At 30.9% G+C, this 141354-nt stretch overlaps 17 protein-coding genes, 1 long non-coding RNA gene and 1 pseudogene across 20 annotated transcripts in view; 9 read left to right on the top strand and 10 right to left on the bottom strand.

Annotated features, from left to right (window-relative positions):
• The window catches only part of LOC114179823 (glucan endo-1,3-beta-glucosidase 13), a 3252-nt gene extending 815 nt beyond the window's left edge, over positions 1–2437 (bottom strand). The window contains exons 1-2 of the mRNA XM_028066288.1: positions 2141–2437; positions 191–1465 (exon numbers count right to left, since the gene is read on the bottom strand). Of these exons, the coding sequence (XP_027922089.1) occupies positions 191–1465; positions 2141–2426 (1561 nt within the window). The 5' untranslated portion in view covers positions 2427–2437. The remainder of the gene's footprint in view (positions 1–190; positions 1466–2140) is intronic.
• A 9179-nt stretch (positions 2438–11616) lies between these two features.
• On the top strand, positions 11617–12769 carry LOC114175939. Its single transcript, XM_028060793.1, has 2 exons — positions 11617–12040; positions 12156–12769. The coding sequence occupies exons 1-2, from the start codon at positions 11787–11789 to the stop codon at positions 12442–12444; spliced, it is 543 nt and encodes a 180-aa protein (XP_027916594.1). The 5' UTR covers positions 11617–11786; the 3' UTR covers positions 12445–12769.
• Positions 12770–20307: 7538 nt separating this feature from the next.
• Positions 20308–23438, top strand: LOC114176760 (probable pectinesterase 53). Of its 2 annotated transcripts, none has more exons than XM_028061903.1 (5): positions 20308–20885; positions 21354–21528; positions 21618–21824; positions 22001–22239; positions 23126–23438. In XM_028061903.1, the coding sequence occupies exons 1-5, from the start codon at positions 20527–20529 to the stop codon at positions 23277–23279; spliced, it is 1134 nt and encodes a 377-aa protein (XP_027917704.1). In that variant the 5' UTR covers positions 20308–20526; the 3' UTR covers positions 23280–23438. The 2 variants fall into 2 exon arrangements, with proteins under 2 accessions (XP_027917704.1, XP_027917705.1); XM_028061904.1 differs by having other exon boundaries at positions 20315–20885; positions 22004–22239.
• A 3319-nt stretch (positions 23439–26757) lies between these two features.
• LOC114177074 lies at positions 26758–29553 on the bottom strand (annotated as a pseudogene).
• Positions 29554–41679: 12126 nt separating this feature from the next.
• On the bottom strand, positions 41680–43508 carry LOC114178945 (protein DETOXIFICATION 51-like). The gene has a single exon (XM_028065100.1). The coding sequence runs from the start codon at positions 43330–43332 to the stop codon at positions 41860–41862; it is 1473 nt and encodes a 490-aa protein (XP_027920901.1). The 5' UTR covers positions 43333–43508; the 3' UTR covers positions 41680–41859.
• A 14539-nt stretch (positions 43509–58047) lies between these two features.
• LOC114178033 (hexokinase-1-like) lies at positions 58048–64319 on the top strand. Its single transcript, XM_028063707.1, has 9 exons — positions 58048–58504; positions 59228–59378; positions 59456–59638; positions 60136–60210; positions 60404–60559; positions 60666–60764; positions 60839–60969; positions 63031–63112; positions 63574–64319. The coding sequence occupies exons 1-9, from the start codon at positions 58233–58235 to the stop codon at positions 63919–63921; spliced, it is 1497 nt and encodes a 498-aa protein (XP_027919508.1). The 5' UTR covers positions 58048–58232; the 3' UTR covers positions 63922–64319.
• A 1037-nt stretch (positions 64320–65356) lies between these two features.
• On the bottom strand, positions 65357–66875 carry LOC114179824 (probable 3-hydroxyisobutyrate dehydrogenase-like 1, mitochondrial). Its single transcript, XM_028066290.1, has one exon. It carries the CDS (start codon positions 66847–66849, stop codon positions 65839–65841), a length of 1011 nt encoding a protein of 336 aa, XP_027922091.1. The 5' UTR covers positions 66850–66875; the 3' UTR covers positions 65357–65838.
• Positions 66876–67358: 483 nt separating this feature from the next.
• Positions 67359–69486, top strand: LOC114175674 (uncharacterized tRNA/rRNA methyltransferase slr0955). The gene has a single exon (XM_028060454.1). The coding sequence runs from the start codon at positions 67554–67556 to the stop codon at positions 69228–69230; it is 1677 nt and encodes a 558-aa protein (XP_027916255.1). The 5' UTR covers positions 67359–67553; the 3' UTR covers positions 69231–69486.
• Positions 69487–76255: 6769 nt separating this feature from the next.
• On the top strand, positions 76256–82564 carry LOC114178328. The gene is made up of 14 exons (XM_028064167.1): positions 76256–76481; positions 77529–77584; positions 77667–77841; positions 78206–78307; positions 78515–78586; positions 78905–79021; positions 79135–79212; positions 79473–79535; positions 79625–79721; positions 80383–80461; positions 80537–80748; positions 81259–81404; positions 81871–81993; positions 82087–82564. The coding sequence occupies exons 1-14, from the start codon at positions 76404–76406 to the stop codon at positions 82246–82248; spliced, it is 1560 nt and encodes a 519-aa protein (XP_027919968.1). The 5' UTR covers positions 76256–76403; the 3' UTR covers positions 82249–82564.
• A 670-nt stretch (positions 82565–83234) lies between these two features.
• LOC114178329 (senescence/dehydration-associated protein At4g35985, chloroplastic-like) lies at positions 83235–85344 on the top strand. Its single transcript, XM_028064169.1, has 5 exons — positions 83235–83863; positions 84302–84435; positions 84528–84694; positions 84807–84891; positions 85056–85344. Exons 1-5 carry the CDS (start codon positions 83285–83287, stop codon positions 85219–85221), a joined length of 1131 nt encoding a protein of 376 aa, XP_027919970.1. The 5' UTR covers positions 83235–83284; the 3' UTR covers positions 85222–85344.
• Positions 85345–87784: 2440 nt separating this feature from the next.
• LOC114179900 (uncharacterized protein C3F10.06c) lies at positions 87785–91172 on the top strand. 2 transcript variants are annotated; one of them, XM_028066395.1, is made up of 7 exons: positions 87785–88170; positions 88252–88373; positions 88523–89186; positions 89420–89538; positions 89632–89740; positions 89981–90040; positions 90621–91172. In XM_028066395.1, exons 1-7 carry the CDS (start codon positions 87879–87881, stop codon positions 90806–90808), a joined length of 1554 nt encoding a protein of 517 aa, XP_027922196.1. In that variant the 5' UTR covers positions 87785–87878; the 3' UTR covers positions 90809–91172. The 2 variants fall into 2 exon arrangements, with proteins under 2 accessions (XP_027922196.1, XP_027922197.1); XM_028066396.1 differs by having other exon boundaries at positions 87787–88170; positions 89438–89538.
• Positions 91173–91707: 535 nt separating this feature from the next.
• On the bottom strand, positions 91708–100149 carry LOC114178339 (probable protein phosphatase 2C 6). The gene is made up of 4 exons (XM_028064179.1): positions 99213–100149; positions 96156–96443; positions 95598–95703; positions 91708–92420 (listed from the first exon to the last, which is right to left on the bottom strand). Exons 1-4 carry the CDS (start codon positions 99669–99671, stop codon positions 92098–92100), a joined length of 1176 nt encoding a protein of 391 aa, XP_027919980.1. The 5' UTR covers positions 99672–100149; the 3' UTR covers positions 91708–92097.
• On the bottom strand, positions 96811–98507 carry LOC114178340. Its single transcript, XR_003603316.1, has 2 exons — positions 97264–98507; positions 96811–97037 (listed from the first exon to the last, which is right to left on the bottom strand). It is a non-coding gene; the product is annotated as an uncharacterized LOC114178340 (long non-coding RNA).
• Positions 100150–100911: 762 nt separating the features above from the next.
• On the top strand, positions 100912–104424 carry LOC114174961 (agamous-like MADS-box protein AGL29). Its single transcript, XM_028059697.1, has 2 exons — positions 100912–101310; positions 103804–104424. The coding sequence occupies exon 2, from the start codon at positions 103826–103828 to the stop codon at positions 104354–104356; it is 531 nt and encodes a 176-aa protein (XP_027915498.1). The 5' UTR covers positions 100912–101310; positions 103804–103825; the 3' UTR covers positions 104357–104424.
• A 5829-nt stretch (positions 104425–110253) lies between these two features.
• On the top strand, positions 110254–110631 carry LOC114178243 (E3 ubiquitin-protein ligase RING1-like). Its single transcript, XM_028064043.1, has one exon. The coding sequence runs from the start codon at positions 110254–110256 to the stop codon at positions 110629–110631; it is 378 nt and encodes a 125-aa protein (XP_027919844.1).
• A 3860-nt stretch (positions 110632–114491) lies between these two features.
• On the bottom strand, positions 114492–115046 carry LOC114178238 (agamous-like MADS-box protein AGL29). Its single transcript, XM_028064034.1, has one exon. The coding sequence runs from the start codon at positions 115044–115046 to the stop codon at positions 114492–114494; it is 555 nt and encodes a 184-aa protein (XP_027919835.1).
• Positions 115047–119947: 4901 nt separating this feature from the next.
• LOC114174982 (agamous-like MADS-box protein AGL29) lies at positions 119948–120761 on the bottom strand. Its single transcript, XM_028059724.1, has one exon. It carries the CDS (start codon positions 120621–120623, stop codon positions 120084–120086), a length of 540 nt encoding a protein of 179 aa, XP_027915525.1. The 5' UTR covers positions 120624–120761; the 3' UTR covers positions 119948–120083.
• Positions 120762–123192: 2431 nt separating this feature from the next.
• On the bottom strand, positions 123193–128293 carry LOC114175075 (NADP-dependent malic enzyme-like). The gene is made up of 20 exons (XM_028059834.1): positions 128185–128293; positions 127589–127914; positions 127022–127142; positions 126867–126941; positions 126372–126523; positions 126183–126288; positions 126019–126084; positions 125821–125916; positions 125666–125737; positions 125485–125568; positions 125322–125420; positions 125056–125103; positions 124896–124949; positions 124698–124796; positions 124531–124620; positions 124368–124445; positions 124171–124245; positions 123987–124077; positions 123569–123697; positions 123193–123489 (listed from the first exon to the last, which is right to left on the bottom strand). The coding sequence occupies exons 1-20, from the start codon at positions 128212–128214 to the stop codon at positions 123401–123403; spliced, it is 1980 nt and encodes a 659-aa protein (XP_027915635.1). The 5' UTR covers positions 128215–128293; the 3' UTR covers positions 123193–123400.
• Positions 128294–140133: 11840 nt separating this feature from the next.
• LOC114176015 overlaps positions 140134–141354 on the bottom strand; it is a 1347-nt gene continuing 126 nt past the window's right edge. The window contains exon 1 of the mRNA XM_028060906.1: positions 140134–141354. This exon is cut by the window's right edge and continues 126 nt beyond it. Within this exon, the coding sequence (XP_027916707.1) occupies positions 140782–141354 (573 nt within the window). The 3' untranslated portion in view covers positions 140134–140781.

The raw sequence follows: 141354 nt of genomic DNA, 5'->3' as shown, positions 1-141354 counted from the left end.
GATACTCAACTTTTTCATTTTTACTCAATGTAAAACTTGGACTCACACTTAAATTTCCAACACAATTTTACTAGCTTTCTCCAAATCATATGTAGCATATGAATGCAGCAGTTTATGGGAAAAACAGCAGATGACAAAAAAATACAATGAAGATAAATAAGGTATGAGAAGGAGGTTGTGATGAGCGTACTTGGATCCTTGTCAACTTTTATACCGGTGCCCCCAAAACTGCATGCAACATCAGAAGCTCCGTTTTGCTGATAATAGCTATTAAATGCAAAAGATGCATGAGAAGCGAGGTTATCTGGCTCAAAACAAGGCTGACTAGGCTGTATGGCTGTGCAGTCGACGTTGCCAGGACCACATGCCCAATCTATTGCATTCTGCAAGTCTATTTGTGAGGCCTTACTTGAGGCAATGCACCATGTGGTTCCATTGGACTTGGTTATATTTGCCGCGGTGGTCATATCAACCGCACCCCGCCCAGTGAAATCAAGGCTATACACACTTGTCTGGTCGGGATAAAACAATCCCCAGTTTCTCTCAGATTCTAAACCAGGCTTCCTATTTTCATTGAACAATGAGAAAAGATAAACATCTAGCTCCTCTCCGGGCTTTGCAGGAGTACCAGTGTTGTTGATAACATGCCTTATCAGATTAGTATTGTACGTTTGTGCATTATCAGGAGTTGCAGCTGTCTCCCTAGGTGACCCTTTGGAAGGCCAACCTGTCTCAGTGACCATAACCTTAATTGTTCTGAAATTTAAGGCCATCAGTGCAAAGTATATAGCATCAATCTGAGCATCAAACATGTTTGTATACAACAAACCAGTGTTTGGATCAATCACTTCAGAGGATGCCTCAAAAAGGGCATAGTCTAAAGACACTTTACTAGGGGAGTCACGGTAAGCATAATAAGGATATATATCAATCATAAAAGGTGACTGATTCTCTGCCAGAAATTCTAGCATTGGCTTTAGGAAATGTGCATGACTGCTATTGAAAGCCCCGGCAGAAGGTGGGAACGATCGGGACAAAACCCCAAGGGAATGGGTACTGGAAACCTTTATCTTTTTTTGCAGCCCAAGTTTCTTGAGTGCTGTAAGCACATTGGTCATGGCAGGCACAACAAGTGAAGAGGCATTATTAGGACTCTCGGTGACTTCGGCACCAACGGTTATGTACGTGATCTTAGTGGCAGGATAGTATGGAAGGACACTGTTTTTCAGCCACCTATCTGCATTAGATTGGAACTGAGACAAAGACAACAAATCTGAATTCGGAACCCCAATCATAAGCTCAACCCCAGTGTTTGCAAAGGCCTTCAGAACCTGTATATTAGAATCGTAAATTCTGACATATTTGATTTTGTGAAGTTGAACCAATTGTGCCACCTTATCAGGTGTTGGGAGGTCATCGGCGCTTCTTCCATAGCAGACCCCAATAAAACTCCCAGAGCAACAATCTGACACACAATATTTCATATCATTAAAACAAATCAAATTATGCAGTACAAAAGAAGACATGACTTGTTCATTGAGAGTGAAAAATGCTAGCTCTAGCTCTACTAGCTGTATCTGCAAGTCTAAACAATCAATCATCAAGTTCTTTTATTCCACAGACACAATGCAAAGTGCAGTAAGGTAAATGTGGCAAAAAAAGCCTAATAAAAGCAAGACTTTTAGCGGGGCTTTCAAAGGTTAAACCCATAAAAAATAAGACAGTACTTGGATGAGGCTAAAAAACCCGCATTTAATTTGGATAAAAATTTAAAACTCGGTTGTATCGACCATTTTACCAGCTCTATCTCTGGTAAGGTGTCACACAAACCAAAGTATGATGCAGAAAATGGTCTCTACACACGAACTGTAACACAAATTGAGAAGAACCACATACCCAGTTGAAAGGGCAGGGCAAGGAAGAGGTAAATTAGAACACATATCTTTAATTAAAACCCTCCATCAGGTAAAATGGTTAAAAAGAGGTAACTGCATCATAAATCTAGTTTCAATTAGCACCGTTCGTCATTAATTGTTTTTTTTATACACATGTGTAAAAAAGGAAAAATAAAAAATAGAAGCACCGACATTGTGAGAAGCAGAGTAGGAAAAGAAAGGACGAAGAGAAGGAAGGTACGAACCGAGAAGCAAGAGCAAAAGTGAAGCCGCAAAGATGAGGGTGAAGCGAGTGGCCATTGGTGTGAGGAACAGAGAGAGTGAAGTGAGAGAGTTGTTGATGTCGTTTGAGGATTTTGTGTTGTGAAGAGCGAAGTGTGAAGTGTGAAGAGTGAAGTGCGAAGTGAATGTTGGGAAAGGGGTTTTGTTACCTAACGTTCTAATGCTGAGAAAGTAACGGCTATTGTCTCTCTTTCTCTGTTTCTCTGTGTCTGTCTGGAGATTGGAGCTCGAGAGTGGCGAGGAGGACATTATGTTTTGTCCACTAATGCATTTTTTTTTTAATTCTAAAAAAAATAAATGCACATAGAAACAGAGAGGGAGGGAGTATTACTGTTTTTTTTCTGTTTTCTCCAAATAATGTTTTTAGAATAGTGATGTGTCAAGTATGGTTTCCAGCAAAGAAGAATATTCTATGAAAAGAACATAAAGATTACTGATTGTAAGATAATTTCTTTATTTAATTTAAAATTGGAAGTATGCCTTGGTATACATATAAGTTTTTTCATGTTTCATTAATATAAAATATTTCCAATGTTTCCGGGTAAATAAATAAAGTTGAGGAAATTAAGTAATATAAAAAGAAAATTTTTGTAAATATTAAGTTTTAGAGTTTTATATTAAAAATGGTACTAGTTGTTTTATATGGATAGTGTATTGTAATGAAAAAAAAAATCAATGATATTAGAGCTTATTATTTTATATTGGTATCCGGTTCAAATAAAGATAAATATGTTTCAATATATTTAAGATAAATGTGTTAAGATAAATAAGGGTAGGAACAAGTATGTCCTTTTTAAGGTAGAAATTTGTGATAAAATCTAACAACAATTAGGTTAAAAAAGAAAGTGTTTTGAAATAAATAGATAGGTACAAATAGTAAAACAAAATTCATAAGTGTAGATAATGTTAGGAATCAGATTGTAAGTCTGATTTAATACCGAGTAAAAATCAAAAAATTAAAATTAAATATTTATAAATTTATTGTCTTAAAAATTTTAGATCATTAAATACTTGTAATTTAAAATGGTTTTGCTCAACCTTTTAAATAAAGAAAGATAAACATTCAATTATGAATTGAAAATCTCATTATAAATAAAATATAATCGAAAAACTTAAGTGATATATAAAAAAATAAAGTCAAACAAATTTAAAATTTAAAATTTTTTTTTCCTGAAAGATGATCTCAAACCTCTTATATGAATAAATTATATTACACAAGTGTTGCATCTCCTAATCTATCTCAAGTTAAATCCAATAATTATTTTATCTCCTCTCCTATTTATTACCCTTCTATAATAAGTGTAATAAGTGTAAAAATATTGAAACACACGTGATTAGATGAAGAGTGCGTTTATAAGATATTACGTTATTACTATTTAACGCTTGTGAATTTGAAATATGATGAATAAAAGTGTAGTGATGTGAGCATTTGTAAAACATGAATTGAAATATGATGAGTAAAAATAATTTGGAATCCAGAAGTAATGTGGTGAATTTACAATTTGCAGGGACAGAGGATTTATTATGTGACTGCAACACATGACAACACACAATACAAAGGTGTCAGAGAAAAAGCAGCGGTCCTCAGTTTTATTATTCAATTCAGTTTATACATCCTTCTCTATTCCGCCATTTCGCATGTTTCTTCCTTTTCCTCCCATCAATTATTAAATAGGTTTTGTAACACTGTAATCAAGATGACCCAATTTTAATCACCAAATAATCAAATTTGTGCTTATGCACTGTTTGGGTGAAGGTGGCCTTTTTTTATGAGAAAAGAAAAATAAATGCACTTATGTTTGTATCAACTATTTTTTTTTTACAATAATACTGTGACTTATTTTTTAATTTCAATTTCAATTTTTTATTTTTTAATTTCTATTAATTATTATTTTTTAAATAATAATACATTAATTAATTACCTACGCTAAATTACGTAAAAGAGCGTTACGCAAATGAGGACGAAAATCAAAATATATATTTTTTTATATAAGAAAAGATGGGCGAATAGAAATACCTTTATATGATTTTATCTAATTTATCCATGTTTCAGGTGTTAGTTGACTAGTTCTGTGGGCAAGAAAAACACTTTTTTAATAGATTTTTAATTAAAATTTGACTGTAAAAAAATTATCAAATAATAAATGTTAATAAAATATTTACAAATAAGTTGATGAAAATTGTATATGTACATCTTTGATAAATCATTTTGAATATTAAATATGTATGTAATACACACTATCAGTCTCGATGTATTAAATATATTTGATTCAAAACTAATAATTAATTTATTGATAATAACATTAACAAAAACTAATTTCATTTTATCTCTTGTTTTTGTTATAGCAAATCTTAATACAATATTTTTTTTTCAATTTCTTATCATTCATCTAATAATATATTATGTTATCAGATATATCTCACCATATATTTTTAAGAAGATTTTAATACCGTACTATGTACATATGATACATAATTATGTTTACATATTAATTAGTTCAAACATTATTAATAAATTTAATACAACATTTAACATTGCCAAATGCTTCAAAAACTCATATACCATCAATCTAGTTCAAAATCAAAATGACTGCTTTAAATTCAAGAAAAACATAAAATCATTATAATCCAAAACTTACAAAATCTAAAACTAAATTAAGAACATGTTTGTATAAGCGTTGCCAAATCAATTTTATTTGACGTGAATGAATTGATCGTGGTCGACAAAGAAATTACAATTAGTGAATTGTCTTTCAACGTTAATTTTTTAACTATAAATTGATTTTGAAAAACGAACGAAGCAACCTATAAACATGATTTTTTAATTATTTCATATACACTAAAATCAATTTTGGATTCATTTGATGTGAAACCAAACATACACTGTACCATATAAATCCATCATTCTCCACCATAAATTAGATAAAACATCAACTTATCTCAATTTTTACATATAACATTCTTAGAGTAACAAAATGTAATTAATTCAAATGATCACTTAATCAAGAATTAATCCTACACATAATAATTACTGCAAATCCAAAATTTAATTAACTTTGTAATGTGTTAATTCATCAAATTTTTTAACTTAGTAACTAAACTTCATGTCAAATCTAGAGTCACCCAAAGATAAAATGAAATTATAAACTTGATTTACCTTCATTTTTGTGATCATCTAAGAAATGATTCAGAAGTTAGGCAAAATTAGAAAAGTCTTTTGCTCGTATAACACTTTACTAAAAATAAAAAATAACCTAAATCAACAAAGATTAATCTATTCAACTCAATTTGTTGACTTTTAAAAAAATGTATCGAAAAAAAAATAACAACAATAAAATCTGAATAAAACTTACTTGTATAAATAATTGACACCAACTTTAAAAAACAAAATTAAGATAATTAATTTATAATTTTTTGATATGTTGTTCAACCACTCTATGTCTATTTAATGTTAAACATTTAAATTTACTTAAATTTCTAATAATTATTGCATGCAACCCAAACATGGGAATTTTTTTTTTAATATGAGAGAGAGAAAACCTTTTTAAAAAATAGTTTTAAACTTTGTTATCTTCTGAAGTGTTTCTTTTGATTGAAATAAAATATGAGAAATGATATTAGAATTTAAAAAAGAAACATAGAAAAATTTCTTACATATTAGACGCACCCTTTCACTCCATATACATAAGAAAATTAAAAAAAAAAAAGAAAGGGAAAGAAAGATAAAAGCGTTTATTATTATGATTATATTATTTTATTTATTATCGTTTATTATTATTATTATTATTTATTTATTTATTTATCAAGATATCATCGTTGAGGTATGTATAATTAATGAGAACGAACTCTCATATTTAGGATCCATGGTCAAACTGGAGGAGTTATACACCATTATTGAAGTGCTACGAGTCTAACATAATTCTAACTTTTCTGTCCATAAGCTACGCCTTAGAAAGGAGAAACCTCTAATTCAATTCACATTCAAAATTCTTTCTTTATTAAAACATAATAACAGAATAATTATATTTGCTACCATCATTGAAAAAAGATCATACTCAAAATTTACTACCATTATTCATTACTATTTTTAAACATAATAATATGCAGAATGGGAGAAGTGAGAAAATAAATATATTTACCAGATAAATAATTTTAACTGAGTACTTCAAGTTAAATTGACGGCAAGTATATATTTATTTTATGGATGAGATAAGTTAATTCGCAATCTGAATAATCTAAATTCGACTAACCTAATAAATTAAATAATTAGATATAAATTTTGAAATATTAAATTTAAATTATACCATATCCAAATCCAATCTTACCCGATCAATGATAACCATCGTTTCCTCTCACTTGTGTTCAATAACAGTTGGCAGAAACTTTATCAACAGTGTCCTACAATTATTAGAGATTTTAATAACCATGGCATGGAGTCTAATAGGATGATGTGATCATTAATTACAATTTTAAGCTATGATTAGTGATGGCTCAGTCAAAAATAAAAACCTTTCTCCTAGGCCTATGTCACTGTTGTTAGACCAAGCACAACTCGATTATCCATCACTCCATTTTAAACTACAATTTTCTAACATACACGTTGTGGTCTCCACTCAACAGGGAAAATAAACAATTCCCGATTAACGTGATTTCATTTTCTTTTGGATACATTTTTTTCTAATGATTTTTGTTTCCTTGGTCCATGTTTATGGTGGTGGAAAAAGAATATTTGATTTATTCGGATCAGTTGATTTTGCATTATTTACTTTGATAGATTATGTTCATCACTGTAAAAAAACTCAATTATGCCATAATCCTTTTCAAACAAAGGACAAAAGTCATATCTATTTATGGACAATGACCTACATATCTAGGACTGGACCTATTTTCATCATCATTTTTGTTCATTTCGTTCGCCATTGTTCATATCTTGCGTATCTACACCACTTTTCCTTCTCTCCTTTAATTTGCTTCGTTCGCTCTTTCCCTTCAACATTTTGTAACGGTGACAGCAATCTTAATTTTACTTCCTTATTCATTTTACACTCATTAAATAATTCATTTTATATTAGAATTGTGAAAGTGGGTTAAAATCCGAGACCAACCCGGTCTATTACGGATTTAAGTCAGGTTGGGTTAAAATTTTTTTTATAAAAGTCAGTACGGATCAATTTTTGACTTGATCCACCAAGAACCCAACTCACCACGGGTCACCAACTGGTATGGTCACACAAACATTATGTTCGACTTTTTAATGTTGGACTGTTTTTTTAACCAAACACATTTGTGGATTGACAAATGGAAACCTAGTTTCAACTTCAAATAAATGGAATAAAGAAGATGCTTCAAGAGATGAAAATGTTGTGAATTTATCCATTCAAGACTCTAATATTATAGATAAATGACAATAATGTTTTGATCTTAGATAGTAATTTGTTGTTTTTATTTATTTATTTTGGTTTGTATTGGAGGTTAACATCATTTTGTATTGTATTTAGATTATATTTAAGTTTATTTAAATTTTAATCCGAATTACAATTTATGACTCAAGAAAAAAATCTATATTTTATTTTAATTAAGTGGGCTAGTGAGGCAACCCGTTTAACCCACCAATCGTGGTGGACTGGGACGGATTCAAAGTTTTTTGACTCGCTTATAAGTGAACCGGGTTGGGTTGACCCACTAAATAACCAACCCATGATGGGTTGGGTTGGGGCGGGCCAGACAGTCCATTTTGACAACTCTATTTTATATTACAATAAAATTAAAAGACAAAAAATTAATTTTATTTAAATAATTTATATATATATATATATATATATATATTAGTGTAGATAAATTTTATATTTTTATGATAATTAATAGTATCAAAAGAATATTCGTTAAATTTCATCCATATCACAAATAAGAAAGAATAGTCTGTAGACGTATGAGAAATAAATAAGGAACTATTCACGTGATAACAGGACAATATATGCATGTTTGAAAATTGAGTATGACTTTCAATGGAATTATTTTATGACTCTTTGAATATATTTTGTAATTAATATGGAAATTACAGTTTTAGATTATCTTAAAATATTTGTTAGGAATCCAAGTATGAGTTTAAGTCTCACATTAATCAGAAATGAGAAAGTAGAGCACTATATAAAGATAAAGACCCATAAACATATTGCCCTAAGGTTTTGGGTTGAGAGTGATGTCAATGCCTTATATGGTTGAGCTCAGGTCTCATTGGTGTTATATCTCCGAGAAGTGAAACTCCCTCTATAGACCTAACAAGTGATATCAGAACCACTGGTTAAAATCGGTTAAGACAAGTGCAGTATGGTCCTAGTATTGAAAGTTAAAAATATAAGATTATTAAAGTTGAGCTCTATATAATATCAACACAAGTTATAAAAATGACTTAAAAAAGAAATAACATAATAAGGCACATAAACTAAAATAAGATTTTGTAATATGAAATTTTCATTAGAGATAATCTTAGAATCTAATTAAGATGAAATTGCTTTTGTTAAATAAACATTACAGAAAATGGCAGAAATAGCTTAAAATAAGTTACATAACACACGACATTTAAAGTTATATACTATAAAATTCCAGTTAAGAAAAACGATTTTTAAAAAATTTAAAAATATAAATATAAAGAAGATTATTAAAGTTGAGCTCTATATAATATCAACACACATTATAAAAATGACTTAAAAAAGAAATAAGATAATAAGGCACATAAACTAAAATAAGATTTTATAATATGAAATTTTCATTAGAGATAATCTTAGAATCTAATTAAGATGAAATTACTTTTGTTAAATAAAACAACATTGTATGGATGTATGGTCTATTGAAAATAATGTATATATACATTAATTATTTTGAAAGTGATATAAATAATCGGTACTTGTTTATAAGTTATATATTTGTTTGTTTGAGAGGAGTCTAAATCCATTCCGCTAATTAGGTTTTATCATAACCCACATGTATCTCATGCTAAGTATTAATTGGTAATAGGTTTTGAATAAAAACAGTAAATCTTATCCATTAGCCCATTGTTTCTCTCAGATGGGGGAATACTATGGTTTCCGATCTGCAAACATTGAATCAAGAAAACAACGCATAAACGTTGATCGACTTGTTGGATGAAGGTGAAAGTTGAATTTAGAGTCTATGCTGTGGTTTCTTTTTATGTATTTTTAAATATATCGATAGACTTTGATTTTGATGTTTTATAATATATTATTTTTTATAGTATTAATATATCATTATTTAAGGTTAAATATGTTTTTAAATTTTTAATTTTCAATGAAAATTATAATTAGTATTTTTTTTTAAAAAAATTTTAGATTAATTTAGTCTTCCATCTATATAAATAGATGAATTTAATTATTTTAACCAAATTTTGTTAAATTTATTCACATATGTTTTTCATCTAATAATAAAAGACTAAATTGAGTCAAAATTATAAATATAGACTAATTTTAATTTTCACTATAAAATAAAAGACAAAATTATAAAGTTTTTTTCAAATAGATTTTATTTAAATATTTGTTAGAAGTGAATTTTTAAACTTAACTCAATTTTATAGAATTGATTTGTAACTTAAAATTTATAAAATTGTCTCGTCAATACAGATTTATAACGATATTTGAATAAAAATATTAAAATAAAATGAAAAATGGTGATATACAATGCGATGAATGAGTGGTGGAGACAGATAAGATTGTGAAGAAACATGATATTATTTTCTCCCAAAATAAAGAAGATATGGTGAGGCCTACCTGCCCTTGTCACCGTCAATACATTACAATAAAATCGTGTGGTGCTCCTTCCATTGCCATTCACGTATCACCACATCATTCCTCACAAGTCAACCTTCTTATCCTCACATATCCTCATATATTCTAACTGCTATAAATATTCCACCTCATCCTATATACGACTTAATGTGCTTTTCATCAAATGTTTAGCTCTATGCAAAATCAAAATCAACTTTCTTTAAATCACTAACTAACACAATTTTTAATTGCTCCACTGCCACTGGCTGGGCCACCCCTTCTCCTAACTAACACAATAATACTTTATCTTCTCACAACTATAACCATGGATGGATCAATGTTCAAGGATTCAATCCATGTTTCAACAAATACTGTTAATTTTTCTTTTTAATATAATCATATAATATATTAATAAAAAAAGGCAATACAATTAAATTCGTAAAACTAAAATTTAAACTCCACTTAAAAGTTCGACAAATGAATACATATAACAAAAATAAACATATATAAGAGAAAACGAATCTAATGTATTATATTTAAATTCAAAAAGAGCAAACGAGATTTATTGGTAATGACAAATCTCTAAAAAAACTAACAGAAAAAAAAAACCATTTTTTCAGTCCGTTAATTTTCTCAATTTTGTAGTTTATAACTAATTCAACCGTCATTTTAATTCTTCGATGTTTTTTATGTTTTTCAAGCGTATAACCATTTCGACCAACTGATTCTATTTAATAAAATGAAATATAGCTTTTATGAAGATTTGGACCGGTCCGGTTCGAGTGATTTTGAAAAAAAAAATGAATAATTAATGTTGTGTTAGTTCTGAAAGATTTGGTAGAGAAAATGGCATGATTCATGGTTGAGAAGAGGGGAAACGTTGAACCAATTGCAATGTGCCATTACAACGTAAAACACGTGGATACAATACTTTGTTGGTTGCTTGGTTAATTTAAGAAGATTGAGTAAAATTAATTTTGGAGGTCAAGTAAGTAGCACCACGTGACTTTAGCTACCAAGAAGAAGAATAAGAAGAAGGTTAAGCAAAAAAAAAGTTAGGTAAGTGCATGACCAATTTATATCATCTTTGAGAAAATAAATTTAAAAAATGGGTGATAAATGAAAAGAAAAATGTTTATGTTTTTGATAATTAAAGAAGAGAATATATCGGAATAGGGGTGCCCCATAAATTGTTCCCGATCGTACCACAACTTGGAAGAAAAATGAGGAAAAGGGGCAACGTGAGCATTAGAACCACACTTGACCTTAACCTGGTCGTCCTTGGCCATAGCACCAGCATTTACTAAAAATGTCACAAAATGAAAATTGATACATATGGTGTGATAAACGATGCATTAAAAGGTGGGAATATACCCATCTGTCATGTCTTTAAGAAGCAAAGTTGGGGAGAAGGGGGACCACAGTTTCACACGCCAAAACTAAAACAATGGGTGACTCGACTCGGGATATGGATGTCTTCATTTTTAGTCCTTATCCTCTATACAACTAACACAAACAAGAAGAAGAAGAAGAAGAAACAAACTAAAGGGTATTAAGTTTGCACGATATAACGTGATTTGACAGTGACAAAATTTAGGATAAAGGCTTAATACTCATCAACTTGAATAATAAACAATGATGCTAATCCTATAAATAACACCACCCATTACCCAATATATTTTTATCTGTTAAATACATACAACTACCCCAATCGGATCATAATATCTGTCTCATTATCAACAGATAACCTTCCTCAATGAAGGCCTATTCCACTTCATAAACCATACACAAATCTATAATTTCTTCATCGGCAGAGCAAATCTTCGCAGAAATGAACGTCAAGGGAATCATCGATGGGAATAATCTTGGCCATGGAAATACCAATTGGATCGTCAAGGAAGATGTGAATGATGATACCAGCGATTCGACATCCATTGGATCAATCTCGGAAGATTCAGAAAACTCTGTGTCTTCATTTTCATCGTCAGAATTGGCTGAGGAGGTATCATCATCATCCTCTTCATCATCTAATTCAAACGGACCCTTGTTTGAACTATCAGAGCTAATGAACCAACTTCCCATAAAGTAAGAGATTAATATCCAGCGTCATGATGCATATATATATATATATGCCTCCTTTTTTATTCAATTGGTGTAAGTTGGTGAGTTAACAAGAGTTTATTACATGTGAAATGTGCAGGAGGGGCTTGTCTATGTTTTATGAAGGAAAGGCCCAATCTTTCAGTTCTCTAGCCAGCGTAGAGAGCGTAGAAGATCTTGTGAAGAAAGAGAGACCTTGTTACAGGAAGAAAATGAAATCATGCAAAAGCTTCGGGGGAGGCTTGGATAACCCCAGAATATCCTTCACTCCGAAGGCTACAATTTCAAAGAAAGCTTCCAGAGGAACTCTTGTATCTGTTCTAACTAAAAGACGGAGTTTCCTCGGAGCCTCCAGAACTTCTTCCTTTGCTGTACAGAAGAACTTTTGAAATCCAACCTTCATAGTTAGACCTTGCTTATTATTTTATGCACAAAATGGGGAAAATTTTCAAGCCCTCACCTTCTGCTTCTTTTCTGACCTCAATATATAGTCTTATTGTTAATTCATTAATATACATATGATTCATTAGTATCATCAATTCCTGCTACTTTGTTTTTCATACCATAGGATCATGGCCAGTGTTTCATTATTACTAGAATAAAGTCACATTACATGACTGCCAATTAGCACATGTATGCGAGAACTTTTAGGTAATCGTTGTTGGTGAGAGACAGGCTGTGGAATATATATGAAATGAACCACTTATGTGGAAATTATTCAGACTGTGACCAGGTTAAAATCAGTTAATAATATATAAAGAGGATTTGATGAGTTTACACATAATAATCAGGTTTAGCATTAGTATACCACTGTCATCACTCTATTAATCTTTTTGTAATCACACAGGTCATGGTTACAGACATAGAAAGAGACGATTTGATTTGTGGAAATAATAGTTGTTGTGGTTGCTCACAGGTTTTACCTTACAGCTTTGTGTAGCCATAGTTTATGGTCATGGACCATAGATCAATTGAAGGTGATAATCATGACGGTTTTGTCGGCCATAGCGGACGGTGTCTCTGACGAAGAAGATGAGAAAATAACGGGGTATGGAAAAACAAAACAACGTAACTATAGTTGTATATTTACTTTCTCTTTATTTCCATTTTCACTTCTTTTTCTATTTCTCTCAACTTTTTCCTAATCACTCATTTCTTTCTTTGTTTACCCTCCTCGTCTCTCTATTTTCAACCGTAGTATCTTTATTATCACTATTTTTTTAAATCTTCCCATAGATGAAGATGGTCCTGAGACATAGTAGAAGTGTTAAAGTGAGGGAATCTTTCATGTTACGGATCGTTAAAAAAGTGAATCAATCTCTAATTCATCTTACTCTTTTGATAAAAAAAAAAAAAACACACAATCATCATGGTTAAATGAACTAACTTATGCATTGACTCAATTAATATAAAAAATAGAAAACATATAGATGAAAAAGTCAACATCGAATTACTTGTTATTGTACCTTGTTTAACTTAATTACTTTGTTAGTTGGATAGGTGGGTGACAACTAAAATTCAGTACAAATCTGAGTTGTGGTTGTGACAGATATTAGCAAAGGATTATGCAGAGTATCATGGAGACTTGTCACTTCATCTTCACGTAGTTAAAGGTTAGAGAGTTGTTATATGAATGCTTGGGTGGCGTTGGTATGGATATCGATGGGATGAAGATGAATTTAGAAGTCGGAACATGGCAGTTTTTAGCACGAACACATAAAAAAAATGTATAATTAATGATTAATTTTAGAAATAAAAAATAATTACTTATTATAGTGATAATTTGTTTTATTAGTAACTAATTTAGATATAAATTTAGAGACCAATTATTTTGATAGATAGAATTTTGGTGTAATATTAGTAACTAATTAAGAGATCAATTAAATAGTGACCGATTTAGTAATAAATTTAAAATTATTTTAATTATTATTAGTTTATAAATTGATATCTAAATAATTTATTAGGTTAATTATTTTTTGTTATTAAAATTAGTCCTAAATTAAACATTTTCTCTCAGTGTGGAACATTAATGTTTATTACCTAATTATTTATTTTAATACACAATATAAATAGCAATTCTTTTAATAAAAGTGAATGTTACATCTACCATACTAATATATTCATTGGATTCATTAACTTAAAAGTTAAAACAAGATATACGTTGACTAAAAAATTAAGACATCGAATATAGTTAGGTTTAATTTGATTCAAGCACTCAAAAAAGAAAAAAATATGATGGAAACTGATTGAGCATCAAGTTGAATTTTAAACCCACATATAATGAAAACAAAACCAAAATTTCTTTTTTTTTTCTATTTAATTTATAAAAAGATTTTTTTATTTCTTGATTAATTGGTATTCTTAATTTGAATAAAAAGTTATAGTTTCATTATATTAAAAATTTAGTTGTGTTGTAGTATTTTTTTTATGAAATAATAAATGTGAATATATAAATATATTTAATTTTTAAGTATTATATACATGTATTTAAATAAAAATCATATATACACACACAAATATATACCAATACATAGTATAAACTTAATCGATTAAATAATTGGAAAAAAGTTTAAAAAAAATTAACAAAATAAAACAAAAAGGTTAAAAAACTTAAAATAAAATAAATTTAATACATTTTTATATTTATAAAAGATATATTTTTTTTTGCCATTAAAAATGTAAAGTTTAAGTTACCATATTTTTTCTTAAAAAAAAATAATACATATAATTATTTAATGATGACTTCTTCCGACGCGTCTAAACAATTTGAGTAAAAATATGACGTAAATGTATGGTATATAATGAACAAATAGAAATAATACTTATAAGAACTGACATCAACTAAAAAAATTTAAATGGTGTCAGAGAGAAATAAACATTAAGTATGAGTGTTGACAAGTATATAGTATTCACTACATTTATTTTTATATGTAATGTGAAACTACTTATTATATTGAATACAAAATTAGAAATTTTCTTTATTATGTATAATTAAATCCTATGACATAATTGTAGAAAAAGTATAGTTTATTAAAAAGAAAAATAAATATTGATCTTAGAAGCCAGCGTCTAAGGTACGTATTTATAAAGTGGGATTGGCTTTTTATAATCTCTTATGTTGTTTTGTTTGATTCTATGGTCAAACACCAATGCTTATCTCATGTGTTGGCTTCAATTATCCAAATGAACGTGTGGACATTTTTTTTTGCGATTAGATTTGGGTAATGGATCTGGATTCCACTCACAAAACAAAAGTTGTTTTTCTCTCATCATATTCATTTGTCAATCGAATTGTAAGGTTGCTTCACGTCTACAACATATTCTTGTTATACAGACAAAAGGATAACCTTAAAGAAGAAACAAACACACACAAACAACCACACACTGTTCACAAGTTGCATAACAATTTAGAATAACCTAGTCGGAAATTATTTTATTTTTTTAATACAAAGACATTAGTTTGAATTTATGATACACCGATATTTCAATTTGGATTACGTATTTATATTCGATAAATATCATGTTTGATACTTTACTTATCAATAAAGTATTTAATTTATAAAATTATAGTACACTATGATAAAATATTTAAATAATAACTAATTTTAGTGATAAAAAATAATTAATCACTATATATTGACCAAATTAAAAATTAAAATAGTTCCAAAAAATTATAATTAGTCTCTAAATTAATAATTAAAATAGTTTCAATTATAAATTGGTTTTTAAATTGGTCACTAACATTAATTATAAAATTTTGAGTACCAAAATAATTTATCTCTAACTAAAAAATTTAGATTCACAAATTAAGAATCATATTTAACTTTAAATAAACTTTAATTAATGACAAATAAGTCCTTTAAGATGCTTGTTATTATATATTCAAAAGAGAATGCTGAGCCAAAAAAAAAGAGAAAACTTTTGTTATAATGCGTAATTATACATGTTTTTTTCTAATTTTTCATTTATCGGTTATTTAAATCTTTTTTTTTTTATTTTGTTTATCGGTTCGTTTTTAATACTATTCTGCTGATGCCTTAAAAACTTAAGTTTAAATTAAAAACAATTTATTAAAAAATCACGAAACCGCTTTCAAAATTCTAATTAAGATATAAGGTGAAATAAGCCATAGAAATTCTCTCATTCTCAAACTATGTATGAATTTAAATTGAAACATATTTTATAATTCAATTATTCGTAGAATTAAAACTCATAAATATTGACTAATAGTTGATTTTGTACCATTTCTGGTTTTTACAATGTAAAAACCAATGAAAAAAATTAGTAAAAATAAACGAATTGTATTTCCTCTTTAAGAGATTAGTACATATTACAATATTTTAATATGAACATTGATCGTGTATAATTAACTGTAACCGAGCATCCAAAGAACATATTTTTCGATAAATTTTAGGACTTCAGTAAATGTAATAGTGTTTTAAGTACTTAAACAAGATACTACGATTTCTTGGTTGCATTTGCGATTATTGAGCATGCCTATATAAGTAAGAAAAGTATCCATCAGATGATGACAGATATCCCACATATTTATAATTTTATTATATATTAAAAATACTTTTGATATGTTCTATTTTTTTGTTTTTAAATATTTTTAGTAATAAAAAAGTATGTTTTGTTGGAAGTCACACGTTAATTAAAAATAAATAAATTCATAACTTATAAATAAATATAAACTTTATCTACAAATTAATTTTATAAAATTGAGTTAGACTTATAATTATTTTTGAACGTATTATCAGAATCATAGTTCAAACAAAATTTATTATTTGTTTAAATATATTATTTCATTCTTTATTGGACCACTTGTATTGATTGTGTTTATAATTACTTTGATAATGGATAAATGATTTGATGAATATAACTTCTCTACCGGAATCAACTAAATCTCGAAGTTTACTTTATGAAAACAAAAAGCATGTAATCGAATTGATGTTCGCAAAATGCTTCGAATCTTTTTCTTCTGTGTAAATTTGGATTTGTATTTTATAATATTAATTTAAGTTTCTGTTTTTATAAATTAAATTAGGAATTATTGAATTTTAATTTGATAATTATGTACAAATTAAATTTAATGATATATTTTAATTTGATTTGTATCATCTAAGTTTAGTATGTTTATTTCATTAAATTATTTAATTTAACGGATTGTTCAAATTTGAATATAAATTTGTATACAGCATATGAGGTATTTTAAGAATTTGAAAAGTTTGAATTGATATTTGGTTTTTCTTGAATTTCATTTTTAATTTGTATCAATTCTATTTTACTCTAAAAGTTTCCAAATAAATTTTATGTAAATAATATTAAAAATTGAGTACAATACATACATAATTTGATAATAACCGCAAAATTAAAAATAAATAAATATTTTTTAATTCTTAAACTTGAATTTAAATTGGAATTTTTTTTTCAAACTTTAAAATAAATAAATATAATTTTTTTAAATCAATTAAATTAAAAATTTTCTATATGTCAGATAGTATAGAAGATTAACTACATCTATTTATATTTAAAATTTGAAAATCAAATTATAACAAAATATGAGATACGAATTAATTCTAATTTAGTTTCATGGTTTAGGAATTAAAAATATATTAAACTTTTCTTAAAAAAAATCAGCTACTTTGATTTGAAAGCAAACAAATTTTTAATTATTTTTTGTTAAATTATGTAAAAAATGTCTTACATTAATTAAGATAGGTAAGTAATAACTTACAAACAAATAAAATTTAATAACTTAAATAAATATGTAATAATCTTGATTTTATTAATAGCAAAACACTTTAGATACAATTTTCTCTAAAAAAAATAATTTAAATGTGCGATTTAAAGCCATTAAAGCATGAGTGACAGACAGGGTGAGGGATCTTGACTTTCTCTGCACACCATGTCTCTTCTAATGGCTAATCAGTTTGTGCTGTTATCCCGTCGATTCAATTAATGCTGCCTTCTAAACTATCTATCATTATCTTCTCTTCATAAGTGTCCAACGTTTAAGTTTAGAATCGGGTTAATTTTTTCTTTTATATCTTCCATCTGGATTAGTTTTTAAAAAATAATTATAAATAGAATTAACTCGTGTAAAAGTTGTACAATCTTGTAACACATGAAACTAAAATATAGGCCCTGTTCGTTACTTACAATAAGCTGACACGAGTGCATGTCTCGCGGCTCGTGCCACTCTCACCATTCTATTATTTCTGTGTCTTCTGCTAGAGTTCTCGATAATGAACATTGTGGTGGAAGTTGATTTCGTCAAATTTGTAGCTGTTACATTATATATCTACATCTAAACCTGACATTAATTGCTTATACTTTGTAAATGGATATTTGTTATGTCGTAAAATGTTGTTCATTTTAGTATAATTTGTGATATCTTATTTAAATAAAATAAATTTATAATAAAAGAAGTATATTATATTAGAAATAAGTTTTAAGCCTAACTAAATCATATAAACTCAGTTTGTAAGGTGAAATTTGTACCTTACTTATATATTATGAAACTATGTTATCTTTAGTTGACGTGAAACTTCTAATAAGATGGAACACCACAGTTCCACGAACACCAGAAGACTGAGAAGTAATAAACACTAGTACGAAGGTGAGATTCTAGAAAGAACCCATTACAAATTCAGAACAAAAAAACAAACAAAAAAAGAAAGGTGAAAGTTGGAGCTCAACTTACATGAAAAAAACGTCGTTTGATCAGTTTAAGAAATATATCGCAACTTCACAGACAGAACTTCTAAAAAGAGAGAAAAGGTTGAAGTATTTCAACTTTGAAAGACAAAATGAAAGTTAGAACTAAAAAAAGATTCTAAAGATCTATGACGAAAAGATGAGGCCCAAACTTTTTCAGAATAGGAAAAAGACTTTAAAAAAAATATTTTTTTTATATTAATTATAATCATGACTGGTTTAATAAATACTTAATTTCTGTCAACTGATATTGCATCTTCTCTTAAAAAAGTTCTATATATACAAATTAGAAGTTTTTTACACCGGTCAAAGTTGATTAATCTGAAGGGCAGTTACTTTTTTTAAAAAAAAAAAAGTATTTTCAACATTTGGATTAGTTAATATTACGGTCAAAAGTTTTCTTACAGCTTAATCTTTTTTATTAAGATGACGATTCCCAAACAGACCAACTAGTTAAATTCTAATGAGAAATTTCTATAGAAGACAAAATTATGATTGATGGTCTGGTATGGTTCTGGAACAGATAAAGAGCAATTCACCCTCTGATTGAAATTATTGAACTCATACATCATTTTAGTTGTCTCTTATTAGAGTTGGCGGGGCCTTCAATTGACAATAACCCTTTCATTTCTTTTTCTGTCATAAAGGTTTGGATCAAATTCAAGCGTTTGTAGGCTTAACTTTTTTCACAATAACAGTATCATTTTTTGATACATTTGTTTTCTTTCTTGGCATCTATTGCAGAACAAAATTACTGTTGTAAATCGATACGGTTTTTCCCCTTATATTCTCTAAATCTCTATACTATTTTATAACAACACTTTATTTGAAGTATACGCGCTTTCTCGTACACATTGTAAGTAGTGTTTGGGTAAGATTTGCTAATAGCGAACCATTTTTTTTAAAGAACAAAAGATGATCCAGCAAGAGAAGCCACTGAAGACAGTGGGATTATAAAAATGGCGTAAACTGAGAATCTTCCGAAAAGAAAACCAACAAAAATTTATAGTCCTCCAAAGCACAAAGTAGTGACTATTTATGGCTCATAGTGAGTTCTTTCACCTCATTGAAGCTATAACTTAAGGCCACAGCACTGCTTTGTGGCTTTATTTTTTACCAATTATTCCTTGGGAGAGAGCATGGTGCTTCTCTGATTCACCAACCTCAACCATTACAAGTTTCGAAATAAAAATTCTGAAGTAAAGAAGAAGCATTTTAATTATATATATATAGGAGGGTCCAACCACTGAACGGCGATGATTCAAGGTAGGTAGGTAGTATAAGCATGCAGCTCCACAAGAGTTAGCAGAGTAAAATATATTTTCCAAAATATGGTATTGTTTGGAGCACAATCTGAAACGACCCGTCATCTCTCAACAAGAATAATTTCACGATCACACACAAACAGAAAGAGAGGGGCTCACGGGCAGCACCAAACAAACAACAACAATTACAACAAAGTGAAAGTGGCCAAACATTAAAAAAAAAAAAAATGAAACAACATTTTTATAGGCAAAAAGTGCAACCTGTCCTGTGGTTTGGATTGCCCATCTCACCCTCTCTCTCATTAGATGTCAGTAGAAGCACCCGTGACCTATCTCTCTGTCATTGATTCTCTGATTCAGCTTCACTTTCCAGTGCCACCTATAAACAAGTACTATTAACTTGTATATAAACCGTGAAACACTTCTACTTCCCAACCACATTCCCCTCCTTACTATTCTTTTTCTCACATCACATTCTCTCTGAGAATGTCAATTTTTCATTCCCTTTTCTATGGTTTGGTAGTAGTTATCATTCTTCTACACAGTCCCAGTTCAACACAATGCCACACCAAGGGAATTAGACCCAGGCCTGGGAATGGTTTATCTACCAATATGACCAGAGTTCAATTTTCAGAAGAACAGTTCATGGAATGGGTGCGATTTGTGGGTGGCCTCAAACATTCTGTCTTTAAGACAGCAAAGAATAAGCTTTTTCCTTCTCACACTTTGCACGTTTCTAAGAAGCCGGGCAAAGGAGGTTTTTCGTCGATTCAAGCAGCCATTGATTCCCTTCCATTCATCAATGTAGTGAGAGTGGTAATTAAGGTCCATGCAGGGGTTTACACGTAAGTACTTGTATTATATTTCTACTTACTCCACTTCAATTCTGCCACATTCAACTCTTTTTGCCATGTGCTGTCTCTTTTTATCTTTGTTCATGTGAGACATGGGGTTCGCTGTTTGTCCTGTTCACGTTCAATAAAAATAATATTAATATTATTATTATTATTATTATTATTTGTTGTTTTTGTTTTTGTGCTATTTGGTACATAGGGAAGTGATAATAACTTGGGTGTCCTTTTCCTTTTCATTCAAATGCCCTGAGGATTGGTCTTTGACTACAGGAGACATTGCACCTAATGAACTGTCCTTTCTTTCAGACCTGAGACTTGTCCTGTTTTTATTTTATTCTTTCTTTCACAAATTGCAAGCTTTTTCTTCTATGTTCATTGCTGGACAAATTTTGATTCGCATTTGACCGAAAATCTCTTATTTGCCACTTTCTTTTTTTGTTAAATTTTGTAATCACACAGGGAGAAAGTTAACATTCCTCCTTTGAAATCCTTCATAACAATACAAGGAGCTGGAGCGGATAACACCATTGTTCAGTGGGGTGACACTGCTCAAAGCCAGCCATTGGGAACCTATGGTTCTGCAACTTTTGCAGTGAATTCACCATTTTTCGTAGCCAAGAATATCACATTCAAAGTAAGTAACAACCTCCATTCCTCTGCTTGAATACAAATCATGCTCTGTCTGTGTTTCTACAAGAAAAACGTTGTTGAATGGGATTTCAGAACACTACCCCGATTCCAGCACCAGGAGCAGTAGGAAAGCAAGCAGTGGCATTAAGAATTTCAGCAGACAATGCAATATTCCTAGGCTGCAAATTCCTGGGAGCACAGGACACACTCTATGATCATCTGGGTAGGCATTACTATAAGGATTGTTATATCGAAGGCTCTGTTGATTTCATCTTTGGAAACGCTCTCTCTCTCTTTGAGGTTAGATTTTCTCTCCAAAATTTCACAACCAAGGTTTTTCGATAAATTAATGAGAAATGGAATCTAAGTTGTTGCGTACGTACCTGTATGTCTTATTCATTCCATTTACGTTGTTTTGAAACGAAGCATGGTTTGGTTTGGTAAGATTTTTGAAAGCATGATTATTGACTTATTAGCAGGGGTGTCACGTGCATGCCATAGCACAAGTTACAGGGGCCCTAACAGCGCAAGGAAGGAGCAGCTTATTACAGGACACGGGATTCTCGTTCGTTCACTGTAAGGTCACGGGCTCAGGAGCACTTTACCTTGGAAGGGCTTGGGGTCCATTTTCTCGCGTTGTCTTTGCTTACACTTACATGGACAACATCATCATTCCCAAAGGATGGTATAACTGGGGTGACCCTAACCGTGAAATGTAAGTACTTTAAACATTTCCTTCATCACTCAACTTTTTCTGCTTCAACTCACTTTTCTTTAATGTTTTATAAAAACACATGCAAATTACCTCGAGAGAGTAAAAATAAAGTGTTTTTCTCAATGGGTATATAGGTTCAGCTGATTAGATTACAAGTTAAGAGTATTTTCACCAAAGGTATCTCTCTCGGTAACGGAAAGTGTAGTGTGTTGCCTAGAAAGATTATGTTCTGTGGTTCTGTTCTGAATACCTTTCGCAACAGTAGGGCCACAGAGTGTTTGTCGTTTTGCCTCAGAGAAGTTCGCACTAGACAAAGTCAGAAATAGCCCCAGAAATTCTCAATGTTTTTGTGCTAAGTGACAAGCAAACGCACTAAGTAAGCCTCTATGATCATGGTAACAACATACCAGAATAATGAATGAGTCCATTCTCTCATGCCAGAACAAGAGCATTGTTGGGTATGCCTAGTTAGAGTATTGTGCCACCAGGAACACAAGTGTGGTGGAAGTCTACGTGTTGGTTCATCAATCATGCCCCTTCCAATGCACAAAATGTTAGAAACATGACCTTTATGAAGAATAAGAAAATAGTAGCACTTTTATGAGAAAAATGGTAGGTAAACATAGGTAGAGTCCTAACCCGAAACCACATACAACGCAACTATATTTGCTTACATAGATAAGGCACTTCAGTGTGCATAAAGTCTGAAATGAGCGTGACACCTTAGCCACCTAATAAACTTTTTTGGCTATAGTTGAGTTGAGTGATATTTATGAATTGATCTATGTTTTGTTGTTATTTTGTATATATATTGGCATGGGCATGTGAGTGTGTTGTTAATTTGATTTTTGTCTGGTTTTGGTTTGGTTTGGTTTGGGTCCACTAGGACTGTGTTCTATGGACAGTACAAATGCACAGGAGCAGGAGCAAGCTACGCGGGGAGAGTATCATGGTCAAGGGAGCTCACTGATGAGGAAGCTAAGCCGTTTATTTCCCTTAGCTACATCGATGGCTCTGAATGGATCAATCTTTCTTTTTGATTCAATTTTATTTATCTCATTACAAAATTTTTATGTATAAATATATAAATTATTACACTATCACAGTATCTTTCACATTTCCCACTTTTTCCTGCTTCACATTTCTTCTATAACTTTCTTTTTAGTCAAAGTGGGTAGGGCCCCGGGGAATTCTCGTTACTTCCATCCCTCTTATTTTTCTCGTGTATACATGTTTCAGAATAATATCATTTTTTTTTTAAGAAAAACATGTCATAAAATTTAGTTATGCTTTTATTCTTGTACCTATAGGCTATATTTGCCAAAACTAAAATCAACATAACATGTATATGAATTTTAAAATATTTTAAAAAGAAGAAACATGCTCTTTCTAAAAGATGAGAAAAATATTTTACATGTTCTATTTTGGTCTTTCGTGCTATGGTGCAAGAAAATAACAAGAATAAAGTAATATTCAAAACTTGACTTTAATATATTTTTAGCTCCTTTAATTTTAAAGTATTTTTAATTCCGAAATTAATATTTTAATCACTTCATTTAATCTCCATATTATAATGATGATTTTTTTTGCTCTCCTTAAAATTAAAAGTAATTTTTAATCACAAGTTACTGTAATTTAGTCTCAAAATATAACTTAAATCAAATTTCATTAGTGAAAAAAAAAAACAAAGGAGGATGATGATAAGAAAGAACCACATTTTTGTGGTAGTTTAAGAAAGATAAAAACTATTATAAGAAAAAATGTTTACTATTTTAAATAAACAGTACAAAAGTTTTAGAAAGATAAAAATACAAAACTCTAGATACTATAAAATACTATTTAAATAACATATTACAATATATACAATTTTGTATATATACATACATATATATATATATATATATATATATATATATATATATATATATATATATATATATATATATAAGTATTCTACTAGTTGTTTGTGTTTACAAATTTGTTAACGATGTGAACTTCGAAAACTAAAATGAATTTATCTTCAAGTTAGAAAACTACTTTTTAAAAAATTAATTATAAGAAAAAATACGATACAATTTAATAAAAAAATATAATTTGAGGAAATAAAAAAAATTATCAAAAACAAAATTCAAATTCAAATAATTTTTTTTAATTATTGATATGAATTTCTTTAATATTGTTATTAATATGAAATTCCTGCTAACATGTCTTCTTCTTTCTTTTCTAATACTTAAATCCACTTTGATCAATGTAATTTCAAAAAATCAATTCTACATTCTATAGAAAATTAATTGTATATTTAGTCTTCATTTTTTTAAAATTTAAATGATTTTTATCCATTATGTATTAATAGGTGATAATTCTATCAATTACTTATATGAATTTCTTATATTAATAGTAAAATTTAGTAAAGACTTGTAATTTTAAGAGATGCATTGAGAATTATAATTGATAATTAGATGATATATCAACGAAAGACCAAAATTTATTAATTTTACAAAATTTATATGATTAAATGTGTAACTAATTTTTATACAGGTCAAAGTTACATATTCGTGAAACTAGTAGAGTAGTAATTTTTTAAATATTAAAATACTTTTGTACTTCTGATATTTGTACTGCCCAAAACAAGTTATACAATAAAGGAAATCATATTGGTATTGTTTTAGTTGCGATTAGAAACCCTAAATTGTGTTAATTCATACAACACCCACAAACCCAACATTTTAACTTGATGAGTATAAATCTTTTCTACAAAATGATTGATTAATACGTTTGGATGTTTTAAATTTGAACAGATCCAATAATGATTTTTACTAATAAGATAAGATAAATAATATAATAAAGTAATTTTATTTTATCATTACTCTAGACAACTTACTAAATAAAATACAAGAATTATTTTATCACACCTTATCATATCTTATCATACAGTGGCCAATATAACATTTTTTTGATTTGTTTGGTCCTTTTAACGAGAGCATGTTCTAGTATTATGGGCTTAGGACAGTAGAGATATAGCCCGTTTATGTTGAGGCCCATAAAAAGACAAAAACCTTAAAACACAACACAAACCCCTATTATTAGACATGTATCTTCTAAAAAATTTACCATGACATCTAATAAAAAAATATTATTAGTAATATAATTTTGAAAGTAATTTCTAAAAGTTAACAAAATTACTACTTATAGTATTCTGTGATTAGATGATAGTTCAAAAGTGACTACTTGACCTACTTTGTATGATATCTAAATATTATACATATATTTTATTTTTCACTTATATTATATATTTTTCATATATACATATTTTAAAATTAAAGCATTCATCAAAACATTTCTGATGTCCATAATTATTTGGATAGAAAGCATTTAATTTCCTCCCTTAAATGTTATACTTTACAGATTTAATACTCATATTTAATATTACTTGTTTCTAATTATAATATATAAAATTTAAGACATGTACTATAACTGAGAAATCTCAACAATTAATATTTCTTTAACTAAAGCCTACAAGCGCTCAATGTTCATACAATTATAAACCTGCACTTAAATACTTCATTTAGCAAGTGTAACTAGAAACTAAATAACTTCCTCTGGACTCAAATGTAGGAAAAATAATAATCCTTTTAATGAATGTAAATCTAACTAAATTTTAAACAATTCAATGTTATTATTTGAAAAATATCTTTTAATGTTTAGAATGGAACATTATTTCTAATAAATATAGATAAGGTAATTTAAAAATGTTTTTTAATTTTATAAAATCAAGAATGCTAAATAAATAAAGCATAAACAAATTTATGTTATTATTGTTAATTAGTAATTAAAAATTAGATAATTTTACTTATAACTGAGGTAGTAAGAAGGGTGAAATTTTTGGGATTATCGAAGCAACATGCATCAACATAAGAGACAATAAAAAACAAAAATCACCACTTACCTTACAGTTCAAAATTCAAAAGAATTAGGGAAAGATTTGAAGAAACGACATAAAAAAGGTCAGATTATAGTACTGTGATTGTGATGAATCAGAATTCAGAAAGAAGAGATAATCAAAAACCTGCATTCCCTGACATTTCTCACACTCCATAAACTAAATACAATTTTCAATCATTAACTGTTAATTATAGTTACCATTTGAATAATTGAATTGTTTGAACTCTCTGCACTCATTAAATAACTGCATATTCTGCAGTTTAACACGGTCTTCTCACAGGTCATGACTTCTTCAGGTTATTTATAAATCTTTGTATTTTTTCGTGAAATAAATTATTTTAGTAAACAATTATTTTCTCCTAAAACCTTAACAAGCATGCAATCTTGAACTAAGTGTCTTGATGTTTTATACTCCATTCAAACTTTAGAACAGTCTTGTTGTTTTAACACCATTCTTTCAGATCCTTAAATTAAGGCTTTATTTTGCCTAAATATTAACAAATTTAACAAACTGTACAGAGAAATAGAATAAATGCATAGTATCAGTAAAAAAAAAAAAAAAAAAAAACTGAACTGTGAGGAAGAAAACTAATTGCTGTATCATTTGATTATGATGAGGATAATTCCATGACCAAATTACAAGGGGGAACTTCTCTTTGTTCTCCTATTTTGTCTTGTCTCCCCTGTTCTCTATTCACTGTATGTTCTCAAATTGTCAATCATGGGGGTGCAGAAACACACAGCTACTACTAACAACATGAAAAGACAAAAGAAAATTGACTATCACAAGTTTCACCAATCACAACCTCCTCTGCCTGAAAATTGACTACCAAATTCTGTGGATTTCTGAAGCTTACTCATCACAGCATTCTTAAAATTAATTGCTTCCTGAATCTGTGAGCAAGACCTTTGCATTCTAGCCCCGCTTAAAATACTTCTGGACTCCATCATCTCATTCAGGGTAAGTCTCTTCTTTGAACCAGGATCTGGACGCTGCTTCGGAGCACTATGAACCTCAATTTCGCCTTGAAAGACTGAGTGCTGGCCATGTAGTTTGGAAAATCCTGGTACTCCCCATACAACATGTTTTCATTGCAAACACTTTTAGGTGTCATAGGGGCAACAACAAGAGAGCCACAACTACAAGAGTTGGTGGTGAAGCGTGGGGTGCTTTGTGCTGTTGAAAATCTGCACTCTTCTCCTGTTAAGCCCCACTCTGAGTCCAGAAAAGTCCTGTGGTTTGGTATGGCTAAATGAGTGAATGGGAGAGAAGAAGAAAGTGTTTGAAACGATGGATCATCGCCAAAATCTGACATTGATGTGTTGCTCCTGCGAGACCTTGACTTTGGCCTGCCAGTGTCCACTTCCACTATTTTGGGACTCCCATCAACACTGTTGTTGTTGTTTGCATTATTCATTGTGGCATCGAAGGAAGATGATAACCTTCTGCTGTGGATGGGAGCTATGTACTCACTCTTTATGTCTTCAAATCTCTCCTGCAAAAACAGTGTGACAACAATCACTATAAGTTTATCACAATTCATGATAGTGGACAGGAATCTAAGATCTATTAATTTCCTACAAAACTACCATGGATTTTCGCGCTTGTGTTTGAAACCTGTGTGCTTCATTCTTTGTGGTCATGAGTCCGCGAGATTTCTTAGATCTCACAGTGGCTTGAGCTCTAATTAGAGCCTGCATGCTGAGCAGGGTTGCTGCCGCTTGCTTCCGCACCAAGTACCCTCTCACCAGTGCTTGTAACTTCACCAATCCTTTTAAAGCTCTCAATGCTTTCCTTGCCTGGGTAGAAAAATCAAAGAATTGCAAGATCAAAGTATTTCTCTTTATGACTTCTAAGAATGATATGTAATAGAATCCAACTAGTGTTTTAGGATGTAATGTAATAGACTTACCAAGTATCCTCTAAACACAGTTTGAATCTTGACAACAGCCAACTTTTCTTGTCCACCACCAAACACGGTGTCTCTGCCATTGTCATGGCTGGTTAACCTAACCACTGCCACAGCAGCCTGAGCCGCAGCCACCGCCGCATTAGCCGCCGCTGCAGTGGCTACTGCAACTGCAATGGCATGCTTGTTCTGCTCCTTCTCAGTTTCTGAGTAGAAGGATTGTAGCCAAGCAGCTTCAGCAGGTGAAATATTGGGAGGAATGGTGGAAGGATTATGACATAAACCTCTGGAATCTCTGTCTGAGTGACACCATTTGGTCCCAGGATTTGAATTTTCTTTGCGCTCTTTCTCTGTCTTTATCCCAAACAACCCCTTCAACCACCTAATGGTTCTCTCCATTGGCTGCCTCAGGGAAATGCTTCTGGGGCCTTTGAATAATAGTGCTAGTGGGAAACCTACCTAAAAAAACAAACACAGACACAGTTTTTCAAGACACAATAAATAAAACACCTCGTCAAAATCTGCATTACATGACAAAAACGTCTCTGAACATGGTGAGCAAAACCAAAGAACATTAAAATACTGGAATATAAAATATAAAGAGAGTTCAATTGAGGTGTTGGTGTTCACATTACATTCAAAGAGGAAAAAACTACAACATAGTAGACAAAGAAACCATGTTGGTGGTATAAAACAGAAGGAGTGAGGTAACCACCTTGGTAGAATCAAATTCTTGAAAGGCAAAAGCAGTTCACAAGTGGGAAAAGGAGAAGGGAAAAACTGTGCAGTGATCCAATGAAAAGAAAAAGATGGGAAAGGCTGAGAGAAGAGAACAGGGCCATAGTGAAATCTCTATCTTCATCTGTCCCCTGCTACCTTGTGGAGGGACGTATCCTCGAAAAGAAAGATACCTCAGTGTCCCAAAACATCTGACACACTCGTGTCTCGTGAAGGCATTCCCTAAACTGTACCACAAATCAACTCTCTCTGTGCTCTGCAACTGTTTTACCCTTTGCTCCTTAGTTTAACTCCTAGCTAATCGATGAACCACTCTCATTCATTCTATTTTCTCAGCTCTCTCTTCACCTTTCAGCTCCCAAAACCAGATAGCTGTGTAAAAAGAAACAATGCATGTTCCTTCTCTGCATGTAGCCCTGATGAAGCTCTCCCAATAAAAACATAGCTCTTACTTCAATTAAAGTTCCTCTTTTTTCTCTCCCAACACCTACCTATGCTGTTCTCTGCAACCCATTTTTCTCTTTCATCGTTTCGTTTTACTCTTCCCTCAATTATTTTGTGTACCAATTCGAATTCCCCTTTGTTTTTACTGTCGTTTTTCTGCAACTTAGAAATCATTCCACATGGTCCTCTCACTACTCACTATTATCCATGTTATTGTTTGAAAGCATCTGGGATGATCCACTGTTAAGTATGATTAATGGTGAAAAACTTGATTATGTTTACCAAGTTATTATAGAAACCTTTTGGGTATTCAAAACATCAAAGACAAACTTAGCTGTACTAGGCTTTCAGTACTTTGCTGACGGGAACGATCCAGATGAAAACAAAATTTGGCTGAACACGTCGCTGTTTACGATTATTGTGCCATTTTGTAATTTAGTGAACATATCAAACAGTACTCCAGTAATTCAGGGATAAAGAACATGTAAGGGTAAAATTTTATGTCTAATAATTACTTACCACACAACTTCTCTGTATCAATAATCCATGCATTCTGTGTATGCATTTTTTCTTAAATACCAAAGGTAAGTTTCAGTTAATTTAGACTAAAAAAATTACATCAAAGGCACATACACCTAAACTTTAAAAACGATACTTTTTTTTGAATAAAATAACTTGTATTTGAAAGTTTTCAGTTCTATTCAAAGTTCTGAACTCTGCGTTATTCACTATGGTAAAGCAGGGGAGAACCCACACCATTCAAAAAGAGATCCACTATGTGGTCATGAAATTCAGAAATTGGAACATTTTCGGAAATCTTACTCACATGCACCTTTGACTATATCATTCCGAATCTTGTTATGTCAGGATAACACTGTTCATACATATTTTTAGTTCAAGTTTATGATTTTTTTTTCTTCATAGTTTTAAAACTTGTTTATATAACTTAATTTTGTGTTTGGATGGAGATTTTAACTATACTCAGAAATTAAAATTTTTGTATTTGAATTGCTTGCAATTAAATCCCTTTCATTTACTAAATAACTTATTTGGATAAATAAATAAAAATATCTTACATTTCAATTTTTTGTTTGAAAAAAACAATTAAATTTCTTATGAGATAAAATTTGGGTCATCGGGTCGCTGACCCATTTATGTCATCGGGCCAGCCTGGTCTGTCTGGGTCGTTGGGCCAGCTTGTCACATCTTGGTCGTCGGCCTGTCCGGACGGTGTGGGTTGTAGGACTTGATAGACCTGTTTGAGTTGTCAAGCCCGCCCGACCTGTATGTGTCATCAGGTCACCCAGTCCATTTGGGTCATCAGGCCCGCTCGACCCGTTTGAGTTGTTGGGCTTGCTCGTCCCGTTTGTGTCGTCAGGTCGGTCTGATTCGTTTAGATCATATAGCCAACCCAGCCTGTCATGTTTGTCGGGTCTCTTTGGGATTGAGTAAAAAGTATGAGGTTTAGTGAGAAGAATTTCAAATTCTATCTTTTTTTAGGGTATTTGAATTTCTTCTAATTTAGTTAATTGAAATACTTCAAAAAAATACATGTATTTTAAATGCTTTTTAATTTCTCTATCCAAAAAAAAATAAAGGTGATATATGTTTTTAGTCTTTAATTGTGATGTGAGATTGAAATTTATCTTTATACAAAATTTTAATATATTCTGGGTTCTAAACCTTAAAAATGAATTGATATATTTTTGTTAACCCATTTAGGTTATTTTTTTTTTTACATATTAAACATGTTTCGTATTAGCATTTTAGTTGTTTATATTATTTAATATGTTTTCGGTTTAATGTCAACTAATAAATGCATTTGATACGTTAAAAAAATAATGTAATTGAATTAAAATGATTATATCTATTTATTTTTAATGATTGAGAACCAAAATGTATCAAAGTTTCACACATTAGCAAATTCTAATTTTATTTCAAAGTTTAAGGATTACAAACACATTTAATCGAAAAAATGAATATCATATATTCTAAATGATGATAAAAATACTTAGATTAAGATATTTAATCTTAACAAATTGAGTAAGGTTTGTAAGTTTAATTAGGTTGTAAACATGAACTATCCTAACTTAAGAAACTAAAATCACTTGTTATCAGTGGTGTTTTTATTAATCAAGTGTTAATTTTTGGTGAGATATACATAATATGAGTAAGTCTTCGTAGAAGGCACTAAGTGATATATTATACTATACATTGAAAATGTGTTTAAAATCCAACATCTTATCAACAACATATCATCAGGAGTGTTATTAATGATTTGTGCATCTTGCCAATAATGTGTTAACGTAAGTTGTATACTTATTTCTGAATGTCTGATATGTGATATATTTTATGCGTATAATGTATTTAAATTATAGATATAATATAAGTTTGTGTATTAGTGAATATATATGAATGGTCCACTCTAACAATATTTCTTTGAAAACAAATATAGAAAACAGTGATACATTATTATGACATTTAAAACTTTAGATGGATTGTTCCCATTATGAATAGGATGTTCTGGTCACAAGTTGTCATAAATGAAGCAAGCAGAAACCTTATATAGTTATAAATTGATTGACAGAATATGAGAGAATATTTTGAAGCAGATATTTGTGAGAAAGTGTGGTTGATGTGTTGTTGAAGTTCATCATAGCATAGGAGTGTTCGGAGTGGCACATTTCCAATATAGATAAAGTTGGTATGGTAAGAGACATTACATGGCATCACAGTACAAGACTCCCATCCTATATATGAGAATTGATGACATTCTGTATTTCCAATTTCGACATTAGAAAGGTACATGTAACACTCTCATGGCAATATCAATTAGGACCATTTTTTCTTTGTTTAGAAATCACTTAACATTATTCCATCAAATTACCTTTTTCCTCCCTACACCTATCATTATGTCACCTCTCATCCAATAGCTCAAATTTCATGGCTATTCTCAATTCCTTCTTATAATGTCATCACAGCATGATTGGACATACATGATTAATCCCATGATCATTTAATATTTGTGATCTTTAACACTAACTTTTTAAAATAGATTCACTAATTAAAAAAAAACGTATGTTATGTTGATTTTTCGGTGCATGTTGTGCTTGAGACGTAACTACAATAGACATAATTTTTTTATGTAAATTTATGTTTGTTGAAGGTATAATAGACTTAAATTTATGTTTGTTGATATTTATGTATATTGAAGAGATAATACACATAAATTTTGGAGTTTCTTTTTAAAAATTATTCGGATCATTTTATAGAGACGCCAAAACCTAAAAACATGATTTTTATTTCAAGTCCATATCTCTCTCTAGGCCATCTCATCCAAGTCATTGAGTTCGTCAAACACTTCGTCTTTCTTCACAACTTCAAAGTTATAGTCATTGTTATCACTTTCCAAACTTCACTCGTTGGAGATCCTCAACTCAGTCCTCACATCCTCTCTTTGTCACCTCCTATTGTTCTTGTTTCCGAAAACATCGTCATTGTTGCTCGAAATCGTAAAACTCTCACATTCAAGATAAATAAGGAAGTTATTTATGCATAACTATGACCGAGTTCTCCCAAAAATAGTCACACGCATAGACTAGCGAAAATTATAGTAAACTAACCTCAACACAGAAAAATAATTGAAGGAAAAGATATTTTTCAATGAATCGCACATGAGAATGGTAAAAAACATGACTTTTGGTCATCGATGAAAGCCCTAACTCACAAAAAAGTATAATCGATGTTGAGAGAGAGCTTCATGCAAGGAGAAAAACGAGGAAGAAAAAAATGCTCCAAATTTTTTTAAACCAATCTACTTTTAACCTATAAATAACAAACATAAATTAGAGTTTTTATATTTTACCGAAAACAAATTTAATATTATTGAGTGCGTATATAAATTCAAGAAAAATTGTATTAGTTATTATTTACAAGTTTATGTATCCCATAAACTTATTTTAAAACTTTTTTAGAAGATAAAAGTCTAACTTTACTAGATTAGGTAAGAAAACTAAAATGTTTAGCTCGTAAAACACTTAAATTTTAGCATCTCAAATTAATGTATATTCAACACCAAACTTACAATATCTACCTTGGGAGATTTGAGTTTTCCAAAGAAAAAATGTTTGCTATTTTAAATAAACAGTACAAAACTTATAGAAAGTATTATTTTAATTTTTCAAAAATCCTAAATACAAAAAGTTTTAGAAAGATAAAAATACAAAACTCTAGATATTAAAATACTATTTAAATAACATATTACAATATATACAATTATATATATATATATATATATATATATATATGGATATAGATATTGTTACAAATTCTTCATATTTAGATAATATATATGTCCTTTAATAAGATATTTTTTTTTTTTTTATAACTTGGATGTAACCTGACATCTTTCATAAATAAACATTGTATTAAGCTTTCTATCAAAGAGTAAACTTTCATTTATTCCAGATCCTTTTGATATACTATTCTTATAATTTCATAAATTTGGAAATTTTTAATTACAAATTTATATTAATTTTTCGTCAACTAATATTTTAATCTATTGCATAGTTTGTTCCTCAAATTAGAAAACCTATTTCTTTTAAGACGTTCTTAAATACGTTTGTTTATTCAATATCACAACCGTAAATTAACTACAACATAATTTCAATTATTAAATGTGGTAATCTATTTTAAACATTACATATCTTAATTATTTATTTTTTATTGTCTAACTAAAATATAAATTTTAAAAATACAACAATAAAAAATTGCTAAAAATATACTTTTTTCTGATAGAACAGGATTTTTTGGTGAAATTTTTATTTTGTCTTCTGGTAACATTTTTATTTCGTGTAATGCCAATTCGGATTTATCTTATTCCACAACTTTCATTGAATAGCCTATCTGAAAGACTCAAATAAAGAAAGTGAAAATAATAATAATGAACATGGCCAAGTAAAAAAAGTTTAAAAAAAGTATATCTTGTTTTTTTTTTTTTTCTCACAGACATGCAAAAAACATGTGCAAGACTTTTAATAATTACAACCTAATTAATTATGTCATACAAACACAATCAATTGTATTTCTTCAAATGTAAAAAAAGTATAAATGTAACACTTGTATAATGGATTATGTTTATGAATACTCATCCTTATTTTAGAGTTTATATTTTATTTTACTTTTTATTATAATACACAAAAATTATTATACTAAATAAAAATATTAATATTAAATTTAAAAAATTTAAAAAATAATTTCATCTCCATTTCTTTATCTACAATATTTATTTTCATTTTATTTCTTACTTATATATTTCTCTTTTCTTTTTTAATTATTTAATATTACTATAATTCCTTTACATTAACTGATTTTATATTTAGTTTAGGTATTTTAAATTTAATTGTATTTTTTTTACTCTAACCATGTTTCTTCTATTATATTTTGTTGGTGTTCTAAGCTTGCTTCAAGCGTATTTTGGTATGGAATTGGGCTTTGTTAAGCCCAAACAAAAGCCTGCCCATTTCTTTGCGTAGAGTGATTTTGGGGAAGTCCAACCCTTTGCGTCGTTCCTCTACAAACGAATTGGGAAGCAAATAAAACTTATCACATGTTCATGAAAAAAAAGAAGGAAAATCTTCTTTTAATTAATTAAGAACAAAGCCAAAAAAAAATCTGTATATAAAACATTGAATGAGGTAAAAAAAAACAACATTAACAGGGAGACAAATTATTTATATTGAAAAAATTGGCTAGATTTAGGGTTTATTGATTACATTGAAGCATAATGATGAATGAGTTCCAAGTTCTAATATATATTTTTAATATCAGAGTTACTTAATACATTTTTTAGTTTTTCACGTAATTATATGAGATTTAGCGTGTGATTGTATTGACATCTTCAAAACAAATAATTATTTGTTGTCTTACAACTCTATACTTTTTCTAGAAAATTTCTGTATAAGATTAATAATCTTAAATGAATCAAAATTTCATATGCTCAAAATAAATAAATGATTTAATACGAGAATAGACAGGTGTGAAAAATCAAATTTGATTGGTTTGATTTATTGGATTTGTAAATACAAATGTGATATTTGATTTAATTGGTTTTGATTGACTTTCATTATTTCACACTAAATAGTATGATGTTTCAATCATAAATGTATTTATGGTGGGTCTTACTTACTCAAATTATTTATTTTAATTCAACATAAAATTTGATTGACTTGATGTTAGGTTTATAAAGGATTTCACTTAAGAGATACAATACTAATGAGATATGAGCCTAACTACATAAGAGATTGATATTACTATCAACCCAAAAATCTTAAGACAATGGATTCATGGGTTTATGATGGAAGGAGGAGGTTTGAGGCAACCAGGTGAAGGCTTAACTAGTAAATATTATTTTCTTATATACAAAAATTATTGAGGAAAAAATAAAATTTGATTAATATGTATGAAAGTTGCATTGATGAGTGTATAATTAATATGGAGAAGAATAGTTGAGAAAATGTGTGGCCCCAGAAAGTGTAGACCTTAAAGGTGGAAGAGAATGATGGGTGGGGAAGAGAACCCTATCTTGTTATAGCCATGTGTGGAGCATAAGGGTAACCCTTGTGACTTGTGAGAGGTTAGGGAAACATGTCAAACCAACTTCACAAATAAAACCCAACATTTGCTTGTGCAAATCATGGAAAACTACCCATTTTTTTTTTTATAGAGAAAAATAATTATTTATTAGAAATAGTTTTGTTTAAAGGTGGGATCATCATAAATGTCAAATATTCTTCTTTCAATATATGCACACTTACATGTCTAACTTTCCAACTTAAAAAAGTAGTCAATATGAAATGATATCATATTTAAATAACTTTTTCTATACTATAGAAGGAACCCTCCATATATTATTAATATGATATAAATTTTACTTCATTAAGATAAAAATAGGTTTAATTAAATGATACATTTGATTATTTTTAATTTAGTTCTTATGAAAAAGTTTTAGTGTGTATCGAATATTTAATTTTTTTATTTTATTTTTCAATTAAATTTATGCTGGTTATTCTTTTAGTAATTAAGATACGTGGTTGTTTCTTAGTTATTTTAGTTGATAATTTCCTTACCTAATTAAAAAAATTAAATAGCCGATTATAATAAAAACTTAACTTAAATCAGGAACCAAAACTTAATTAATTAAATTTATGAAAAAATATATATCAAGGTTGGTGAAAGAAAAGAATATAACGATTTTAAATTATATCAATACACACACATACATAATACTATATTCAGAAATAACGACTTTAAATATGTAATTTGTTAAAGAAGATATACATATGCATATACGTATATTATATTATAGAAAATAAATTAAAATTACATATATTAATAATAAGTTTAATGTGCATGCAGAAAATTGCATTTGCAAAAAAAAAAAAATCAATAACGACTTTTTTTCTCAGACCATAAATTGACAGCTCTATTTAATAATAAAATAGTAAAACAAAATTATTTAATTGAAACATTAATAAAAAAAATTTGTAAAGATTTGACACAATAAAAAATAGTGAAGATATCATAAGCATATCATGTTACGTTAGCAAGAATTTATTTCCCAAGTTAAGTCATGGTGACAATGTTAAAATTTTAAAAGTGAAAAATAGAGCACGAAAGACAATATAAGAATCTGATATTATGCAACCAAGTGTAATTGGTTATAGTATCACTTTAAACAATATCAAATTCTCATAGTTATGAATGAAACTGACATGACCACAATATGAGGCATCGAGAAATACATGTAACATGTAATTGTTATTTACAGTACCAGCAAAAATGCAAAACAAACTGTTCCTCCAAATGTGTAAGTGGTGGTCTTACTTGGAAAAGAAATCTAGTGCAATAAAAGTCATGCAAAGTCCAATCTCTATGCACTGTCCAGTGCATGGATAAAGGGGCAAAATAGTAATTGGATTAATGATCAAGTTTCTATGCAAGTAATTCGATCTTTTCTTATGATTTGCATTACACATACATTAGTGTAATTAAAATGCATGTCATTATAAGTAAAAAGTTTATGAATAAAAATAAATTTCTCGTTTGACATGATCAGTTAGATCATTTTAAATCTATTATGATGTAAAAAATAGTTAAAAGTCTTATGTGGACGACACTCATTTAAGAGTCAATAATTTCTTGAGTCCAATTATTTTTCATGTAGTACATGATCACAAATAAAAATTGATAATAAGATCATTACCGAAAAAAATTAGAAATAAGCCAATCTCCTTTTTAAAACAAATATAGGATGATATTTGTACTCAAATAGACTTATGATGTGGATTATTTAAGTATTTCATGGTTTTAATTGATGTGTCAAGTAGATGGCCGCATGTTTGTTTCTTATCAACTCACAATTGTTATAGGAGCATTAATGTATCTAATTATACTCGACCTGCTATTATATTTGTTAACTTTCTTAAGTAAGATATAAATCTTCATGTACAAGAAGACATTGAATTGAAATAAATAATATACTTTGTTACCTTAAGAATACTACGAATATGGACTTATTTTATCCAAATGATTTAAAATCATATCTAATGGATTATGCAAATGCAGGTTTTTTATCAGATCCTCCCAATGGTCGATCACAAATGAGATATTTGTTCACATGTAGTGGCATAACAATTTCATGACGGTCTGTGAAAAAACCATAATAACTACATCATCAAATCGTGCAAAAATTTTAGCATTACATGAGACAAATCGTGAATATGTTTTGTTAAGGTCTATAATTCAACATGAGCGACAAACTTGTGGTCTATCATCAAGAAAAGTGAAATCAACAATCATACATGAAGACAATAGTACATATATTTCTCAATTGAAAGAATGATATATTAAAGATTTATTTACAAAGTCTTTGTCAAGGAGAACTTTTGAGCAATTAATACACAAGAGTGGACTTCGTCATCTTGATGATGTACGTTTACATGAGAGGGAGAAAAAAATATGATGAATATTATATATTGAAAAATAAAGAGTGTTGTAATCTTTTTCATTCAGTAGGTTTTTATCCCAAAGGAATTTTTCAAGGTTTAACCAGGCACATTAATGTATGTCCATTGACTTACTAATAGTTATTCATGATTGATTTTTATTAGTGTTATTTAAATTGTTTGTATTAACTATTATGATCCTTCAGTTGTATTTTTTGAGTTGTCTTTTGTAACTATAACAAAAACTTTTCCTCTTGGTAATGATACTCAGAAAAACATAAAATATTTGATTCTCATTCTCTTTTCTTTCTTTTATTCTTTTCCCATTGTTACCTAGGAGGAACAAAATGTAAGATAAGATGAAACTTTAATTTTTAAGATATTAATTAACATAATTAAGTTCAAGTTGATCAATGAATATTTTAAATTACTTAAATAATATCAAGTACTAGCTTAAAATTGAAAAATGAAAGTAAACCAATTGAATAAAATGTAAAAAAAATAAAGAATAGTTTGTATAAACCTGCTACAATATTAGGTTACGATGAATTTGACTTTGTGATAAAAATGGAAGAAATTACAAGATGAGTGGTCAGTTGAAATGTATTCAATAACAAAAACTAAATACTAACGACTAATATGTGTGATTAAAAATATAAAATACGGGTTTTTTCTATAATATTATTTATTAAAATTATATTCTTTTAGTGGATTATCTACTAATTTTATAAAGGTTTTGACTATAGTTTGGTAACTTAAAAATAAAATTATTAGATTGAGCCTTGGATATAAATTTTAGCAACGACCATGCAATAAGTCCAATAGTCACAAAGCTATAATATTCCTGGTCAGCCCTGAACAAATCCTCTGTCATCTCCAATTATGTCATCTAAATTTTTTTTTTATATGTACTGTCCACCGTTCGATTAAATTGAAAAGAAAAACGAATTAAGTGAGGTCACATAGATATAACCTACGTAGTCAATTACATACTTTGCTTCCATAACTAAAAAAATTATACGACTTTGTGACAAAGTCAAACACAACGCTAGCTTTAATATAAGAGATTTATATTTGATTTAAAGGGCGTGATTAGTTTAATCAATTCAAATTAAAAATTTATTAATTTTTCCAAGTAAAATGGTTTATTAACAAATAACTTTTTCAAAACAAATCTACATTATATTGAGAAGATTTACGTCTGCTTCAAATTTTCACAATACCATTTTTGATAACATCCTTTTTACTTAATCAGAGCGATATCCTTAAAGGTATCCTGTTAATTTCAAAATTACTTATTTACTTTTTTAAAAGTTACTAATTTATTATAAATGCTATATGGACCTCAAAGTTCGTATAGTTCAGAGTTTCAGAAGATAAGCTGATTTTACTTAATAAAAAGTATTTTATTTCATCTTTTTATGTTTTCTACGATAAATATTTATATAACAAAAAACTAAATAATACTCCAGTAAGAAAAGAATTGTATTAATCTTCAAGAGTCTAATCTCAAGTTAGGCGAGAAATACATAAATATTCAAATTCAATTGTTCTGTCTCGTTGAGCAAGTGATGGAATTCTGGATAAAATGGTCCTGACAAATAATTTTGAAACCTTCTCTAATTTTTCATTTTTCTACAATGACTCAAGAAAAAAAAATTCTGAACTAAATAAAACATATAATACTTATGAAGTTTCCAAAAAATAAACACAAAATACATAACATAAAGACAAATAAAAAAGATTAATAAACTTAAATACTAATTATTTATCGGCTTGAATTTGAGTTATGTGAGAGAAAAAAAAAATTCTAACATATATACCTTAATCATCTACTTATCATGACGACTTATATGTATTGTGTCATGATAAAATAACATGAAAGTCGTAAACCATATGTATAGCTTACATATTTCATTTATATAATTAATATATAACACGAACGACTTCTATTTTTTTTTTCTTTCTTTAAAAGAAATAGTCTGTACAATCCAAGCAGGTACGACTTACTAAAACTTAAAAAATGAAATTTTGTTCTAAATAGATTAGGCATCTTATATATATGGTTTCACATGTGATGATGAATTCTCATTTTAGTGTATGTAAAAAAAATCAAATATATTGGTGAATAAGTAAAGAGGAATTATATTAGTAAAATATATGAAATATAAAAGAAAAATAAAATAAAAAAGTAGAAAAAAAGGCATTTTATAGGAAGTTAAAAGATATTTAAGTGGAGTTTGAAAAAAGAAAATTGAAGGACTAAGATTCTGTGACATATGCTAGGCTCGTGCACGCTCTGCAGACCAACCTAATGCAGACAACACTAACACTGCAACAAATACGACCCTCTTTTGTTTCTCTTCTCTCCTCTCCTCTTTTTTATGGTTTATACGGACCAGCACACTCCTTTTCACCATCTACTCTTTTCTTTTTGACGCACATCTTGTTTCTATTATTTAATATGACAATTTTGTTTTATTTACTTTAATTCCTTAATTATCTAATTTAATATTTTCAGTAATCATTACTAGTAACTGATCTTCATTAATAATTTTTTTCAATCATCAAAATTAATAATAATTTTAATGTCTAATTTTCATACAAATATGTTCTTTTCACGTTAGTGTTTACAAGAGTTTAAAAACCTTAAAATCACACCTTAAATTCTTACTATCGTTTTAAACATGAAATAACCACTTAATTTATTATCTATAGAATCTATTCTTACGAAGGATAATTAAGGAGTGATCGAAAATATTTTGTTAGGAATCTAAGTATGAGTCTAAATTCTACATTAATAAAAAATAAAAAAGAATAGAATATTATATAAAAATAAAGATTTATAAACTCATTGTCTTAAGGTGTTGGATTGAGAATAGCATTAATATTTTTTGAAGTTGGACTCAGATGTTTTATCTCTCCTGTTTTTAACATGGTTTAATACAATTTATTTAGATGATAAACGTTGGAGCTAAACAAAAGTCAGGAACATAATAGTCTAAGAACAATGATAGTATGATTTTTAGTATGGAATATTAATTTGAGTGGGAATATGGGTCATAATCGGTGGCAGTGGCGGAGAGATAAAGGCGAAAGTTAACAGAAGGCAGCTCCTCACACACCACACACAGTACAGTACCATGCAAACATGCCTTTCTCTTCACTCGTTTCCTGAAATGCACCCACCCAGGTGTCGCTTCTTTATCAAACTCCCAAGGACCACGGATCCACACCCTTTCACAATGACTTACGCATTTCACACCCAAAATATTATCAAAATGCATATTAAGCAACATCATTTCTTTAGTCTCATTAATTTTAGGAGATAGACCAATTTTTTCCTGTAACTAAAATAATAAGAATATAAATGAGAAATTTTGTTCCGGAATAAAATAGAATGTCGAAAAAGACAGAATAATTTCCTTTATGTTATCCTCTGTGTGTATGTATCCAGTTCCCATATGGGTGGGAAAAAAGAGGCAAAAAAAAATTGCACTTATAATTCACTTTCTTTCATCATAGTGAAATTACAAAATAAAACCCATCATCAACACGGGGTGTTGCTTTTCATCAAACAATCAAGCCAAGGGCGTCACAGTAACAACGCTGGTCAACGTTTGCTTCTGCTCATCCATCGTTCCATCATCGTGCCACATCAGCAACCGGGCCCGATGGGCTTCCACATCCCAATCTGTGGTCCCTATCACATACAACATAAGTCCCGCGCAACACACCTGGGCCGATAGTAGGCCCAGCCAGAGCCCGCAGAACCCAACGTCTAACCAGAACCCAAGCCCAACCGCCACAGGCATTCCGACCAAATAGAATGCGCTGAGGTTGATATTTGCCGCGGTGTTGGGTCGCGCCGTCCCTCTTACCACGCCACAACCCACCGTTTGTGGACAGTTGCCGAGTTCACAAATTCCAAGGATCGGAAGTGCCATGGATGTGATCCTTATAATATTTTCGTCATTGGTGAACATTCTTCCCCATGACTCTCTCATTCCAATGGCAAAAAGCATGGCCGAGAAACCTATAATCACGGCCAGAAAAACAGATACCACGGTGGAAAGCTTCGCCCGATAAGGCTGATTTGCGCCCAGTTCATTTCCGATGCGAGTGGAAACGGCAAAACTCAAAGAAGAGGGAAAAACGTAAATAAAGGAAGTAGTTTGAATGAGTATACCCATGGAAGCAACAGTTGATGTGGGGTTAACCAAAAGCCCACACAAAACTATCATGATCTCGTACCACCACCACTCCAGGCAAACGGAGACGCAGCTCGGCGCGGCCAGCCGGAGCAGCGGCTTCCACCCGGCTAGACAGTCCCGGGTTGGCGCGGCGCAGCGGAGGTCTGTGAGGCACACGTGCGTGGCGAGGAAGAGGAGGATGGAGAGGCCGGAGGCAGCGGAAGCTGCGGCGACGCCGGCGAGGCCAAGGCGGAGTCGCGTGACGAGAAGGTAGTTGAAGGGGAGGTGAAGGAGGGTTCCGGCCAGGGACGCTAACGTGACCGGGTGGGTGACTCCCTGCGCACGAAGGTAAATGCGGATTGGGTGGAGGAAGGAGTGGGTGAGGAGGTCGGGGAGGGAAAAGATGAGGTAGGTGTGTGCCATGCGGGTGATGTTAGGGTCCTGGTGCAAGGGTAGAAGGATGTTTGAGATGTTGAGCCAGAGGAGCGATATTGGGATGGAGCAGAGTAGCAGAAACATTACGCAGCGGTGGAGGGTCAACGACAAGACGTTCATGCGTTTTGCGCCGAATGCTTGCGAGCATAGCGGTTCCATCCCAAGTGCTAGACCCGACAGAACCGAATAACCTGTGATGTTGGCAAAGGCCATTCCTAAGGACCCCGCCGCCAGTTCGAGGTCTCCTAGGTGTCCCAGGAACAGCATCGATACCATGGAACGCGCGTAGAATATGAGTGCCGTGAACGCTATGGGAAACGCTAGCTCCATCAGCGCTTTCACTTCTCTCCTTATTCCCCAACACTGTTTCTCTTTTTCCGCTGCCTCCATCATCGCGTAATCCCCTCCCTCTGCTTTTGATCCCATCCCAATGGACTCTACCAACTTACACTTCACACTTACCACTCCTCACTCTGTTATGTGTGGGATGACCCAAACAAACACTCCCACCCACAGAGTTAGTGAGAGTGTGTGAACAGATAGATAGATAGATACACGAAACTAATAATTACACGGTTTGAATGACAACTTCTGCAAGCTCACCCTTGTATAAATAGAGATTTCAAGTCTTTTACCTCTTAAAATATCTACATCTCTTCCTTTATTATAATTATTAAATAAGAAAGAAAAAAAAAAAAACGAGGGTTGATGTCAAGTTACATGCTTGTGCAACAGTCATTCATGACTCACCTCTCTCGTTTCTTCTTATAACCTAAAATCTTACAATCTTTCTATACTTTTCCGATCTCTTTGGTAAAAAATGTATATTTATGTTACGTGTACTCAGGTTTAGTGCCATATAAGAATTGTACAGATGAAAGTCAGTGTATTCTGCGAGGAACAATTTCCAACAACGGAATAGCTATTTGGTGTTGTGAAATTGTGATTACGCTGGTTTCTTGGCCTTCTTAGGTAACTGAGATCTCAAATTACAAAAACTTCTAATTGATTACTTCCAGCTTCAGGTGCAATGCAATTACTTCAATTTAATCCGAGAATTCTTGTAAAAGCATCAAAGCACTGCATTACTGACAAAGGTGTCATTCATCATTAAAGCATAATGCATGTACGGCTTACATATTGGTCTAGCAAAAAGCCTTTGACTTTGCAATTGCTCCACTAATTATATTGTTAATGTATCTATCACAGCTAAGAAATGTTCTTGACTTTCATTATTAATTTCAATTGCTAGCTAACAATAATCAAAGTATTTTCTCCAAACTCAATTATAAGAAAAAGATACAAACAAATTTTAATTACTTTTCTTCTTATTGATTAATATTTATTTCTTTTAATTAAAACATTTTCTTAACATGAAAATGATAATTGTACGTATATTTTAATTTTAATTCAGACAGTAAAAAAAACATGTTTATAAAGAGTAAAAAGCGTATGGCCAAACATTGATTAGTGTTGGACCAGTAAGAGCTTTCTCAAATGACAAACATACCACAAAAGTAGTCAGCTCTCTACTGTTATAAGGTTTTCATATTAAATTATATCTCAGTTGTTTCAAATTTTATTCAATGTTTTTATGTTTATAATAAGGCGTATAATATTTACCTATTTATTTTTAAAAACTGGCAGTGGTAATTAAATAAATTATCTATCTCCCTCGCAATTAGTCCACTCTTAATCAAAGTTGTTTAACATATATCTGTTTGAAATTAATTATGAGGAAGCGTGGTTCTGTGTTTAATCATGATGCTAAGAAGTTTGATTTTGAGGTCATCAACTATAGAAGTTTGATGTTAGTTCAGAATAAGAAGGCAAGGGTGGAAAGATTAGGTAGTGTTTAGTCGGTAATAAGATATTAGTTGACTATTTGGTGAATTGTATCTGTTTATCGATTTGATAAAGGAAAGGGCCACACGTGGAGTTTGAGAGCAAGACTTTGTTTTTCATGGCATCTGCAAGTGAAGCAGCTGAAACGGGGTTTGAATGGAGAAGTTAATATTATGGTGTGGCATTCATATAAAAGAAAGGTCGATGAAAGAAGAAAGAAGGAAATGATGGATGAGAGTATAAGAATAGTGTGTGAGTGATAATGGATCACATGGGTGCGTGCGAAATTGGCGGAGGCTGCACAGCACTCAGCTCCCATTTTCACAAACAGATGGTTGGAGGGAAACATCCCTCATAACAATAGGCCACACAGTACTGGTTAGCATTTACTACTTTCTACTTTGTAGCATTCTCTTTCTATCTATCTCTGTCTTGTTGAGTTGTTGGTATTAAGTGTTGTTGTCCCATCCAAATGTGCATGTTTTGCCTCTGTCGTCCCTTGTTATGTACAAGAGAAGAGAATTGAGGAGAATAAGGTGGTAAAAAATTGTGTTATGATGTTGAAGAGATTATAATACGCAGTCCCCACCATCCCCATCTGACAGCTCTCAGAGTCTCACATTTGGGAGGCAGTGGCACCACTTACCACTTCTTCTTTTTGTTTTCTGTCATTGGGGGAAGCAACCTACATAATGCAGTGTTGTTGTGTTGTGCTTCATTACTTGGTTGTCTCAGACCATAGGTCACATAAAGCCACGTAAAATATTTAACATCTTCTGCTTCCCAATTCGAACATAGTTGCATGTTTCTTTCTTTTGCATCACATGATGTCAACCCACACCTTTGCTTTCACATATTCACTCCCAGAATGCCTACATAGTAAAACTATCCCTCTCTTACAAACCCTCCAATTCTCACCACTTTCACCTGCAAAATCTACATATACCTCACAACAGTATTATGATTAAACGTCTCAAAACTATGTTATCATTTTTATCTCGTTAATATTCACTCACCTCCTTTTACTTAATAACAGTTTTATCCACTTCATGTGTTATATATATTTATATATATACTCACACAGATAAATGACAATAACTATTACATTCAAATCTTTTATAAAGAATTAATCTGTATGTTTTGTATTGAAAACGTGGATTTCTTTATTGCGTTTTCCACTGCACCTGTTTTACACATTCTCTTTGTAACTGATATTTGAAACACTGATATCTCACATGGTGAATAGGTAAAATGTAAATGCACTTTAATCGATCACTAACTTTGGTGGGAGACAAGAAAATTTACTGAAGACGTATAAAGAAAGAAGGAAATATAGTGGTTTGTTCAAATAAATAATTTAATAAATGTTTTTGTATAAATAAAATAATTAGTATTTTTGGTATGAAGTGCATGTTGACTGTTTCATTCGTGCAAGTATATTCCTCATAAATTATTTTAAATTATTAAAGCTGTTTGAAAATTATAAATGTAAATTTTTATTTCAAAAATTACTTTTATACTCGTAACTTTTTCAGACCTTAATTTTAGAATCACCTTTCTGATATTTTTGACTCGTATGCTATGCATTCTTTTTTTTTTCTGTTCTTTTTACTTCCCTTTCTCTCTTGGCATACGCACTTTTAAAACACAATTTCTTTCCGAAAACAATGTATTCATTTTATTATTGGTTAACATCAAAATATTGATAATTTTAAAAATTTGCTCATTTATTTATAGGTTTTAATTTATCCATTTATTATTTATGATTTTGGTCTTTTACAGTTTCAATTATGTATTTTGATTCACCCGTTAAATTGATATTTGATCTCTAGTATGAATGTTAGTATTACATATACACATTTAGGTGGGCACATTTATGATAGTACTTTAGTATCACTTCAAATTTCTCATTAGATATTGGATGTATAGGGATATTAAACAAAGTTACTTAATTTTCTAAAATAAAAAAATGCTTAAGTAATGATTAGTGCTAAATGTCTAAAATTAATAACCTCGAGCTCTTAAAATTTGTAATTTTTTAATCTAGTTAGTTCATTTGTTAGTTTTTGTAATTGAATTCACATAAGTATTTTTTTTTTTATGTTTCTATCATTTTTCGTGTTAATTAACTGTGAATTAACTTTTTCCTTTACTCATGGAAATAAACACCACCATGACATAAAAAAATTAAATCGTGTAAAACATATACAATTTAATTGAGTAAAAGAATTATGATTTTCTTGAGTTTGATTTTACAATTGTACATGAATCAAGTGTGTGTGTGTGGTGGTAGGGGGAGGGAGGGGAATCACGAATCAAATTGTTAAAAGCCATTGTTCATGTTCGAGGTTTCATTCATCCAATAATTAAATATTGTTCCTTCTATTTTAGTTATTGTGTAAATCAAGGAGAAAGATATTTTCGTACAAGTAACATAACATTTGCATGTATGAATATACTTGGCTATTTTAGGTAGCTTTATCTGTATTAGATCATTTACATTTTGATATTACCATGTCCTTTTGTTATTTAAAAAAAAAAAAGTGATTATCCAAATTTCGATGTGATACACGAATAAGTATTATAATTTTCCTTTAGAAAAATATGCACTGAAGTTGATATTATAAATTAGTTATTTGTACTATATATAAATGTACACAATCATTAATGTTTCTGTAATTGTTTGATACGATTGGTGCCAAAAATAGATTTTTGTTAAAGCTAAAGAAAATCTTGTGATTTGACAACAGTTGGAGGTTGGAAGGGTATGATTCATATTTATATTGGAACTTGTTCATGATAGACGAAGTATAAGTAATAAGGAACAAATCTTGAGTCATTTATTTCTGGTTTTTGTTTTTCGAGTGTAGTTAAATAATGGAATGATTAAAAAACGAGAAGGATAATGTAAATTTTGAGAAAAGAAAAATGTTGAAATTGTGGATTATATAATAGTTTTATGGTGAAATTATTTGTGAGTTGTGTATAAAGAAGAAATTGTTAATGTGAATTATGGTGATGTGACAGTGGTATTTAAAAGTAGGTTTGCATGAGGTGTGAAGTGAGTATTGATTGTTGGTTTAAAGGGAACATGGTGGTTGATTGGGGTGAGGTGGGACCTTGCTTCTGAATTCAGCATCTTTCTTGGAGGCTGTGGTGTGGCTATGAACTATAATAGCCAGATATCATGGAAGAACCACATGACATGATCAATTCTCATATACTCTTGCCTTTGTCTTTCAATTACTATACTTTATTTTCGTTAGCATAATTATGAAATATTATTAATAATTTTACTATTAATTGTTATGTTTAGATATTAATTAATAAATTAGTTTAGGTTTTACTAGTTGTGATAATTAGTATAGTTTTGGATTAAGACGTCAATGCTAGTAAATAGAATTACTGATAAAATTTAGTATTTACTATTCTTATTGAATACTAGAAAGTTATTTCACTTGAAAAATATATTTATTTTCTCAATCACGGTTGAAAAACACATATTAAAAACAAAAACTATTACATTAGATATAACCTAAATGGATATTGTATATGAACATTTTATATTGGTTAAAACTTACATAGATATAATATTGAGTATATTTTATGCAATTTTAGATTATTTTGGGATACACAGCATTGATCTTAAAATTATATGTTCTGCTTTCTTCGTTAATTAAAATTCGCTTACATAACTCAAGTTTATAATTAATTCTATATTTGTATTTTGATTCTAAAAGTGTTAAATATAAACCAACCTAACTTATATCGATAGATTAATATATAGATATAAACTGAAAATGAATCAATTTGATCTAACTCACATTTTAATGAGTTAAAAACTTTATAACTCAACTTGATCTATTAAAAATATACTTAACGATATTTTGCTTTTTAATATATTTTATGTATTTATTGTTATACGATTAAAGGATATTAATTTGACTCGCTATTCATCTATTTTACCAAAGATAATAGTTAAAAATTAAAATATTAACATACAAAACATTTAAACTATACGAATATTATCGAACAATATTATAATATTTTAAAAAGATTAAATTATTTATTTACGTAATTAGAAATGGTAAATAATTATAATAATAAAAATATGAAGAAAAAAAAAACTAATAAAAAGTTGACGTTGGTAGGTTCTGAGGAAACATTTTCAATTTGACTCTCTTTAATTCATGTATTAAATGAATGTTTCAATTTGATCCATATTTAAAAATTTTTAATCCAAGTTAATTCAAATTTAAACCGGGTCAGGTTAAAATCCATTTTGTGATTATGTTATAGATGGTTATATCTCAGTGAATCATTACCGTCATAGTAAGTTTGGTTGAATTTTATTTTCCCTTTAGTGTAAGGAACTTGAAGTCACATACATATTCAGTTTTTGGTTAAATAAAACATATAACTCAGATTCTATTTCAGCACAAATTTTAATGAGACAAACGCGCTTTCAAAGATTAAACACTATATATATTCTTTCTGTATAAAACAAGTATTGGCAAGGGGTTTCAACATGCATTATTTCCAAGCTGGAAACATTAATAATTCCTCACATACAATTTTGAATTTTAACTTTTTTTTTAAGCTAGAGTCTATAAATTTGATTTGTTGTAACTAAGCTTGTATTTCTCAAATTCGATTTCTTGGGGGTTGGGGCATGTGGAATGCAATTTTTATATTCAATATATCTCATGAAAACAGAATTAAATATCTATTTATAGTACACTTGGCAAAACCCTATAAATAGTAAATAGCTAAAAACAGAAGCTTTGGTCACCAGATTCCCCTTTTTCCTCCCATCACAAACTTTAACCTTTAGCCAAAAAGGTTAACATTATATGAATACAACATTTGCACATTTGAAAAAAAAAATCAATTTTTTTTGTCTTCAATTTTATATGTACACAAAGAACTATAGTAGGTTAGGATTTTCCTCTTTACACCCATTAAAGATTATGAAAAGAAGGGCAAGTATGAGAAATGTTTGGTAGAAATTCGTTCATGTGAAATAAGTTTGGGTTTTTTTTTTTTTTTAAAGTTTAGTTAGATTAGTCAAAAAATAAGAAAGAGAGTTGATTAGTGATGAAGTAACTGAAAAGATTTTGAAAAAAGACATGCTAAGCAACTGGGTTTACAGAGCCAGCTCTGATCTTGGGATTCAGGAAAAAGAATATCTCATAATTCTCATCAACATGGGAAATGTATACCTCAAATAAAACTTCATCACCAAACCTTGCAATTAATTAATATAAGATCTATGTACTTCTTCATTCACCATTATTTGTGTCATCTTTTCTCTCTCAATAACCCTCATTTTCCTTCCTCACTTGGAAGTTTTGTTATCCAAGAAGATTGCATCTTGCCAAATCTATCAAAGAAAAGAGCAACACTTGGAATTAGAGACCCACACGCTTGTCATAACCCACGTGGGGACTCTTTTGCTGCACATGCTCATTACACATTGTTTGCATCACTCACAAGATTCATCATTTTTCTCAACTTTCTTAATTAGCCAAGTCATGATCGAAAAATCTCGAACATAACTAAAAAAAAAAGATAGAAGTATAATATATTGGTTTAAGTTTAGATCTGAATTCAATTCTATTGAATCAATGTATAGAATAAACAATATTTCTCACTTTTGAATTTAATTTGCCCATGAAAACCTTAAATTTTACCTTGTATTTCATGTTTTTGACTTGTCATTAACCCTCTACTGTGTATTAACGTGCGTGCGCCTTTTCATTTCGTCCAATCAGCATTCCCCAGTTTGGTCACTGATTTTGATAATTTTGACTATGACCTGATTAATTAGAGGTGTTAATTAGTGATTAATTTATTATACCTTTGCCCCGAAGAAAAAGCCAGAAGCAGACAAAACCGTGGATTCCATGTAGCATTGCCGTGTGCAATGTATGGTGGTTTTTGCTTATAAGAGATTTGGGTGTTGTATAAAATCCATGTTACGGGATTAAGCGGATATTCCTCAACTTTTACGGGATAATTATTTTTTAATTAAGTTCTGTTGTTAACATAATTCGATCCCCACCCTACAAACTAATTAGTGGTCATGCAACTTGCAAATCAATGTTTTTCTGGGACCAAATGATCCATGATGCAGAAATATGCAATAAAGTTTAGAATTGTTCGAAGCTCACGTGGTCATTGTTTTTTAGTGGTGGTGCAGTCAAACGATAGAAAGAGTGAAGTGATCAGCATCCATTACAACAATGGAGCATTGCAAACATTATCTCTAAGGTTGTCTTTTAGTGTTGTCAAAGTAGATATATTTATGCAGGAAGCAGGGGGCATTTTCACAAGGGGTGTATACAAATTGAAGCGCAATACAAAATGGGAAATGATTATAGTTAGATATGGTTGGATTTTGGGGGGTTAATTTTTTTGCATTGATCTGTACTACACACATTATAATTAGCTGATATGGATTGCATGTTTGAATATGGAAATCAATCGTAAGAGTCATTAAAGAATCATTATTGCTGAATGAATGAATCCCATGAGACCATAAAAAAGTCATAATCACTTCCTCCACCAAAGTAAAGACACAAACCAGAGTCAAATCCCTTTATTGCCGGAACTCAATATATATTGTCCAATTTCATTTCACAAAGTAATACTTTATATGGTTAGAAAAGCTTTCGGAATGTTTTAAACCATGACAGTGTTAGAGAATAAGGTCAAATTTCGATTGCTGCAGAATTCTATATTTGTATTCATGAAAACTACATCAGGATAAGTTTATTTAATGATTAGTGTTGAGACTATAGCTTGAAAAGGAGTTCTGAATTACAAAGTGTTGTGGTTGCATGATGCTCTCACCAAGTTGTTTATCTGCAGTCCCCACTTGCATTAACTGCAAGTATGGCCACCACGCCCTGGAATCAACAATTGTATAACGTGATCCACTTCAATTTCAAACTAAAGCTTATAAAATTAGCACTTCACACCACCTGATTCAAGATAATTCGAGATATATACATCTCGTACGTAAAATTATAAAAAATTAAACTAGACATTAATAGATAATGTGAGGTAATCTGAGGGTATATTCACAATACATAACAATACGCCAAACTCTCTTTTCTTTCATGTGTAACATCCACTCATCAAATGATCAAGCTCAAGCTGGGTGGTTCATTTTCTTCTCTGTACTTTACTGATTAAACTATTGCTATAAATATTCAAAAGATATAAACATACAAGTGTGTGGATATGATCTTTAAACTTGAACCATTTTTTATCATACAATAATTTTTCCAACCTCAAATCTGTTAGAGTTTCTATAAGCCCGAAACTCTGACATCTGCTTCAGATCGCTCTGTTTTTCAGATCTCTTTTTCTAACAAGTGACCTTGTTAAAGAGCAAGTGTGAACTCGAAGTTTATATTTATTGGATTAGACAAACTGGAAAGTATATACGTTAAAAAATTAAAAATTTAATACCTTACATTTTGTTAGTCTATTGTAATATTAAAATCATTTGTGTAATTAATTTATTTAAAACTCTTTAGTACAAATCATTCAATATTTTACTAGCTTTGTATTTCCAACATTAATAGCTCTAGCTTATTTATTAGCATGTTGATATTTTAATATTCTATTTTCTAAACCTCTATTTCTTGAATTTAGGAAAATTTGTTCCAAATGAATAAAAGATGATGAAAAAGAAAAACTCCTACCTTTGAGGCTAAGAATGTCTTTCTCTTGTCAGTATTTTTTCCTCACGTAAGTAAAGTAAACCAAGAAAAAAAAAGACGTAAATTGGCCCAAGACCAGACAATAAGAAATCAAATATGTTTTATTTGTGCACCCCAATCATTACTAAGTGCATCCCATACTAATGGAAAAGACTAAAATATTCTCTCTCATTGCCCTATGGTACATTATCATTGCGAATGCCTGTGCTGCAGAAGAAGATAGACAGAACAGCGTTGTAAAAAAAAAAAAGTCGTGCCAGAAAGTACTATATATGTTTCAGAAATTTTATTCCAAATATTCTATTTCAGAAAGTTTATTCTAAAATGTATTTGATTTGTTTGGAAAATCCTGTTCGAAAAATCTATTCCAAAAATTCCATTATGAAAATCATGCTCTAGAAATTCCAAAAAACTGATTTCAAAAGATTTTTAAAACATGTAAACCAAAAGTCACTTTTACAAAGACTAAAATGTCATTTTCAAATTTGTGAGTGTGACAAAAAAATTATGGGGGTGCAGGAAAAAAAAGCTGAAAACAAACTCGGACTAATTTTATATAAACAATATAATTTGTTGGGCCATTGTTTGTTACGATCTTATAGAGTGACAAAAATGTTAGCCTCCGGCATGTTATAACATTTTCGTGAAAAAAAAAATTAACTATGACATGTTTAAACCAAGTTCTCCCTATGATTTCTAAAAGAGGGAAATAAAATTAAAACTAAAATTTATTCACACAAACTAATTTATAGAAATCCTAAAAGGTGATATGTGATGTACCTGGTATTAGTTAAAAAAGCTTTAGATGCGTACCTTAGACCTTGAAGTTTTTTAGCCATTGTCAGAGATTCCTCGGAAATTTATCTTGAGATATTTTTGTTTTCATTTTCAAAGAAAAAAAAATGTTTGGTTGAATATTAGAAAATAACATATTTCTAGTTTTAAACTATATATATTTTTCGTATATTTCCCTCACGAGTGACAATTAAAATTTATCATAATTTCTATTTATCCTGATAAACCCAGTTACATACAGTAATTCGGAAAAGCTAAGCTAATAATATTTTATATAGTGTGCGTATTTGATTACATGTTAAAAAAATTGATGTTAAATCGATGTAAAATTAATTTTTTAATGCAAAATCATAATGCGTTTGATTTCAAAAATCAATTAAAAGACAAAAGAATTAAATTGAATGAGAAATAACTCATTTTTCTTCATAATTGATTCTGGTTGAATTAATTCTCCAACTTTAAATCAAACACATCCATAATTCAAGTCATCACATAAACTTATGTTTAAAGAGTTGTTGATGTAATGTTTCATTTTTTTTTTCACTATACGACAATAAGAGTCATCCTAAATAAAGCCATGAATGGTAGACGTGGATATCAGACAATGGTGATAAAGAACGTAAGAGAGATTAAAAATTAAAACAAATAAAAACCAAACAAAATTTTAAAATTTTCAAAAACTAAAAAAATGAAAATGGTTTTACCCTTGAGATAACATTATTATTGTTATTATTATTAATCACCGTATTTAATTTTAAAGTTTAGTTACAATTTTATCTTTGAAAATATTTTAGAAAATTTTAAAAATATATTTAAATTATTTTTAATTTTAATTTTTAAATAATATAAGACTATTAAACTTTGCGAAAGAATCTCCCTAATCAAAATCTATGGAGAAGAATCAATCCTCAAAAGTACAAAAATACCGTTGTTTCCAAGCTGTGAGAATCACGCTACTTGAATAAGAAGAACAACTACTAATATGAAAAAAAAGCATGTTTGTAATGTGTCTTCGAATACACATATGTAAGAAAATTATCATAACACATAATTTTATCATAGAACATCTGACATAGCTACGTCAAATAAACATGTTGCCTTGTCTATCCATTTCGGGCACAAAATTGGTGGTATTATTCGGTTCTCTTTATTGTTCTTTTCATGTTTAAACACGATATTTATTTTTACTTTTTTTTCACGGATTGGTTCTATTAATTTTTCCGAAAGAGAAAAACTCAGCATAAAAAATAGTTTATATGTAAATCAATTTTAAGTTGTAAATGAATGAATATTTCTTTATCAACATAAAGTATTGGTGAGTAATTTGTTTGTTTTTGAGTATTAGTTGTGGTGTGATGTTATCATTGAATTAAGAAAACGTAATTGTGGTGAGAGGACACGTTGGGTATTTTATGTAATAAAATATCTAAGCACTAACATTGATGAGAATAGAATATCAGGTATTATAGCTTTTACGTACCAGCAAATTATGGCCTACGTCCTTGTCTAATTGAAAACGATACGTTTATTATGTCATCAAAATAATAACAATAAATTCAAATCTTTACTTAAAATAAAATATATATATATATATATATATATTATGGAAGGAAGAGAAATTTCAGAAAACACAAGATGTTGAAAGGAATAGAATGTTGGTGTGGTTTATTTTGTACATGTAGTTAGAATTATTATTATTATTATTATTATTATTATTATTATTATTATACACATGAATGCTTAAAGAATATATCTTTTATTCTAGAAATAAATAAATAATGAAAGAATATTTGGCGTGAGATGTTGGATTGGAATGATTTGGTTACACTTCCAATCAAAACCTGATCGCACCCAACATGCCTACAACAAAACCAAACCGTAGATAACTACTAAACAACACCAATCTTTTCAATTACTATTTCTTTTTCTCCTGCACGCTTCGTCAATCATTATTGTCCTCTTCCGTTTTTGTGTCATTTCATTGTGAATGAACACAAAAACCATCACTCAAAGAGGGGTTAAAATAAGTGAAGATGAATTGTTGTGGTTGCATTTTGATGACAAATATTAAAAATGTTGTGGTTGAAGCGGTAGGGTGAAAGAGGAAAAAGAGAAGACATGTGATTTAAAAAGAGGTGAGGTGTGGTGTTTGGGTGTTTAAGGTAAAGGTGAAGAGAAGGTGTGGAAAGTACTGTGATGTTAGAGAACACTGAAATTTGCATTGTCTAGGATATGTTTATTTGCATTGTTTAGTTTTTTTTAAGCTAAATGAAGAGTCTTTTTATTTAGAGTTTTTAAGATGGTTTTGACTTGGTAAGTCATGTAAAAATATTTTGTGAGTAAATTGAATCGATTCATTTTTATTAATTTTTTTTTTGGTGTATGTCAAGTAGGCTTGTTTACAAAATAGTTGTTATATTTTAAAGAATAAAATTATCAAAAATTAATTTATTAAAATGTGTTTAAATATTGTAATTTATAAATTAAATCATTACAATTTAAAATTAAAAGAAATTTTATTAATGACTTAAAATTTAAAAATACATTTTTAAGTTTTTAATGTTAATAAAATGGTTGTGAGCTTGACATTAGGTCAAGTCTAGCCATCATAATTTTGTTATCAAATTGGACAACTTGTTGATTTTGTTATATATGAAGGCATAATTTTATCACAAGACACGTATCACTGAATGATAATTGAAAAAATAAAATAAAGAGAAAAATTTTTGATAAACAAAAGATTGACTTGTATGTCTTGAATTACACATCTACTTATCTTCATCTCAAGATCTCAAATGTTGATTTTCATATATAAATTTTATCTTATTCTTCAAGAAGATAATTTTATGAGTTTTTAAAACTAAAATTTGTTCACCTACATTGGGAGAACTTTAGTTAGGATTTTTATGTCCATTGGACTTAAGTTCCAAAAGCCTCACATCATACAATATCAAGTTTTAAAAGAGTTATTCAAATGTGTGATCTATTAACAAGTGTACTAAGTCTAGTGTAATACAATCAAATGAGTTGTTGTATCCACAAGAACTTAACAAGTAAACCGGTAATTGTTTAACTTGTGCACCACTTTTGACTTTTTCTTTTAACCGCCTTTAATGTTCAACACCACTTTCTTTTGACTCAACTATAAAAAGCTATATTCTAAATATTTTAAAATTGCCCTTTAACGCTTAATGGCAAATTTTTTGGACTCAGTTGCATTATCCTTTAATTCTTTTAATTCTCTTAATTTTTATAATCTGGTTTATTTTATAGTATAATATCTTCGTCTTTAAATCTAGTTGTTTGCATGTTTATATCTTTAAACTCAATTTATATTTTATTTCATTATTTCTATCTATTTATATTTATTTTAAATTTATATTTGAATATATATAGTGTATTCTAATACTTTGATCTTGTGGACCTAATATATTTTATATTCAAATCCCTTATCCATTGTGATTTGATTTATTTTAATCTCATTATCTTTTGGAATTAGTTCTTTGTAATGTTATCTTATATATTCTAACAGCTTTAACTTTTTGTACCTATTTTATCTCAGTCTAATACTGTCTTTTATGTTATATTTGTTTTAATTGACTTTTACAATATTGATTAATAATTACAAATATGTGGATGGTCAATCTCTATATATATAAAAAAAAAAACTTAATATATAAGTAACTTAAAAAAAATGGGGAACACAACTTTCCTCACTCCATGTAAGATTCAGTTCTGAATGTAAGTCATAATAATGAAGTTCACATGCAAAGTGGATATTAAGAGAAAGTAAAAAAAAAATAAATAACACATATACTGAGTGAGACGATTTGTAATTCAAAATTTTGAAATATTATATATATATTTTATTTATTTACACATTTGTTAGGACACATGCAAAAAAGTGTCTCTTATCTGTCACTGCCTTCTTTTCTTTTGACATATTTACTTATTCATACCACCACTCATCTTCCTTTTTCTATGCAAATAAGAACCTTCCATTTCCATACTCTTAATCAAACTAAACTTAATATAAACCTATCCCTATATTACTCTTTCAAGCTTATGAATTACCAACAAGTGGTGATTTATAATTAGTGAAAGCAAAATTCTTGTCTAAGGAAACTTTGTCCCTCTTTGGCATTATTTAAAAATTATAATAAATGAACTTTTAAGATGGAAAAATATAAGCCAAATGATTTCATTCTTTATATATTTATGATGAAATTCAATAGTCATTTTTCATTTATTCTTTTGATCCCTATGTAAGCTCAGCGGTGAACCTATTAAATATATTTACCTTTTTGTTCTTTTTACTTCTTAATTTTATACATCTGTCCTCTACCAAATAATAGAGAAGTTGAATCTATCACTGGGTAAGCTCCAGAAAATGAAAGGTGCTTAGTTCTTGAAGAAAGTTGTTGTAAATTTCATTATATATATTAAATTTATAGAAATAAAAAAATTTCAACCAAATTTTTTTATAATCTTCTTATCCGGAAATTACTTATGTTAACCAATCAACTGGATTCCTACTCTTTTTTTTTTTTTACCGAAAAAAATGAAGTTTTACATCAAATTTATAAGATTGAGGTCAGATTCGGTATTTCAACTCAACCCTAATGAAAAATTTATTGATTTGTTGGTTTAACCATTTTCTAAGCCTCCATTTGAAGCTCACAGAGAGATATCTACAATATTTTTTCAAATTTTAATTTTTTTTACTGTGTTTAACACTATTTGATGTATATGTATGTATATGTTGTGTTTCTGTCTGTCTGATTTCATTTCACCTCTCTTTCCTAACCCCCCAAGGCCACGCCACTGTCACTTTCCCACAATGTGCACCAACAACAACAATCTCTCACTTCCCCACTAAAATCTAATCTGGGTTTCATTCTTCAGAGGACAAAGTTTCGGACTTTGCGGGATTCGGCTTGTTCCACTGCTGTCATGGGCAAGGTCGCGGTGGGAGCTGCCGTTGTCTGCGCCGCCGCCGTTTGCGCCGCGGCGGCGCTGGTGGTGCGCCACCGCATGATTAGTTCCCGCAAGTGGAGTCGCGCCATGGCCATACTGAAAGAGTTCGAGGAAAAGAGTGGGACCCCACTTGCGAAGCTCAGACAAGTGGCTGATGCCATGGATGTTGAGATGCACGCAGGTCTGGCATCTGAAGGTGGTAGCAAGCTTAATATGTTGATCAGTTTCGTCGATAATCTCCCTACTGGGTTCGTGGATTTATCTATCTCTTTTCCTTTTTCCCATCTGTTAGCCTTTTTATACTAATATTAATAAAATATGTGATTTTTTTGTCTCTATTTTTTGTAAATAAAGTTTTTAGTAAAAAGAGTTCGAGACACTTGAGGATCAGGATGTCCCGGATTTGTTGTCTGTCTATTTGTCCTGCTCTCTGAAACGTTGATCTTGTTGTTTTATTTGACTTTTTAAATGGATTTTTGGTTAACCAATGTTTTTCCTTTTCCTTTTTTTTTTGTTTTTTTCTGCGTGCTGTTTATTTTGCGTTCTGAATTTTGATACGGTGAACTGACAAATTTGGATCAGTCGTGTAGTAGTTCACTTCATTATATGCATTATCTCAATTATGATCGTATTGTGGTATTGGAATGTTAAGAGTAAAGATTACAGCTTTTTTGTTCGTTGTAAATCCGGGGTTTTTGAAACTCGAACGTGATTTGTCACGATGGTTCAAAATGATACTGCTTTTTAGCAGTTCAGAATTTACGTGATTAAATTGGAGGAGTTTACTAGCATATCATTCATGGTTCTGTGACCTTCTGGATTATAACGGTTTATCACTAAAGCGTTTGATTGTTTATATTGTGGTGTGAAGAATCTGCAGTCAAGATGTTGCTGAGAGAGAAATATGAACTAGTTATTCTTAAAGATTTCTTCTGTGTTAGTTCATTGATCACCATATCCATTACATACAGGGATGAGAAAGGACTCTATTATGCGCTGGATCTTGGTGGCACAAACTTCCGTGTCCTTCGTGTACATCTGGGTGGGAAAGACAAAGGTGTTATTGGCCAAGAGTTTGCAGAAGTTTCAATTCCTCCAAATTTGATGACTGGTTCTTCGGAGGTAAGTGTGTTATGGGAAAATCGATTAGACTATTAAGCCTTGCTACACTTTGACACATATTCATTATGTTGTTACAGGCATTATTTGATTTTATAGCCGCAGCTCTTGCCAAGTTTGTTGCTTCAGAACCAGAAGGTTTTCATCCTCCCCCCGGCAGACAAAGAGAACTGGGTTTTACATTCTCATTCCCAGTGAGGCAAACATCAATTTCATCTGGGACTCTAATTAAGTGGACTAAAGGTTTCAATATTCAAGATACGGTAATTCTTGTTGCCTTCATGTTATTCAAGAGGAGTGCTAGCAGTCCTAGCACACACTTTTTTACACCTACACCTACTATTGGTTAAAATATACAAGAAACTACAAAATCACAAATGAAGCTGATTAATTATATTTGAAATGAGAGCCACAAAATTTTTTGATCTCATAAATTCAACCAATAGTAGAGAGTGTGTTATAAAACGTAATGTTAGCATTTTTCAATATTCAATTTTACTTGTGCGGACACTATTTTCTTCCTGTCACTCGACTTCATTACACTGGGACGTATAGTCCAGAAATTTGAACGAGTCACTCTCTTGTTGTATTAAGTTTTGCAAGTCTCCAGATATTGCAATAGTACAATCATGATTTGCCTCATTATAATTCAAAACTGCATCCTAGTAATAGGATCTTTCATTTTTTTTAGAGAGTGAATTTCTTGTTGATTCTCTGATCTCTTACTGAGCATGGATACTCCTTCATTGTTTGTTTGTAGGTTGGTGAAGATGTGGTGGGAGAGTTAACCAAGTCCATGGAAAAAATTGGGCTGGATATGCGGATTGCTGCTCTAGTCAGTCTCCCTCTTCTCTCTTTTTTTCTTTATATTTTATGGCTAGGATTTGAGCATCAGATTTCCAATATGTGTGTGACTGAGTTTTTTGAGTTATAAGAGTTTATTATGTCAGTTTTATTTTATTTTAAGTCGTTCTTGGTGGTTTAGTATATAAACTGGAAATGAAACTTAACTTGCTGATTTGATGTAGGTTAATGATACCATTGGAACATTAGCTGGAGGCAGATTCTACAATCAGGATGTAATTGCTGCTGTGATTCTTGGTACTGGGACAAATGCAGCATATGTAGAACGTGCACATGCTATTCCGAAATGGCACGGCCTTATACCAAAATCTGGAGATATGGTATGTAGGTTATAATGTGTGAGATTTAATTTCTTGTGAAAGAGTTGTCTTTACCGTGTTACTATCTGGTGCCGAAGCATGCTCTGATTATTTCTAAATGTTATAGGTTATAAACATGGAGTGGGGTAATTTCCGATCATCAAATCTTTCTCTTACAGAATATGATCTGGCTCTTGATGCTGAGAGTTTAAACCCTGGAGAACAGGTAATAATCATCTATGGTGTACATTTGTTTAATTAACTAAGGCAACTCTAACATTATCCCACTGTTGTTCACAGATTTTTGAGAAATTGATTTCTGGCATGTATTTGGGGGAGATTATTAGGAGAGCTTTGTTGAAGATGGCCGAAGAAGCTGACTTTTTTGGAGATACTGTTCCACCCAAATTGAAAGTTCCTTTCATACTTAGGTATGCTAATTCATACTGGCAAACGTAGTTGTTAATACTGCACTGGTGTAGAAGTGGCCAGTGGCTGCTATTTGACATTTTGGGTTGTGGTAGTCATGACTGTGAATAGGAATCATCGTCTCTCTCTATTTTTGATAGAGAGAGATACAGAGAGACCCACCCTTTTTTCTGTCACAAGAAGTTCAAAATGAATATGAGATCAAACAGCAATGCTGGTAAAGTGCAGCTCTGTTTCCAGAAAATCTGCTGCACTGGTCAGTTCTGGTGTTCTTTCCAACTTTCCAGTGAAACCTTATCTTGTTCTTTCCTTCTGCTCTGTACTCTCTCCTATGGAGCTCTCTGTGTTCTGTATAACAGACCAACATAGGTCCTTCATTTCACTGCTCTGTCCCTTCTTTTCCCTGGTCTTCTTAGGGCTGTTTGGTTAACATGATAGGATATGGAATGATAGGATAAGAGTGTGTGAATTACGTAATAAGAACTTAGGCTTATGTTTAAGTTATTTTGATAACCAAAGAGAAAAAGTAAGGTTAAAATGTTTTCATATTAGTGAGTTATTTTGAAGAGATTCTTGGAACAAACAAATATTAGCTTATGGACAAACCATGATATGAATCCGGTAAACTCTTTCCTATCCTGTCTTTGGTAGACACAGAATAACAACTAAATAGTACTATATTATTCTATCATGTGTAATGGCATGTGATGCAAGTCGTAGTAAATGGCAAAATTACCTTTGTGACCCAATTGCAAATCACTTTTTGTAAGTTCATTTTGACAGTTTTATGTCAATTTTTCTATTATTTAAATTATAAAAAATATTAAAGTAACAATATAATTACATAATTTTAATAAACTTATTTAACTCTATAAATATATAACTTTAATATGGATGCATTGAATTTTAGAACTATTATTTCTAAATCTTGTATTGAACTCAATTAAATTTTAAATTGTATATAAATTATGTAAAGTATAAAATTAGTTTTAACTAAAAGAGTGTAACACGTAATGTACATGTTTTATATGCTTAAAAAATTCATTCCCATTTTAAAATAACATGGAGAATGTGGATATGATGATAACTAGATTCGTGAGCTGCCACTGATAAAAAGGAGCACAAGTGATGCAGTGAGAGTGCAAATGAAACACAGTAAGGGGACAGATGGGCGGAGAGAACTTAAGTGGAAAATATTTTAATCTTATCCTGTTAGCTTCCAACATAGCATTCATCACAAGATAAAATTCAACTGATGAAAAAGATAGGATAGGATAAGGTGATAAGGTTGTCTTATCGGATCCAATTGGCTCACAAAACAATGGATTAAGATAGCAGGATATAATTTCTTATTTTATCATAACTTCCTTACCATGATCACCAATCTATCCCTTATTTGTAATGAGTTTTGTCTCCATCACTGTTCTGTCTCTTTTTTGTTCTTTGATTACGGTGCTATTGACTTGTGTGTTTGGCTTATATATTTTTTTAATGTTTAAGGATTGATGTATGAATTATATAACTTTATTCATAAACCGAGAAAATTAAGGTGTTTGCTCTGTTTAAACTTTTTGTGTGGACCACTTCAGTTTCATCATGTATTTAACTTTTGACAAAGTGTTGTTCCCCCCTTTTCTATTTAAATCTTATTTCTCAAGGTTGCTTGATAGTTGCTCTGTTGTTAATTGATGGCCAAGGTCATCACATGAACTAACTTGTGCATCAATTTTTTTTTTGGAACTTGTAAATGAAGACAAGATTTATTACCATTTCTTTATGCCGTGTAAATGGGGAAATGGTAATATTATTCTCTATGTATAAGCTTAAGATAGAAGGACAAGTAAGAATTATTTTTGTGGCATTATTGGTTTGGTATTACATTTTTATCCGAAAGTGTAAAAATTGTATTCATACCAATCAATCTTAATAAATTGTATTCACTTCTCATTTTGGCTTTTATTCCACAGTGTGCACTGTTTATGCTACCCGTGCTCTTGTTGAATTGTATAACTCTTCATTGCAACATATACTCACTTTTAGAGTTTTGACATCATTTTTATTAGGACGCCTGACATGGCAGCTATGCACCACGACACTACTCCTGATCTGAAAGTGGTTGGAAACAAATTAAAGGATACATTAGAGGTATGCATGATCTGCTGCGATTTTGAAATATTTCTATCTGTGGGGTTATATATTCTTTTATATATGAGTTATGGTTATTTGAGAGATTGTGGTTCCATATGGTTATATGTCATCAGTCTTACACATATAAGGCATTTGACACCACTTTTACACAAAAACCTTAAGACAATGGTGTTATGGGCCTTTATTCTTATATAGTGTTTAATTTTGTCTTTTCTATCAAATGTGGGACTTTGACTCTTTTTAACTCACACTTAGACTATTTCCAAGACTATCATGTCTCACATCATTCTATAAATTGCATTTTCATGAATTGGATGTGGGGGGCCAGAAACTATGACACGATAACATAAACTAAACTACCTATTCTTTGTGACCTGTCTTTTAAAGTAAAAGCATTGTGATTATGTTTAGTTTAGGACAATAAAAGTTGGTGCTTCTAATGCCCTTCATTCTGTCAGATCTCGAACACTTCCCTAAAAATGAGGAAGATTGTTGTGGAACTATGTGACATTGTTGCTACTCGCGGGGCTCGGCTTGCTGCTGCTGGTATTTTGGGCATCCTGAAGAAACTAGGAAGAGACACAGTTAAGGTTGGGGAGAAGCAAAAGTCAGTGATAGCATTGGATGGAGGATTGTATGAACACTACACTAAGTTTAGAGAATGCCTGGAGAGTACACTGAAGGAATTGCTGGGAGAGGAGGCTGCTGAGACCATTGTCATTGAGCATGCTAATGATGGCTCCGGCATTGGTGCAGCCCTTCTAGCAGCTTCTCACTCCCAATATTTGGGAGTGGAGGAGTCTTAAATTATTGCTGAGGGAATGTAATACTAGTTTCATTTTTTTTGCTTAGGTAATAGATCAACACATTGAAGCAATGATGCCTTGGTTATTGGTCCTGCAGATCATGTCCACCGGGAGAGGTATCTCTTCTTACTGGGGCATTCATTATTTTGGTTCCGGGTTTGTTTCTCCTTCGTTAAGGAATAATGTCAAAGATATAAACTTAATCATGAGTGACTAGTCACCTTTTGCGGAATGTAGCCAACCGGAATAAAGCAGGACTTGATGCATTCAAAAGCCTAAGTGCTTTTTTATTCAAACCTTTTCTGAGTTATCAGTGAAGACTCGGGAGTTGTTGCTGTTGCTGTTATTATTATTGTATTGTTTTATTATCTTGTATGAAACACGCCCAAGTTTTTCAATTTTTTGTCAGTGATTTACCTCCGCTAGAGAATCTTGGATTTGTTTTTTGCTTTTTCTTGTTCATGAGAAAAGTAAACATGTTTTTATCATAGCTTTTTGTGAAAATACATAAATATCAGACTTCAAACTCAATTTGGAAAATTTCTACTAAGCAAGCCAAGTATGTATCAATTTGGTATATACAATGGTTGACATGACAATGGCAATTTTAATGTCGCCGCATGTATTTATTGAAAAAGAAAATGTGGCCTCTGAAAACACGTTTGAAGGAAAAAATTGAGGTTAGAGTACATTGAAACAAATTTTGCTGGTCTTTGTTGTGCTGTCGGTAGAGTTGTTGATGGTGGAGTTTGTGGGCAATGTTAACAGCGTGGGATTGGAAACATAGGTACGTAATTTTGTATTCATTTTTTCAAGAAATGAGGCTTTTTGATGGATGGAGAGACATTATAATAGTAATAATAATATTATTTGTTATGAAGGTTCATAAATTTTGGATTCAAGGTTTTTTTTTTTTCGTGACGTATGTATAAGTATTAGATTAGATTTAATACGTCTCGATTAATTACGAGTACACGTATTATTTGACTTTTTTTAACGGGTAAGGATGAATGAGTATACAGCTAACCAGTGTTTGTATATGTTCCGTCATTTTGATATTTATATAACTTTTTCATCATATATATATAGACTACATTTTTTATAAATATAAGTTCATTATTATAATAGTTAAATCATTTAAAATAACGAACTTAAAATTATAAATTTAACTAAACTTTTAACTTTTATTTTTTAACGTCTGAATTAAAATCGGTAACGGTAAGAGCATACGCGTCTGTCTTCTATAAAATTCAACTAACGATATTGGTGCTTGTCTCAATTTAACTCCAATTATGAAATCAAGACAAATACTTTGGGTGGCCAATTTTGGTTTGTCATCTTTCTGTATTATTATCGCACATTTTACTATGATGCAACATAAGCCAATCTTACCTAGCTGTCCTCATCAAAATTTCCTTTCGTCGAGGAGAGTAAATAGATAGAAGAAAAGCTTTCATAAGTAAGCAACATTCACAGGTCCAAGACCAATCCAAACATCACAGCAAAACAATAGTATAAAACCTACTCTACAGCAAACATCAACCTTGTTTTTGCGAGGCCCAACTACAAACCTCGTAATCGGTATTGTTTTTTCATGCCATCGACTAGGAAACCTGGAATAAAGCGAAATGCCATTGCTGCCACCTTCTATGCATTCTGGAAGTTACATTTCCATGATGTGAAAACTTCACTGAAAATAGGATAATTAGTTTATAAGTAACTGATACAACGGTGTTATAACTCTTGAGATAAAGAGGTAGAACACATTTTCATGAGCATCATACATAAATCCCCAACATTGTTGATACCAAAGAATTCTTCAAAGAAACAAAAGGGTAACTTAATCAGCAAACTTTATTATGCCACAGGGTTGTGTGAGACAACAGAGTGCAGAGGGCAATGCGTTGTTTTGAGATTTCAGGAATCGGAGGGAGGAAGAGAGACATTGTTGAGTCGCTCGAGTACCAAAATCAGAGCCTGAGTACCCAAATTTCCTTCACCATGAGCCTTAAGCGACAAATAAAGCTGTTGAGCAAGAGCCAAACCAGGCAAAGCAATCCCCATATTCTGACACTCCTTCAGACAAATCCCCAAATCTTTAACAAAGTGGTTCACGAAAAACCCCGCTTCAAAATCCCTCTTTAAGATCCTCTTTCCGTACAAGTCCAGCGACTTCGAACCGGCCGCGCCGGTGGAAATCGCCTCCAGGAACAACCCTACATCCAACCCTGCCTTGTGTGCGTACACCATGCCCTCCACCAGCCCCACCATCGTCGACGCTATCGTCACCTGATTCGCCAATTTCGCGAATTGCCCCTTCCCACTCCCTCCCATGTAGTTCACTTTCCCCATCACTGAAAACAAGGGTTCCAGATTCTTCACTGTCGATTCCTCCCCACCGGCGAAAATCGCCAGGGTTCCGTTCTTCGCGCCGCGGTCTCCGCCGGAGACGGGGGCGTCGACGGAGTGGCAGCCTTTGGCCACGGCTGCCTCCGCAATTTCGGCGGCGAGGGAGGGCTCCGAGGTGGTCATGTCAACGAGGACACCGCCCGGGCGGAGGGCGGCGAGCGCGCCGGAGGTTGGGTGGAGGAGGACGGAGCGCACGTCGGAGGGGTAGCCGACGATGGAGAATACGACGTCGGAGCGGGCGGCGACGGCGTGGGGGGAAGCAGCGAAGTGGGCCCCGAGGTCGACGAGAGGTTGGGCCTTGGAAGCAGTGCGGTTGAAGACGGTGAGGGTGTAGCCGGCCCGGATGAGGTGGGCGCACATGGACTGGCCCATGACGCCCGTGCCGATCCAGCCCACACGCGTGTTTGATGGGCTTATGGGCTCGGCGGCGGCCATCGAGTGTCGGACGGTGGAAGAGTGGTAGTGGCGGATAAGACAGTGGAGGGAGCGGGGATTTAGCAGGGGAGAGGGGAGTGGCATGTCTGTTCTTTTGCCAGCCACATATATTCTTCAATTTAAGGTGAACTTGGTTCGAGTTTGACTCACCAAGTGAAAAGTATTATTTTTTAATTAAAGTTGCGGATTCTTTTCATATTTTATTTACAATATTTCTAGGAGGTAAGAAATACTAATTTTATTGTTTTTCTATCCTTAATGAGCTAAGAAAAAAAATTAAATATAAAGAGTGATGTTATTTAAAGTTCAAATAATAATTTTCAAAAGAAAAATAAACTTTTTATTTATACATTATGGTGTAATTTTGGATTCACCACCTTAAATATTTAAATTTCAATGTTTTGTTCTTGTAAATTATAAAATCAGTATATTTTTCATATTCACATAAGATTTCATTATTAATTTACATTTTTGTGATTATTTTAAAAATATTTATTAATCAATAAAAAGGTCCAATAAGAACATTAAAGATTAAACGGTGTCGTTTAATTGCCCCTACGAACAATTATAAATCGTCTCTTGTAGTCTCTGTCTGCCCTAATTTCGCTTACACATCAAAGTAAGGAAACAAAGATAAGGCATTTTCATTTCGAAAACTTCACTGTACTTTTACTTTAATCCAGTTCTCACATGGTTGCTCCTTCCTCAATCCTTTATATCAATACTTGAGATTCTTTTCTGGGTTTTCACTTTGACGAGTTCGTAGTTATTCTAGTGCTACTACCTCAATGTACACCAACATCTCCAAAGTCCAGGCATTTCCTTTTGCCGCTAAAATCTCTTCGCAACCCAAATGCTTCACTTCACCCAACGCCTTAAGGTCTCTATCTTTACCGCTTGCTTATCATCAAAACCACATCTTAATGATCCCCACTTCACATAAATTTGGAACCTCGGAAGTGTGGAAGTCAGCAAATCCGTACGGCTTTATGCTACAAATTGCTAGAAGATATTATAGGTCAAGAAGTGGCGAAAAACAACTTCCTTGGTTAGAAGTGGCTAATGAGGTTCAGGGAGAAGGTAAGGTGGTGGAGAAAGCAAAGATGACTAGGATTAGTGGCTCTATTCAGGAGGGTTCAGCAAAGAAGGTGAGTGGTAAGTCCTCTTGGGAACAATCCATTAAAAGGTTAGATAAAAGCCATAAAACAACAATTCCAGAAATTAAGCCGAGATCAGCAACAGCTGCAACATTTTCTATGAAAGGCGGTGCATCGACAGCTGCTAGTAAGGAAAGGAAGAGTGGATTGGTTGAGAAGGCTGGAGAGCACAGGAGTGATTATGGCAAAAGGTATGTGAAGTATGATGATAGTGACGAGGAAGAAGTTGATGATGAAATGGGGGAGGAGATTGAGGATCAAAGGTGGGATAACATAAAGAATAGGTTCAAGGGGACGGTGGGGGCAAAGGTTGGAATGGAGAGACCCGAGTTTCGAAGATGGAATAAGCAGGAGAACTGGGGTAGAAAGACATGGAAAGAGGCCTCTGAATCTACTGTGCCTAAGATTGTTGGTGAAGGGATTTATGGGGTTGGTCCAGTTTTGGCTGCATTGTCAGCTGATCGAAGGGAATTCTATGCATTGTATGTTCAAGAAGGATTGGATTTGAGTAGCAATAATAGGAAGAAGAAGGACAAGAAAGGCTTTGAAAGAGTTCTAAAGATTGCTGAGAAGCTAGATTTGAGTGTAAAAGAAGCATCAAAACATGATCTGAATATGGTGGTTGATAACCGTCCTCATCAGGGTTTGGTTTTAGATGCTTCACCACTAGAGATGGTGAAAATAAAGGAACTGGACCCTGTTTCTGTTGATGAAGGGAAGGGTTCCCTTTGGATAGCCTTGGATGAGGTTACTGATCCACAGAATTTAGGGGCAATAATTAGGTCTTCATACTATTTTGGAGCTTCTGGGGTAGTGTTATGTGCCAAGAATTCAGCCCCATTGAGTGGTGTTGTGAGCAAAGCAAGTGCAGGCTCTCTTGAGTTAATGGAACTTAGATATTGCAAGAATATGATGCAATTCTTGGTGTCTTCAGCTGAAAATGGTTGGCGGGTTCTTGGGGGCTCTGTCTCCTCCAAAGCTATTTCTTTGGATGAGGTTGTACCAGGTCCGCCTACTATTCTTGTTTTGGGCAGCGAGGGCACTGGTTTGAGACCATTGGTGGAGAGATCATGCACTCAGTTAGTTAGGATTCCTGGGAACATTCCTCTCGACCCAAATACTAGTGAATTGGATGGTGAAAGTAATGATTTGAATGCTCAGAGCTCTGGTAGAGAGTTTCTATCATTTTTGGCCGTGGAAAGCTTAAATGTTAGTGTTGCAGCAGGTGTACTTGTTCACCATTTAATCGGGAAGAAGTTAGTGGATTCATTACCAGAGGTCAATAAACAGATTGACGTGTCTGAGTGAGACTGCATTGCCTCAATTTATTTAGTTCTATCTTACTTATTGTTTGCCGATGGATCACAGCTTTTACTTCTTTGAATACAGTGTAATTCCTCCTTCTTCATTACTTGATTATGTATTCATAATACAATCATGTAAGAAAGTTGATCTGTCCTGCCGTGGAGTCGGCTCACAAATTTTGACTGCAATATAACTTGAAGGCTAAATATACTTTACATAATTATTCAAATGAAGGAAAATTGATCAATTAAATAAAAAAGTTGAGGCTTCTGCTGCTTATCACATCGAAGTTGTATTAGTTTATAGTTTTGTGTTATTTTTAACTTGAATTGTATTGTTTTGAATTTCAGATGTGATTTTTTCATTATAAATCAAATTTGAAACAATTGAAAATTATGATTTATTTTTATTGTGGCTGTGTTTCTGTGTTGAAGTTTATGAGGTGGCTGTTTCTTTGTCCTGAATTTTGCACATTGTCTCTATATAACATGAAATCCGTGGCCTGCTTATACTCTTAACTTTAGCTGAATCCCTATGACTCCATGACAAGTGACACCATCTAACGGAGTATAATTACTTTTACATGCTCATATTGCTTTTTCTTTCTGGTTCTTGTTGAAGTTCTAAAGGACTTTTGGGTTAAACGTGTTATTACTTTCTGCCTTGTTTGCAAAATGTATCTTACCCATTCCTACAGAGTAAAGTTTCAGGCTCAACAACACCCACTGTTAGGCTACTGAGATCTTTTCAAACTGAAATTATCAAGAACAGAAATCGAGAATAGGAAGCAAATAGTTTTTCTGTATTAAAATTAGTAAATGACTGTCCTCAAGAGCAAATCCCTTTCTGAACCAAACACGACTTCTCAAGGACCAACTCAACAAATGTCTGACAAACTTCTATTATAACTCTTTGTCTTGGGCTTTAGTTACAGACTGGGCACCCTAACCCACACCTACAGTTCTTTACTGCTTCTAGTGGTTTCTGAGGTCAGTTCGTCCAGGATTAGAGCCACATGACATCAAGATCTTGTGTTGGCATATGTTAGGACTGTTGGAAAGGGGTAGTTAATTAGCATAGGTAGAACATTTCTAGGTAAAGGGAGTTACTGGAGGGAAAGGAATTGTTTCATATTTGTTATCGTTTGTAAATTGAGAATTATCTCTTTGGGATATGAGGGATCGTTGTGAAGTGGAAACCTTTGAAAGAGTGATCTCTCTCCTTTGTTCTGTTGTGTTGCAATCATTCAAGAAATACTATCTTTTCTTTGCTCTACTTTCAGTTCCAGGTTGCGAACGGTCTCATTAGTGAATGGCTAGGTTCTGAATATGATGAGTGGTAACTGTTGCCATGCAGTTGCAGTTCCAGCAGATTGAACTTTATGATACACACTAGCCTTGGATCTTAAGGTTCTCCACTTTATGATAACTGTTGCTTTGTATTTTTATATACACCGTATTTTAATATTCCCATGTATTTTAGATATTTGCATTTTGGCAACCAAGAATTAATTTATTCATTTCATACTCACTCGCAAGATTTGTATTACCAGAAGCAGTATCACAATCCTCTTTTTCAGTGTTATATTTAAGAAATTTTATTATTTGTAAATAATAGATGCTTCTATTCTGGAAAGACAGTATATAACATATAGGCATAATATCACAATATAACTGGAGCATTACAATTTTCATTCGTGACCGTTATCATGCAAACATCTTCTTCATGTCTTGAACAAGGTACGACATGCCTTAGTTTACACTAAATAAATGTTAGAATATACAAAAGTATCTTATCATATCCCATCACATTTTAAATTATCTTTTGGTTTAATTTCTCTGTTCATCTTTATCCCTTATGAATAGTTATCATCTTTCTTTATCTTAGTATGATTTCCCCCTGATATTTAGTTAGATTAATATACATTAGAGTTAGTATTATAAATTTTATGAATATATAAAAAATATTCTGAAATAATGATATATTTCTATTAATATTAATTCAGTGATATATTTTCTCTCGTGTCCTTCCTTTTCTCCATCTATAGCAGTCTGGGATGTCATCCTCTTTTACTGTTTATAACTTCATTCTTTCTTAAAAAGTAAAATTATTTTATTTTATAGAACTTTCTCCTGAACTTCTTTCACTTTCTATAACTTGTTGCTTAATTCCCATTAGTTACAATTGCTGTGTATCTTCTTCCCAGAAAGTTTTGATCTTCCATTTTGTCTCCATGGTTGAACTCGCTTTCCTCTGTTCAAATCTGTGATCGCTTTGAAGCTCATGTTTAGTGTGTCTCCTTCAATAATATGTTTTTTGTCTTTATTTTTACCCTAGCTATGTCCCATGGAGTGTTGTTTGTGTCCCACTCTTTACTTCTTTGGATGTGACTTTGGGCTTTTACTTTGATATTGTTTATCTCTCGCTATTTTTTTTATATCTTTAGGTCTTTGGATCTCTCTTTTGAATGCCTTTATGTGATGTTAGTTTAGTGCCTTAATCAGCACCCTTTCATTCCATAAAGGATGATCTGGAAAGTAAAACTACATTTCAAATTATCTTTTCAAGATGAAAGTTGGAAAGGGGAGAGTTGCACGTGCTTTTATTGAAGTGCAGGAGGAACTTGCTGTCCTTAGTTTGTGATTCCTGTACCTCATTTCATTGTTTGGTGACCACACTTGGCTTCATGCACCCTTGTTATTTGGAGGTTGCACTTGACCCTACTTCTTTGGCTAATGCTGCACACTTTACCTCATCTCTCGTCTTGTTTGACATCCATGTTTGGTTTGTTGTGTCCCTCTAGTTGTTCTGTGGTTGTGCAATATTTTTAGGTTGTTCTTTCCTTTCCCTGACGTTTTAGGACTTATTTGTTTTCTATCAGAAGAAGGGTTTTCTTTATAATAAGCTTCAGATTGAGTGTTAGAACCTATGGAAATGTCTTTAGCTTTTATTAGAATATTTTAGATGATCCCCTTCAGGATTATCTTTTTTCTTTATATACAGGACTAATTACGTACGACTTCATCTTATCATGATCTGTTCCTCTGATTTGTTAGGATTAAGTTTGATATTAACAAGGGTTATATGTTCTGTGAATATATCAGATATATCAATACACTGTGGTACATCTCAATTTATAGCAAGTAGCAAGAATTCAATGCAGACAGAGAGAGATAGAGGAACTCTATCATCTAATTACATATTATCATACAATAAAAAATTGTTAACTTCAAATGAGGAAAACAGATTGTACAATTTTTTAAGAGTTGATCAAAACCATAAGGAAATTTCTCTTTGTCTGTCTGATACAAACATGCCCACAAAAAATATCTTCTCATAAGAAGCTATGGGGACAAGAGGATAGAGTAGGGACAAGATAACAAAGTTCCCTGTGCAAAAACCTCATCTATAAATAATATATGGACATAGCAACAATACAGCGAAAAACCACTCTCCTAGATGACCCTTAAGATAAGGGGATGTTTTTGTTTCTTTCCTTAAGATTCATTTGGTCCTTATGTTTCCATAATTTTTATCATCATATATAAGCATTGCAATTTTAAGTGGTCAATAACTTGTAATTCCTTGATATGTCTTATTTTTTTAAAGTTGAAGTGAATGCTATTAATTAAAGTTTAAGTGGTCAAGTTGTATATTACCAAAAACATATTCTGGAGTTGTAGTGTTGACATTTTTGAAGTTCGACCTGTTGTACAGGCAATTATTTTTTTAAAATTTTAATGTGAACATCTTTCTTCAATCAGAATTCAACATTTGCTTCACTATTTTTTTCTATATTTTTTAAGGACTGAGCCACACATAAACGTAAATAAATGACAAAATTATCAAATATTCATTTTTCTCTTTTCTTTTTCACATCTGGAATCACTATTTTATTTTATAAGATTAATCCTGTTTCAGAATTTCAAATGTCATTTTTCATTTAGAAGTAGTACTTCAGATAAGAGATTAATTTCTATCTTCTGAATATAAATAAGTAATTATGCTCATTACTCTTAATTTGTATATATTCTCCCTACTATTAGTTTCTCCAAGATTGTTGGGCCAGAAACTAGTCTCGACCTCTATACTAAAAATATTTCAAACTTTATAATTAATTAACACGTTTCTGCATGAATACTTGTATGGTAAGTAGATATACTGTATCCAGCTACTATGCCAATATCTGTCCAATTACATTATAATATTTTTGAATAGTGAGTTTCATAACTTAAAAAGAAATATAATTGAATTTGAATTTATTTTATACTATATTATTTATATTTTAAATTCTTTTTACAAAATAATTCAAATATGTTCATTAAAAGTTTTTCATTTGAATAAACTATTTAAATTATATGTAAAATGCTATTTTAATATTGAATAATGTTCAATAATTAAATAACCCTTAACAATTAAAAAAATGTTAATCTATTTTCAATTAATATTAATTAAAATTGCTTTTAGTTAAAGTGCACTAAGATATTTTCTATTGAAATAATTATTGTTAATTAGTATTGTACAAAATTATTTTACAAGGCTGAATATATAAGTTATACTTTATATTTATGACAAATAATTTATTTTTTGATACATTTCTATTTTTAAATATTGACATTGTTTGTTAAAAACAATTCAAATTTGGGATTAAAGATACTGAAATGGTAGATTGAACAAAAATTATGTCAAAACAGACATAACATAATGCTATATAGGATGCACATTATAAAATATTTAAATTTTAAAGATAAAATTTCTATTTAAATAAAACTTTTAATATTCAGTTAACTTATACCCTATTAAACACCTCAGGCAACACTAAGAGTGTAAGAATATATATATATATATATATATATATATATATATATATATATATATATATATATATTAGAAGAGTGAAATTGACCCTTTATAAAATAACATGAGTGATTGAGATGGAAAACACGAGAAAAACATATATTCTTAAAAGTTTTGTACAAGAGGATATTGAACATTATTTTAAAAAAAAATCTTGAAAGGTTGGATTATAAGAGTGAAGAAGGGTAGGTTAGAGTTTGATTTTTGGTAACCATAAAATTACAAATAACACCATAGATAATGTTCTCAAAAAATTGCAATGGGCCACTTGATGAGTGGTATTCCATTAGAACATCGAAAGCAATAGCTGGCAATGCCATGTGAATAAGGTGGGGCACTAACACATGCATTTCAAATCCCATCACTTTCTTCATTATCCTTCTTCACTTCTTCCCTTCAATTTTTATGCAAACTCCTCAGTTATACAAACAAATCATATAACATCATGCACATTCTAATGAACATCCTTGTTGCATTGTTTTAATTATTACAGTGCAACCTTTTACTTTGTTTTTCTATTCAATGCATGTTTCACGGATTCCTCACATGGGACACTCACGATATTTCTTCTATTGTTTTCTTCTCAGTTTGATATTAAACTCCTTCACAGCATCACCAAATTGTCACCATTTTTTTAAAGATTGAGGAACATCTCATACGGAACATCAACATCTGAACATAGTACATGTCGATGCTTAGCAGAAATAGTAAGAACCTTTACACGTTATTTACCTTATAAAATATTCATCTTCATACAAAGTTGCATGTAAGTGTAATAATGACCAAAAAGTGATAGGAGAAGACATGTACTGTGAAGTGATCAAGTGACAAGGGAAAAAATGTTGTGTTGTGTGTACCAAAAGCGACATATGGAAAAAGATTCCGATCCTAAGAAAGGCACCTTCCTTCATTTTCTTTCTTTTCTTTTTTTTTTCTCATCAAACTTTGCAAGCTGCCATTCTTCTCTCAACCTATCAATAACCACCAATCCAACGGTCTGTTTTTTCTTTTCCCTCAGATTTAACACTCCAAACAACAAAATTACAAATTAAAAAAAATATATATTTTCTTTTCTTTTCTTTATTTAGAACAGCACAAAGGTGTATTATAAAACAAAATAGTGTTTTTTCCGGAAGAATATTCCTATTAAATGCTTCAATTATGTTTTCCTATCAGACAAGTTTGGTGAGGATAACTATGGGTTTCAATTTACAATTTATTTTTTATGCTATTTTGTACTTGAATTCGCTGGTAATCTGGTTTGATTAAGGTTGACCGAGAAAAGAAAAACTTCAATTGGTGCTTATATTTTTTAGGATGTGAAGTTTTTTTCTTCAGCAAATACATTCTACTAATATCTTAAATTACCATCTAGTTTTTACGGTAAAATTATATTATTTTTGGAAAAATATGACTTTAAAAATTGAATTTTAAAAGTATATATTGTTGAACCTAATTAGCTTGTTTTTAGTTTAGTTAACCCTGAGTTTGTTGATTGTTTTAAAAATAAATATAAATTTTTATGATTTTTTATTTTTATGATTTTTTATTAGATAAATATAATTTTTGTCTGCTTTTAAATTTCTCGTGACATAGTGCATTTTTCAAAATTCAATTGTTCCTACTTAAAATGTTGTAAACTTTAGAATAATAATTGAGAAAGTTTTGTTTTGTAGGGTGAAATTGATAAAGCGAAAAATACTCAGAGAAATTGAGAAAGATAGAAAAGCAACTTATAAGACAAAAGAATTTGGTGAAAAGAGAATATTTTTATGAAAAGTAGAATACTATTTTTTTTTTGGATAAATTAAAAATGAAAATTTTAAATTCTTTTAACTATACATTCATCTCATTCCCTATTACATCCTTAAAAAATGGATTTATGTATATATATCCTGTTTCTTCAATAAATAATTAAATTGGATATTTAGAATATATTAAATATTTTCCACCAAACAAAAGAAAGGTATTAAAAATATTAATTTTCATTAATATTTGAAGACATAACTAGGTTTGTAGGAAGATAAAGAACAAAATAAAGCATTAATATGATAAAAATACCAGGTTGTATTGAACTAATATTATTTGAAGGTGATGATGAAATTTTGAATTTAAAAAATCCTTAATTACGCAATAAGTGTTTAAATTGAATTGGAGCTTTCTTTGAGAGAGTTCCCGTAACTGTTCGCAGAAGCTTGTGTTTCTCTCTCAGTGTCGTTCATGTCCTTCTGAGGTAGAGAGAGACACTGTGAACGTTTCCGTTCAGAGACAGACATAACAGAAAGTGTTCAGAGAGAAGAGAGAGAAGAGAGCACAACAATGTCTTCCTTTGATTTGTTACTGTTTTCTCTGAGCAGGGTCTTGTGTAGTCCCATCGCGGTTTTCTTTCAGATCCAGGTTTTTCACTTCTATCACTTTTTGATCCATCTCTGTTTAAAGCTCTTGATTTTGGGGGTGACTAATTTTGTCTCAATTATTGTTCAACTAATTCAGCATTAGTCTCTTGTTTGTGGTTAGATATTGTTTCCTTCCTAGCATTTCTTGGCTTGCAGGTTTTTGTGGCCACCAATATAAATTTTTGTTGCTCTTCATTCAGTATCTGTATGCCAGGGTTTTTTCAGCTGAGTTATGGTGGTTTTGGTACCGAACAGAATTGTGCTTTTTATGTTTTATTTGTTTGTGGTTACAAAGGGTTTGGGGAGGGAAAAGTGGGTATGTCTGGATGATGTGCTTCCCAATGGCACTTGGGGAAACATGAGATAAAGCTCTTGTGCTGTTAATGATGCTTTTTTATTTAACCAATTGGGGCTATTTGCTACTTCTGGAATTAAATTGAAGTTTCTTTCTTCTCCGGGTGTTGAAACCAATTTCTGCCTCCAGGAAGAGGATTGAATGGTTTTGGCTTGAGAAAGTGACCTAGTTTAGTCTGGTAGGATATGGATGGAATTCAGATATACTTCCAATATTTAATTTTTATCTGTGAAATCTTTTTCACAGATTTTATTCTCACCCAGAAATTTTGACAGAGTTGAGGTACCAACATGTGTGTCATTTTTATCGATTTAGCATCCAGAATCCCGTTAGTTGGGATGTCTATATAGACTTTAAATTAACATTTAGAAACAGAAGAGACATTATAGAGAATTGAGATAGAAAATAATGCATTGTTGAAAGGGATTTCCCTTGAACTGCATTTCAAGCTCAGGTTGTAAAATTTCGTGTTTGTTGAATGAATGTTAATAATAAAGGAGGTAATGGAACCTTAAGTGTCAGAATAAGGGCTATGTGTATTTGTGGCAGTCTTAAGTATGGCAATATAACTCTTGCATTTCAATATTGCATGATAATTATTTTTGTTTCCTTAAAATGAAATCTCGCGTTGTTTTCCCCGTTTTTTTTAAGAGAACATTGCATAAAAACCTGAATTTTATGTTTGCTCTGCAGGGGTGTATAATTTGCTTAACACTTGCTCTTGGGTGGGCCTGTGCTGCTTATGTGAGGTAGTCATTGATATAAAGCACCTAGGAAACACTTTCAGTGGCATTTCAATGAGAAATTTACAGCTTTTTCCCCCACTCACAGGAACAGAGAGATCAAACAAATGAAGGATTGTATGAAGAATGGCAATAGCTTTTCTTTCCTTTCTCATGACATTAACGAACTTGAGCACTCCTACCAACTCAATCTTCCAAGAGTAACTGTGATTATGCCGCTAAAAGGGTTTGGAGAACATAATCTTCATAACTGGAGGAGTCAGGTGATAACTTATATGACATGCCCCTGGTATTTATTTGAGGTTTCCAATATTTTGGTTTCTGTGCAGTGCCTTTTTGGTTCTTCACAAGTAATAGTAATACACTATAAATAGGAAAGTTGAAATATAATTCGATCTTGTATGATTTATGTATTTCACACACTTTCTCTTGCATTTTCCTAAATTTGTAATTTAAATGGTATGATCTATTGTCATTGTTGGCGTACTATTAGTTATTCATTTTTGTTGCATAGTAAATAATAATTGGTTGTATTTTTGAATATATTTTCAGTAATGCTTGAAGTTTGTTTTTGAGCAACTGTTGTCCACTTTATTTAATATATGATTCTGTTCATTTTAAACACAGATAACATCTCTATATGGTGGCCCTATTGAATTTCTTTTTGTGGTAGAAAGTACCGAGGATCCTGCTTACCATGCTGTATCAAGACTAATAGCAGAATTTCAGGTATAAACAAGCTCACAAGTTATTCTCTCATGTTTTTCATTTTCTTTCCACTTTCATGTCTGTCATTATTTGCGGCTGCACACTCCTTAGTCCTTTCAATTAGTTGCTTTGCCCTGTTGGAGTTAGTTGTTTTCTGATTTGGACTGTCTCCATTATCATGTCTGTGTCTCATTTACGCTAAATTACATGCCTATTTGATATATGCAGGATCATGTTGATGCTAAGGTTGTTGTAGCTGGTTTGTCAACAACTTGTAGTCAAAAAATTCATAATCAATTGGTATGGAATTTTGTTGACATATTTTTGATAATTTTTTCAAATACTAAGTGTTGCCTCGGGGCCATGCTATATGCAGTAATCTTATCTTCCTTGTATTTTTTGGAAGTCAATCTAAATCTATGTTGAAAATGATGATCTCAGATCTTAGCAAGCACTTCTCTATATTGTAACACTAATTAGGCAAATACATATGTGAAAGATCAGGGTTAACTCGTAGAAATTCCACATTGAAATTTGGTTCATGTGCATCCTTGTTGATTTCCTAGATTGTCCTTGCTAGATTCACATGTGTATTGAGTGGTCTTAACACCTGGGCAGGTTGGAGTGGAGACAATGCATAAAGATAGCAAGTATGTATTGTTTTTGGATGATGATGTTAGGTTACATCCTGGATCAATTGGAGCACTCACTCGTGAGATGGAGAAGAACCCCGAGGTCTAACTTAAATTTGTTTATTGTGGTTCTTTTCTAAAGGATTAATTATAATTATTATGGGTTCACTTCCCTGAACTAATTTATTATGTTCTTAATTCTTTAATGCTTAGCAGATATTTATTCAAACGGGATACCCTCTTGATCTGCCATCTGGAAGCCTGGGGAGTTACTGCATCTATGAATACCATATGGTACACAACTTCCTCTGGATTTATATCTCCAATCTCTGCAGCACATGTCTGTGTATAAGTTTGAGTTTTCTTTTATTTTCCTTTTGTTATAAAGGGTACAAGACCTACAAATGAAACTTGGCTAATTGAATTTTACTCAAGTTTCAGGATTTATTGGATAACTTTTAATTTGGATCTTTTGTAAATCCTAATATTTGACAAGATTTAGTTATAATAGTTCTACTCATTTGCTCCTAATGTGCTTTTATTTTATTTCACAGCCTTGTTCGATGGGCTTTGCCACCGGTGGAAAAACATTCTTTTTGTGGGGAGGGTGCATGATGGCAAGTAGCTTTTACTGTTCTTTTTTATACTCAGTTGATGCTTTGAAGAAACTCATGTTCTAACATTTAGTTTTTTTTTTTTTTTTCAGATGCATGCTGATGACTTTAGGCAAGATCGTTATGGTGTAGTCTCAGGACTTAAAGATGGTGGATATTCTGATGATATGACTCTAGCAGCCATATCCGGTTAATCTTTGGTTCTCTTATCTTTTTGTTTATGTACACTTTGTAATTGTATACAACTACTTTATCTGTATCATTCATTGAAAATAAAGATTACTTGATGATTGATCCACGAAGAAGCTAATTCCTTATAGTGAGATTTGGCAATCCTATGAACAATTTCTTGTTCTTGTTTATGCACATCTTGCAGAAAAATGACACTGAATGATAGTAGTTTTCTTTTGGGTAATGTTGTTTTCATTAAACTTAATATTGCGCAAGAGACTGCTCCACACACTCACATACATATATGACATCATTTTTTTGTCAATGCAATAGGCTCCTACTCATTCAATTGGATACACTAACCTTTTTTTGGTACATATTTAATGTTTTTTCCCTGTCATTTCATTCCTATTTATTGAGTGAGTTCATTGCTATTAAATTTATACAGATAAGTTGGAAAATAATGAGAAAAGAGGACATGAATGTGTTTGTATTTCATTAGCAGGTGTTAATGTTTTGTACTAACCACTAATAGTCCTTCTTATACTGATAAAATAGGTCAAAATAGTACCGTTGTGGATTTTGTTATACCCCTACTTAATAAGTCTACTAAACAAAGGAGTCTTCTAAAAGAATAAGAATCTTAATATTCTAACAAGTATTACAATTTATCATGCAGGGGCTCACAAAAGGCTCATTACTTCTCCCCCTGTTGCTGTCTTTCCTCATCCCCTTGCAAGTGATCTTAATTTTGGAAGGTTTGTGATTATTTCTCATCTTAAATTGAGTTTCTTTGCATATTTGATTATTTACTTTCTTTTTAACCTGTGTAGATATTGGAATTACTTGAGGAAGCAAACATTTGTTTTGGAGTCCTACACAACAAATGTTAACTGGATAATGAATCGTGCACTGTTTACTACTCACTGTTATTTATCATGGGGATTTGTAGCACCATATATTATGGCGATGGTTCATGTTGCAGCAGCTTTAAGATTTTACAATAAAGAGTTCTTTCCTGAAGAAATTACCTACAATTCTGGTGGTGAGCACACTACTTTTCCTTTCTAGGTATGTTGTTAGTGTGTGGATTCATGGATAGAAAATGGCAGGATTATGATGCTGAAACAGGATTATTGTTCAACTTATATGCAGTTTTAGAAGCTCTCTATTCATGAGTATTTGTGTGGGATTTTTTCGTCTTACATGGATTTCATAAATACTTGTTATTATATAAGAACTTCATTGGAATTTTATTTATGATAAGGGTCATTACCTTCTGTGGAATATTATATAAACTGTTAACTGTTATCAATATGGTTTGGATTATCTTTTCTAATAACGCAATGGGAGGACATGAAATTCAATCCAGCCATAACATTCTATTCCCATTTTTATATGTTGCATTTCCACTGGTGACATTTCTGTATTTGCCATGAATAGACAAGGCTATAGGAAAACATAAATGGGTGTACTGCTTTATTGTGAGATGAACTTTTTCCCATGAAACTTTACATTTTCAGTTCTTGCGTTTTCATAAGTACCTTTTTCCCAGGGTTGTTATTGGTGACCATCCTAGCCATATGCACTCTTGTTGAACTTCTTTCAATGTGGAACTTGACGCGGATAGAAGTCCAGCTGTGCAACATGTTGTCTCCAGAGGCGCCACAACTCTCCCTCGCATCTTATAATTGGTGTCTTGTAAGTATTTTCGTCTTCCCTGTTTTTTATGTGGACAAATTTGACAGGCATTGTTTATCATTGATGTCTTGTACATTTTTACTGTAAAGTTGAGTTCTTCTGAGTAAATGTTTATGTATCAACCTTGTATTCCAATTTTATAGCTAATGATGATATTCAAGGGGAGGAGAACGATGCAGTATTTTAGGATTCCTCATATTCTAAAATTTGATAAAACAACAAACATAAATTTTGAGTCCAATCAAACATTGCAAGCACAAAGAATTGATGTGGGTCAGCCACTGGCGTAAATACGTTGAACTATGGTATAAAATAGAGAAAGTAATGCATGGACTTGTGAGTAGATGTTGGAAAAAAATATATTTGGGGATGATTATGAATGTAGTATTATGATAGAAAGGTTGTGAAATATCAAACAAGCCTGCTACTAGTTGGTAAAGTTAGAAAGTGACTTTTTTTTGAACAGGTGTTCATTGCAATGCTGGTGGATAACTTTCTCTATCCCGTATCTGCCTTCCGCTCTCATTTTTCTCAATCTATCAACTGGTCTGGTATTCGGTACTATTTGAAAGATGGGAAAATTAGCAAGGTAAGATGGTTGATGCTTTATGTAATCTCTGATTTCCGTATTAGACCTGTTTCCTTAAACAGAATATATTTCAATTTTTGGTATGTTCTGCAGATTGAAAGAACTCAAAGAAGCAAGGATATGGGTCCAGTTTTCACAGATTTGGGAGGAAAACATTTATACGGAAAGAAAGGGATGCCTACTAGAGGATCATTCCTGAGTTCTTTGTCCAGAAGTTTGGCACAATGGCATCAACCCAAGAAATTTGATAACTAGGATTCAGAAGCATGGGTGTTGATAGATCACATTGGTCTTAATTATTGTTTGGTGCATTCATGATTGATTGTTTTAGTGTGGTAGGAAATCCAGTTCCATTTTTTCATTTGCCCATTCAATCCATATGATTTTTTATAGCCCAGGCCTTCTCCCTTAGGGTTGATTTTGTAATTGTAACAGTTCAGTGATTGATTTATGTAATACAGTTGATCAAGAATTGCAGAATTATATAGGTAGCGATTTGATCCACATCCAGACAATGGGTAAGAAAAACATCTAGTTTATTCTTTTTATTGATTCATTAGTTTGACTTTTATTTTTACTGTGGAATGATTGCATGAAGTGTTTCAAAATTAATAAATAACTCAACAAAATAACAGTAAAAGAAAATGAAATTAAAAGGTTCAAAATACCTTTACATAATTATCTTTATAGAAGATTACTAGTAAAATTGGTATTAATATTTATATATTTATAACTTTTATTTTTACTGTGGAATGATTACTAGTTCCTTTTATAGAATATATTCCACCGAAAGTCAGTTCACCTTAGCACCAGATATTTAGAATGACTTTTTGACTAATACACATGGTGCCACTTTTCAATATTATAAAATTGCAAAATTTTCGTACAATTAAGGGAGTGTGAAGGTGTTGCTCTTCAGTTAAAATTAAAAGTTTATTTCTATGATATACAAAATAACAAATTACTATCAAAATAAGACTATAATTACAAAACAACACAAGTAACTGCGTGTAAATCTTGTCAGTATCTAAACTAGATTAAACTATGTATGCATGGATGAGTCCTTATCCTTCTTTTACGCAAGTAATTTATAAGAGTACTTTTAATGATTACGAACTGTTCCAAATATTTGTCCAAAAAAAAAGACATTTTATGATTGATAAATTCTGAAAAACTAAGTTAATTTGGTATATAATTAAGGGAATTGCTGAAAAAGTCGTCAAGAACAGAATAAAGCAAGGAGCAAAGGAATCCACAGCAAGAAAGAGTTTCCCCATTGTCTTTTTTCTCGATGAACATGGCTGCCAAGAGAGAGAAAACAGTGATGGGGTGTTGCCTCCGTGGTTCCTCCATACCTGCAACTGCAAGTGTTGGAGAAGACTCAGGGCTCAAACAAGAAGTTCTCATACAAGTACCAGCGTGCAGAGTTCATCTGATGGATGAAGGAGAAGCTCTTGAACTGGCTCAAGGGCACTTCACGATCGTGAAAACCATGGAAGAGAATGTGTCTCTGGCTACAATCATAAAAGTGGGAGATGATCTTCAATGGCCTTTGACGAAAGATGAGCCAGTTGTTAAGCTGGGTGCTCTCCATTACTTGTTTTCCTTGCCGGTGAAAGATGGTGAACCTCTCAGCTATGGTGTCACCTTTTCAGAAGCTACTTTGGGAAGTTTGAGTTCGCTGGACTCGTTTCTGAAGGACCACTCTTGCTTTTCTGGCTTCAATTTGAACAAGAAGAACAATCTAGATTGGAGGGAGTTTGCTCCAAAGGTTGATAATTACAATCATTTTCTGGCCAAGGCAATTGCAGGAGGAACTGGTCAGATTGTGAAGGGCATCTTCATCTGCAGCAATGCTTACACCAATAAGGTTCTGTTCTGTTGTTCACTATATTCATACACTTTCTCTTCATTTTAAGTTTGAAGCCCAGAAAATCAAGTTTTGAACTTTTACAATGAAAAGTGAAATTGTTACAAAAATTTCTCGTGGTGTAAAGCCACCCCAGAAAGTTTTCCATATTGCACTTTTTTTTGGAAGTTTTACACCTCTCATTAGAAAAATTTGTAGCAGTTATATATTATCAGAATATTGTTTCTGTCAGTAACAGCATCTAAGAGTTTGCTAACATAAGGAATTAAAATTACCATTTACATGAGCTTTGAGACTAAAACTCAAGTGAAATTAATTACAAAGACAAAGTTATAAACATCGAGTGAACAGTTTGTCAGAAGAAAAAAGAAAGAAAGACAATCAAAATGCTGTTTGTACCACTAAATATCTAAAACTTGCTGGGTGGAAAATCACCAGGTTCAGAAAGGAGGAGAAACGATCCTAAACAGTTCTGCAGATGAGAAAAATGGTGTTGTTGTGGCCAGCGAAAGCATGAACAACAAGACTTTCAGCGCCTCAAAGAAGAACAAGATTAATAAAAACCTCAAACGGTATTCAAGGAATGAAACTGGACACATAAATGACTATGTTTAGTGCACATGTGAATGAGTTACATTAAATGTCTTTTGTATTTGCATTATAGTGTGAGAAAGCTGTCGAAGATGACAGAAAAGTTGAGCAAATCTGTGCTAAATGGTGTTGGTATAGTGAGTGGATCAGTGATGAATCCTGTGCTTAAATCCCAACCAGGAAAGGCATTCCTAAAGATGGTTCCTGGGGAGGTTCTGTTGGCTTCCCTTGATGCAGTGAGTGAGTAAAAGTTAAAACCATGTGAAAGTGAAACACTTCATAACACTACTTTTCTTTCAGATAAGCACCACCACCCTCACTTCTTTAATTCATAACCCTTCTAATGCTGCAGACAAGGTTCTAGATGCTGCTGAAGCTGCTGAAAAACAAACTTTTTCTGCCACTTCCAAAGCTGCATCAAGAGCGGTTTCTAACAGGTAAAGGACATCCCACAGAGAACAAGTTATGCAAAGATTAAATGTAGCCTTACAAATTTTTCTCACACATGTTTTCAAATTTTCAGTTTTATTAACTGTTATACTCATGCATATGCTTTTTTTTTTGTCTGAAGTTGAATTTGATAGATGAGATTTGGTGACAGGTTTGGGGAAAGTGCAGGGGAAGCTACTGAACATGTATTTGCAACAGCTGGACATGCTGCGAATACTGCTTGGAATGTCTTTAAGATACGAAAAGCTTTAACTCCAGCTTCTTCAGCAACCAATGGAGTGCTCAAAAAAGCTGCCAAGGTTCCAACTTTTAAATAAAAAATCAAATCAAGTTTCTTTTTTTCATGATTATGAAAGGTTTAAGGAGGATAGATACCATGTGGTGGAACAATTAGTACCTAATTTTGCGCTGATTAATTATGATTATGACGTGAGTTCCAATATTCTTTTAATTAATCAACTTAAGTTATTCAATGTTTCATGAAGAATGCCCACATAGACTAGTGAAAAGGTGTTGCCGTGAGGGGTTTTTTATCATTCCTGCGTGAGAGATTGATAGCGCTTACATTTTAATTTATGAGAATAGTTGAATGATATATGAATGAATCGCTGATAAAAAGAACGTGACAAAATGGATCAAATTTAAACAACTTGAAGCTATATGATAAAATATAGATGAATTTTAAATATTGAAATTAAATTAAATGCGAACCCAATATAAATTTATCACTTAGTTTGCAATAACAGTTAAAACTTAAAACAACAAAAGAAAAAAGCTTTCATTTAATTTAAATTTAGAGAGGTTCGCATTTTATTTAATTTCAATATTTAAAATTCATTTCTATATTTTATCATATAGCTTCAAGTAAAAAAAAAAGCTTTCACCATATTTAAACTTTATTAATAAATTTAATAAATAAATTAGTTCTATTTTAGTTCACCATTGGAGTTTACAATCCGCGTGAGTCCAATCCATCTTAAGCGTAATAGAACAAAAGCAATGAAGGAGTGAGAAATAATTAGAAATAAATAAAAATAAAAAATTGCATTTTATTAAAAAAAAAACATGTAGCAGTGTGAAAACTTTAAACACTTGTTATAGCTATATTTTAACTACAAACAATATTTTTTCCATTTTATTTTATTTTATTTTGACAAATACCAAATTATTAGAGAAAAGTGTATATAATCCGCTAATTGTTTATTTCCTTTTCTTATTCTGCATGATTATGCATTTTATCATTTTTTGTATGGTTAGATTGGATTATAAAGATACTTTAATAAGCATATATTGGTTAAAATGATGTGAGAAAAATGTCTAACAATATTTTGATAGTAATGGTTTAAACAATACTATAACTAGTAATATAATTATGTGCATTTTTAGATTTTACAAGTATTTGTTAGCTTCCAAGACAATAAAAAGAATTTAAACGTAATTTAAAAAAAATGAAGAAATATAGATAAAGTGTGTTTAAAAATGATACTTCAGATCATCTAATAAGTAGTGTTTCAAAGTAAGACTTTATTGTTATCTTTTTAAACAATTGATGTTATGTTTTAAAATTTAATTTTACTTTTTTTTTCTATTTCCAAAGGTAATTTTTAGCAAAATATTTTTAATTAAATTCAAATGAGATTTCTAGTTTTTTTTTTAAATTTAATTTTCAAATTTATATTATAAATCATGTTTTAAAATACAACTTATGATGTGATGATTCTTTAATTTCATTTACAAATTACTATTATATACTTTGTAAATGTATACAATTCGATGAGTCATTATTATATATGGAAACCTAATGGGACGATAAACACAGACAAGTGTAGTTTGTGTGGACTGGGCCTATCACCAGCCCATCCAAAATAAATTGACCCAAAATAATCTGGACATCTTTGCTTTCGGTCATAACAGTAGGTTGACACACCAACGGTATGCAATTAATCTAAATAGAAAAATTTACATTAATAGTATAAAATATTTTAATAATTAAAAATTTGGAAATTAATATTTAATTAGTATTAGATAAATTTTCAATTTATAAGATAAAAGCATAATATATATATATATATATATATATATATATATATATATATAATTTTAGTACAGATTAAAGTCTTTAAAAAAGTACATTGTAAACACTTTAAACTTAAATTTTCAATATAATCTTTTTTATTTTTAAAAGTGAATTGAAATATAGATCAATATCATCGTGTTCGCTATTTGTGGATCATACCCAAAATTTAAGTTTTATGAAAAAATTTCTTTATAAGACATCTTTGATACAAAAATCATATTTAAAATCATGAGTTTAACATTTGGATTTTAGAAGACTTTTTTAATGATGTATACTAATAACATATAAAATTGAAAACACTATATCATAAATAAAATTCTGCATAAAAAATACTTTTATTTAAAAATATTTATTTTTGTGGTGGTTATTATATGAAGTTCTTAACTTCTTCTTTTTAACTTTTACTTTAATAAAAAGTATTATAAAATCAACACTTGAATTAATATTTTAGTAGGTGATTAATATTTTCAAGATATAAATATATTAGTTACTTTTATATTCAGATTTTAAAAGTATATTAAGAAATAATAACTTAAAAACGGTAAATAGTTTTTATCATATTTAATAATTAGCTCCGTTAATAAATTTAATCACGGATTAAGTAGTATTTCTTTTTCATTTTACGAAATTATTAAATATTTCACATTTTCAAATAAATTAGACGTGTCAAATAAAATATAATTTTTATATTTTGGAGAGTTGATGCGAAAATAAATAGGAGGAGAAGAAATTTGTGGGGTCCTCAAAGTGAGTGCGTATCTTAACATGTAACGAAGTTCAAGTACATTCCTGTTTCTTTTATCTTAAAGAAGCAAGACAACATTAGATTGTGGTAACAGATCAAAGTAGATTGATTACATAGGACAGAGAAAGAGAAGGAGAAAGAGAAAAATAGGTATGGAAGGAGAGGAAGAAGGTGCGAGGCTTAGCATTTACAAGGCGGCGAGAAGCATAAAGCGAAGAGACAACAGTTTATACAACGCTCTCAGATCGATCTACCAAGACTCCATCTTTGTCTCTGAAATCTCTCTCCTATGGCCTCAGCTCCCTCTCCTCGCCAACCTCCGATGCGGTCTCTGGTATTCTCGATCCTTCCACTCCACCTGCTATTTCAAATCCACCGACGGCCACACCAACAACTGCTCCTTCAGCACCGCTCGCCTCAACCTTCACGTCGCGCAGCTCGCCGGTACTCTTCTTTCTCATTCCCAATTCTCAAAGACGTAACCTTTCTGCGTTAATGCTCATCGTTTTTCATCTGGGTAGGTAGGACAGAAGGGAGGCTGCATCATCGTTGATTCTACTCGAAGAGGAAAGCGCTTCCCTGATAGCATGTCCAAAACAATACCCATTTGGACCTGTGTTTTCAATCGGGCCATCAAGGACTTTCGTGTGAGAAATTTTTCATTTCTTCCCCGAAATACATTGTTGGTTATTCATTTGTTTTTGGGTTTCACTTTAGTCCTTGGTTTGATACGATTCACTTTTCTGATAGACTGTTATTGCTTATGATAATGTTTTGCTTTGTCTTCATAAAACAGGACTCTAATGGTTGTGATGAAAATGTTCGTGAATGGGATTGCTCCTTGCACCTTCCCCTGTGGGTTTCCCAAACAGAAAGAGCTTCCATTGAGAAGAGGTTAGAGGAATGGACTCTGTTACTGAAAGCAAGTGGGGCTGATATTGCTTCCCTTGCCGCCTGCTTGAGGAAGCCCTTGCGTCCTCTCTGGATTTCGCAGAGAACTGTGATCTGGTTAAATGAAGTGCCTCACCATGAATCTTGGGATTTCACACCCATCATTCTTGTGTCGGCGTCTTCATCGGTTGGTGTGAGCCAACATGGTACTACCTCTGAGTTCAGCTGGAATTACATACCCGGTGCAGGAGATGATGAAGAAAGCTGGGCCAGGGGTTTATCACCTGTCCTTTTCTGGAAACATGTTTATGATCTTATAAACTCAGGTCCTGATGTGTGTAACCAGAAGGTTGCAGATATAGTTGAAAAGAGTAGAGTAAACCGTGCTTATAGAGGAGAAAGTGCACCACAGATTACAGTTAAGACCCTTAAGTCAGCCTCTCTTACCCAGGAAGAACCATCAGTGACCTACGATGCTTCAATTGTTAAAACTGATGCCGAGTCTTCCGAAGATTCTGGATTATCTTGGCTGGGATCAACTAATTTGGCAGTTGGCACATCTCGAATTGGTATGCCTTAGCTAATTAATTAAAGCACATTTTTAATCCTTTGGTGCATTTCTTTTGATGATGACCGGTTCTGTCGAGTTTATGATCAAAATTTTTGAAAAGAGGTCTGTAAAATGGAAATACACTGTTAAACTTACAGTTCAGACATACTTTTGTTGCCTCTGCTTCTGATCAGCAACCACACATTGAGCATTGTTTTTAGTTCTAAAATGTTTATGTGGCTGAATGTTCAGTGGCCATGTATGGTGCAGCTGCAGATGCTGCCAATGTAGATTGCATACTGAACTGTGATCAGGAGTCCATCTCTGTCTGTCTTCCCAGTGCTGAATCATATTTGCATCTTCCGATGATGGTTAGTACGTAGTTGAAAGGAAACTTTTTATTTGTTTTTATTCTTGTGGAAATCCCTACTCATTCCTAACTCATCTTAATCTTTTATGGTCAGACTTCAAAGTTTGATAGATTTTCTTTATTGACCAATCTTCCTAAAGCGGTGAGCTTTGCAAAGTTCAATCTCAGCCAGGGAAAAAGACTTGTAGTTTGTTGTAATAATGGTAATGGCTCTGAACTACCCTCTGTCGACTTTGTGTATTTATTTGAAACCAAATGACATGTGTTTGGTGTATGTTCAGTGTTACATTCACTGCCCTTTGAATTTGTATTTTTTTTTTTTTTCTTTCTAACTTCATTTTGAATCTCTAAGGTGCCTTTCCTTAATCCTTTTAAATGATTATCGTAGACCATGAAGTGTTGTAACAAACAAATAATATATAGAATTTCTTTGTTTTTTTCAGGGGAAGATATCAGTGTATGTGTTTGTTTGGCAATCTTAATGTCATTATTTGATGAAAATGGTACGTATCTATATATCTTTCACTTTGTTAGAAAACATTAATTAAGAAACCCATATCTCACTTACTATAGAATCAACGCAACAACATGATCATTTCATATTCATCATATCATTTTTCAAGGATTCTTGATGTAAAATTTATGTTTTTAAGACAAGTTTGATACACAGACAGAGAGAGGAGGGTGGAGGGACATGTTCATATCTATTTACTGAATACTTAAAAACTGATTCTCAAATAGAGTAAGGGAATTATGTAGGAAACATTAAGCATAGGAAAGTTAAAATCAAAATGAATGATTACAGCATAATTGTACACCTAGAATAGCCTTTCCATTTTTCTTATCCCAAGATGAAAATATTATGTAGTCTGAAACACGATAAGCGTTTGCATAGATTTTAAGTTGGCATGATGTTCTAAGCAATAGATGATAAGAGAGTAGATTTAATATATGAGTTAGGTCTAGTTAATAGTTCAAAATAAGTTTTTGTGCTTATTCTTGAATTTTGAGAGCTTTGATACTTCATAATAAGTCCATCCATCACTAATTTTTCGTCCTTGTGTTTACCTTTTCTTCTTCAAGGTACGTTTGATGATGGGAAATCCTTTGATGCAGCACAAGTCACTAAATGGGATATGAGGAGACGGCTTGTATATTTATGCAAGTTTGCAACAGATGCTCGACCATCCAGAGGAAATGTGAGACAAGTTTTCAACTTTCTGATCGGTGGAAAATGCGTCCATGATTTGGATTTGGGAAGAGATGAGTAATTGGAATTGGAATTGGAATTGCATGGGCACGTGGATGATTGATTACTTTAACCTTGAAACAATTCCAGAACCAGTTCGCAGATAATTGTTGTATGCCTAAGTTTATTCGAAATTGATGACTATTTTAATAATTCTTTAGATTCAGGTCTTAATAATTCTTAGTTTCAGACTCTGATCTCAATTGGTAAATTCTGAGATGTCTGATTAGGTGATAGACTCTAGCAACATGGCTAAACATTCAATATTGCTCTAGCGAGGATTTTATTTTCTTTAGTTTTATATTGGTGGACTTTTTAGTTATCAGATATTGATATACTGATATGTATCAATCAATTTAATTATGAAATTTGCATTCCTGAACATACATATGAGAATATTCTATTCAAAATTTTAATCTCTGTAGTGTGAAATTAAAATATTTAGATGGTATGGTTTCACATAAATATTGTGAAAATATTAATAGAATGGGCAACTTAACATCTGAATTGGTTAATGTCATTTACAAGCAACAATATTGGAGAAAGATTTCCAAAATGGCTTATCTGCGTTGAGGGATTATACTTGCCTTGCTTTTCAATTTATTTTGGTTGTGGAAACTGAACGACAAATTAAACTAAATTTTTTCATTGAAGTGCATTGAAATTTGTGCTACTTGTTTCAACAGGAACAGCCTAAATAGACAATTTTCTTCTTCCAACTTCAACTATGTTTTAATATCTAATGACATGTGAACAAAAAGGTAGAACATAGACTAAAATTAAATAATTATCTCCTATTATTGTAGTAATTTGTTTCACTGTTTGAAAATTAGACATGGCAGCAAGAGTTATTACTTCATTAAACTAATTCCATTCTATGTTTTCAAATCAAATAGAAGATAGTGAGAATATTGAATGCAATGAAATGGAATAGAGTTCACCATATTTTATTCCATTTCTTTCACTAAAAGAAATTCAAACAATACAATTGATGGCATTTCATTCTGTTATCCACATAACCGTTCAGGAAGGAGCAAATGGAAAAGGAAAAATAGTAGTGATCTATATACTTCGTTACAACAAGCCAGCCCTAGCTAGTTGTGACTCGTCATGAAGCAGATTCTTTTTTCCCAATCAGCTCTGTACTGTACAGCAGGTTAGGAGAAAGACACAAGGTGAAGTGATACCAAGTACTAAGGGGGTCATATGAAAAATAGAAAAAAAAAAAAAGAAAGAGGTTTGTTTATAGATCAACTCTACAACTTCATTACCGTCTCTTTGTCCTTCTCAAGATTGAAGAGAAACAGATTCTTAGGAAATTAAAGGAGGCCTTTGCTGACGTTTTCTCTTGGATTTCAGATCAACAACTATGATCGAAATGTTATCTTTACTATTTCTACCATATGCAATTTCAGTCAGGCTGTCGGCAACAACTTGTGCAGGAGACGGTTCCTCCACTGACAAGGATCTGCGGCGTCTTCTAAGAATGTGGCGTGCCACTTCTCCAACCTCTTCATTACTCATTACATCCCAGAGTCCGTCACTTGCCAAAATTAAGCACTCATCCTCGTCTGTTCTAGCTGTGAAAGTTATCTCAGGCACAGGAATAATCCATGGTCTCAAATACCGATCACCTGAAACGTCATTGTTAAGCAGGTCAATACACGACAAATCATAGACTTGGTTTCAAGATGTCCAAATGCTAGCTCAATTTGGAAGACTGTCCATATAGTTTCTGTAACTGATGAATAGCCCCAAAAGAAAAGAACAAACGCATAGTTTGCACTAGATGCTGCTAAAAACATGTAGCCTTGAAAATCCGGTGCTATACATACCACAAACTCAATACCTTTCTTGAAGATTATCTGAATCTTATTGCTGAAGACTTTTCTTGAATTAACTGAAAAGTTAAATAGCTTCTGCTAAAATTTCTGGAGAATCATCAACTAGAAATTTCTACGTACTCTGGGATTTTTTAGTAATATCGAAAGAGAAAATGACCGTACATTATTATTAGATTAGAATAATCATCTGATAATATATAGGACAATCTTGTAACTCTCTAGGACTGTGAGAATACAACTTAAACCAAAGCGAACCATCTGGACTTAGGTTTAGATCTTGGCTGGTCCCTATAAGGAATCATGCTTCATGCGGATTAGGACTAGAAGAAATATAGGTTAGTACGAATACAACTTTTTTGCCTTCTGCTATTTAACCTTCCCTTCCCCTTGTTATTTTTTATTACCAAGATATCTTCTGTATAAAAATAATAAAACCCTATTCTGTATCATCCTCATTACACTTTAAACCTTATTTTTGCGCTCTTCATCTTCATTGTTCTTTTGAACCCTGTACTCTTATCCTGATTACTCTTTAAATACTTGTATCCCATCTCCGTTATTTGGTAAACTCTTTACATCTATTTTCTCCTCTCTCTTTTATTCTCTGTAATAAAAATATCATAACTTTATTTACATTGAAAGTAACTTTTTGGAAAATATATACCTATTCAAAGTACTTTATAGAAACATATATATATACAAAGTCAAAGTAACTTCTAAAACTATAAGCCAAAATCCATAATTTATGGGAAGGTAAGGTAAGGTAAGGTCTGGAGAAAAAATGGACAATGACAACTTACACGGAAGAAAAAGGTGTTCAACGAATAAAGGAATTGAAACAAGGAACCATGTTTATGAAAGAGGGAGGATACAAAAGAATGAAGAAGAATAGCAGCATTTCAAGAAAACAAGGATCATTTAATAAAAAAGTTAAAAAGGTGATTACGTAAATTTATATGCCAAAATAAAGGGCAGAAGGGAGCCTAGTTAATTAATTAGAAGGTGAAATTAGCAAAAGACTTATTTTTCTCTATCCTTTTAAGTCAAAGTTCATAGACCAACGGGCCGATCAAGCTAGATTTAACTAATTTTAAATATCTCAAAAATTTAGATATTTTTAATTAAATTTTTATTAAAAATTATTTTATTGAGTAGTTAATTTTTTTAAGTATCATGTCTTTTATTTTTATCATCTTGTCTCCTGTTCACCAATTAACTTATTCTTTTCTTTTATAATTTTTTTAACTTGTTCGACAATTTACTTTCTTTTTTTATAATAATGAGTTGACCAACAAATTAAAAAAGATCGAAGATAAAAGAGATGAATCATTCCATTGATGAAAATAATATCAAACAACAAATTACATAAAGAAAAGTAAAAAAAAATTAGGTCAATAGGACAAAATTATTTAAGAGATTGAAAATACTCATTTTAATATAAATATATTTTTGCAAATTTCTATTCTTTTATCACATCATATATATCCTGTAACTATCCAGAATTTTTTTTCTCTTTCTTTATTGATATATTAGGTTTGGATGAAATTCTCTAGTGCATCAATTGTTTTCCTTTTATTATTTATTTCATCTATGTCCGGAGCTAACATGATTTGACCATTTTAATGGTATTTAACTATAAGACTACGCTTATACGGTCCAACTTAGCCCCTATGCCGAGCCCTACCTCCAATCACTCTCCTATGTTTAGCAACTAACAATAATAGGATTATGTCACTCCTCTAGCTATATTGTTCTCTACTTAAAATCTATCCCCTTAGTCAATATATCTCTTCTCAACATCTTTTAACTACTCATGCTGGTGTCAAAAAACCTAAAAGTGTAAACAATAAAATTTAAAGCAAAAATTTGACAAAATTCAGCCAGAACTTAACAAAACTTAAGCACGATTGCTGGACTTTTTCTCTATCCAAAAGTCAAACACAATGAGGACTCAAATCATTCTATTAACAAAAATTCCAACTACCAACTGTTCAGGAATTGTGAAAATAATTGCAGACTAACAAATTGCCGTATAGCTAGAATTTGTCCCATTCAAGAAAGTGATAATAATGCTTAGCTATTCAGGTTATTGACCTTATCTTTAGTCGATGTGGGACTTCCAACACACCTTCAGTTTTATGCAAGTACTTGCATGAACTAGTTACCAATTAAAATAAGCAAGAGGAAGAGACCGGCAGATTTTTTTCTCTTCTAAATCATAAAATGTTGCTATTATCAGAACAGAAAATATGCAGAGAAGTTTGATCAAGCATATATAACTTGAACCAACGTGTATGAATGGTGGAGGAGAAAAATCCAACCGTCACACCAAAAGGTTAAGTTGTATTCTTATGGAGTTCAAGCCACAAGACGCCAGAGGCGGGAATAATCTACCTTGATTTGATTGAGGAAGAAGGAAGACAATAATAATGGCTTCAAACGATAGGCATTGTATTTATCTATAACTTACGGTTTTACATGGCTTTTATTTACTTCTCCAGGGATAAATTTTCCTCCTCTCATTACTTAGCAGCTTCGTCCTCTTACAGTGTTATCTCACGAGTCACAACACTCATCCTCGGACTCATTTTCGAGTATCAAAACAGAGGAAGGTTTTTAACTCAAGCTCAGATTCCCTATCTTAACCTGCATTCTTCCACTGTCTCATCATTATCGCAACTAATGCAATAAGCTTCAGTGTCTGCGCATTTTGTTTTGTTTCTTTGAGTAACTTAGCTATAGTGACACCAGCAAGAAAATGACCCTCTTACATGAGTATAGGTATTACAATAATCCCTAATTACTAGACGATTAAAATCAAAATACTAGAAAATTATAGCCGTTTGCATCTTTTATTTTTCCATAGCAGAGACATAATAACTTTGTCCCTTTATTAATAGTTCAGAAAGAAGAAAAAATTTCGCAAATTCTTAACCTAAGATCGGGTATGAAGATAAATCAAGGTACCTATGGCCCTGGACATGGCAAGCACACCAAACACCCTAGCTCCATTCCAGTTTATGACTTTTCCTCCTTCTCCTTCAATTCTCAAGAGTTCATCTTGTCTATCCGGCTGTACAAACAAGGACAATAGCATCTCAATTCCGTTAATGATATAAGCATAGGAGAGTAAAAGTTACCTTCACTAACATAGTTAAATCAATAAATTATAATATTATATAGTTATATAAATAAAATCAAAGTATACAATTTTTGAAGTTTTTTTAAGAGTTACCCTCCTTACATCCAACCCTGATTTTCTTCTGAGTACATGGCTGCATGGGCGAGTTTTCTCTTTTTGATTTTTAATGTCCCCTTTTCCCGAATTATTAAGAATTTCAAAAGCAGCAGAGGTCAGTGCTTTTATCTTTTTTATTATTGTAATTGTTGTCAATAGATATCCGGCCTACTTTAATAAACTGGAAGTACATATAATTTTCCATTCAAGAAACTTAAAACGGAACGCATGATCACATGGTCGGAGTGTTATATCATCAAGATAAGTGGGTTATGACTAGACCTGACCTTTTGATCCACTGACAAGGGGATTGTTTGTGTCCTGCGGCAAAGAACTACCCTTGAGTCGCCGCAGTTGGATGCAATAATTTGGCAACCAGATAGAACCACCACAGAGGCAGTAGATCCAACCATTTCAGGTGCAACTGCGTCTGATAGGATTTCATTGTCAGTCCTCTCAAAACTGTTAGCAAATACGGTTTCCCATCTTCTCTGCCACTCAGCCCCACCTGCCATTTCTCGGTTCCACTCCTCTGCTATAACATCGTGCATCCGCTTAGCACAGAACTTAGCCACCTAGGAGTATTAAATTACCACAACAGTTAGGAGAATGATAAAAATTTCATGATGTACTCCATCCTTTTTATATGGTGTTTATTTAACCAAAGCATATGAATCAAGAAAGGTAAAATTAGATAATCTATTTATTTTTGAAAAATTTATGACAACACTAGTTTATCCTTATTTAAAATACCAAATTTTAATGTTAATTGTAGAGTAATTAGTAGATTAAAGTCAAGAAGGGAAACAAGGTGACGACTTCAACAAATTGTGCGGAGTCTTGTATTATGGACTATCAAATATTTCTTGAATGGATCTTATAGTATTAACTTCATCAAGACGGTCAGATAATTCTATGTAGCTCTGTGTTGTGAAGACCACGTTGGACGAATGCATTTGACTAGAATCAAAGATCGGTACAGTTTAGTTAAAAAAATAGAAAAATAGCCATCAAGGGGAAATTTTCGACGAGTTTTAACACCAAAATATTATCCATCTACAATGAGCTCCAGGCTTCGCATTTTGGACAGGTATTTCTCCTCCCTTGTACAAGGAGAAGGACGCTCAGAATTCAGTTGCCCTTCTTAATCCATCTTTGATATCATTATTCTGAAATAGATAGTTGTAGTCAAAGAAATATACTCAATTTAATACGCCAAAATAATAGGTATTAATGTCATAATTAATATCTACAATGAATTTTATACAATGCAAAGTATTCACCCAATCTACATGGCAAGCTGTTCAAGAAGAAAAATAAATAGACTCGTTTTTTTGCTTGTACCAAAGTATAAATAAAATAAAAATTATCATTTAAGCATCCTGTAACAAATACCAAGTCTAATCAGGCATCTTCATATGAGATCTTCACTCCACATTTTTTTCCACACAACTCACCTTGAAATTCGGTTGCACCTACACTTCAAATGCAAATCAAACGATATAGCTATCACGCAGAATAACATAGAATGACACTAGGGAAGACGCTTTCCGCTACTCAATAGTTACTTAAAGCTCCAATGAAACTGTGGAAATTTATCAGGTATCCTTACTAATAGTTCGGGACCCAGACATTTTCGACGTCTGAATTGTAGATACAAATTTGTTTTGTCCAAGGGGTGAAATAGATTGATAACCAAATGGGAAACAAAACTTCTGAGGTTGATCTAGAAGCGTGATATTTTTTTCATACCTTTTGTTTACGCAATTTTCACTCCACTTGCATGTTTAAAGGCCAGTACTAAACCAATTACGATGATTGGTTTCATCTACTTATGTAACTAAACATCACTAAAAGTACTGCTGAAATAACAATATCCTACCGGAAAAGAATCCCTAAAATTTAAAACCAAACAAGGCATGAATCTTATATGTTGTGGAGTGTGGAGAGCATAATCTTTGTACGAGAGAGTTTTCCAAATAAACTATAGGCGTTGTTCTACCCAATATACAGGGAAAATCGTTTTATATATTCAAAGAATAATGTTTCTAACAGTTGAGATTTAATCTAGTGACATAGACGTTAGCAACTATACTATGCAATTTATTATAATTTATTGGAAATTGGTATTCAAAAGAACATACGAAACTTTTCTAGAATGAAGCAGACTAACCACAGCCATCATCAGTCAGCCCCACAATATAACATGCCAAAAGTAGTGCAAAGGAGCATAATTAGTATATGTCCCACTTTGTCACACATAAACAATATACCTTTTCTTTAGACAAAAAGCTCATCTTTCTATCCAGGTGGCCACCCAACAGTAGCACGTCCTAATCATTACATTTCTTTTCACAGGAAATAAATAAATAATAAACCTACAATTGTATCGAAAGAATTTTTAAAGACAACCTTTGAAATAAAGGTAGGTAAAAAACATAATTAAGTATTGTCAATATATTCTTGATAGATTAAATAAATAATATACATAAATAATTTTATGCACAAAAAAGGCCATCACTTAATTATAAATTGTGACTTTTATAATAATCATCTTAAGAATTGCACAAAAAATAATTTCGAATTAGTTCGCAAGATTGAATATGCGTAAATAAACTCCTCCAAAAGTATTCATAAAAACAAAAAATGAAAACTCATAAACTAAAATAATACAAAAATATTATAAATTGATTCAAGTTTTTTTAGTGTTAATGAAAAAAAAGTCTTATAAACACATTAAAATCAAGCTTGGGAAGAAATTATTTCTGATTTATTTCAAATCGGACTGTTTTTTCTTGGCGCTAGACTCATCCCGGAAACCTTTCGGCAAGCCACAAGGTGATGATTTGTCTGTGATAGAAACCACGTCAGATCTCAGTCACACAAATCAATCCCCATTCCTAATTAGTACAAGTATCCATCCTAGAAAAGAAAAGGCCCACGCCCCTGTTATGCACGATCGCATTTACACGTGTCATAGCAGAACGAAAAGCACCGTGAATTTATCTCTCTCTGTAAGGACCACTCTGCCTATGAGCCTACAACACGTGGCCTTTCTGAGCAACACACCCACCAACCACATTCCCAGTTTAAACTTAGCGAGCACAATAATTCCGATATCATTTTTTATTTATTTACAGAAAATAATAGTAGTAAAATAAACATAGATACTAATCAACCAGATAAATTACAATTAAAAAAGAGAATAAGTAAATATTAACCAGAACGCCACACTCCCTCCCTGCGCAGTCACCACAACCACCAACAACTCTTTCAAACTTCAATTGAAAAAATTAAATAATTATTAGAAAATGGAAGAAGGAGAAGAAGAAGGTGTACCGAACCTGTGAGCCACCATGGCCGTCGTAAACGCCGAAGAAATGAACGGGAGAGATCTCGCCGGAGGATCTGGAGCCGGGAGCGGTACAACCGCCGACGTGATCGCACGTACGAGACATGAATCCAGGAATAACTGCCACGGCGTCCTCCATCTCTTTCCTTCTCCCAATCACCGAAGTGTGTCCCCAACTCACTCCCTTGTTACTCCTTCCGATGCACTTCTCCCTCACCGCAGGCGCCTCGCAGTCACTGAGTCCCGCGCGGTGCAGCGGAGGCGGCGAGAGTATCGCCTCGGTGACCGCGGCAGGAGGAATCTCGCCGGAGCCACTACTGATAGAGGAAATGTCGCCGGAGCTGTTGAGGTTCCGGAAATCCTCGGTGCTGAGTGTGGAGGAAATGACGGAGCCGGAGCTGGTGGACGCGAACTCCGAGTCGAGTCGTTCGAGTGGGTCGTCCTCCTCCATAGCTCAGCGGTGTCGTAGTTGAGAGAGGGAACGGGAAGAAAAGGAAGCGAGGAGGAGGCGATAAAAGGAGGTGAAAGGAGAGACGAGAAAGTGACACGTGTGAGGAAATTGTAAGTTTTGTCGATGGCGCACGCATCTATTGTGAATTGTGAGTGGGGAAAGAAAGGAAAGAAAGGAAAAGGGAGAGAGACACCAACTGTTTGTAAATTGTAGTCGTACTCACCTGCCTTATGCTGTGTCTCCACCTGTCCCTCCATTGATCTTCCTTCCACACGTTTCTTTTCCTCATCACGCCTCTTTCTAATCCTCTGCTTCGCGCAACCCTGCACCCGCTTTCATCCTAATCTTGCTGCTCATCCCCACCAATCGTGATGAAACCCTTCTCAAAGTACCACGCAGACCTCCCTGCACTGGATTGCACCCTTGTGTGTGTGACGTGTGAGGAACCTATGTACGTAAGCAACGGTACTCTGTCTTTAATTAGAGTAACGCCAGGTGTCATCAAGGATTACTTTGGGGACCTACTCGTTTGGTAAAATTTGACGTGCGAGTTAATTGAACTTCAATGAGAAAATCATGATTTTTTTTTTTTTCAGTTTTCCTTTGCATTAATGAATGAGAGTATCTTTTTAAAAAAGGTACAAGAAAATTTGGAAGGGTAATTTTTTATAGGACTTGACTGCGACAGAGGAATTGGTCGTTCTAGGCTACAAGTCTACTACTATACTTCCAGGTGTTCACTCTTCTGAAATTCAAGCCATCGCGGTGTGGACTTCAACCAAACGCCAACAACGCGTGGTGATTTCTAATTTCTTGAGCAAGGTGGAAACAGATTAGACAAATGCCAAATGGAAGAATCAATCATCTAGAACTACAATGCCTTTTCAAGGTAACAATAGCTTATTTTGAGACTACATTGAAATTTTTATAACATAAGTTGCAAGTTAATCTGATTCAATCATTAAAAATCCATGTGTGTTCGATTAGATAAATATAAACAAGTGATAAATATAATAAAAAATAAGACTATATTAGGTTTTTTCTTAATAAAATAGAGAAGAAAGAGAATTTATAATCATTTTTTTTTTCCTTCTCACCTACTTCTCCTGTATAAAATATAGATACAGGCTTTTTTACCTTTTGTACTTTGACTCTTGTTTCTTATTCCATTATTCCTACCAAATACACCATGAAGGAATGAGTTAAATGTGTTGATCCACCAGGTTTCTAACATTCCTAAGTAACATTGCGTGAGAAGCAATGCAGAAGGACAGCAATGATGATGAATCCCTGTCACTGTACTGGGGTACTTGAAATTCAATTATAGGAAACAGGTGGTAACAGTCCGTACAAAAAGAAATATAAATTTAAGAATACAAAATTAGAAAAAAAAAATGAAAAAGGAGGAAAAAGAAAGTCTCCATCATGGAAGAGCTTTAAAATTGAGTTTGAAACAATTTAGGAGTAGGAGGTATCTGGTTTAGGATTGATTCTTGTGTGTTTGGGTGAACACGTGGGCGTGTGTGGAATTGAAGGCACCACCATGGTTGTTACATCCACACCCTTCTTCTTCTTCTTCTTCCACGAGTCTTGGGTTGGGCTAGCTGGGAAACACCCCAAGACAAGGACCTCCTCCAAGGTACACAGATTCCTTTCCACTCCAATTACCACTATACCCCTTTTCAAATTATAATTCTGCATCATCAAATCCTCACACGACACACACCTTCCATCTCTCTCAACTCTTTGCCAAATGTTGCCATGCTTTTTTTAAACGATAATCATTTTTCATATTACTTTAATTAATCACTTTTATACTATATATTGGTGTTTGAATAACCAGCACTTTCTACCAAATTCTCAACCATTTACTTCTCCCACACACCCGTCATCATCTAATATAACTAACGTTTGCAGAAAACGTAATGAAATAGTAAATGGAACGGAGATAGATGTAACGCAAAATTTAGGGTATCAAGAAAATATGAGAAGGAAAAAGCGAAACGAGAATCAAGATTCTGATTTTGTGGTGTCATATTTCTTCTGCAATTGCATAATATTAAAAAGATTTAAAATTCAATAAAAATATATTAAAAAATTTATTTAGTTATTTATAACTGGAGGTAAACATAGGAACATATTAAGACGACTAATCATTATTATGACTGGTCAATCGTTTCCATTAAACAACCATCACAAATTTCCATCTATATTTACTAGTTTTATAGAAAAGACAAACTGTATATATATACAATAAATTTATACCATCATTGAATAACACATCATGCTTTACAACAAATTTATTAACTTTATAATAATTATCTTTAAATCTAATCAATAAAAATTCTAATTTAATTGATAATATAATTTTTCTGATACTTTGTAATTATTAACTTCATTTGTATGACATTAGACTTTATTCTCTTATTCCGTTTACATTATACTCTTATAAAGTACATTCGTTGCTCTTAAAGCTTCAAATTCTTAATGAACACACGACCAGTTTCTAAATAAATAAAAGGGTTAAAGTGTAATATTGGTTCATGAATCATCCTTTCAAAGTTGTAATTAATCAAATTTGTTAGGTTAAGCAGATAATTGTTCCTTGCTTCTATAGATAAGTGAATCACGAACTTTATTTGATTAATCCAAACAAAGTCATCTGATTAATGGTTAACTAATCACATATTAGCTGTAAACCCACTCCCTGTTTACACAAATTATAAACTAATTAAAGACACGCTTTACCGAATATGAGACCTTCTATTTTCTCATTCCTTTAACCTTTCTATTAAGTATATGACTATTTAAAACAAATAAAAAATTACTAAAGAACTGTTCACTAAAAAATGAAAATTGAAAGAAAATTTTTACTACTAATTCTAAATCCTTTTGTAATCAGATTGGTTACAAATGCTTAATATATTGAATCTAAGATCGAATTATTCAGACATTTTCCGAGTTTAATTCTTTGTAAAAAAACAACTATTGGTCAAACTTTATTTACCTTTCTATCGAATCATATTAGTTTCAGCCTTGTGTTACTAATAGGCACATACCATGTTTTATTATAAATTAAAAAAAATGTTAACACAATAATTACCTTTCTCCAATTTTTTTCTCTTTTTCTTCAAACAAACTTTTAAATCTTGCACTACAAAAAAAATTAATAAATAATAACTAGTTTTAGAGAAAAAAAATTAATAATATTTAAAATTATCTCTATTATGAATAAAATATTATAATTGATTTATGAATTATTGGTTAAATTAGGCTTTAACACTACCACCAAAGTTTTAGACCAAACTTAGACTCTAATTCACAAACTAATACTATTTTTTATTCATTATAAAGATTACTTTTAAATACTAATAGTTTTAGTTAATTATAACATGATATATAACTAAAATAATCTCTATTATAAATAAAAAATTATAATTAATTAAATATCATCAATGAAATATCTCCTCCTATTTTTTTCAGTTTAGTACCAAACGAATAATTCTTTTTTTTTTCTCCTTCCTTAATTGAGGTATCAACGAATAATTTAATTAATTAATTATCCTTAAAGTAGTTAATCTAACAATGACCACGTGTTTAAAAATACATGGCAGTGATTTTCAGATCATCATTGGTGCATTTTTTTTTCAACCCTAATGTTTGGATTAGAGCCGTTGTTTAAACTTAATCCCTAATCAGGATTTTGCATTAGGTAGATATATTAACGCGCACAAATATCTAAAACAACATATTATTTTATGCTATAAATGTATTTGAATAAATTCTATTATATATAGACAATGATAAATTTGATCTTAAATGACAATTAATAGACATTAATTGTAAGAAAAAATGACTAATGTGTGTAGTTTTAGAAAACTAAATAGGCTCTTTCTTAAAAAAAAAAAAAAAGACTAAAACAGGTATTTATTCAAAGAAAAATCAGGAAAGATAATAAAATGCTTGCGTAGACGAGTGAAAATATTGGGAATTGAAAAATTCAATATTAGAAACGTTGAAGGATTTCAAATAAAGTTTTATAAATATATAAAGGGTTGTGGAAATATCATATCATATATTCATCTCTCTCTTTCTCTTTCTTTCTATTCTCTGATTCTTGTGTTGTTTTTAGTAATTAGCAGAGCGAAGAAACAATGGGTCGTCGTAAAATTGAAATTGCAGCAGTGAAGGACCCTAATACGAGACAAGTCACATTTTCAAAGCGTCGAACAGGTTTATTCAAAAAGGCGAATGAACTATCTATACTGTGTGGTGCAGAAATTGCAATTGTCGTCTTCTCTATTGGAAACAGACCTTACTCTTTTGGGCACCCAGGTGTTGATGCTGTCGCAGCAAAATTTCTTCGACATGAAACCAAATCAAACGATGTCAAACAAAACAACGTAGAAGTTGGTGACATTAGTAGGTTGAATCAACAACTGTTAGATATTGAAGCCCAAATACTTGTGGAAGAAAAGAAGGGTTTGGAGCATGATCAGATACTAAAACAGCACCAACTGTCACAACCCTCCCAATTTAAGCAATTACAAGATTCGTATTTAGAATTGCAACGTAGGGTGAAAGATTATACTGATGCGATTGAGGTATCAGAATGTTTGATTCTACTTGCACAACAACCCGTGGTCGAAATAACGAAACAGGTGAAAAAAAGACGAAAGAATTGATGTTATGTATAGCATGTAATTTTGTAGTTAAATTTTAATTGAGTGTGATTTTGTGGATTGAATTTAGAAAAATATGATGGGATGGAGAATAACTTGTTTTACATTCTTGTATCGAATTATGCTATTATTCTGTAAGATTTTCTTTTTTATTATGCATTGGTTTTGAATTCTAACAAAAATACTATACTATGCATTGGTTTAGTACGGAAGATTTCTTTTATCGATTGATAACAATAATCAATTAATGGAATAATATAAAACATTTCAATTTTCGAAGAACTTTATACTAACCTTTTTTAAATTCTTAACATTTCTTTTATAACTTATTTCGTCACTTGTTTGGGATTATTTTTTAATTTTAATATTATGTAATTCGTTTCTTTATTTAGATATGATTATAGTAATGTAAAAAGGGATTTCGCTTCAGAAGATGGACTTTAAGAAGATAAGTTAAGATGGGAGCAATTGATTATCAGCTGTTGATACTATAATTAATTATATTTTATCAAATATATATTAAATTTTATCACAATTTTAAATAGTTGATTTTATAATCAGCTATAGTTGCACTAAGATTAGTTTATCACCCAATTCTATACAAAATTTTGTTTTCGGCCGAAGGGCTTAAAACACGTAATGAGACCTAATAGGGAAAAAACATCTTGGACTAATATCGATCCAACAAAGACTTTTTCTTTGGCATCTCTATTTTTACTTCTCGCACCCCGAAAAAACCTATAATTTTCTTTATTTTGTTGTAAAATTTAATAAAATCCTAAAACTAGCGGAAATATTCTCGCTCGCAGTAGCCTCTCACCCCTTTCATTTCCTCCAACTCGACTTCCTTCTCACGTCCACGCGAGCATTATGAACATTATGGTCACTGATTGAAAAGTAAATTCTTCTACTTTTTTTTTTTTAGATTTTTGAAATACATTTCAAAATACTGTAATGTTATATTATGTTCAAAAATATATATTCTGTATTATATGTTTTGAAAGAATCTAGTGAAAATATATTCCGAAATATAGAAGTTAAAATATATTTGTTAGAAACATTCTGAATTATATATTTTAAAATATTTCTAAATTTAAAAATATATTCTCAAATATATAATCGGATATGCATTCCAAAAAATATATTTTGAATTATAAATTTAAAAAATAATTTAAAATTTAAAAATATCTTTGATGATTCTGTACTTTTTTTAAGATATAGAAAGTTATAAATCGTAGTCATAATGTGCACAACGGAAATTATTGGATCTACTTTGATTAAATTCATGTATACTTGATATAAAGGAGACAAAATTTAAGGTAAAATAACCTTAACTTAACTTTGATTTATCAAATTTTTTAATTAAGTCTTACTTAATTAAAATTTTATTAATTGTATTTTTGGTGCTAGTAAAAAAATACAATAATATTTCACTTAAAAAATATATTAATTAATTAAAATTGAACATTTTAATTTAATCAATAATATTTTATCGTTCAACAAAGACCGAAACACTCATTATTGTGTGACTCTAGAGGTTCACTACTAAAATTGAAAATAAATTAACTTATTAATCAAGGTTGACATCTAACAACATTTTTTAATGACAGGATATGATGAAATATCTTTACTTTAGAATCACTAGAAGATTAATATAATATTTTTTTCATATTTACATCTCTATGTTAACTCTAAAAACTATGAGAAAATTCCATATTAACAACCAATTTCAGTGAGAAAAAAATGTTAGTCGCTATAGTGACTAATTTAGATATCAATTTACGAGATAAAAAATTATTAGTTACTATTACGAGTAAAAAATTATAATTAGTCTCTAAATTGGTCTCTAAAATTTAACTACAAAGGTTTTGACGAATTAGTTTATAAATTGGTCACTAAACATTAGCTACCAAGATTTTAGCTACTAGAGAAATTAATTTATAAATTAATTTTTAATTAATTAATGACCAGTTATAATTTTTTATTCATAATATTGACTATTTTAGTAAGCAATAATATTTTATTATATAAATTGATATTTAAATTATCATTATAGCGACTAACAATTTATGTCATTAAAACTTATTATTTATTTTTTTTTTGTGGTGAAAATATGGTATAACTTTCAAATTCTAATAAGTAAACACATAATGAATGACTTAAGAAACTATTTTTTTTTTCATTCATTAATATTGTGACCAAGATATTTATTTATATGAAACTCAAACTCATTACTAAGAGTTGATGGATTGTTTATTGGTCGATCATTAATCTCACAAGAATTTAGTCTTGTCCAATAATCATGCAACTAACATCACAAAGTGTTAGATGTCTGATATCACAGTATAATAAATAACTTGTTAATTTTTATCATAATATATATTTCTTCAAAAAAGAAATTTCATTGACAAGATAATCTTAATGTAACGTCCCATTTAATTAATAAGCGTAATTAAAAGAAACGTCACACACAAATAGTACAACAACGCAGTCCTGGAGTCTTAAACACACCTCTACAATCCTAGGCACACTACGATGCCAAAAGAAAACTAGATACAAGACTAACGGAAGAAAAAATAGAGTATTAAAGATTAAAGCAATACATGGGTGGCCATAGCCCTAACAAAAAGCCCAACAAGAAAATCAAGTCCAGCCTAAGTAGATTATGCAACGGAATCATCTCTCCCTGGTTGGCCACGAGAACCTCTCGCATCTGCTCCGATCAATAAATTGATGATCATCGCAAAGGTAGAAGGATAACATACAAGGCATTCAAACAAGAAAGGAAAAGCTAGAGCCAAAAAGATTTCATCAATACAATCAAATATACTTTCACAGTCCAATATCTATATATCAACCAAGCATGTTATGACTTTTCAATCAATACACTAAGACTCGACTCGACTCATTCGGATACATATAACTTGGTCGGATTCAGCGGATGCTTGTACTTGTGGTGGATACCTCTGCTCACCCCCGAGCTGTGTGTCACAAGTGTTACAATGAATCAATTCCCTCACGCACAATGTTAGCGCTTAATGAGTTTCAGGCCTCCTGCTACTCTCACCACATGAGTCAGTCCGCTCTAAGTGAGACTAACTGACTCTTTAGAGTGTCAGGATGCGATCCTTACCTTGAATCCTTACCAAGTTATATAGATGGGACACCACCATGGACACCCACTAATAGGGGCCATGGAATTACGTCCCGACCACTGAAGCACGACCCTGAAGTCCCACCTAGAGACTTCAAGGAATTACGTACTGATCACATATCAAACATATACAAACAACCAAGTAATAGATACATATATCATGCATGGGAACCTCATACCAACATTCGTAACCAACCCTCATTAATCATATGTTGAATCAATACCAACTCGTTATTCCCAACCATGAGTAAAGTGCTTCTTCTCATACCAAAACCATGCCACTGGATTACCAACCGTCATGTCCATTGTTGCTCATGTCAAATTCGTGACCACACACACACACACACACACACACACACACACACACACACACATATATATATATATATATCCAACCTCTCATGTATAATTCATATAAAGATCATGCCAAACTCACAATTCACCATTAAGCCATCATACAATAATTCAAACCAGCACAAGCTAAACATCAAAGCACAGAGGGAAACCAACTCAGGATGCATTCTCACCCAGCTCTTCACAAAGGCTGGAGGGTCTCGCTCAAGCGAGAAGGACTCTCGCTCAGGCGAGCTCCCTTCGCCCATGCGAGAGCTCGACACACACAATAGCGACCTTTGCGCATTCTCGCTTAGGCGAGACTCCCCTCGCCTGAGCGAGACACTCGCTCGCTCAAAACTAAGTTGGTCGCCTAAGCGACCCCTTGCGTAAAAAGGTCTGGGTGAACCTCTGCTCATCTCGCCTAGGCGAGACAGGCTCTCTTGGGCGAGATTATCAGATCTCGCCACTGTTTTCCTGCGACAGCCATTCATACCAAGCCAAACTAACATACTAAAACATTCCACGCATTCAGAACCTCATATCAACCATAGAATCTTAGCACAACAGCAAGAACAACAGGAAAAACGAATAGATGATTAGGTTCTAGCTTCCCTTACTAGAAAGGGGTTTGTACGACACTTCGACACTGAACCACAGAGCACAACAGCTCTAGAACCAGACTCGCAACTGGAAACAGCGAACAGAAACAGATTATTACAGGGACTCCAACTGTGACCACGAAACTAGACTAGAGATGGCGATAGGAGTTAAAGAACACTTACATGAGCGGAATCAAGGTCAAGCCAAAGCGAATCTGAGAGAATTTTGGAACCCTAGCAGAGGAAGGCGACAATAGCTCTAAGGAGGTGAGGTTTCTATTTTTACGAAATGTGAGTACAAGTTAGGGTTTGGGGCAGATTAGATCTATTTTCCCCTTTGAGCCAGCCCTAAGGCCTAATAGTTAGGGGCAACCTTAATAAAAATGGCAGAACGAAAAGTGGGTCTTACACTTAAACATCAAGAAATTTTCATTTACTCTAAATGAACATATTTATATATATATATATATATATATATATATATATATAAAATTTAAAAAAGTAAAATCTTTTAATCTTTATACGCTAAAAATCACTATTCATGTATTAATATGGCCAGATCAATGATGTCGTATACTTAATAATACTATAATAAAAAACAATTGAAGTTAAAACTATATAAACTTATTTCTTGTTATTATAATCTTTATTATAATAATAATTCTTTAATCTTAATCATGAACCTTATCATATTTATTCTATAAATATAACAATAAAATTAATAATAATAATAATAATAATAAACTTAATTTTATTATTATTAACCTAACAAATTTGATCGTCCGCATACGTCAAATCCATAAATATTAGGAGCCTCGAATAGCGCGGGCCAGTAAATAATGATTTTAGCTTCATTTTATATAATTTTTTTTCCTTCAAATAAAAAAAACAGTCTTAACTTATTTTAAATTATGTCTATGTTGACCACCAAGTGGCTGTTGATAATTGAGTCACTAGGGCTTGAATCTACGCTCTTATATATTAATTCTATAAACCATTAATAATTGATTATTTAATATAAAATTCTTAGAAAAGATTTACCAAAAAAAATTAAATCATAAGAAATTGATTATCTTTTCAATAAAACTATAAGAATTAACAAATTAAGTTAAGCAAAATAAAATTATCATTGCTCTACTTTATGCACAAAATTAAAATCGGTCTGGTCTTTCTTAATTACGGAATTCCTAAGTTCCCATCTGGTGAAAGAAAATTGTAATCTTGAGACCTAATAGTGCGGCAAGACTCTTGCTTAATTCACCCACAGTAGTTCTAAAGTCCTCTCAATTATGCTATTATGATAATGTCTTGAATTTTATAAGCCAAAAGAAAATATTATTGAAGGGATCATTTATTTTTTCTTTAAATTATAAAAATGTAGGGTAGACAAAAGTAAAACATTTGACTTAACATGAGAAATCTAATTCATTTTAAATCCAGGTCATTATAAAAAAAAAATAGGAACAAATTATCAAATCTTGTATTATTTATTTCTGTCGTCAGCTATGCGCGTAAAATATGAATGACTTACAATAAAAGATATTTTATGATGAATATGTCAATCATTAAAAAAATATATAAACAAAGAAGAAAATGTGAAATGGATAATAACACTGTTATAAGGTGACTATCAATCAAAATCAAAATTATAATAAATTATTAAAAAAAATTGAATAGATTTATGAAAGCGCAACTGTTCAAAGACCCAATCAGTCAATAAACAACCATAGATATGAAAAAGGAAAAGGAAAAGTAATCTTAGAGGGTGAGATATATATAGGTGATTGAGTGTATAGTATTGAGGTCGTGCAATGGATAACAGCAACGTTAACCATGAGATTTCAGAGAACAGAGACCATATTGCGGTGATGCTGCTATCGCCGGCGTTAATGGTGAACAATTTCATAGACCTGGGTGGTTTTGATCTGGACGAGGCTCTTGCGGTGGTGGAGGGAGAGTCAGGGTGTGTAGTGGCAGCGTGCGAGAGCTACGTGTCGAAGTTGCCGACAGTTAACGAGGTGAAGAGGGATGAGGTTTGCGCCGTTTGCATGGAGAGGTTCAGCCGGCGCAACGAGGAAGGAGAAAAGAAGCGAGTCCCCTGCGGCCACGTGTACCACTCAAGCTGCATCACCATCTGGTTGGAGCACTGCAACTCCTGCCCCCTGTGCCGCCGCCGTATCTTATTCTAAGTCCAATTTTGCTTTCCTCTTCCTTTTCTTATTCTTTAGTCAACCTTTTTCTCAAATATATAATGTACTAATCAAATAATGTATTCTCGATTTGAACATTCAAATACAAATTTCTGAAATTTATCTTATTGAATGTCGTGTATATATATATAATGATAATAATCTTTTATAGATCGTATTTTAATGTTATATAAATAACGATTGTATGTAATTAAATTTAATTGGTAGTTATATTTAATAGAAAACTAAATTTCAAATATTAATATTTTTTATGCGTGTTCACAACTTTTTTATTATGCTGTCTTATAACTTCTTATAAATATGTATTAATGTAATTTTATTTATTATATACAAATAAGATAATTAACATTGTATATAGTATATGTATAATAAAAAAAGTTTATTTTTTTATCCTGAATTTAATAATATTTTTTAAACACACTAAATTTTAAATAATTTATTTTTTGCCATCTGATAAAATTTCAGTAGTGTTATAAATATTCGAAATACACAAAATAAAAGTCATCATCGATTACATTCAAGTATGTATTTAAACAACACAATATGGTTCAAACCTAAAATTTATCAAATATAAAATTTCAAAAATAAAATTTCAAAATTATCAAATCAACAATTCAAAATTTAATACAAATAATTATTTGTGCTAAATCTCAGATATAAACTAAAGTTCACTCAATTTACATCTAAAATTATAATTTAAATAACTTAAAAACATAATATAAACTAATAAAATAATTTTACCATATTTTTTACATCATCTAAAATTATATTTTCTATAAATTTTGACATCTAAATTAATATACATGCATATAAAAACAAATTTAAAAAAGTTCAAATACAAAATCATAAAATTCACATTTAAGAAAAACGAGACAAACAAATTAGACATTCATAAATAATTATAGTTAAATTTTCCTAAAAATAATTAGGCACATAAACTAAACCTTGTAGAAAAATAATTGAAAAAAGTTAGATGTTTCCATACAGATGCACGTGAGAAAGAGAAGAAAATATTATTTGAACTACCCTAAACCAACCATCACAAAAAAGAATATAGGACAAAAAGTCAAGACAATTTAGTAATGTTATATTGGATGTAATGACAAATCTCTTGAATTATGCGAGGATATATAAATCTGTACCACAATTTCTCTTAAATTAACTAAAACAAATTGCCTCGATACTCACATGTCCATCTGCTTCAAAAGTCTTCTAAGCATTAACAAACACTACGTTAGATTAAAATAACAATAACAAAAAAGAAATACGTTCGATTAAAAAAAAAGAACCACATTAGATTAAAATAAACGACTAGAATTAACAAAAATATTAGTATAAGTTTGAATTGATCATAATGTATGTGATACTTCGAACTTTATTCACCGTAATACTGTTAACTATTAATTATTGTAATCACATACATACACACAAATAAATTATATATATATATATATATATATATATATATATTCCATTGAATTTTGATTTAATTCTTTTTATAAAATACTTTGTTATGAAAAAATTTGTTATAAGAAATTATTATCAATTTTATTTAAAATATTTTGTATAAAATATTATTCGCAAAAAATAAAATTATAAAATATACTTATGAATTTTATAGTTTTATAAAAAATAATTATTCACACAAAAATTACTTCACAATTAAAATTTTTAGAAAAAATGATAAAAATAGTCTTTTCTTACAATTTTTTAATAAATTTATAAAAAAAATTCTATTTAATATGAAAATTTCTAATAATATATATATATATATATATATATATATATATTTATATATATTTTTCAATTAATTTAGCATTTATATATTATAATGCTTTAAACTTTGTCACCACAAATAATTGATAAAATAAAACATTTTCTTCATATGCTATTAAGTATTTAATATGATATATAATTAACAGTAATAATTTTATGAAATATATTATGTTTATTAAACTTATCAAATACATTGTATTAACATCTTTTTATTTTATTAAGTTTTATTTTACTTTAAACTATTGTTAAATAATAGTAAGTAGTAAATTTATTAAAAATACAAGATATTAATACAATATTAATTATTAAATTTAATATATTTACTAATATGCTGTTCATATTTTTAAGAGATATAATAATTATGAAATTAACATATATGATTAACTGCAGTCATTGTACTTTTAAATATAATATACAGTTTAATTTAATAATTTTATGAAATGTAATGTATTTATTAAATTTTACAAAGATAATATAACAAACTAGGCATTTATGGTTTTAATTATTGTTTTATAATAATTATGATTAAATAGTTGTAATTAATTAATTTATTAAAAAATGTATTACTGATACATTTCTACATTTAATATATTAAATATATTATTCCATTTAATTATTACATTTAATGTATTATTGAATTCATGAAATAGTATTATTTAATAAGTTAAAGAATATATTCAATAATATATTTATTGTATTAAATACAGTAATGTATTAACACTATATTACTTAATAAATTCATTATTACTCTTATTTTTGTAATGAATTAGTCCTAAATTTCTCTCATTATTTCCTTAAAGTTTTAAATTGTTTTGAACGTCCCAGATCTAACCATCTTTTAACATGGGTGATAGAATTTTAGGAAGATTAGAGCTGAGTCATTTTCCATTATTTGAATTACTAGTGTAGTAATATAATAGGATAACGCATCATATTACATTTTTTTTCTATTTGAAACTTTAATATTTATGTAAAATTGCTAGTTTATTATATTTTCTTTGTCAAAGTCTTTGTTTTCAAAGAATCTTTGTTATATCTCATGAAAATTGCATAAAAGGTTTCGATGAGAGTTTGATTCATTTTTAGCGGGTGAAAATTAACATAACAGATAAAATAAAACGCAAAAATAAAAAAATGATTGAAAATTTTGAACCATAGTTATATTCATATACATTGCATATTATCTCTTCTCTATCGGTTAAAACAATGCCAACACCTGGTTACATGTTAAGGATTTAGAGAAACAAAAATAATGTATATTCATATAGGAAAATAATATATAAAATAATTGATATCTGGTGCAAGAATTTTTAAATTGATATAGAAAGATCAAACAAATAACTGAGAAATGCTATAAATAATAAAAATAAAAATGAGATAACTGTTAGTATGAAGACAAATAAGCATTCAAAAAGAGGACAACATAAATAACAAAGACAAATTTTAAGGCTTTGATCCATCGAGAAGATAGGAAAAAATTTGAGATAAAACATATCAATAATTTGATAAACTAAATGCACTAATTATATAATTAGTAAAGTAACCTTAAATTATTAAGAATAAAATGCGTACTCTAGTTAAAAAGTTTTATGAAAAACTACTATTTTTAAAATTTTGAGTTTACAATTATCTTAGATGTAATGTAATATTAGTTGACAAGATCATCCAATATAGACATCTTCATAGTGAAAAAATGTCTGATTATATTGTTTAGCTATCTCAGGATTTGTCAGAATTTGTATTCTTATTTGAAGAAACAAAAAGGAAAATCACCACTTAGATCAATAATGCTTTTCATGATATTCTCAACCTTACTATATTCTTTCATTATCCAATACAATGAGATCTCTTGTAAAAAACATTCAAATTGGAACAAGGTAAAATTTAGTAATCAGTAATAGATAAAATTCTTGAAATCAACCTTAACATAGATTCTGCAAACATAAATAACAACCATTTCACACACAATATTATTTTTTTCAACCAACAACACACTGGGAACAACACGGTTTAGGGTTAAGGAACCAACCCAAACGAGAACATAATTTTGATGCTACAACGCATCAATTCTTTCTTCTTTTTGCAGTTACTTGTTTTGTTATTCCAATCACAGGTTCTTTTGCAAGAAGCAACATATACTCCGACACTTCAATGGCATCAAGATAGTCCTCCACCTTACGCTGAACCTTTAGGTATGAACGTTGCAATTGTTTGTTGAGGGTAACCTTAGTAACATCTTGTTGCTTCTTTCTCCTGTCAAGTTCAATAGCCTTCTTATGTTCCTCGCTTATTTGAGTTTGAACACCACACAATTCTTGATTCAGTGCATCTATGTTGTCAGCATTAGATGAATCATTTCCTTCGACAACATTTGGTGTGACAGCAACATCTGATGCACTTTCTTGTTGCAGAAACTTGTCTGCAACAGCATCAACACTTGGGTGCCCAAAAGAGTAAGGCTTGTTCCCAGGAGAAAACACAACAATAGCAACTTCAGCTCCACACAGAATTGATAATTCGTTTGCTTTTTTGAACAAACCTGTTCGACGCTTCGAAAATGTCACTTGTTTGGTGTTGGGGTCCTTCACTTCCGTAATCTCAATCTTTCGACGACCCATGATTCAAGAACAAAGCTTTAAAAAGAAAGAAAAGTTATTGGGGAGCCATAAACAAAAGAGAGGTTATTAGAAAGGTTTAGGCATATGATATCACTCCCACACTTCTTTATTTATACACACTCTCGTGAAAATTATCAATATTTTTAATATATGAAGTTTTTTATATTTTTTATTCTTATTATTGTGCATAAGGAAAGTGTTTTAATATGTTTTATACTTTCTAATTTTGTGAATCTGACGCTATATATATCAACAATTTTGGCTATGAACTTCCTTATTAGATGGTACTGGTATTAAATAGCTATGTTGAAAACTATATATGGTTTCTATATTTGCTAGATATTACTGTAAGTTTTAAAAGAAAATTTTATTGTTTGGTCATAGTTGCCAACTTTTTTTTTCTAATATCCTCTTAAATAGTGAGTTGTTATGTATATTACGTGGATAACAACTAGTTTATTTTGCGAAAATAGGAGCTCTATAGTAAGAACTATTGTTGAATTTAAAACTTATTCGATACAAATTTTAGTGGAAAAATAATTTTTTAAAACGATTTTTTTGTACAAGTTATAATCTACACTCACTACAATAAGTGATGCGTTAGCAGAATTATAAATAATATAATAATTATATCAGTTAGAGTTATAATCGGTCTAGAAAGTAGATACAATGACATCTTTTAATAAAGAAGAAAATTCTCTATACTAATTCTAGTTATATTCGATATAAAAAGTTGACACGATAAAATATTTGTAATAAAAAAGAAAATTTTTTATATCGATTCTAGTTATAACTGATATAGAAAGTAATTATTTTATTTGTAAATATACAATGGATGACATTTTTAGGGATTTGAAAGCATATATCATCTCATTTTTCCAATACCTGGTCTTGATGTTGTGTGTCTTCTCTGGGTCAAAGTCATCGTTGGTGTCTTCACCATTGACGCATTATCGTCGATATGTCGCATCCCATCACTTTGATACAATAGTACTAAGGTATCCTAATATCTATATAATTATTCATATATAAGATCCAAGATTAAGGACTCAACATGATAGCCTTTATTGTATAATGTTAATCCATACAATGAAGTTGCTTATGTTAATTATTTTATTGATTTTAGTTATTATAATATTTTATAGATGGATAACAAAGTTATCATCCAAAAAATATATTTTAAATGTAAAGCATAATCTATTTAAAATTCAATTAATTTTTAGAAAAAATAATATTGAATAAAACTAGTTTATTAAGTATTCTTTAGAAAAGAAGAGAAATCAAGTTGTATAGTAATGTAAAATTTTATAGTATCATCCAATTATAAATAGCGGTGTGTACAAAGATACTCAGCTAGGTTAAATTGCAAACTTATGAATATACCATTTAAGTATCTAGGTACACCGGTATGGGAAAAATTATTAGAAGTATAACGAGATTTCTTATGGAGACAGGATTATGAGGGATGAAAGATAGCATGTGTCAAATGAGAAACAATATGTAAAACAATATGGAGACAAACTTATGAAAAGATATTTTGAAAAAATATGGGTTATGGAGAGCACTAGATATAAACAAAGATGAAAGTTGTGACTCATTCTGGTGGAGGGATATGAAGAGAACTTGTTGGAAGAGACATGAGAGAAATTGGTTTAATAAGAGCATTAAGTGGAAAAGTCGTATAGGTGATAAAGTAAGGTTTTAGGATGATAATTGGTTAAGCGATTATCCTCTTAGAGAAAGATTTCATATAGGTTGTTGGAATGAAGGTATGTGAAAATGGAACCTCACATGGAGAAGAGAGTGATTTGAGTGAAAAAGATGTCCGGAAAGCAAAATAAGGAGTGAAGTAGAGAGTAAAACAATGGTTCCAAATGGAGAGGATGAATGGTTGTGGAATGAAGAGAAATCATATTTATATATAGTCAAATCAACATATGGGTTGTTACAAAATGGAATTAGGAGAAATGAATGATCTTTATTTGATCTATTATAGAGAACAAAAATCTTACCTACAACACAACATTTTGCACGGCGAATACTTACAAATAAGGGATAACTTACAAAAGAAATGTATTGTGATAGGGAGTGGAACTCATGTGTGAAACCTATGGTAAAACAGTTAATCGCCTATTTTTTACTTTAGTAGAAATCAAGTATATATTACATTATCTAAAGTTTCTACTTTATGTTCTCATTGATTTTTTCTTTTATTTATTGATAATAATATATGTAGTGTTTTCTCTCATTTGTTTACAAATTAGGGATAACTTACAAAAGAGAGGTGTTGTGGTAGGAAGTAGAACCCATTTGTGAAATCTATGATAAAATAGTTAATCACCTATTTTTTACTTTATTATAAAGTAAAGTTTAGAAGTACATGTTACATTATCTAAAGTTTCTACTTTATGTTCTCATTGATTTCTTTCTTTTATTTATTGATAATAATATATGTTGTGTTTTCTCTTATTTGTTTATTAAACATGCATATCAATGACATATGCATAGCTTTTGTGTGTACTTTTGGATATCACTGCTCTCATTTTAAGACTTTTTATGCATATGTATTGATGACTATTTTATAATAATAGATCTTTATAAAGTATTTTTTTAATCGCTTTAAACCTTATAAAATAAAATAAAATAAAAATAAAAAAGAGGGCGTTAGAGAAAAATATTTAATAATAATATTATTAATAATATATAAATAAACATGTATTAAAATATTAAATAAAATAGTTTAAAATTAACAATTGGATGATATGTTGTTTAGCTTGGCTAATGTTCTATTTATATTGGATGCAACAAAATATAGTTAAATTTATATATCTTTATAACTATAAAAGCTATTTAATATTAGCCTTACAATATTGTCTTCTCCATTGATAAAATTAAAGATATGATATACGACTAAGCACTATAAAAAAAATGTTCTGAATATTATCATAAAAAAATATAAATCGACTTTGATAGAGGTAAATTTGTCATACAAAAGTGATATAGCCTATGAACTACAATAAGACAAGAATGCTATATTATTGTTTTTACAAGGACAAATCGATTGAAGCACACCAATTTTTAAGTCTTCAACACAATCTCAATCCTCATATTCTTCTCAATCTCAATTATACGTAGAAATTGATTTACCATTTGAAGACAAATTTGGATCTGGCCCACTTGCCCACACAATATGATATGAGGGATAAATTGTTCCATATGATGATGGATCTGGCCCATTTGCCCACTTTCAAGCTTGGTACCATGGTTTGTACTCTTTTATATATGATGAGAGCTTGGAAATAAGAAATAAAGATATTCGACAAGGGAAGGATGACAAGACAATAAAAAAGTTAAAAAAACTATGATACATAACAATTTTTGTAGTTATTTATTTTTTAAGCATGTTGGGAACCATCTCAATATAATAAAGAAGTTATAACTTTCCTCACTTGTTATCATTTGTAATGTCAATCAAAGTAGGTCTATCACTCCTTCAATGACTTTGTTTTGCTTCTTTACCATTTGTAGGAAATTTTCTTGAATTTTTTACTTACGTGTTTGAGTTTTGAACTTTTAAGTAATAAGATCTAATCTTGAAGTTTCTTTTGCTGTAATTTGATCATGAAAATTTGTTTTTAAATTACCTATTCAACATTTGGATTTAAGATATCTTATGTGCCTTGAAAAAGAAGAATTATCTCACTATCTTACCTAAAAAACATTTTTACTTCACTAGCCTTATCTATACATATCAGATTTAAATTATCTTTTAAACTAATTTATAAAACATTTTTTTATATGATTTCTCTACATTTTTATCTTGAATGTGTGTATAGTTAATTTATCTTAAAAGATTAATTTCGTTTATTTTTCTTTCTTAAAAGTTATGAAAAAATTTATCTGAATTAATATTAATTACTCTTTAACGGTCACAATATATGCTTCCAGTCCTTTGAATAGATACTATATACCAAGTAAGTTCTATGAAACAAAATAAATCCATTCTCATATAACTTGAAATTCTTACACTTTAGAAAATAGTATCACCAACTTGTTATTACAAGAAATTTCTCATGATAATATTTATTGTAATGTAAATGTAAACATGAGTTGCACATTTGATAAAATAACATATATAAAAAAAATCTTTAAATTTAATGTCTTATAATTTTGGGTTAAGTATAATTTTAAATTCACTTATATAATTTATTTATGGTCCATTGTAAATATATACGATTATTTTATATTAATAAACAACATCTGCAATCATGACAATCATAACTTTAGAAGACATCAAACCAAACCTATTAATGAACATGATTTACCTGTCAACACATACCAATCTTTACCAACCCCTCTTTTGATTAAATAACAATATATATACTAATTAAAAAGTTTTATCAATTAATATTTTATTAATTAACTTCTATTTTTGTAATGTTTAATTTAAAACTATATTAAATGTAACGTAATTAATATGGGCTGGCGTTGTTAAGATTATTCAATTAATACACACTTATCTCTACCAAAAGAGTGCTCAAAGATAGCAATAACACAGTAAGAAAATCTTAGTTATCTCAGAATTTGCAACAGTTTTTTTTTTTTTTTCATTACTTGAAGAAAAAAAAAGAAGTCACATCAAAATTCTAGATTTGAATGTTCCACTGGTTTTTAAAAACTGATATTTTCTATACGATTTTGCTTATATTCTCTACACCAAAATTAAAACTGTATTATTCCATTACTAATTCAAGGCATACCAGATTTATTCAGAAAAAAAAAAAAAAACATATTAATCGATCTCAACAAATCTAAACCAAGTGAATTTATCGAAAGGGACAGAATTCTTGAATACTTGATGCTTAATATGATTAAAATCCATAAATTTACTAAATTGATTCTTGCATACGATTAATAACAACACGAACACAATAACTATAGAGAGTTTATTTGTTACTCTTTGATATACAATATTATTTTCTCAACAAACACTCTTTTACATAAGAGATGCAAAGATAATTTTGATGGTACTGAGTATCAATTCCTTCTTCTTCTCTTGCAAATTGGTCGATTTGATATTCCAATTACAGGTTCTTTCGCCAGAAGCAACATACACTCTGAGACCTCAATCGCATCAACATAATCTTCCACCATACGCCGGAGCACAGGTGAATTCTGCAATTCCTTATTTTGGGCTTCTGAAGTTTCTTGTTCTTTCTCTCTCTCGTCAAGTTCCGTAGCCTTCTTTTGTTCCTCGTTTATGTGAACTTCAACAACAGATAACTGTTGACGTAACCTCTCAATGTCATCAACTTCATCATCGGGTGCGTCATTTTCTCGTACGTAATTTGACGTTGGGTTCTTCCGAAGAAATTTGTCTGCAACAACATTAACACTTGGGTGGCCAAAAGAGTAAGGCCTTTTCGCAGGAGAGAACATGACAATAGCAAGTTCTGCACCGCACTTTACAGACAAGTCGTTTGCTTTTTTGAACAAACCTGTGCGGCGCTTTGAGAATGTAACTTGTCTGTCGTTGGGATCCTTCACCTCTGCGATATCAATCTTACGACGACCCATAGTTGAAGAAGAAGATGGCTGAAAGAGAAGAGTTCTTTTATTAGAAAGGTTTTTGCTTTTTTGGGATCATTGATCCCCACACTTCTTTCTTTTTATACTCCCTCAAATGTTACAAAAGTTTCTAATATTGAAACTGCAGTTTCTGATGACTTTTTTCGTGTACATGTGGAAGGGTTCTAATATATTTTTCATTTTTATTAAATCGTTAAGGTTTAAATACGTTTTTTTCCTAAGTTTGAGTGAATTTTGAATTAATTTTTTTTTGAAATTTTATATCCATTTGATCATTCATTTTTAAATATATGTAGATTTAGTCTTTTTTATTAAGTTTTGTTAAGTTTATTTGACATTTTAAACGTATTTTATGATAATATTTGAGTTAAAGTTAAAGTAAAGAGTGTCAAACGAGGTAAAAAATTCAAATACTATAATGAAATGCGCTTCAAACGTTAGATAAATTTAACAAAATTTGGTTAAAATAACTAAATTCACGTATTTTTACAAAATGAATGACTAAATTGATAAAAAAATTTAAAAAATGACTAATTTCAAATTTCACTTAAACTTCAAAAATAAAAACATATTTAACCCTTAATTTAATAAGTCTGGTGTTAAAATACGCATAAATCTTTCGATTTCTTTGAAACAAAAATACAATTTCTATATTACTTCAAGAAATACCAATAATTATTTTATTTATTAATTTATTAGTGTTGTCTCAAATACTTATTTGAATTGGTCTGGATGAAAAAATATCGCATTTATACATTCTTATAAGAATAAAATAAATGAGAGAGAAGAAGAAGGTTTCTAAAATATATGTATTGGGTATTGTCTTTTATTTTGTAAAAATAACACGTTTATTAGGTAAGAGTTTGAATCTAAAACTGATATTAATTAGTTAGATGAAGTCAATGAGTTAAGTATTAAATAAAATATAAATTAAATTAATTGGTATCATTAAATGTCATATTTATTAAGTGTAATATATATTAAAATCACTAAATGCAATCAATGATAGTTTAATGCGTCATTAATATTTTTTGGTTCAAACGCATGGCGCATATATATATATATATATATATATATATATATATATATATATATGTATGTATGCACACGTTTCTTATTTTTAATATTATTTTATGAAACCAGTTTGTGAAACATTTAAAACATAAAATTCAAATGCATATATTAACATATGGGTGTAAATTAATATCGTATTTCTTATGAAATATCCTTAAGTTCAACTAGATACTTAAAAATTTCTTAATTTCAATTACTATTGTTCATAAAATGTATTTTTGAATAATCAATTTATGAAAAAAATAAAACATAATTCAGTGCATATATTAATGTAGTATTCATATAATTATATAAATAAAAACATTTTTCTCAATATTTATTACATATTTTTATGGTAGTTATTACATTTAATAAATTATATATATATATATATATATATATATATAACTTATTTTTATAAGAATGCATATATGCAATATTTTAAAAAAATATAGTATTAAAATATAATTTACTTTGTAATATTTTAAGAAATATTATTTGAAAATCATACTTTTTTTAAGTCTTGATATTTTCTGTGGACTTGATAAAATGGTGGAATAGAAAATTTCAAATTGCAGACTTGCTTGTATTATCGATAAACATAATAAATACAAAACTGAAAGCTAATTTTCAATTAAAAAGAATAAATTGAATTTAAGAAGATGAAAAATTATATATTTTTGAATATTAATATTATTTTAGTTACTAATAGTCTTATTTTATTATTTATTATTTATTATTAATAAGGTTTTTTTTATCAAATTTTAATTATAATATTTATTGCTATTATTATTATCATAAATGAATAGGAGGGATAAAGGAAAAGTGGTTAATAAGTCAAGAATTTTAATAAATGCAGGAATAAATGAAAAATGTTCTAATCAATTATGTTGGTTTTCATAATGAATGAATACAATAGTTTCTATGCATACATGCTTTAGTCGAATGAATTTGATGGTCCTTAACGGGTTTTACTGACATGAACAAGAGAATTTGGATTGTTTGTTAAATTTTCTTTTTTGTTATCATGTATTTTCAAAATATAAGAGGATGAACACACTGCTTTTAATATTTTAAAATGTATTAAATTTTTTTTAAACATTAATATATTTGTATTTTTATTATGGAAAATGATATTTATTATAACAAAAATTCCAATAGAAAATCTGAATTCTGCATATCAAGTACTAAATTACTAAAACCACCCTTTACAAGATTATATTTTTAAATTATAAATTATTTTTTGTTACCATCTCTCTGAGTATTTGTGTGCTTGGTGCGAGGGTCTGCTAGTGTTGAATGAAAGAAATAGTGCCGAAGGTGCATGTCTGGTTTCTGATTTGTGATGAATAGAATAAGAGTAACCTGTGAGGTGCATGTGATTGTTGCAGTAAAAATTGAAAAACCAGAATGTTAGTGTTTTGGGAGAGTAGGAGAAAAATTGAGGGGGAGTTATGTGTTGAATGAAAGTGTTGTCTAAAGGAAAAATGCGAGAGGAAATATGTTTATTCTGTTAATGAAAGCCATAGAAGAGTTTCATATTATAGAGGTAGTAGTAGATGGTACAATAGGGTTAAAACAAGCCAAGATGGGTTACATAGTAGAAAAACACTAGTTTATGCATGAAATTGTTTATTCTTGAATACGCAGAAAAGCACAAAATACATCCTTGTTAGAACAAAAGGGCAAGAGTTCATAGAAGTTGTCCTGAATCACCTATAGTTGCGGTATACAGGGGTATACATGCAACTCTCAGCATACTTCACAAGATCCTGAGGTCGAGGAAGACGAGTGGCCAAGCCTACAAAAACAGTTGAAGCAGTTGATTAGTTTACAGGGAAATAAATGAGGATGAAAGAGCAAAGAGAATGAGCACACACCTAGTTCGTAGGCCTTGGCAGCAACATTTGCTGCTATATTGGCTGAGATTTTTCTGATATTAGAGAGTGGTGGGTAAATCAAACCATTTTTGTAGTTCTCCTCGCTCACTTGTGTTGCCAAGGCTTCAGCTGCACAATTCACAAGAATGTCAATGAGTTCATCATTCCATTCTCAGTTTTACATTATCTAAAAGCATTGTTTATGTGTAAGCACTGCTTATTACATGTCAAAAGATTTCAATATTTGATAGTTTTGGCTTGCGTATGTATAAAGTAAAAGGAGTCAAGAATATTGAAACAAAATGAGTTTCCGTTAAAACATTTCCTTCTCTACTATCTGCTTCAAAAGAAAGCAAGTACTCATCATCATCATCATGTTCATTGGATTTATCTAGCAAAATTTGTCACATTCACTTACAAGCTGCTAGAAGCATATCATCATGTACTCGAATAGCTCCTGAGATTACTAAACCCAAACCAAAGCCTGGGAAAATGTAAGCATTGTTGGCCTGAAATAACAAGGAAAGCATCAGATGCGAAGTTCTGCTGTTTAACAAATGAAAATAGAGAAGCGATAATGAATTTGGAGAAGACTTTGAAACCTGGCCAGAAGCATAAACTTTGCCCTTGTATTCGACAGGATCAAATGGACTCCCACTAGCGAAAATTGCACGACCCTTTTTTTGAAAACAAGGAGACAAATTAATATTCTTGCAAAATTGTACGTGAGTTGAGCATAATTTGCATAAATAAATGCTTAACCAGGCCCAGAGAATGATGTGATTATCAGTCTTTTTACCTCACTCCACTGATAAGCCTCTTCGGCAGTACACTCAGACTGTGAGGTAGGATTGGAGAGAGCCAAAATGAGAGGTTTCTGCAAGTGGGCATGGAAGTGCAGTTCTTAAGTAAAATCATATATCTAAAAACTCATCCACAACAAGAGTGAGATTAGGTTTTACATCATTGTTTGAAGTCATAGCCTCAACCACTTCCTTTGTAAATGTTTTTCCCACACCAGAGGATCCAATCAAAACTGTAGGCTTGATAACCTGAAATGTGCAGTAATTAAGGAGAAGGACATATCTAAGGCAACCCATTGAAGACCATAAGAAAACATATCAAACACCTTGACTGCGTCTAGGAGACTGTTGACTGGCTCATGTTCATGAGCCCACGGCTTCTTGAAGTGTTGGAGTGAATTCTTCCGGGAACTAACAATTAAACCCTGCAACAGAATGAAAAAATGCTTTAGAAAAGTGTACAAAACTAAAATTTAATGAGCAGAGAAGATTTTGCTGCTGAAACTTGTCAAGCACTCTACTACCTTTGAGTCTACAAGCCATATCTTCTTGCGACTCTCTTCTATAGGTGCCTTAGTCTACCAGAGAAACAATTAGAAATACATATAGAACTATTAGCTGAATAAGTTGCTGAATTGAAATGAACTCAAGAAACCAGTGTTGCTGAATAAGTGACTAATTCACCTGCTTTGACATCTCCAGAGCTATTAGCTCTGCTATACCAGTTCCTGCCTGAAAGTGTGCAAACAATGAGTTAGACAAATTGATTTGTTAAGTAACAAAAAAATGGGCAATTGATGGCTTGTATTATCACCCTCAGAATGAAGATGAAATTTAGATAATGAAAAAAATTGAATGATTTATTCCTTTTAGTTGCTTCTCTCCACTTCCACAGCATGAAGCATAAATAACAAGTCAGAAAAAAGAGGAAAAACAGAAAATGGTCTTACTTCTCCAGCACCGAGAAAGAGGAATCTGTGCTCAGGTAAGGTACCACCAATGAGCTTCAGGGCTGCTACAACACCAGCTAGAACAACAGATGCAGTACCCTGAAACAACACATCAACAATTAATATTCCATACATAGATGCCTGATTTTGCGAGACAAAGTACCTGTATATCGTCGTTGAAAACAAGATGTGTTGTACCATATTTAGCAAGCAACTCAAAAGCATTGTGATTTGCAAAGTCTTCAAACTGCAATAATCATTTGAAGTTCAAAGAATGAGGCATAATAATTGAAGAAAACAGGTTTAGAAGCTACATAAACCATGCATAGAAAATTTGTATTGACCTGTACAAGAATTTTTTCTCCGTAATTTTGCTTCACAGCAGTCATGAACTCATCCAGAAGGTCATAATATTCCTAAAAAGACACCATTAAAGTTGCCTAAGATCAAAACAAGTTATTAACTGTACAACAATATAAGACATCTATCTCATACAAACCTGCCCAGTTGCCCTATTTTGTCTAAGCCCAATGTAAAATTCATCCTTCAGTAATGTCTCATTGTTTGTCCCCACATCGATAGTGACAGGCAAACACTGAACACAAATAAAATCAAATGAAAGGAGGAGAGGAAGAAATTAAGAAGACAAAACACAAACATCATATGTAACATGTAACAAATAATGGAAAATGCTTACAGCTGAAGGACGAACTCCTCCTAGTGCAGTGTACAAAGCCAATTTACCAACAGGAATCCCCATCCCCTGAAGCACAACCAACGTAATTAGTTATGTGTTCATCTACTTTCACATGTCTATAATTTCTGTGTAAATTAACAAGTTCAATTCCCCTTCATATGTACCTGACATCCAAGATCCCCAAGTCCCAAAATTCGCTCGCCATCAGTTACAACAATAACTTGAATACTCTTCTCAGGCCAGTTTTTCAAAACCTCAAGGACTTTACCCCTGCAAAGGGCCAACAACCTTACAACTATGCACCAAATGTGGCTGAAAGTTGCATACTAATGCAGGAAAATAAAGAATTATACTTTTCTTTCAAACTAATGTAAAGACCCTGAGGACGCCTGAATATGCTCCCATATTTCTGGCAAGCCTCACCAACAGTAGGAGTATATACAACTGGGAGCAATTCCTCGACATTATCAATGAGAAGTTTGTAAAACAGCCTTTCATTCCTCTCCTGTATGCAAGAACAAAATGCTGCGGTAGTTACCTCTCAGCTTTCATATCCTCAATATTTCAGTTCTCACCATATTGATATATTTTCTATGTTCTTGCAAAATTCAAGGGCATAGTGTATTTGCAGGGATATAGTTCAGGGATATAGTTCAAAGCACCACTAAGAGAAGAAAAGAGACCATGAAAGAAATAAATTACTATCCAGTATTTGCGAGGTTATACTGCCCTTCTTTTCAGCATAAAACTTAATATGAACAAAAACACCATGAATGAACAAGAGAACCTGAACAGGAACAAATCTTATGATGTTTTTTAATATATCTATGATGACTTGAAATTCTTGCCTGAAGTTCCATCATGGCCACGTACTTCTGCAAGGGAACCTCATATTGCCTGATGTTGTGCATCAGTTTCTTCTCCTGTGGAGAGTACAAAGAAACAATGAGACGAAAATAATACTCTCAGATTTTAAATAAAATTATTTTCAGAAGGCACAAACCTGAAGTAACTGAGTGATGACAGTGGGAGGTAGAAGTCCACGCAAATAGTGTGCATCCCTCTCTTTCTCAGTGAAAGCTAGCCCTTTGTTGTACTGTGGATCCCTTAGCAAAGAGTAACCACTGCATGTAGAACAAATTGCTCCAGAAACTCAGAAACCACAAATTCATATCAGATTCAGATCAGAGAGGTGTTTCTGTCAGAGTAAATAGTGCATGCAGCTCATAAAGGAACCGATTTTCATACAGATATCTAATCACACAACTTACTATATAGGGTAAATTCTTGATGTTACATTAATTATCTTAAAAACCATTCTAACATGAATTTTAATTGGTTTACCATGTAAATTTTTCTATGATAAAGAGGTTACTAAAATCAACCCAGTAGTGAGGGATAAAAGAAGCAAAATGGCAGAAAAGAAACCACAAGTTGACATACTTTCATGAAATCCAACTCAATTTTAGAAACACTATATTGTTAATGATGAAACACAATATTAAGCATGAGCATATACACCACAAGTAATTGAACTCGTGAAGAAGTAAAATGCGTGTGTGAGTGGGACCTGGCAACTGAGATAGTCCATGGGGTGACAAGTTGGTCCTCGGTGGCGCGATCCTCGCCGTAGACATCCTCAACGCCACCGCTGACGGTGGATCTTGGGCTGAGGTCCAACACTGACTCTCCATCTCTCAGTGACTTAAGTATGCTCTCCATCTTCCTACCAATCACTTTCTTCTCTTCCCCTCCCTCGTCTTCTTCACCAGTGCTATGGATATTATTATGTTGACTAACCTTTGAGTTCACACGCAACACAACTTTCTCTGATATTTTCCTCTTTCCACCGCCACACCAACTAGAAATTCCCAAGTTTTTTGAGCACCCGTGTCCCTACTTCATAACGGTTAAATGTCAAACACAACAATTATGAAGAAAGAAGTCAAGGGAACACTGCACAATGCACATTCGTCAATATGTCATTTTCTATTCGAAAAACTATGTCAAGTCTCGTCTTCTGTGCTTTATCGTTACAATTTTACTACGTTTTGCAGATGGTTAACTCATGGTGACCATGTTGGAAATTTTCAAAATTTACCAAAAAACAAATAAAATAGGTGGAAAAAAAAAAGGAAACATCTCTGGTTGAGAGTCGTTAATTACCATTAAATTGGCTATGTTCAACGAAATCATACGAGGGAGAGAGAGAAAAAAAGACAAAGGCTTTGTCTCTGTTCGGCGATAGTAGACAGATGGAATTTCTAGATGACAATGTGGAATACGTGGCACTGTGTGGTCACAATTGGCTTGAGTAAGAGTTTTTGTCTTGTCTGATGTCACGTATTCTTGTTGGATAAAGGGGATTAGATAATGTTAAGAAAATTGTTACAGTAATATATTAGTTATGCTTTGTAACATGGTTGAAGAAAGGTGTCCAAATTAGAAGGAAACAATGGCTGTTATCAACAACACGTGCTTCATCGATAGGTGAGTTGTTTGTTCAAAAGAAGCAAGGGTGGGAATTTTAAAACTAAAGAGAACTACTGACCTAGTATAATGATCGTCACACGCAAAATAATATTCTTGTCTATAGTACTTTGTATAAAGATATAGATTGGTAGTATTGGACAATTTATTTTATTTTGTTAGAATAAGAGATTTTTTTAAGGAGAATATAAAGATAACTTGTTACGTTTTGAATATGATTTGCATAACAACGGGTTAGTTTTAAATACAATAATTAAGTAACTTACAAATTTTAGTACTTTTAATTGAGTTTTTTTATGCGTTATTTTATTTTGTTGTTAATGAGATGGTTTGATAATTATTTTTGTTTTTCTTACTCATTCGGTCTTTAATTTTTTTTCTCATTCATCGGTTAAAGTGAGTTGCGAATTACACTTTTCATCTTTATTAGATATACTAATGTTGATAGTACATGGAGCATATGCACATTAATTATTGCTATTTTGTGTGAAAAACTTTTTTGAGTGTTTTTGTCAACTTAATTATTAAATTTAAAGTTGTCAAAAATAGATTGTAATCTGCGAATCAATCAGACTCATCATCGGTTTAAACTGAACTGGATTAAAATTTTTTTACAAATATTAATATGGGTTAATTTTTGATCCAATCCATCTATTATTTTAGTGTATATTTTATTTTATGCAATGACCGAAATATCTGATTTGGCATGGATAGATACTAGGATGTACATTTGTATTTGATTTAATGTGTATGTGCATGATTGTCTAGGACAACATTGCTTAGTTTATATAAGAAAGAACTTTTTTTTATATGGATTGAGACACCTGATCTCTGGTACATTTATATATTTTTATTTTTTGTCAATAAAAAAATGAATAGTTTTGTATAAAGCTGTATCGGATTATTTTCAACTGAAGTTAGTATTCCTTTATAATAGTGATATTCGTTTAACGATATAGAAATAATGATCTCTCTTACAATATATTCTCAAAGTCAATATTACTTTATCATAATAATATTGGTTCAAGAATATTATACTATATTATATCTTCTGAAAAAATAATCAATTTAAATTATGAAAACAATAAATTTCAACTACCTTACAAGAGAGCTAATTAGTAAAATTTTCCCTAGTAATAAAATATTTTTATTAATTCAACTATGTATGTACATGTAGCAAATTACATCATTTAAAAAAAAAAAACTTGTTTCGATTTGATCCAAGTTCGTAAACCGTGATGGAACTCTACGCTCCAAAGCAGACAATACCTGAGAAATATAGTGGTTGTTCCTAATGTTAAGGGAAAAAGAAATATATAAACTGCACTTGACCTCAACTAAGCGATGTACGACTTATTAGGTATGTCGAAATAAAAACTAAAAACAGATATTTAATTTTTATACAAGTAAAATACAATTAGATACTAACCTCAACATGTTATTTTTGCAAATCAAAAATCTCCTATTGATTTGCACACTAGTTGGATGATGATAGTAGAGCATTTCACCGTTTCTTTTATTTATATTTTATATATATTTTTTACTTCCAAAATGAATGTATGTTTTGTTTAAGCAAGAACAAATGAAAAAAAAATGTATAGTATATTATTATTTAAAAAAGAATTATAATATTTTATAGAATAGTTATGAGATTATTAGGGATGGAAAAGAAAAATCTCATCTATTTTCCATTATTCAATTCATTTTATTAAATATTTAGTCTATGTAAAATTTATTATATTAAATTTGGATTTTAATTTGATTTACGATTTATAATTTTTTGGATTGAATTCTTTTAATCTAAACTAGCGAAAATATAGGCATTGTCGCGCCTGTGTGTTCGCTTTTTTTATGTATCTATATGTATAATATTCAGAATAATTGATGACAATTTATGATAGATATACGTAGATTGGTTAAAAAAGAAAGTAATAAATTACTAATACGTAAGATTGTGTATCAACTAATATTTAATACATTTGATCAAGATTTGGGGGTTAATGAGCTATATGTGATGGAGTTAATGGTAGTTGTCTATAAATATACAAACTATTTTAGTAGGTGTCTATAAATATACATTCGTTAAAAAACTTAAATATATATTTACTAATACATGATGTAGAAAAAAAATTAGTAAATGAAAGTATCATAGATTTACATCTTAAACATTTCTTTAATTAGGAGGCCAAATAAATATTGATGTGTAGGATGTGTTTCAGCTTTCCTGCATTTTAAAAAAAGAAAATATTATTGTTAATATATATATATATATATATATATATATATATGCAAATAAAAGAAATATTATGTAGCAACTGAATTAAGTATAAATAATAATAAAAAATCTTTATTTATCTTTATAGCAGTCTTCTTAATTCTCTGTAGAAGACATGGTCCATAAGTTGTTGAGTTTTAAAGAACTAAAAAATATGATTGAATATTGTTATTTAGTTATGAGACATTAAATGTATATGTAATGGTATACAAATATTGAAGAAATAGTAATAACTTCATTGATGTGTATATTTTGACAAACACAAAGATTATTGTTGTAGCGAGTATAATATTTTTCCTTAAATATTTAGGTTTTTACCAATTTCGAAACTCTATGTTCTCCACTTTGACCAAATAGTTATTCGTATGAAAGATGAATACAAATCAATTCAATTTGTCCTTTGGATTTTTATATTTATTGAAAATATACAGTTTGTTTATGTTATTGTTTATACACTTGCTATATTTAATTTTGGAAAAAACATTATATTTCAATTTTTTAAGAGGGACCTTACGATTGTGGTGTTGGTGCTGAAAAAACTTTTGCGTATGATATTTTTTGTGCACATTACAAAGCGACTCTCCTTTTGCTCTATATTAATTAATTATGAAAGTGTAAAATTTTTCTTTAAATTTCCTCCTTTTTTTTAAGGTGTTTTAAAATTCAGCACAACTAAAGAGTATTTAAGTTCAGTTTGGTTCGGTTCGGTCTGCTCCGGTTCAGTGCGGTTCGGTGCGGTTCGGTTCAGTCTAGTTCGGTTCGTTTCGGTTCAGTTTGGTTAGGTTCGGTTCATTTTGGTTCAATTTAGTTCAGTCTGCTACGGTTCGGTTCAGTGCGGTTCGATTCGGTTCAGTTCAGTTTGTTAGGCTTTCACTTTTCTTTCTCTTATATGTCTTATTTTGACCAAATAGTTATTTGTGTGAAAGGTGAATACAAACCAATTCAAGCTTGTCATTTGGATTTTTTTTTATTGAAAATATACAGTTTGTTTATGTTATTGTTTATACACTTGCTATATTTAATTTTGGGAAAAACATTATGTTTCAATTGTTTAAGAGGGACCTTACGATTGTGGTGTTGGTGCTCAAACAAAATTTGGGTATGATACTTTTTGCGCACATTACAAAGCAACTCTCCTTTTGCTCTATATTAATTAATTATGAAAGTGTAAAATTTTCCTTTAAATTTCCTCCTTTTGTTTAAGGTGTTTTAAAATTCAACACAACTAAAAAGTATTTCAGTTCATTTTGGTTTGATTCAGTTCAGTTTGGTTCGGTCTAGTTCGGTTCGGTCCGATCTGGTTTGATTCGGTTTAGTGCGATCCAATTTAGTGTGGTTCGATTCAGTTCGGTTCAGCCTGGTTCGGTTCATTTCGGTTTAGTTTGGTTCGGTTCGGTTCATTTTGGTTTAGTTCGGTCTGGTCCGGTTCGGTTTGGTTCAGTGCGGTTCAATTCGATTCAGTTTGGTTTGGTCCAGTTTGTTTCGGTTCAGTGCGGTTCGGTTCGGTCTGATCCGGTTTAGTTTGGTTTACTTCGGTTCAATATGGTCCGGTTCGGTTCAATTCATTTCGATTTGGTTCGGTTCAGTTCAATAAAGAATGTATAATGAATTTTTAAAATAGTTGTTAAACGTAAAATTAGAAAAATAAAATATGTACATAAGAGAGGTTTTTAAAACAACTGTTGAAGAAAAAATATGTTTTTAGACTCACGGTTAAAAGTATACTATTTTTAAATAATTAGTTTTTAAAATAATAATTAAGGATAAAATTGAAATAACGAAATATGGATACAAATGAGGGTGTCCTCTTTATATATTATTATAGATGAACAAAATTTATCTAACTAAATTTAACTATAATTATATGTATTATATTAAAGTAAGAAAACTATTTTGAATAGAAATTAAATATTATAGTAAAAAAATTAATAAAAATTAAACCGTATTGTTTTACCATTTATTTTAAAAAAACTTAATTTCTATCGGTTAACTACTCACTAATTGGATTATGTATTATATTTTCTCTCTTTTCTTCAATGACTTCTTATCCTAAACATCACGCACACTCCATTTTTTAATTCAATCACCATCATTGAGACAATGATTGTGAGCTTCTCATCCTTGTCACTACTATATAAGGCCATGTCGTCTTACTCTCGTCATCCCACCTTAACACCTTCACTGCAATTCTAACACCTTACACCCCACCCAAATGATATGTTTTATTTTGAACTTTAACTCTAACTAATATTTTATCCTTCTCTTATATGTCTTTTGCATTTTTCTCATTTTTTTATACTCAATGCTTCACTGCTCTCATCTCACTCTTCTTTTTCATCGTCTTGTAATGTTTTTCTTAACTATTTAGGCTTTTACTAATTTTGGAACTCTATGCTCTCCATTCTGATCAAATAGTTATTTTTGTGAAAGGTGAATAAAAATCAATTCAAGCTTGTCCTTTGGATTTTTTTATTGAAGATATACAATTTGTTTATGTTATTGTTTATACACTTATATTTAATTTGGGGGAAAAAAATTATGTTTCAATTGTTTAAGAGGGACCTTACGATTGTGGTGTTGGTGCTGAACAAATATTTGGGTATGACATTTTTTGTGCACATTACAAAGTGACTCTCTTTTTGCTCTTTATTAATTAATTATGAAAGTGTAAAATTTTCCTTTAAAATTTCTCCTCTTTTTTTGAAGGTGTTTTAAAATTCAGCACAACTAAATAGTATTTCAATTCAGTTTGGTTCGATTCGGTTCAGTTTGGTTTGATTTGGTTTGGTTCGGTCTAGTTCGATTCAGTTTGGTTCGGTCCGGTTCAGTTAGTGCGGTCTGGTTTACTTTGGTTCGATTTGGTCGGGTCCAGCTCAGTTCAGTGTTCGGTCTGGTCTGGTTCGTTTCGGTTCAGTTTGGTTCGATTTAGTTCAGTTCGGTCTGGTTCGGTTCGTTTCGGTTCAGTGCAGTTCGATTCGATTCAGTTCAGTTCGGTTCAGTTTGGTCCGATTCGTTTCGGTTCAGTGCGGTTCGATTCGGTCCAATCCGGTTCAATTTGGTTCATTTCGGTTCGGTCTGGTCCGATTCGGTTCAGTTCAATTCGATTTGGTTCGATTCAGTTCAATAAATAATATATAATGAATTTTTAAAATAGTTGTTAAACGTAAAATTAGAAAAAATAAAATATGTACATAAGAGAGGTTTTTAAAACAACTATTGAAGACAAAATAGATTTTTAGACTAACGGTTAAAAATAAATTATTTATAAAATAATTAATTTTTAAAATAATAATTAAGGGTAAAATTGGAATAACGAAATATGAACACAAGTATCTCTTTATATATTGTTATATATATATATATATATATATATATATATATATATATATATATATATATATATATATATATACTAGAGTAAATACATGTGCTATCATGCCTATGTGTATGTATTTTTTAAATTTGTGTGATATTATATTAGTAGGTGATAATATTGTAATGTTATTAAGTTAATATATATCAGAACAGATGAAAGAATAACCATTGATAAATAATGAAGAAGAGAAATAGCAGAGATAACGATTTTATAAAAAAGTTTGTAAAAATAACGATCAATTTTTAAAAATTTAATAAATTATTATATCTAAAGGGTGAATTTGGTATTTGAAATGTGAATACAAAAAGGAGAATTTCTTTATATATCGTTATAGATTTTTAAATATGAAAAAAAAGTTTTCTGATGTAAAATTTTAGTTGGATAAAAATGGAGCGGCCCGAGTCGAGATTTCTGATTTGTATTTGGTTAACTCAAAAGCACAGAACATGTTAAGAGATTTAGAATCATGTACGAGGAGAATTGAAACAGAAGAACTTGTCACTCCAATATTTTTTGTCCTATCTTTCCTTATGTTCCGAAAACCCTAAACCCTAATGTGTGTCCATATTCTTACGTATATTTTCATGCAAGGGTTTCTTTCGATAATATATAGCAAACTCCAAGATGAATAGGCTTGGTATCATCATGATGAAATGTTCAGGAATATGTGGATATATGCGGTTAGGAATTTGATAAGGAAGGAAAGATAGGACTCAAAAAAATACTGGCGGGAGCAGTGATAATTCTGAATTTGCTTCATCGACGGTTGATGGGAACAATAGTAATTTCAGAGGAGCTGATGATGTTGATGAATCAGAAAATAATCCACGTCCCGTAGGGTAGGGAAGGATGGCTTCTGGGCAATTGTTTTTTGGTTCCAATTCAGTTCCAGCACTTCTGAGGTTCCATTTTCTGTCTTTCTTTCTTTTTTTTCGTTTAGGGTTCCGTTTTTCAATATAACAATCATCTTAACTTTTGTTGAATTTCAGATTCTAGAGAGCGCCTTCAAAAAGAGACCGTGGGTTACATGCCATACTGTGGTGTGACTGATGTTATGTTTGTTCTTTGATTTGTTAATTGTCGAGGGTTAATATTCAGAGCAAAACAGAGGAAGAAGAGAAGGAGAAATCAATTTCGTTCAAAAGATAATCAAGTGGAACAAATTATGCATTCATAAAGAAGGTTAACAACTGTTGTTTGCTCATGCTGCAGACAAATGGGATGCTGAGTTTTATGGTAAAGTCAATGATGATGTTTATGTAATAACATTGGTTAGTTTTCGCTTGACTGAATGAGGTGATTATTGTTAACAATGTAATTAACCTAATATTTCTCTTAGAAAGTAAATTTTAGGTGTAGCTTTGCTCATATTTCTCGTACAACAATTTCATTGCTTGTGTAATATGTATATGAAATGAGGTACTAAACACATAAAACACTCTCTAAAGACCAATGTTGTGTTGCACAATTGTTTGAGAAGCACTAAACAAATATATATTATTATATTATTTAGAAATAATTTACGTTGATACCATATGACCTATTCTACGTCGACTACGCACATTGCCTCCATTTATTTAAAAATATACCACTGTTTTTTTTTTTTTTTTCGCTACTAAACATAAATTGGGTTTATGTTAGACATATATCGGGTAATGTAAATGACTGTTTTTATCTTAATGTAAAAGATAAATGGTAGTAATTAAATTTCGTGCAGATAAATTTTATATTATAATAAGTCATTAAATTTTATTTTTCAGCTGTCCAATTACTAAAAAGAAGTTGGATTTCGAATCGTAGTAAGATTCCACAAACTAATAATCGTATTGAATTATTTTATCAGGTTAGGCTTATCCGTTTAAATAATGAAAATGAATATGAAATTTTAATGACTGAACGAAAAATTTTAATTTTGTTTAAACAAATAATGTAAGTTTAAATCTATTATTCATAAAACAGGTAATTAGATGATATAAATAGTTTTTAATCGAAAAAATGTTGCAGAGTATAATCATTCGGAAACCGTCTTTCTGTGGTACATTTAACCCTTTCTGAAATTATACGCTACAGTCACAGAAATAATAATTCGAAGAAGCAATTGCCTGTGTTTTTCCGCAATTGACACTGCATCCTATAGAAATCAGCCTACACTTATTATGAAAACTTTCATTCAAAATAAAGCTTTCACATTTCAAAAAAAAATTTAACCAGAGACAACATTGAAGATATATAACAAAAAAAGTATGCATGTATTTTTGAAAATCTAATATCGATTATAAATAACAATAAATTTATAATATATAAATAAATATAAATGTCAAATGTCATCTTATAATAAAATTAAATTTGGTTATCTAAACTTTATTATAATAAATTTTATCATACGGTCTATTCAGGTTATTATTGAACCATATGTTATTATTTCATCTTGTACTCAATATATTAGTAGATACAAACTTGTCAATTTTATATAGTTGGATTAGAAATAAAATTCAATGTTTTAAATGTATAGTTTCAAGTAGCATGTTTTTCCTTCAAAATAAATAACAGATAAGTTTGCAAGTGTGTGTAGGGAAAAGGGGTGCGTATAATGGGAATAAAATAAAGCTAAAAAATGGACATATAGGGGAAATGAAAGTGGCTTTTATATTACCTAACTAAGCAACAATGGTCTTTTGGGTCCTTAGTGATCCCTAAAGCAGCATGTACTTTTATTTTGTGTTTGACAAAATAGCTCCAATGTTTGCCATAGCCATTGCTTTGGGAACAAATAGACAAACTAATCCACACACTAACTAAAGTTCCCTCAAATAATACCACTGACCCACATGTCTTCTATGCCCACTACTATCACACAGAATCACACTTTTCAATCACATAATTTCCCTAAATCAATTTCTTCTTCCAAGTTGTAATTTTTTTTATCATATTATGTTGGGAATAGTCCAAGTATGAATCAATAGTCCTCACATTAGATAGAAAAAATAAAGTTAAACATTATATAAGAATAAAAATCCATAATATCATTATTTTAAGGTTTTAGTATAAAAGTGGTGTCAAATGTCTTATATATGTAAGACTAACGTTATATAACCATATGAAACCACAATCTCTCAATGATTATGACCATAACTCATATATAACCAAAACATATGAAAGAATATATAACCCAACACATATTAATAAATTGGGTATGTTAAACCTAAAATCTCTATGCTTAATCTATAGAATCAAACTATTGAACATCTAAATGTTTAAATTGAATTGAGTCCATTTAAATTTGCAAAACCATACCATCTCGTCTTGTTTGTTAACATAAATATAATTTCGATTCCTTAGCAAAATAATACAAAGTTGAAAGTTATTTTAACTTGTGAACATTAAGACCCACTCTTTTGTACATATAGAACAATTACTAAACATTTTATATCCAAAACAAGATACTTTCATATTGATGACAAAAAAAAGATGGTAACGAAGATACGGATCCCAAATTATTTTGAGATTCAATGATTTTGTTCATCTTAAGCAAAAAGTGGATTAAGGGGCCTTTTTTTTAGACTCTATGATGGCACACGACGACAAGTGCCAAGCTAGCAAAACTGAATAATATAGTGTAGTGGTGTGATAAAGACGCGCCTTTCAATTAAATAACTCATTATTTTTATCATACGTTGATAACTCAAAAAAAGTTCAAATATAATGATTTTTATATACCAACATTGAGACAATCTTTTTCAAATTAGATAGGACAGGACAGCTTGTTAGAAATATATTTATGCTGAAATGAAAATATTTTTTTAAGCTATTAAATTTATAATTATATTTGGGGTCATAAAAATAAAATTTGAAAAATTAAAGTATAAATAGAAAATTATGTAGAGTGCGAATTTCATAACACTTTTAGAAAAAAAATAAAAACTTTTAAAAATATTTGACACTGCTAAACTCATAATATGACTCTTAATTATATTTTAGATGAACTTGAGTTTATAACACAATCCCACTGATTGATACCTTAAAAATATATTTAAATTTAGAAGCAAATAAATAATATTGGTTTCATTCTGTTGACGAAGTATGACTACATTAATTAGTATTAGTATTTTAATACTCAAAACCCTGTCATTAATATTCTAAACTAACAATATATCTTATTTTATGTGAAGACAGTAAAATAATTAAACTTCAGTATTTAATATGTTCACTTGAGTTTTATCAGCATTTTAATTAAAATTATGGCGAATTAATTATTGTCATTTCATCTTTTTCTAATTTGACAATGAAGTCTTAATTGCAGATGAAAAAAAAAATACATGCAGATATTTTCGGGTAAAATTTATGATAAATATTAAATTACTATTTACATGTAATTAATGTAATTAATGAGTATGAATATATAATTATATGTTTGGTAATACGACGAATAATATCATGGTTCATTGTAGTATCATCTATCAACTAATAATTATTAGCAATCTTTTTTAGAACCAAGTCATTAAAATAAAATTATTAGTGAAAAAAAATTAATTATTAAATAATTATTTAAAATTTGATTTACATATTTTTGTTTTTGTATTTAAACATGTGAAATTAAAATTATTTTTTGAAAGATTGATTTTTTTTAAATGCATATATTTTAGTACTTTCATTAATATGCAATTTTTTTAAATGCATATTAAATTTATTTCTATTAATATTTTAATAAGGAATTTAATCCGAATTGTACTTTCAAATTATTTTTTCATATAAATTTATAATTTAAAATTTTACTTTTAAATAATTTTATTTAAAATTTAAAAAATGATTAAATATGGTTTTTGTCTCTTAACTTTTAGTGAATTTTGGAATTAGTCAATTCTGAAACTTTGGACCAATTTAGTCTTTCATCTTCCAAAATACGTGGATTTAATCCTTGTGACCAAAACCATATTTAACCCATCAAAAATAACATGTAAAAATATTTATAAATATTGAGAGTTACAAGTACAAATAACAGAACAAGTAATAAAATAGGTATTTATAAATGGAATGGACAATGGATACATAGATACTAATAATAATAACTTCATTTGTTGTCATATTGGATTTAATTAATGGGAGAATGCTACCGAATACTCTAAAGACATACTGATTAACGAATAATTAATAAGTATTGATTTTATATTTTTTTTATTGAAAGCCGAAATAGTTAACTTCATTAACTAAAACAATATATATACCTATATAATAGATTTTATAAAAATAAAAATATCCTTTAAAATTTTTATGCTATCAAATGAGTATTTTGGAATTCTAAGCTCTTTACTAAAAAACAAAAAAAAAATCTATATAATTAATAATTTCAGATTTTAAAATATTATACGTTATTTTAGTGTAATAGATTTTGTTAAACTAAGATGAATGTTACAAAAGTTTATAGAAAAGTCATGAAAAAAACTCAATAAAGTATCAAATTAATTTTTTAACTTTTTAAATGTTTAATATTATTTTTTGTTGATTTTTATATTAATTTAAACTTTTTTATGTTTAATTATATTTTAATTTTTAACAACATTAAAATAAAATTATTTAATTATTTAATTATTTTTTAACTTTAATTGATGAACATTAAATATAATTGTACAATATTTATAGATATTTTTGTCTATTAAATAAAATAAAACTACATTAATAGTTATTAGATAAGATAAATTAAATTTTATAAAATTTAATGTATATTAATTATCTTTATCCAGTGTTAATAATAAAATCCAAATTATTTTTTTTAAGAAGATTTAAAGTGAATTAAGATATTAGGATTGAGTTAGTTTAAAGTAATAATAATTAAACACATAGTTCACAATAATTTTAATTGAAATACCTTACCATAAAAGACACCGAAGCATTAAAACCCATGAAATTTAATAAGGATAAATAGAGGTTATGAAAAAGGAGAAATTTAGAATGATTAGAGCAATTGAGAGACAAGAGAGACATAAAGGCCCTAATAAAGCCAATTTCCAACTCACCAAACTTGAAAAGCTGTAAATTAAATTTCTGCACTTATAACCAATAGCTGCATTAATCTCCCACTTTAATTTTTCATTGTGCAAAGTTGCAGTAGCTGCATTCCTTTATTGGGAACTGAGAAATTCCAAACCACCGGAGGAAGACACGCACAAAAAATTTCACAAACAAACACATCACATCTCTTTCTTTCTTTTTTTTTCTTTTTTTTTCCCTTTCATTCTTTTCTTCCATTACACTGGTACTGTCACCAACATTCTCAAACCCCAAATACTGGGAAGAAAGAAAAACATAGTTCCAAAACACCAATATACAGTGTAGTATAGTGTAGTGAACCGAAACAAGACAGTGTAAGCAAAAACACAAAATAAGCATCAGGACAAACAATCATCTCCCAAGAACCGATCCAAAAAAACCAAAGCTGCTACATCGAATGAAAGCAATAAAGTCACGTCACATGTCATCCATGTCACCGTGCAAATGATCAATCTGATCATGTAACTCTCGTGATGTAGCAGCCAAAAATATGCAGAAGGTTCTGTTCATGCGAGATGACAAAAGGTTGTTGTTGTTTCGAAAATTGGAAGTTGAAAACAGTGGAATGCAATATTGTTCATCTGCTCCAGGAAGTATGATACGGGGACTCAAGATATGCCATTTTTTTCTGCAAGTTGAGGTCTTTGTAGAACTTCTTAATGAATTCTTCGGCGGCCACGTCGACTTGACTATCCCCGTCGTCTTTGAGAGGGAAGGGTGAGTCGGTGACTCTGAGTTGTTTGCCAAGGGGGCTTTTGGCGAAGGCGGGGAAGGGGGAGTTAGTGGCGTCGTTGTTGAGGATTTCGAGAACCTTCTGAACGGCGGAGAGGGTGGAAACGTCGTGGTGTTGTTGGGAGGGTTTGGAGAAGCGGTGGTTTTTGTGGGCGTGGAAGGGGACGGCGGGGCTGTTGCTGCAGCTGAACTCGTAGTCGCGTGGGGAGATGAAGGTGGCGTGGTTGTGGTTGGAGCGGCCGGTGAAAGAGGCGATGATGTAGTGGTGGTTCAGCATGAGGTTGTTCACCAAAGCTTTCTTCCCACGCTTCAGCATGAGATTGAACTCCGCCATTATCTTGCTCTTCGCTATGCCCTTCCTCAACATGAAGAACATCACACGTATGATGTTCCATACCTTCTTCGCCACCACCTGCGT

Source organism: Vigna unguiculata, chromosome 3 (genome assembly GCF_004118075.2).
Source record: "Vigna unguiculata cultivar IT97K-499-35 chromosome 3, ASM411807v1, whole genome shotgun sequence".
NCBI classification, from domain to species: domain Eukaryota; kingdom Viridiplantae; phylum Streptophyta; class Magnoliopsida; order Fabales; family Fabaceae; genus Vigna; species Vigna unguiculata.
The sequence above is the reverse complement of the archived record's forward strand: the minus strand, read 5'-3'. Positions and strand labels throughout refer to the sequence as shown.

Bases quoted from the DNA above. Each gene is read 5' to 3' on its own strand.
- LOC114178339 (XM_028064179.1), bottom strand. From the start codon at position 99,671: ATGGAGGAGGACGACCCACTCGAACGACTCGACTCGGAGTTCGCGTCC. The intron at 95,704-96,155 runs GTCAGGTCTAGT...TTGTTTGTACAG, and splicing joins CCTTGTCAGTGGATCAAAAG to CCGGATAGACAAGATGAACT. The intron at 92,421-95,597 runs GTACCTTGATTT...ATGACGTTTCAG, and splicing joins TGCCATGTCCAGGGCCATAG to GTGATCGGTATTTGAGACCA.
- LOC114175939 (XM_028060793.1), top strand. From the start codon at position 11,787: ATGAACGTCAAGGGAATCATCGATGGGAATAATCTTGGCCATGGAAAT. The intron at 12,041-12,155 runs GTAAGAGATTAA...TGAAATGTGCAG, and splicing joins ATGAACCAACTTCCCATAAA to GAGGGGCTTGTCTATGTTTT.
- LOC114174961 (XM_028059697.1), top strand. From the start codon at position 103,826: ATGGGTCGTCGTAAAATTGAAATTGCAGCAGTGAAGGACCCTAATACG.
- LOC114179900 (XM_028066395.1), top strand. From the start codon at position 87,879: ATGGAAGGAGAGGAAGAAGGTGCGAGGCTTAGCATTTACAAGGCGGCG. The intron at 89,741-89,980 runs GTAATGGCTCTG...TGTTTTTTTCAG, and splicing joins TGTAGTTTGTTGTAATAATG to GGGAAGATATCAGTGTATGT. The intron at 90,041-90,620 runs GTACGTATCTAT...TTCTTCTTCAAG, and splicing joins GTCATTATTTGATGAAAATG to GTACGTTTGATGATGGGAAA.
- LOC114178033 (XM_028063707.1), top strand. From the start codon at position 58,233: ATGGGCAAGGTCGCGGTGGGAGCTGCCGTTGTCTGCGCCGCCGCCGTT. The intron at 59,379-59,455 runs GTAAGTGTGTTA...ATGTTGTTACAG, and splicing joins TGATGACTGGTTCTTCGGAG to GCATTATTTGATTTTATAGC. The intron at 60,560-60,665 runs GTATGTAGGTTA...TAAATGTTATAG, and splicing joins TACCAAAATCTGGAGATATG to GTTATAAACATGGAGTGGGG.
- LOC114178238 (XM_028064034.1), bottom strand. From the start codon at position 115,046: ATGGGTCGTCGAAAGATTGAGATTACGGAAGTGAAGGACCCCAACACC.
- LOC114175075 (XM_028059834.1), bottom strand. From the start codon at position 128,214: ATGATTTCGTTGAACATAGCCAATTTAATG. The intron at 125,738-125,820 runs GTTTGTATGAGA...GTGTCTTTTTAG, and splicing joins AAAATAGGGCAACTGGGCAG to GAATATTATGACCTTCTGGA. The intron at 124,621-124,697 runs GTGTTTGATATG...TGCACATTTCAG, and splicing joins GTCTCCTAGACGCAGTCAAG to GTTATCAAGCCTACAGTTTT.
- LOC114174982 (XM_028059724.1), bottom strand. From the start codon at position 120,623: ATGGGTCGTCGTAAGATTGATATCGCAGAGGTGAAGGATCCCAACGAC.
- LOC114176760 (XM_028061903.1), top strand. From the start codon at position 20,527: ATGTCAATTTTTCATTCCCTTTTCTATGGTTTGGTAGTAGTTATCATT. The intron at 20,886-21,353 runs GTAAGTACTTGT...GTAATCACACAG, and splicing joins GTCCATGCAGGGGTTTACAC to GGAGAAAGTTAACATTCCTC. The intron at 21,529-21,617 runs GTAAGTAACAAC...ATGGGATTTCAG, and splicing joins CCAAGAATATCACATTCAAA to AACACTACCCCGATTCCAGC.
- LOC114178329 (XM_028064169.1), top strand. From the start codon at position 83,285: ATGAACATGGCTGCCAAGAGAGAGAAAACAGTGATGGGGTGTTGCCTC. The intron at 84,695-84,806 runs GTGAGTAAAAGT...CTAATGCTGCAG, and splicing joins GGCTTCCCTTGATGCAGTGA to ACAAGGTTCTAGATGCTGCT. The intron at 84,892-85,055 runs GTAAAGGACATC...ATTTGGTGACAG, and splicing joins TCAAGAGCGGTTTCTAACAG to GTTTGGGGAAAGTGCAGGGG.
- LOC114178243 (XM_028064043.1), top strand. From the start codon at position 110,254: ATGGATAACAGCAACGTTAACCATGAGATTTCAGAGAACAGAGACCAT.
- LOC114179824 (XM_028066290.1), bottom strand. From the start codon at position 66,849: ATGCCACTCCCCTCTCCCCTGCTAAATCCCCGCTCCCTCCACTGTCTT.
- LOC114178945 (XM_028065100.1), bottom strand. From the start codon at position 43,332: ATGGGATCAAAAGCAGAGGGAGGGGATTACGCGATGATGGAGGCAGCG.
- LOC114175674 (XM_028060454.1), top strand. From the start codon at position 67,554: ATGTACACCAACATCTCCAAAGTCCAGGCATTTCCTTTTGCCGCTAAA.
- LOC114178328 (XM_028064167.1), top strand. From the start codon at position 76,404: ATGTCTTCCTTTGATTTGTTACTGTTTTCTCTGAGCAGGGTCTTGTGT. The intron at 78,587-78,904 runs GTATGGAATTTT...ACACCTGGGCAG, and splicing joins AAAAAATTCATAATCAATTG to GTTGGAGTGGAGACAATGCA. The intron at 81,405-81,870 runs GTAAGTATTTTC...TTTTTTGAACAG, and splicing joins CATCTTATAATTGGTGTCTT to GTGTTCATTGCAATGCTGGT.